We start from the raw sequence: 124,482 nt of genomic DNA on the forward strand, positions 1-124,482 counted from the left end.
TTTAAAGATATCAGATAAATTTTTACGAGATGTATAAAATATCACAAACAATTTCAAACTTATTTCAAAGATCAACGACTTCAAAGACTGTAAAGTGAATCGTAATAACTTGAATGAATTTAAAAGTAGATTATAATAAAACAACAAGAAATATCATAAATATTTATTTCTAACGGCGTGATTGCCAAAAGAAGACTTGAACTTGAATTAACTTGAGAATTCATTTGAAAGTCAAATAGCGAATTGAACAAACAAAGAACGTACAAATTTTATTAGAGTGATTACTTAAAATGTGATATTCTTTTGTACTCAAGATATTTTGTATTGCAACTTATGCACAAAGGGGGAAATAGTAGAAAACCTTCTGATTTTTTAAAATAATCTTACTTAGATCAAACACAGTAACAGTTTACTTAATTTTAACAGTGGCATACGCCAGCAACAACCATATCTGTTGCACGAATGTACCGGCTGGTCTGGTGTAATATGAAGATTATATGGAAGACGTCAAGTGGAAGGAATTACCGCGGTTCATAAGATGAGTGTGCGTTCCGGAGGCCTTATATTATATTAGTCGTCTTCACCTTCCCCTTCTCTTGGATTTGATGGAGGAACTTCATACCAGTACTCTATGTAGTATATATTGTCAGAGTGTAATAAAATAATCTTGTATAATAGCTCCTCATTATTTATTACTATTTTATATTTTAATATGTTTTTTAAAATAAGGCTAACGTAAAAATTGTTCCAATAAAACATTCAAGTCTCATAAACTTCACGCGCAGCCTTATTGCATATGCATTGGATTCGTTTGAGTTCCCATTGTGCTGAGAATAACATTTGTTTCGATGTATCAAATATAAATTTACGATACGATATTGTTTTTACTATTGAAATTGAGTACAGTTATAACAAACGGTTCTTTGGAAGATACCGTGTAGTAAAGTCGATAATAAATGGGAACTGGATGACTAAACATTCAAAGAATGGGACAAGAAGGAAAGTTCATATAGCTCCCTATAATTGTATGTGTTATTAAAGTTATAAGTATACCCGAATACCTATTGAACTTCAAAACACAGGTAGATAGATAGTATTGCTCAATTTTTTCACTAAATAAAATAACCATTTTATGTTATCTGCAAGTAGCTCGCAATGCACGGCACGTCCGTTCGCGATGATGGTAGATGACAGAATGACTTAGTTTTCCCTCACCTTATTAGAACAGTTAATTTCGCATCAAATACTTTTTATTTTCTACTAGCAAACATTTATATCAAATTCCCTCGATATCGTATTATATAAAGTTCAATAAAATTGAATAATGTTTTACTCGACAGGTACAGGTAGGACAATAACCGGAGTGGCAGATAACGTCTACATGAAATGTAGCGTGTTTTATGAATTATTATGTAATTCCACAGACGCGTGTAACGTGTAATAATTTGAAGGTGATGACGAGATATATTTAGTTAATAACGTATAAATCAATTTCATGTAAATGTTAAAAAAAAAACTAATTCTTGTCACTCTCAGAGTCATTAAAAGTCAGTCAGTTCTTGGTTGAACATTTCTAATACTAAATTTATACAAACCCTTAGATATCTTTACAGATTATTTAATTATTGTTAGTGTCAATTAAAATTGCAAATAATAATAAATTTATTTATCAATTGCATATTTAGATGAAAGTAAGTAAAGTAATGGATTTTAAATACATCTTCATCAATGTGAAAAAGCATTGTATGTACTACTTAGAAATTTTTCTAAAGATTCCTAAATAGTTATAAAGAACAAGATGAATATCTTATTGTCTTCTCTGTCGTTTGATAAATGATTTGTAAAGTTAGACAATGCGGAGAAAAGATCGAGCTGCAAAGTTTCTTTGAGTTGAGTAATTCGTTGGATTCAGAGAGCGAAAAGTTCTTTTACTGTCTTGAAAGGAATGTTGTCATGTAAATATTAATAAGTACCCATTGTTAAAGGTATAACTAAATTTTACTACAGTGAATAAAATAAAACTTTATCACAATCCCACCTAATGTGAAGTGGTGAGTGACCAAAAGATGGTACGCTTTAATTTATTGTCGACGTCACGTTTGAACAGCTGAAAGAACCACTGCAGTAAGCAAAATATGTTCCCCACACATGATACAATTTAAACAATAGTTATTTATTAATAATATAATGTTCGAAGTTTCGTAAATAATCGAAGGGAAGTTTAGTAAATGAATATACTGTTCGTAAGAAACGGGATTCTTACCACGATTAGGCTGTTTGAGCTCCCGATATTTCGGCACAGTTGCATGCGCCATGTTCACGGGTTGACTCAAACAGCCTAATCGTGGTAAGAATCTCGTTTCTTACAAACAGTATATTACTAAAAACCACGAAAGTCTGAAGTTATATATTAGTAAATTAAGTTCTGGAATGCATTTAATATTTTGATATACTTAAATAAAGTTTATGATGTGATGATATTAACAATATAATCTTATAAATCATAAGTGATTTTGAAATTTTAGAGAAATTAAATTAAGATTAAAAAGTAAAAGATAGCAAAGTTTAAAGCTTTTTTGAAACCTAAATTCCATAGAAAATTTAAACGATGTCATAAATTAAAATGTATTAAACTAACACCTAATTAGACAGCAAACAATTTGTACGGACAAAGTTTAGAAGTAAATTTTTCTTCTCTAGCTTCAGTACCTAATGTATAAAAGTAACAAAATTGTTTTTTTGCCAAAATTTTCCAAAGGAAATATTATTTCTTTGAAGATATCACATCTGAACTAAGCGTGCTTCGCTTCAACGGAATTGAAATTATGTTTTCGTTCTGTTTTGCGGGCGGCGCTGGGGTTCTTTTTAAAAAAGAAAACCCAAAACTTTTCCACACACTTTTTAATTGAAAACTTGGATGGTCTCCGAATCCGGGTTGTCACCTCGAGCTCTAGCAATCGACTGAATTATTTGAATAAATTACTTGTAAAGAAAGCTATATCTGCTGATGGCAGATATTGCGCAATAATTATAACAATGGAAAACTTCGTCTTCAATATAATGCTGATTAATCAATACTTCCATATTGTGAAGGGTTATAACAGCTCCCCCTTTTTGACGAAGCTTTATCCATTTAAGATGAAGCGAAGTAGAATTAGAATTGGAATTAGAATTAGAATCGCGAATTAGGAGACCATTGAAAATAGAAATAACATACAAAAATTGAACATCATTAAAAATAGAAAATTAGAAATTGGACAATATTAAACATAAGACATAGTAATAATAACTTAGAAATAACAATACAATGTTGTTATAATCAAAAATAGTAGAATTATAATTAGACACATGATATAGTAAATGTAGTAAAATTCTTAAAAATAGTAATTGAACAAAATGTCCATAATTCAAAAAATAGTAAAATTAGAAATTAAACACATTGAATTTAGTAAATATAGTAATAATTCTTGAAAATAGTAGTTGAATAAAATGTTTACAATTCAAAAATAGTAGAACTAGAAATTAAACATAATTGATATAGAAATTATTAATTAATCTTAGAAATAGTAAATAGACAAAATTAGTAACATTCAATTGCTTAAAAGTTTATATTTCTTTTTGACATTGTCAGATTTTTATCTAGATTAGGTTTACATGATTTGTAATTTATAACTGGCAGAGATCTAGTAGATTTCTCATCGTCGGATGTAGAAATATCTGTCATTTCTATGACATTTGACAACTTATTACTTTGTTTAGTTGATTTTTTATTATGGCATTGATTGAATATTTGTATGCAACAGCCAACACTGCTGTGACGACTTTGTTTGTAACATTTATACAATTTGAAACAAATATAGAAAATTAAACAAACAATAAAGATATAAGTAAATGTAGAATAATATGAGACATATTTAACAAAATGAGATTCGTTTTGTACATTATTTAACTCTTTCTCTAAATCATCCATTTGGTGATTTGCGTATTTTAATGAATCTAGATTAATTTTGCTTAAAGATATAGGAGTAAGATATGGTAATGATTTATTGAATATGTCTTTCTTACAACAGTCATCAATAGTTATATCAAAATTTATGTCTAAAGGAGACGATATTTTAACAGAAATTGAGCTATCTGGCATCAACTGAATAGTCTTAGAAAAACCAATACAGTTATCGGTGATTTTGACTATTCCCGTTCCGATTAACGAGTGATCACTAATTGCGTCATCGCATTTTATTGTAAGTTTATTTATATTTGACTGAACATAAATCCATTTATTATTATTCAACTTATGCCAAATATCAATTTCACCATATAATAATTTAGAATTACATTCGGGTGGTAGTGTAAGGACCACCTCTGTTAATAACTTTGATTCACAACTTGGATTTACTAATGTTGAAAGTATAGTAGTTAATTGACATATGGAATATTCGTCATTTAAAGATTTACAAGTTTCTAGACTATCCAACATTGCATAATGCATCCTATCGGTACTAATGGCAATATAGGAGTTAGAAGGTTGGATAAGTGCAAATGTTTTGTAATGTGAATCTTCATGAGCTGTAGGCAGAGGAATGTTTTTATAAACAGTGTATTTGTCTTGTGTAATTAGTGGAATTTGTAAGACAAAAATAACCTTATTATTATAATAATAAGACGTTAATTCAGAGACATCAATTATAGAATGAATGTTAGCTAAGTTTAATTGAACTGGAAAATCGAGTCTTTTATTTATTTGGTTACTATGCTTTGATAATTCGGTGTATAAACCTAAGGGACTAATTACGCTAGGATGTAGTACATTTACCTTAGAAAATAAAATAGCATTTAATGTAGTATCTAACAAATTAGAAATCGTTAATAAAGAGCCTTCAATAATATTTAAAAATGTATTTATCTTAGAAGTATAGAGTAACGAATTATCGATTTTAGTAATTTGAGATAGTATTTCATTCATGTTATTAATTTGCGTATTTAACTTTAATTCGTTTTGATTAAGTTTGGAAATAGTAGAGTTAAAATTATCTATAGTTGATTTAACAATATGTATGTTATCTTTCATAAGACGAAATAATTCTGTCTCACTCTTTTGACAGGCGTTAATTGCAGCGTCATATTTCCTTGCGTCATCGGCGTCTAAGGTACCGAAAATAAATTTTAAAATTTCTCCACCAAATTCTAGAGACCTTTTGGTCTTCGTGGAAGATTTATTAATAATGACATGAGACAAAGATTGCAATTTAATGTAATTTGATTGTATTAAAACTTCTATAGGACTACAGATATCCTTACATTGAATTTCGTCTTGCGACTGAATTTTAATACATAAATCTTGAGTTTTGTGTAATTGTTTTTCAACATTTTCAAGATAAGGTTCTAAAGATATTAGATCGATGTGCGTTATTACCTTCCAATAATCATTGTAAAAATTAATATTAGTAGTAGGTTCAAAATAAATTCCGGGACTATGCGATATAGGAGTAATCTTGAATTCAGCGCGAGATCCATAGCATATGGCTCTGGAAATAGAGATATAGTAATTATTAGAGATATAGTATTCATAAGATAAATTAAGATGTAGAAGGTTTAATCTCGTTAGTATGATACTTCACGTGTTTTCGACCTACTTGTAACGTAACATTATGTTTATTGTGAACCTTTATTATTTTAAATGGACCTTTCCATATGGGAGATAAAGCCTTCCGGAGCCTGTGGTGATGTTTCAAATACACCATGTCACCGGTTTTATAAGTAATTTCGCGAGAATTAGAATCATAATATTGTTTAGACTTTTCTTTGCTATTAATTATATTTTGTATTGCCTTTTCTCGGCTAAACCGCATACGATATTGTAAAGCACGAATGTATTCGTTATAAGTGTTGTTATTATTATTTTCATATAATGAATTAGGAATATGTGGTTTATAACCGTATAATAATTCGTATGGGGTAAAACCAGTGGTACAGTGAGGAGTAGTATTGTAGGTTAAAATAGCAGTGAATAGATAACAGTGCCAATCATTTTGATTTTCATTTGTAAACGACTTGAGATATTCTTTTAAGGTAGCATGAGACCTTTCTAATGCTCCATTCGTTTGAGGATGATAAGGAGACGTAAATAGAGCCTTAATTTTTAAGATTTCAGTTAATTGTTTAAATAAATCTGAGGTAAAACAAGTACCTAGATCGGTTAAAATCATTTTTGGAAAACCGAATAGAGACATAAAATGTACAATATTACGAGCTATCTCGTCACTTGTAGATGTGACCATGGGATAAGCGCTAGAAAATTTAGTAAGATCATCTTGAAGAGTTAGAATGAATTTGAATTGTTGGGGCCCTGATTCTGGTAAAGGACCTACAACGTCAAGAGCTAACCGCTCAAATGGTCGTGTGGAAGTAGAAGTTATCTCCATTGGAGCTTTGTTTGATCTACGTAAAGGTTTATTAATTTGGCACAATTTACATTTCTTTACATATTGTTCAATGTCAGAGCGCATGCCTTTCCAATAATAGGCTGCTTTAATTCGCTTATACATGCGATTTGATCCTGGGTGACCTGCGATAGGAGAGTCATGATTTTCTTTTAATATCTTTGGAACTTCGACTGGAGTAGGATAAATTAATTGATTTTTGTAAATATGAATTGTAATATTAGTATTATGAAAAATATAAGCAATCATATTATAAATTTTAACATATGATATTTTAGAAAAAGGATCTGAGAAATCTGATACAGCGAGATCAGTAATATCTGTATCTTCGCTTAATATTTGGTTTCTTAATTTTATTAGTAAATTATAAATATCTTTGAATTTGGTTTCTTCGTAATGATGGACTTTGGTAAATAAGAAATAGTACGTTTTGTCTTTGTCATTAACACGTTTTACTGTGAACGGCTCGCGTTCGGAATTTAGTAACTCAGCAGAATTATCGAGTTGCGATAATATTTCTTCACAATGTGGCAAAGAATAATCAAAGTCTAAAGAGACTGGACATGCAATTGTTTTAAACTTGGATAAGTGTAAACCTTGTGAACATTCTTCGATAACGGTGTTAAGACTTGAAATATTTTTTGTAAATTGATCTTTGAAGTATTTTTCATAACTGGAATTATTTAAATTATTAATATCAATTGTATTTATTGGATATCGAGATAATGCGTCAGCGTTAGAATTAAGACGACCCTGTTTATAAACGATTTCGTAATCGTATTCTTCGAGCTTTAGGCGCCAACGAATGAGTCTACTGCCTGGATCTTTGACATTAAATAGCCAAACTAAAGGGCGATGATCAGTTACTATTTTAAATTTTTGACCATATAAATAAGGACGGAAAGTTTTAACTGCAAAAATAATAGCTAAAAGTTCTTTTTCCGTAGTAGAATAATTACCTTCAGGCTTGTTAAGCGTTCTAGACGCATAGGCGATAGGTTTATCTTTACCTATGTCACCTTGTGAAAGAACTGCACCTACGGCGTAGTTAGAGGCATCCGTAGTTAATACAAACGGAGCAGAAAAATCTGGATATTGAAGCAGTGGTGCCGTGGTAAGCTTATCTTTGAGAATTTGAAATGAACTGTCCTGCTCAGAGGTCCAGTTAAAAGGAACATCCTTCTTTAATAAGGCCGTAAGAGGCTTGGTTAACTTAGAAAAATTTTCAATAAAACGTCGATAATATCCGACAAGACCTAGAAATGCTCGAATTTGTTTAACGTTTACTGGAGTTGGGAATTCAGAGACAGCTTTTACTTTATCAGGATTTGGAGAGACACCTTTGTCGGTGATGATATGACCTAAATATGCAACTTCGCGACGTAAAAATTCGCATTTATCTGGTTGAAGTTTTAAATTGAATTGTCTGAATCTATCAAACACTAATTTAAGCTTAGACATGTGAGATTCGAGATCATGTGAGTATATGATGCAATCATCTAAATAAACATATGCGTGAAGACCTTGAAGACCGGATAAAACCGTATTCATGAGACGCTGGAAAGTGGCTGGAGCATTTTTTAATCCGAAGGGCATCCTAGTAAATTCGTAGTGCCCAGACATGCTAGAATTAGTACTAACAGTGAATCCTGTCTTTGGCGCATCTTTGGCGCTCATCTTCAATTGATGAAAACCACTTGCTAAATCAAGTGTGCTGAAATATTTGGAATGACCTAATTGGTCTAGAATATCAGTGATAAGAGGCAGTGGATAACTTTCGGAAACAGTGGCATCATTAAGTTTACGATAATCAATAACAATTCTCCATTTCTTTTTGCCAGAGGCATCCATTTTTTTCGGGACAACCCATACTGGGGCGCTCCAGGGCGAATTAGAAGGGCGAATAATGTTTTGTTCTAACATTTTCTGAATTTGAGTGTCAACTTCGTTTTTGTGACATTCAGGAAATCGATAAGATTTTACGTGAATAGGAGGCGTATCCCCTGTATTAATATTATGCTCGATTGCGTTTGTGAAGGATAACGGTTCACCTTCAATATGGAAAATATCAGAGTACTGAGAGCAACATTCGAGAAGAGACTTTTTCTCTTCTTCATTTAAATGAGAACAGCGAATTAAATTTAGTACTTGATTGAGACGATTTGATTTAGTAGTAGATATAGTATTAATATCGCGACATTGATCTGAGTTAAAATTATTGCGATCTAGAAGAGTCAACTCTACATAATAATCTTTGACTTCAATATCAGAATCAGTTGTATTTAAAACTGATATATTTATTTTACCATTGGGTTTAATTTTAACAATGGAATTGGCAACGTAAACACCTTTACATATGACGTGATGCAATACCAGAGCTTCATTGTCGGGACAATGTTCATAAATGTAATTTGATATGCCGCATTCAATAACCGTTTCAGAGCGTGCGGGAATTATATAAGTTGGTTGTGTATAAATAATAGGTATAGAATATTTTTTTATTAATAAAGACTTTGAGGCGTAATTTATGTTTGCTTTAAAGTAACTACAAAAGTCGCTACCAATAATGCCGTCGTAGTGATCTAAGTTGACGTCATCGGTAGTAACGTGAAATTTGTAATGTAATATTTCATGACATAAAATAAATTTTAATTGGAATGTACCTAAGGTTTCGACCAACTGCTCTGAGTTATTAATGCCTTTTAATTTTACTTTTTCGGAAGAGAGATTTGGAAATTGTTGTAAACTAGATTTTTTTATTATACTGATACTAGCTCCTGTGTCAATTAGGAAGCATAGCTGCTCTGTGGCATGTTTAGTTTTAATAAAAACATGAGGTAACGATATCTTTTTGTTGTTAGAATTTATTTCGCAAATAATTTCAGAGTTAAGATTTGGTAAATTAGAAATAGTAGATATAGTAGAACTCAATTGCTTTGATTGAGATGTATTTGATTTAGTAGAACTCAACTGCTTTGGTTGAGATGAATTTGATTTGGTAGAACTCAACTGCTTTGGTTGAGATGTATTTGATTTAGTAGAACTCAACTGCTTTGGTTGAGATGTATTTGATTTAGTAGAACTCAACTGCTTTGGTTGAGATGTATTTGATTTGGTAGAACTCAACTGCTTTGGTTGAGATGTATTTGGTTTAGTAGAACTCAACTGCTTTGGTTGAGATGTATTTGATTTAGTAAAATTAGTAGATTTAGTAGAATGTGTCGTGTCTTTGCATATATACGATTTCTTAAGACACGCGTCGGAAATCGCGTTTAGTTTAAATTTTCATTAAAATCGCACAAGTGTACTTTTGCCTTAACGTTTGAGTCACGCGGTGTACATTGTTCCGGTTTTGTAAGCGATGCATCTTCGCGACGCTGTTCATTGAATTTGCGCTTGCGACATTCCGCGATCGTGTGACCCAAGTTTTTGCAATATTTGCATGACTTAATGTTAGAGTTTATATTGGAACATGAGTCACGCTTCTTATAATACTTGGCGTTATAATTTGAATTCACATGAAAGAAGCTTTGCGGTTGCTGTTTATTTATATTATTATTTTTTTTATTTTTGAAACATTCCGAAGAATTGTGACCTGTTTTGTTACATATGTGACAATGTTTTTGATGTTTAATTAAGTGTGTTTTTGATAGATTGTATAACTTTTCTTCCTCTATAGCATGTTGTATTGCCTCGTTGAGGTCAGTCGGATTCCTACATCTAACAATGGTTGATATTGATGAGTTTAATCCCAGAAGGAAGGTATTGAGTGCTAGGTCTTCCATGGCCGCTATTCGACCCGCAAGTTCGCCATCAACTTTGCAACTATAATGTATATCTGACTGTAGTCGGGTTAAGATTGATTCTAACCTCAGAGAAAATTTAGTAACGTCTTCTGTGCTAAGTTGTTTACAGTTTTGTAAGTCTAACAATAAATGCGTAGAATGTTTTTTTTCTCCAAATGTATTTCTAAGGAATAATTTTATTTCTGACCATGTATTAAACGATTTTAGACTACATGCTATTTTAGCTTTTCCGTCTAATTGTGAAATAATGAATTTACATAAAATACTTTGTTGTTCTGCTGTTGCTAAAGACATTGCGTTGTCACAGTCAGTTAAAAATGCGGGGAGCAGATCTCTGTCCCCATTATAAGGTTTAATGAATTTAGTAAGAACTGAGAGAGTAACTTTCTCCGTCATGATTGCTTTGGAACTTTCTGATCTAGTAGGTGCCATTAGCATTTATGCAATTTGCGGATAGAATAGAAAAATATATGTTTATACACACAAAATTCACAAGAAATGGTAAATCATAAAAATAAACACATCAAAAATGGTAAAATAGCAAACAATAAAAATAGTAAATAATTAAAATCAAAATTGGTAAAATATTGAAAATAGTAGAATGTAGAAATATTAAAACATTTGAAATAGTATAACATCAAAAATGGTAAAACATAGAATATAGTATAAAATTTTTAAAACTTGTAAAACTCTGGAACTTCTGGAAAACTTCACTGAACACAATAAATAATTTAGAATCACTCACTGTATGATGATTAGAAGGTGTGGCTTCATGAGTGATCAGTTGGTGAGTCGAGTTGCTAACTCGCCTGCAGCGGGCTCACGTTGTATAGTGGAGACTGACCGTCGTGCAGCGGATCGGAGTTGCGTGGAGCGGGCTCACGCTTTAAGCGGAGGCTGACCGTCGTCCTAGTAGTGTGTTGGTAGAGATCAAGACGCAGGCTTGAACTAGTCAAGGCTTACTGTCGATCTTGCAGTGCCGGAGCCGGGATTCAGATGTCAGAGCCTTAAATATTAAGACTTACCGACATCCCACACTTCTGACACCAATTGTTTTGCGGGCGGCGCTGGGGTTCTTTTTAAAAAAGAAAACCCAAAACTTTTCCACACACTTTTTAATTGAAAACTTGGATGGTCTCCGAATCCGGGTTGTCACCTCGAGCTCTAGCAATCGACTGAATTATTTGAATAAATTACTTGTAAAGAAAGCTATATCTGCTGATGGCAGATATTGCGCAATAATTATAACAATGGAAAACTTCGTCTTCAATATAATGCTGATTAATCAATACTTCCATATTGTGAAGGGTTATAACAGTTCGTTCGACCGAAAAGTGTTCAACAATGTCTGGGAATTCTTACTTAAACTTTGTTGGTTAAAATAATTTAATTAAAATTACATTTCTTTATAAATTCGACAGCATATTGGGAAGGCAAGTATTCATTATTACATTATTACTTTGGATTTCAATTGTTGAAATACTTGAACAAGAACATAATATAGCCATCCCTTTCTAAACCTTTGAAACAATACAGAAAAAAAAAATACTATTTTGTCCAGTTGTTCCGGTAGATGAATTTATCGGTAGAATGTTAATGTTCTTAAAAAGTACACAATGAATATATTAAAAGAAGGGAGTAATAAATTTAGAAAATAAATTTATATAATTTACTAGAACTTCACATTTAAGTCCATCACGACTTGAAGAGTTTTCATGACTTTAGAATTAAACGTAAAATGTACATAAGTGTAGCGAAATATTTCACTGACCTGTAATTAACGGATAATTAGTAGTTAGTCAGTAGAATTACCCTTTGCAATTGTCTCATAAATTTACAAGTAATTGACTACTGAAGTTAAAATTTTCCAGATCCAAACTCATGAAGATTAAGAAATTTTTATTAATATTCAATTGTATTCTTAATATTTTTATAGATGTAAACACTAACTTTATTACGTAATTAATGTATGTAATGTAAGTACTACGGTTATTATTTATTTAAAATTTAAATAGTAATTAAAACAATCATGTCAATTTTGGGTATAACGAAATTATTTGATCGGGTTGGTATAATTTTGGAATAAGGACAGGCACGTATTCTAAATTTGAATTTCAAAAATCGATTAGATTAGATACATTTTAAAGTTTGTTCGAATGGAGCTCGATCACTAGATTTTATAAGCTAAAACAATCGTAGAATTATTTAGCACCGCCAACTACTATTGTTATATATAATGTACAAACTACTACTATTATATGAATCGTTTAATTTTATTCAAGGATTAACGGTCGCCCGTGACTTCGTCAGCGCAGAATTTGAAAAAAGTAACCTAAAATAACGCAGTCCAAGTCCCGGCAAAATCGGTCCAGCTGTTCCGAAGATTACCCGGAACAGACGCGACCCTGCGGACAAACAGATAAACACACAGACAAAAAAAATGTATTATCGTAATCAGAAACGCAAATATCTTGTGTACTAAATATGATTTTTTCTCCATTTTACATACAATCACTTCAATTTTATTAATATGTATAGATAACGATTTTATTGCATACAATAATAATAATTATTCTTCTTTAAAACAAATTATTAGTTTGACATTTTCATTAAAAATAAATTTTATCAACCACAATACGGCACTGTAGAATAATCGAAGATGGCGTATAAATTACGATTCGAACAATTTTTGTCATTAAAATTACTTCAGTCTACAAAGACACTACTACTAACAATACGAAAGGAAACAGTTATTTTGTATCAAAGTTCAAAATGTCCGCTAAGAATTTAACTGCAAATTTCTTTAAAACTTTAAACGATTACCTATATTTTTTTGGTTTGTCCAATCTATGGATAGACAATACGGATCATTCAAAATTTAATTCATCGAATAATCGAAAGATTAGCAAAGTCATTACCATAGGTGGGCACAGTTAATCAAAAAGTTAACTTCGTTAATCGTTAATTCGTTAAATAAAAATTTAACTTCGTTAATCGTTAAAGCGTTTAATTTACGAAAATTTAACGCAAGTTAAAGTTAACAGTTAAAGTTAATTTTTGTTTATATTACGAGTATAAGGCGCAAGCGGGAAATGGCCATACGAATAATCTCCGAATGGTATGGACCGATTTTGTCGAGACTTTCAATAGAACTTAGGCTATTTTTTTACTGCCCTTACGAAATCTCGGGCGATCGCTAATCCTATCTATAGTTTTGTTATATAATATACTAAAATATAATTTAGACAAAAGGAGCGATGTACTAATGCCTGTACCATAATAATGACATAGCATGCACTAGTTACACACACTTATATACTACACTGACAATGATTGACTTTTTCAGTCAATTTTTTATCGACAATCTGACGTCACGGAATTAGATAGCTAACTAAATTTAGACAACATAAATTTTCTATTAAACAGTAAGACATGTGATAATATTCAAAAGAAAACAATCAAAACTTTTGTGCAGTATTTACATTTATCTGTTACTATTTGCACCCGGATATTCATTTGCTCATACTCCAACAACTGAACATTTAATTTTATGTATAATTTGGTAATATTTTTTTATTTTATTTTAGCTTAGGGCCCACGAACAGACATCATTTTTTACGTACTTTTTATTTATTAATATAGATTTATTAATAAAACTTCTAACATCAGAGGAAACTTATTATAACATTGATAAATAAACTATATAACCAATCCAGTGATACATCTCAACGCATCAAACTATACAACTGAGATGCCTTCGATAACTTCTATAATCTAATGATTTATCGTCCGATCTATTGTTATATGTTAAAACAAGTTAAATTACTCTCAGTGTATAGAGCATAAGTTACACGACATAACGAAAACAACCGATCGCGGGTGATGTCTTCTCTCTTTCTTATCACCTATAGAATCGTTATAGTTAATTAGTAAAAATATTTTTTGAATTATAATCAATGACATTCGATTAATTTTAAAATAAACTTTCGATATACGTAAAAAAATCGATGTCTTTTTGTAAAGGTCACTTGTGGCGACATTTCATATATTAAATTTAATATAACATAGTTTAACATTATTTCACTAACATAATTATTTTATCTTTTTCCTCATTCTTTCTCGTTTTGTCGTATACTTTTTTTTTGTAAACAAACAAATTATCTTCGCTATTGTCTTTGCGCAGCGCACGTGCATCCCCGACCATTAGAAGGGTTGGGGCCATAAATCCATCGAGTTCGTTATCGCATTCTCTGTGCGGCTGTCCATTTGATCCTTTGTTCATATTTTTGTTGTTGTTAAAATTATTTTTCGTAGAATATGAAGAAGCCCGAAAAAAACAAACGACGGTAATAAACACCTAAATCCCTTTTGTTTTTGAGGAACGTTTATTGCGTGCACATTTCGTCTTTCGAATTTTTAAATTTATTTTTCATTGTTTGTTTCTTATCTACGCAATGACAAAAAAATCCTATTTGTACGCTTTTTCAAATGAACCATAAACTATTTTTTTTTATATTTTTTGTTGTCTTTAAACTCCAACATTAAATAAACATTTTTGTCTGCAACAAAGTTTAGTTGTATTTTAGGTACGACGTTGAAGAGTAATGCACACTCGATTATGTTGATTGCTATTCAACGCAGAGTTTATCTTTTTTAATAGATTTTGCGTCTCGCGTATAACAATTATTGTATTAAGATATTAATTTTATAACAAAGTCTTGTTCTAAAAAAAGTGATGTTAAATAAATGAAAACCAGTTTTAATGTGAATAAAATGTAATAAAGACTTTTCGAGATATTTGTGTAAATGTGAAATAATTAATAAACATTGAAGGTGTCTAGCGCCTAAACTTCGCAATATTTGATAGAGGTAAGTGTGTTTAAATCGTCACTATTTTCTAAAAAGGATTCTGTGGTACTCTTTTGATCACGTCTATCCCGGCCGCTCGGTGTATTGTATAACATGCATCACACTCGCTCGTTCTCGTTCTCTCTCGTTCTCGTTCACCATTCGACTCGCCGACGGTCGCCGAACATAGCCGAACTTACGAATGTAGCCTGTTGCATAATTTAAATAATATGACAACACGTCAATAAGTGTCTATTGTAACAATTAACGGACTAAATTAACGGAAGTAGAATTTAACGGAAGTTAACAAGAGCGTTAACACTTTTTGAATTTAACTTAAAAGTTAATCCGTTAAGGAAAATATTAACTTCGTTAATTAACGATTAACGGATTAACGAGTTAATGCCCACCTTTGGTCATTACAATATGCTTGTATATATTTGTTACTTCAGAAATAATAGCGTTTTTCACTCAAAATAATTTAACAGAAAAACAATCTTCAGATAGGTTTTTATTCGGTATTTCTCATCCGATTTTAATCAATTATTACACAAGCATTGAATATCATAACGAAAAATTGCAAAAAATCATCCATGCGTTAACTGTTGCTTTAAAAAATGTTTATAATGATAAAAAAGTTGAACGTCATATGATTAAAAAGTCGAAGTTGTATTCAGCAGCGTATTTATTTAGTTTTAGTAGCGCTTTAATATCTTATGGGATTGATGGTCTGATACAAGTGCTAAGGAAAGGTAAAATAATCATTTAACTTACATAGTACTTAATATCTATCTATCTATCTATCTAAAATGAATTGCTGTTCGTTAGTCTCACTAAAACTCGAGAACGGCTGAACGGATTTATCTTATCTTAGTCTTGAAATGTTCGTGGAGGTCTAGGGAAGATTCAAAAGGCGACAAAAAATTCATACCGCTATTAAGTGAGTCGCGGGCGCTAGCTAGTCTTATATAAAAGTCCTTTTGATACTTTGTGCACTGTAGAGGTCCTAAAATTAATTCTATAAATCTTATTCTATTATTCAATAGAAATAGTGATCCAAAAAATTACTATGATCAAAAAGATTACGGGCGTGATACGGCCACGACACTGATTTATTTAATACTAGCTTTTACCCGCGACTCCGTCCGCGCGGAATAAAAAATAGAAAATGGGGTAAAAATTATCCTCTGTCCGTTTCCTGGTTCTAAACTACCTGCCCACCAATTTTCAGTCAGATCGATTCAGCCGTTCTTGAGTTATAAATAGTGTAACTAACACGACTTTCTTTTATATATATAAGATTTTCAAAAAAAAAAAAAGTTTGTTAGCTCAATGCTGTTTGTCGAATTTTTTTTTCTTTAGAATAATTGATAAAAAACGATGAGAATGCATATGTACTGACAGGATCGCTCTTAATGGAAGTCAGCAATCTGTCGGCACCTTTGGGTTACAGGATTGTGGTTGTAGAGTAGTAATATTTGTAGATGGAACCTTTACTACAGTTATCACCGCTTGGCCTGACGTGGAAGATAGAAGTTCATTCGCCAATATTGCAAGGGTAACCAATTACGTTCTCTGGTGGATATTCATGATGCGTTTGTCAGCGATATACGTCCTAGTTATCTGTCTAACAACTTGTCTAAGTCACCAGTACAAGAATCTGCAAAGCTACTTTTATCATCTAGTTGATATATTTGATGAACATGATTTAAGTCAACAGGAAAAGGAGAAAAAGTACGAAGATTCAGTAAAAATTGGAATAAAATTACATTCGGATACATTATGGTGAGTTTAATACAATTAGCAAAAATTTTGACATCCTAATGATTGTTTCCATGACATAAATTATTTTAGGTGTACCAGACAAATTGAGAATGCCTATGCAGTAGTTTTCAGTGGTCAAATATTGGTAAACATTTCTGTTCTTTGTCTGCTAATGTTGCAGATGGTGGTGAGTATGAAAATAATTTCTAACTTGACTTTTTGTGGAGAATAGTGTGTGATATTTTACATACTAAAATTATATAGACACAAAGCAATTGTCAATACTTTCTTTTCGGGAGGAATTTTTCGAAAGATATTTGAGATTACGTTTGTGGGAAGACAGGTTTTTATGCAGAATGCTACGAATGCGGTGGACAGGCGCACTGGCCTTTCTCTCATGTAAGTTAATGATAATTGTCAATGTTTTAATCTGATATCTGACATCATTATCAGAATTCAGAGCGCACGTTGAGCAATGCCCTGGCTACTATCACCACTGGAGTCGCCATGCTTATCAGCACTGGATTCTTTATGTGGAGTGCTGGAGATGTCACTGTTGAGGTATATCTTTGCATTACGTTTGAATTACTATGTTACTTATATCTAGATAGATACGTTCAGGCCTTAAAGGATATTCCGGGAAGACGGCAAAAAGCTGTGGTCCTGAGATGCCGTAGTTATGTGAGGATATGACAGGGGGCAGTCTCCCCCGGGTCGTGCATAAGCCCTGTGCAGAGTCCCGATGCGTTCTTTTGGAGATCCCGGGACTCTCACTAGTTGCACTTGTCAAATCTCACATAACCCTGTATTTTCCTAAGAAGTTATCTTTGAAGATTCCCCCCTCCAATGGCCTTAAAGGATAGTAAGAATCAAAGACAGCGAGTCAAAGTCTTGAGATATCGTCTGGAGTTTTAGCCTTGTTCGTGATAATTCGTGTTATTATGATTTAAATCATCAATTTTTTTTATAGGCGTCTCTACTCAGCACTGCTATGTATAGTTCTGGCTGGGAGAACTGTCAGAAAGATTGTTCAATTAGAATCAGGCGTTTGTTAGTAATTGCAATGGCGCAAAGTCAGGTAATATACGATTTTATACGACGTAAATGCACTGCTAAAATTTCCATCACTAGATCAACAAAAGTTATTAAATTTCACTTTCATTGCTATTGTTTAATTTTTTTTTTACAGCGACCAGTAACGCTGCGTAGTTTTGGTATAATAGAGCTGTCGTACCAGTCTTATGTTTCCGTAAGTTTTATTACTATTATCTTGTAACATCACCACAACTTTCCTTGTAATAACTTGTAATTTTACAATTTAAACATCAGTAGAATTATACGTTTCATAGAATAAATAAGTATTCTCTGTTTCACTACTTATTTTTTTTTTCAGATCGTGAAATCTTCATATTCCGTGTTTTCAATATTGTATTAGTCATCTTTATGTCTTACTTTTGATGTTCTAAATTCAATTAAAAATTTAAAAAAATAAAAAATAACTGGTTTATTGTAACTCCTCTTAGGATTTTCGAGTTAACGATTTCTCTTCCTAGATACAAGTAAGCGAAAAATTAAATACAATCTTAAGCCATATACTGTTCTACTTATAAGAAAATTCAATCAACTTTCCATAATAAGGGTCTTTTATGAAAGCTGTCACGCGCGGATACTTTCGTAAACGACGCCCTTCCCGTGGCAACGGGCAGGGATCATGCCCCAATCGAGACTTAGTCTCACATAATTGGCTCAGTCGACTGTGAAAATATTAAAGAAAATTAGATATTAGAGGCGCCATCTAGAGTAATTCATATGTAAACATAGCAGCATGACTTACTATTTGAACTGGTCATAATATATGGTAAAAGCTTGGTTTCTTTGATTCATTTTGTAGAAATTTTGCATATGATTAGTTTTAACTTGCAGTTTTACCTCCTGCATACTTTATTTATAGTCCCTTTTAATCATACTGTATTGTTAAAAAACTTTTACTAGAAATTTCCTAAACCAAAAATAAATAAATCACTAAAAGCTAAATAAATAGCTTTGTAAACCTTTCAAATAGTTTAACATTCTACCGAGGAAATTATCAAAGACGTTATATTTCAAGTAACAACACGGTATCACAGTTTTCGAGTACTTCACTCAAATTAAACATATTTTTGGGATTACACAAACATCGGATTTCATTTGGGTAATGAGTATATTCGGGTACTATAATAAATTTAATTACCCTATCTACTTGGCACGCTAACTGGCCATTACGAGAACTTTAATGAATAAAGTTGAGATAAAACAATCCTTTGTGTATTCAGTACAGACATTATTAGATCTAATGAACGCATTTTCAAATGTTAAGATAAATCTTTTATTATATCATTTGGATAATAAGAAACATTTTTATAAGAAGGAGGCAAAGGCACAATTAGCTTAGGGCAGTAAATCTAATGACTAACGAACAAGTAAATATTAGAGCGCAGTTTCACTAGTCGTTAAGGGCCACATGCGTTAGTGGATAGTCCTTACTTTTTCTTACTGCCTATATGACAAATTATTGGTTATCGACTAATGAAATAACGCTCTTAATTTTAAAAGCCCATAAATTCAACAGACTGTGCAACTCAACGTCTCTCATAGATGAACTCTGCAACAGTCCGGGGAAGAAAACTAATTGAGTGACACTCTCCAAAATGGGTCAATTCGCTTCAGTTATTACGGATCGGAATGGATATACATCCTTTTCTTGACACAACCTCCTCTAAATATTCCGAAAAATATTTGCGTTAAAAAAAATATTTTCTTATGAAGTTTCACAGCGAGTTCTATGAAATATACCACATAATATTATACTAGTTGTCGCTCGCAACTTCACCCGCGCGGAATTAAAAAAAACATAACATGTTTTTTTCCAGACTATGTTGTACAAAGTTTCATCAAGATCCGTTTATCCGTCCTGGAGATACTTTCAAACAAACATCTATCCATACATCCATCCATCCATATAAACATTCGTATTTATAATATTAGTATGAGTTTAAGTGCATGAAAACATGTCAAATTTAAGTTTTCATTACGAATTTAAACATAACTTTAAAATCAATTACTGAAATAGTAATATCGTATGTATTAAATTTGTTCTACAAACATCAGAGGAAAAACCTAGATTTCAAAGGAAACATTTCTAATATTCGCTTATGACGAGTGAAAACATTTTATTGTACACTTCAGATAAAGTACGTGTTTTATCACTCAATATATTTGTACCTAAAAATTATTTTGAGAAATTCCTTCACTTGTTTATTTTTCTTATGCTTCCATGCCATTTTTGGTCTAGATTGATTTATATGATGTGGTTATGAATCTAATATGTCATAATATGTGATCTGAAATCAGATTAAAGACGCTGACGTGTCTGAAACTAGACTAGACGGTGCATACATCTTATATATATAAAAGAAAGTTGTGTTAGTTACACCATTTATAACTCAAGAACGGCTGAATCGATTTGACTGAAAATTGGTGGGCAGGTAGCTTAGAACCAGGAATAGGACATACTCGTAGGATAATTTTTACCCCGTTTTCTTTTCTTTTTTTTATTCCGCGCGGACGGAGTCGCGGGAAAAAGCTTGTATATTAAAAACCAAGAGGAATACTAAATAAATTACTCTTTACAAAATGGAAAACATACACAGATATACATATACCAGCGAAAATCGTTGTACGAAATTTACACGTGAATAAATATTTCAAATTCCCATTGGGGGCGTTAGGACTCTCTCTAAAATGCAGCGTGCGTATTTGAAAGTTAATACAGTCATAGTCTGGCTTCAAACGAAACCGTTGAATATTCACACAAACGGAACTAACAGAATTGTTGCTTCGAAATACCAGGTACTGTTTTGTGTAGGTTTGTGAAACAGATGATTATTTTGAAATTGAAATTGGATGCTAAAAACTTTCTATATTGCTCTATGCCTTTACTAGAAATCTAAAGGTTGTTGAAGGTTATTCTCACGGATAAGGTTTTAAAACGTTTGTACGATAACTGGCCACAATATTGATCTCCATGTTGTGTCCATCAACGGCAAACCTTTCTACAACGTATATATATAGCGTATGAGGTAACTGAATCTGAACTTAGTTCTTAAGGTCTGGTCAACCGTTCTAAGTCCACACTAATTGTTACCCGTTGAAAAGCTCATTATGATACTATGATTTTAACATCTAGAAGAGTAATGAAATTTATCTACCTTTTATCTACGTTGAAACATCACATTAATGTTTAAAACAAGAAACTATAGTTGTGTTTAATAAATAAACGTTGGCGTTGATATGATTCATTTTTATGGTCTTACCATAAGAATTGTACGGTTTTAATTATTAGGTACCTATTATGCTTGAAGGTTTCACTTCAAAATAAATTAATTTTAAAATACTTCCAATATTGTTAAAACAGCAATTTTCTTTACTTTATCATACACAAAATGTAATTGAGAATTTAATTTAACGCCTGAATAGCTATAAAAATTTCATATTGTGGTCGAACAATGAAAACGCCCAAATAAAAATACTGTAAATTAAATGCGAAATGTTACCCTCTGGTAACCCAATAAAACCCCTAGTTCACGATTCAATGATTGTTTAAATTATAAAAGAATTGTTTCGAATTTCAAATGCATATCTCCGAAATAATAAAGACTGAAAGACGAAATTACAAACAGTAATACAGATAAACAAAGTTGTAACAAATATTTAAAGTAATTAAATATTTTCGCTGTTATTTTCTGTTTTCATGTTCCGAGAATTCAACGGTTGTAAAAATTGATAATAGAAAAGTACAGTTTGGGTCTTTGGAATTGCTTTGGAAATATCCTTGCAAGTGGTCTTAGAGTTGCCGCAGGCAACAGCCTTTTTATTTTTGTGATATAAAAGTGTACGACAATTCTTTAGGAGGCATTTCAACTTTAATTTCTCGTACAAAAGAAAATAAATAACCAGTCCGAGACATATTAATTTAAATATTGTACATTTATAATAAAAAACGGAACGGAAAATGTTTAAGTCGCGGACGACAGCTAGTTGCTCATATACGAGTATAGCAAGAAATTGCTAATATTGTGAAACATCAACTACAACACTATGCAAACAAAATGTCTGAAGTAAATTCTATATGTTGTAATTACTATATTAAATAGTATCGTGATGTATCTTTGTGTACCTTTTTCAAAGACATATTTGAGACGTCACCAAGTTTTTCTCAAGCTCGTCCATTATTTTTAAGGCCGCTCTCACATTTCTCGAGAAATGTTCTAATTCAAAGAATTATCTCTGGCGATTAAAAATGATACAATTTCTTTATTAAATTATATGATAGTTTGTATTATAAAATGGATAGAGTAGAGTCTGTTCGTAAAATACCATAGAAGTTGAACCGCAAGTTACAATAATGAGTAACTTTGAACATACTTTTTACCTACACTAATGTTTTTTATTAAAATGTTTGCTCCGAAGCTACTGAACAATTTCTCTGAAAAAATTTTTTCACTGGTTGGAAGCTACACTAGAATAAGCTTTATTTAATACTATTTTTTTTTAATTATTCACTGACAAAGTCGCAGGCAACTGCTAGTCATTCATACGAATCATATGCAAACAAGTTTAGGTTTAATAATGATCTTGTTGCAAGATTCTTGCAGTATTGGAGTTTGGAAGCGCTAGTTTATTCAGTTCTCTACTTTAGCTTTGAAACTCGTTTGAAGTTGGAAGTGTATTTATTGTTTGGCTGTTTATTGCGATATGTTACTTTCATTTCTATTTCAGTTTCAAATTAACTTTTATAATTATTTTGTTAATGTTATTTAAGATACTCGTAGAATTGTTGTTATAACTTTAATGCTAGAAAATATATATTTTTCATACATTCTACTACAAGTACCATGATAGTATTTAAGTAGGTAATAGCTTGTATTATTTAGAAATGCTAAGCTTCAAATAGTTAGAAACCCATTGATCTCGAAGTCTGCTTGCGTCAACAAGTTATTTATAGCCATCCCATTTGCCTGATAAACGATTAATGAACGTCTTGTACTGCTTCTTTCCTATTCAACTTAATGTCAGCATTTCAGTTGAGTTGTACACCGGAGTGAATGCGGCAAGTTATAGGCAGTTTACATAAGCAAACCTTGTCTAATGTATATGTATATATATACAACTTCGATTCAATTACAGTGTATCGTTTATAAATTATAAATATACATTTTTGTATATTAAATCTTTATAACTTATTAAATAATAGTTGTCGCCCGCAACTCGGTCCGCGCGGAATTAAAAAAAAAAAAGATTTTAACTAGTAGCCTTATGTGTTCTTCCAAACTGTGTCCTACATCTATACAAAATTCCATCAGAATCTATGCAGCCGTTCTGGAGATAACTTGCAACAAACATCCATCCATCTAAACATTCGCATTTATAATATTAGTACGATTAGTTTAGACAGCGATGACGCTCTTTTGTTTTGGAGCCCAAAGGAGTAACTAATTAAGGTAAGCATTTAAGGTTTTCAGCCCCAAAATTAAACATAGGTATGTTGGGTTATGCAACTTTTGAAACATGGAAATTATGTTTTTTTTTAACCATAAACCGTGATTGGGAAGTTGAAATGTTATTGTCAAAGAGAGGGCATGCCATGATTACTGTACACAAGTCTATTTTGATGTTTGTATTATAATTTTCTATTACGTTACTAAAGTTAAATTATTCTTCAGAAGGATGTCAAAATGCCGTCTTCTTAAGCGACTAAAGCGTTACGAAAATGATTGGATATTAAAAAAAAATCGAAAACTTAACGACTATTTCGTGTTTAATCTGTCATCTTTGGTTAAACCGCTTTAAATTAGTTCAACACAAAATTTAAGAAAGAATCATATTTCTAGAACACTAGCTGTCGCCCGCGACTCCGTCCGCGCGCAGTTAAAAAAACTTAATTGGGATATGAAAAATAGATAAAAATAAATGTAGCTTATATGACACGTTCGTAGATTTACCATAGCAGCGCCATCTATTGATTACTTACTCAACCCAGTCGAAAGGTATCGACATCTGTTAGGATCATTTGGAGTTAACAGATAATTGTGAGTGTCAAATAATAACAGACAAATAATTAGCAATAAATTAAAATTGCGACTATAATTTGAGATTTAAACTATCCTATCTCTCAAGTTGGATCGAACTGCACATGGTGTGCGAATTTTATTATAATCGGTTAAGTGGTTTAGGAGTCCATTGAGGACAAACATTGTGACACGAGATTTATATATATTAAGATTATGTTCGCGATGTTTATAAAGAATATATATTTTTGTCTATCTGCAAGATCGTGTGTTTTCCAGGTAATCTCTGAATCTTTGAATCGATTTTGAGAGGACTTTTAAGGATGATAGTTTATGTGAAGCTGGAGTAACTTTGCTTATTTCGCGCTGACGAAGTAGCGGGTAACTGGTAGTTTTAACAGTCATATATTAATATTAAATTAAGTTTTCATAATTATAAACTAACTAGATGTCGCCGGATAAAAAAAAAACCTAATTAGTAGCCTATGTGTTCTTCCAGACTTTGTTCTACATCTATGACAACTTTCATCGAGATCGGTTGAGCTGTTGTACCAAACATACATCCATACATCCAAACATTGGCATTTATAGTATTAGAAAGTCTTCTTTACTTCATTTTACTATCTTAAGGTTCCAAACATACTCGTATTTAAGTTAAATGTTACTACCTTCTGCAACTGTGATACTTATAGTTTATAATGTATTTTTTTTACATTAAAATGAAAAAGTTTCTTATGCACAAGAAACTTTTTTCACAAGCACTTTTTCTTCTGCACTTTAGAAAAATCTAAGACTTTCGTAGTTAGGGTGTAACGTAGACCAGGCATCGCTTACCCTTAGTGGCAAGTTTCAGTCGAGTTACGGCCTTTGTGGTTGCCGCATGTCGCCGGACGGATTTTCCTTATCGTGAATTTCAAAAGTTTCATTAACGGTACTCAGTATTTAAAGCGTATGTGACATTTATTGTTGTGGATACTATAGTTTTAACCGATATTATTTCAAAAATTGCGGTAAGTATTTTGAATGCGTATAACTTAAGTTTTTATAAAAAAAAATATTTGATTTATGTATATTTTGATTTTATTGACAATTTAAATACCTTAAAGTATGCATTATTATAAAACAAAAAAATGTTGAAACAATTATATACAACAACGTCGTTTTTAATTTTTTTTTCATCTTGTATTCTAAGTTTGAATTCTAAATTATTTTAATAATGAAATTCTGATTTAGTAACATGTAGATTTAAACATAAAGTTGAAAGAAAGATGGGAATAAATGAACCATATTTTAAAAATCACAAATAAACTTAAATTTGTTTCCGAAACATGGAAAAGTACGGATTCGAATCTTAGTCCAAATGAAACTTGCAACAAATGATATTATTATATTTATATTTCCGAGGAATACGAATCGAATGAAGTAAGGTCATATTAATAATCGTTCATGTCATTTAGGCCATTGTAAAACATAAAAAAACACACTTCCGAAAAAAAAAAATTATGTTTTGCTTATAAATAGAAATTTAAAATCAAAGTAGTCAGTATTGGTTATCACTGCCATCGCCGGTACTAATGAATATATGCCTTGCCTGTGTCTTTTGAATTGATTCCTCGAATGTCAACAAACCCCAGTACACAATTGTACCAACACTTCAGCAGCCGTACTATAATTGATTCTCCGGGGATGCAGTCCGAGGACTTTATTTGCTCCTATTGTTGTCAACTACACTACAGAATGAAGTGATTTTGTCATATTTCCAGAGAACGAAATTGAAATTGTCGAAGAAAATTCATTTATAAAATCATTGTATCAATTTTATTGTATGATTTAATACCTAGGACAGACATTAATGTCGATAAAAATTAGACCAATCTAGTTTATTAACATTTAAATTAAAGTCTAAAGACCATTTAAATATAACTCTATGTAGCGACTGTATCTGTATGTATAAATTATTAACAGGACATAGCCAAATGTCTATTTAATTATTGTTCTAAAGAAATGAAATTGATTTTTTTAATATCTTCAAAGAAATTCCATTTCGAGAATAGATCATTGTAAAACATAGGAAAAGTTTAGGGTCAAAATATTCAAGCTTCGTTTAATGTAGTCAATAGCCGTCCTTTCCGGAACGCTTTGGATTAATCTTCAGTAATATGAGAAAGTGTAACCATTTCTATATATTACCAGTTATGTAAGACTGTGTAATTCTTTGTCTGTGGCGCCCTTTTCCCTACAGCGGTCCTGGGCGGTCGCCCAACCGCGCCTTACCCTAACGCCGCGCCGGCTCTGTACTTGTGTACTGTGTATTTCCGTCTCAAAATCACAACAAACTTGGTACCGAATAAGTATAATGATTAATTATTATAATTTCGAAGAATAAAGGCGTTGTTAAATTTTCAACTCCGGCTTATTCGAATATGTAAAATTCAATTTTAATATGAATAACCCACAATCCTTAGGGATAAGTATGCTAAGCTTAATTATGTGGGTAGCCATATAATTTATATAATATAATGCATTCAGTTTTAACGAGAATCCATCCACCAAAAAGCATAAAATTATTCGCAATTACTTTGAATAGTATACGAAATTAATTAAATCAAATGTTATTTATACGAGTAAATGGAACAATAACACATGCAAAATGATGAAAGAGTTGAAAAGTTAATTAATTCCAAGACCATGAACAATGAAAACTCTGAAAATTATTGCTATTATAATTATTATGGAGGAACAAAACAAGCGGAAGCGTAATATGATATTATAACCTTACTTTTAAATTTACCACTAATTAAATACATTTGAAAAAACAATATAATTTCAGTTATTTTTTTTAAAAGAGAATGTATTAATGGTGAGAGAATACGTGTAAGTTCACAACCTGATTGCCACTATTAAAACTGAAATAAGCTCGGATAAGAAATAACTCGTCTTCAGAGAAATAAACACCTATAGGATTGCTTTGTAAGTTACAGTAGATTTTAATATTATGTTCTTTAGTAATTGTGCCTATTTCTATATACAGTTCTATGTCCCCACTGGGGGTCTCGGAGCCTACCCTAACTCAGGGGTGACTAGGCTGTAGTCAACCATGCTGGCCCAGTGTGGGTTAGTTGACTTCACACACTTATGCAGGTTGCATCACGATGTTGTCCTTCACAATAAATGTACATATGTAAATAAAAAATTGAAAAAAAAATGATACATGGCAGGAATCGAACACAGGACCTGCAGATTACTACTGACTATATATGCTAAAATATATAGCAGTATATTGAAGAGTTTATATATGAATATTTCGAATAGTTTCGAGATACGACCCATAACTGGAATAAAGTGCGAATCGTAAATATTTTATGAAGACGAATGAAAGCCGAAAATAATTGAAAGGGTCCAATCAAGACAAGTATCAAATCATAAGGGATATAAATAGGTTTTATTTTTAGATAATAAACGTTATTTATATCTGGAAATATGTTAGGCATATTACGAAACGCATTCCAGGTTTTACTCCAGTCTAGTGATTTTTTTTTTGTTAAAATCGCATTATTAATTAACTCTGGCAGCGTGGAGATAGCTGGTCGACACTGTAAAGGTATATCAAGACGAGCACGATCTTCAGTAATGAAGCATACAAAGAAGAAGAAAAGAATTAACTCTGAGAAAAATTTTACGTGTAATATTTTTCTATGTTGAAGTCCGGTTCTTAAGTCCATTGTTATTTTTATGTCGTCGTTTTTTGTTGAATTTAATATAAGCTGAAAACCTATAGTTGAATTCAATGGAGATGAGAAATTTCATTGACACATTTCTCTGACTGGATATAGATATAATTTATGATCTATGGATTTGTTTTGAATATTTTTAGTGTTTAAATTTATGATGCAAACATGTCTGTTTTTAATAAGTCTGTGATTACTGCCTTATAAAGATTAAATTGTTTAGATTGATTTGGTATAAGTTCTCACTTGTATTTAATTCGCCTATACAAATCAGAGGGCCCTCTTCTGAAGTAGAAGGTACAGGAATTAACCAAGTGCAGGTTGATTCAGTCTTATAATTAATCACTACTCGAGTGTCGACAGAACATAATAGCAAGACAGGTGCAAATATAGATTTTTTTATTATATTAATTAAATAGTTTTAGCTTTTTTTTAACGGATCCTATTGATTTATAAATGTAATTTTTCCTTTCATTAATTAAGCTGGGCTCTATTATTAGAGATGAAGAATTCAATTAAATCCTTTGTCTACGCTTCTTAAATACAATTTTGAAACTCGCCAAGGTACCCTTTTATTTCGTAATTAAATTTTGAAGAGGCAAATAAAATAGCGTTTAAATGCCAATTAACATCACCATTTGGTGAAACTTCAAGTATCATTTGAACGACGGCGTTAATTTTTACGATACATTTCTGAGATCAAAGACCTCAAATTGTGGTTGTAAAATTAAATAGGATCGTAATAGCAATAGCGTTGATATAAAAAGAATTTGTTGTTTTCTGTTTCTTTGACGTCTTTTAACGAACTTTAGTAATTTTCATCGTCTTTGAGAAGATTCGTATCTTTACTTTGTACAGTGATGTAATCACTCATGTTTAAAAGCCGGCCAATGTCCGTACTTATTTCAGTTTACGCTGTGTAAGCTAACCCATTATTCTAAAACTTACACTGTGTGACACTGTGTTGTACGAATGTTTAAGTGAGCGACGTATTTTTAGTTTTGAGTGCAAATTATATATTATTTTTTCTGCATATTTGCTGTATGAAATGTAAATAAAAGATCATTCATTAGTGAATGATAAAGGTTCCGATAACATAAATGTTCATTCCTTTTTGCAGCATATCAAATGAAATTAATAAAATGCCAGTGCCAGTTTTATTTAAATTTGATAGTACTCGAATGAATGAAATATGCTCTGGAAAATTCTTATTATGAAAGAAAGATAATTTTTTTCTACTGTTTTTAATGTTTTGGAACGAAGTTCCTTATCGCGCGTTGTGAAAGGGGGCTAGACGGAAAAAATTCTTACGAAAAGTTGTCACGACACTTTTTGCTATAGTAACCATATCAACGACGTGACAATATAACGAAAATTCATAGAAATAAAATGTGCTTCTTGTGAAGACTTAAGTTTTTTATTCATAGAATAAACATTGGTTCCTTCACTATTTAATCGAAAGGAACTTCGTTCCATCCGGGTGTCCCTTGACACCTCTCAAGTTTTTTTTTAAATTACGATTCTATTATTTATTTTTTTTTCTAACAATTTTTATCATATTTTATCAATAAATAATACGAGCACCTATGAGTTAATTAGTAATTTAGTTAACATAGAAATTACTTAATCATTCAATTTGGAAACTGGAAACCGACCTCATAATGATGTCAAGAGTTTTCCTGCTTTCACAAACAATAGTATTCACGTTGCTGCTCTGCGTCGCTGCACACGTTGGTGCTCTCTGACGTTGAATAAAATAATTTAAATAATTCAATATTAAAAAGTTCCTGAAGACTAACTACTGTTTTTTTTTGGTTTTTGATATACATTTAATCGTAACGTATACCATAGAGTTACCAACATTATCTATCTGCAGGGGTACTGTCTATCAGCTGTTACCTAGTTCTAATAAGTTATAGATTTCAGTTTGTTTCGTGTTTTATAATATTACAAGATTTTCAACTTTCCATTGTAAAGGCTAGATATTACCGAATACAAATAACGTATTGAGACCTTTATTTGACTTTCCAAAGTATTATTTGAAGACAAAATAAGCTTTTAGAAAAAAAAATTAGTAATTACGAGGAGCCGTTTCCCCTTAAATTATTTCCATTTATAAAAGTAATGAACCTTTAGTAAGCTCTGCCTTATAGCATTAATGAGCTATTGGGTTGTGATTTGCGCTTCAAAGTCGCAATTCGGGGGCAAAAGTTTCTCGATTAAAGCCGGTACAGACTTAATTGTGGTGATTTTGGTTCTATTGTTACAAAGCTGTGTATTCGAGTAATTGTAAAGCAACTTTCAAGTTTCAATAGTAGTAAACAAAAACGCCTATTTACTTATAAATAATATGAGTAAATAAATTTATTATTAGTATATCTTAGAAGAAAATAAAAAATGGTTATTTTTGTTTCCTTTGTAAAATATTGCTTCGTACCTTTACCTTTTATAACTGAAATTTTATTTATGTCTTCATTTTTCTTTATTATAACGAAAAGTCAATTCGGTAATAACAGCTGACAGTCAAGTTGAATAAGATTTATCGACAACGGTGGGTTTCCAGAACCGAAATATTTATCTAAAAACATATCGTCTTCTTTGTCACTATCATTGAGAAGAACTGGGATAGCAATATACTTTTTTTTGGTATTTAGATAGTGGAAACTCACGCTAACTGTAACAAAATGTTGCTGAATATATCGTTTGTTTAATGCTATTTAATTTATGATCTCGTGTTTTTAAATAATTAATATTATACTAAACAATTTATTCATACCTATCTTACGAACCTGACAGTTTAATTAACGCCAGTGACACTTGACTGCGCAGTAAATCCATTAGTAAATTGGCGATTTCAGTTTGCGGTTTGCGTTAATAAATATTTTATATGGTTCACGCCCTACCATTTAGGATATAGAAAATCTGATGACAAGCTGTTTACTGATAGTTTGTTTATAATTTTTCTTTTATAATTTACTTTCAAATTTCGTCTACACAAAACGTGTGATAGTATAACCGACTAGAAATTAAGTTAAAGTCCCTAGAAGTCTAGATTATAGACGGTTACAATCGGACAAAATTAGAGCCTGTTATATGTTTTTTTTACTAATATTATATCACAAATATATCAGTGCATATGCAGTTATTTAAACTTTGCGAATGTTGATTCTATGAATGGTGTTATAAACGTATTTGTCATTTGTTTCTGAACTCATCAATTTCTTAGATATATTAAAAAATCTAAAACATACTCTATATCAACATACAAGAAAATTAGACTTGTCATAGTTAAAGAAACACGTGTAACATGTTTCTTGAGTTCTTTACAAGGAAGAAACCTTCAATTTGTTGACCTACATCAAACAAAATATTTGTTCTGCAGATTGGTTTTCTTTCAGTTGTCAAGATACTATTGATCTGGGAGAGTTTGCTCGCAGACATTTGAAATTCAATACCTATGAAGCGTAAATTATGCGTGAGGCCGCCTTTCAACTGTGACGACATGGAGGAGCTGAACGTGGTAAGATAGACATAATCTAGTTTTATGAATGTATTGTAAAATATTTTATTTAAAGATACAGATAAAAGATAAAAGATAAGTTCATGAAAATTGAACTTGTAAGCATAATATTGTAATATAATACACAAGCTCAAGCATTTGTACACTGTAAGTGTATATTGTTGCTTTAAATTCGTATTAATTTAAGGTGATATTTTATGGAATTATTTGTGGCATATGAAGTAATCAAAGACGCTCATATTGTTATGACACTGTCATCCTTAGCCCATAAACAAAACTCAAATCTGAAATTCAATATCTTTTGTTTCACTTTTAACTGTGATGTCAATTAATAAATTATAAATTACGATTGTCAGATTTCTTCACTTGTAACACAATTATATGTTTTAATGCAAGTATTATGGGCAGTAGAATTTCACATTACCGCATTTTATATTCTCAGACAGCTCTATCTCAAAGAAAGGAGTCGGTCGCGCCGCTCACTGGAGAAAGGAATGGGAACATATTTCGTCGAGGATTTTCATATCCATTAGCCATCGTTCTAAGGCTTCGAGTATTACAGGTAACAAATATATATTGCAAATATTATAATACTATTGAATTGAGTTGATTTACTACTGTATTCAACGCAGGATAACGGTACAAAGATATTAATGTTGTATTTGTTTGCAGATAGTATGCGGTATATCTGCTATGGTGATGGGCAGCGTGGCCTTTATAGAAGAGCGGCAGAAGTTCAACATGGGTCTCGGCATACCGGCCGGCTGCGTCAGCGTTATCGCCGCGGGTGAGAAAAAAATATAATAACACTATATGGATTTATACAGATTTATACCTCTATGGTAGTCTGTGGTAGAATACTAAGCGAATGGGTACTTTACTTGTCGTATGATTTACACGGGAAACATTAATGAACTACTGTTTATATAAAACTATTTTTACTTCCAAATATCATGCATAGTAAATCGTGGTTAGTGTCACGATTGGAACTTTTTGAGCTACCGATATTTGTTTGTTAAAATGACAACGTATTTGAACTGTTTGTCAAACTGCAGCGGTATCAATCCATACGTCGCGTGGTTGGAGTGCGCTGTCGGGGAGTGCGGCGGGCGTGGCGCTAGGCGCGGGCGCGGCCGCAGTGCTGTGGGCGGCGGCGGGCTGTCTGCTGATCGCGCTCATCGTGCAGTGTTGCAGAACTATTATTGATCCCACCGGAACTGATTACAAGTTAGTAGATTTGAATATTATTCTTTAAAGGTAAGGAATTCGATAAAGGTTACCTTATTTTAAAATGCTACCGTCAGAAGTTCATTAGGAGTAGTCAGCCTTTCTAGAAAAAAAAACGATGCGATAGAAAATAGTGCAGTATCAAATGAACATTTACAGTTACTTACTTTAAACAACATAGTTAAACGTGAAATAATGTCGTAATCAGTTAAGGAACTTTAAGACTAGAAATCTGTGTTTCTGTAGTTTCTGACAACATAACGAATTTTTTCAGTAACGTATCTTCAGACGATGAAGCAAGACCTCCATCACGAGACCTGATCGTGATAGCGTCAGTGCAAATCGCTTTAGCGGTGGTAACCCTCGTCAGCGCCGCGGTGTGTGCGCGTATAGACTTAGACGCATGACGCGAGCCCCCGCTCACTCGACGTCGCGTGAGCGAAGCCCCAACCGCTACAGCGCCCGCTCCGATCGTCAGCGCGTCCCCGCCTAACGAGGAAAGGGAGAGAAGTGGTCGCGTAGCTTGGCTCATATAGACTGTACGTGTTGGGCTAATAATGCTATTGTAAGTCTTTCAGACTCACGTTCAGTCTCACAAGGGACTTGGTTTTTGAAACTAAGATATAAAATCATATCTTTAGCTCTTGAGCGGATAAATTATTATAGACAATCTTTGTACTTAAATTTTATTAACGTAGTATTTTTTTTAATGTCAAAGCTTTTTTATTTTTTAAAGGATAACCTTATTTATATAGTTGTTAGAGGATAAGTATGGCTTAAGATAAATACATATTTTTGAAATATTAAATTAGAGTACTAGTTATTTTAGAAGTCAAGTTTCTATAGTTTCTATATTTAATTATGTAATATTTAAGCAAGATTGTAAATACAACTTTGAGTAATTGAAAAAATGTACATTTTTTAAATATTAAATTCAATATTACTTTAATTGAAATTACATACTTAAGTAGAACTTTTGTATATAAACCAACATGTATTTTAGAGAATTTATATTTTGTCGCATTCTACTTACTAGTTGTAATACTGTAATTAAATTATATTTGTTAATAAATAATGTGAGTTTTTATTATTACTTATGAATCTGAACACAGTCTAAGAGCTTACAAAAAAATGTGGAAATATTTTGGACATCATGGTAAGAGGACGCTTGTTTATTGGAAGTGATTGTCTGTGAGATCGATGAGTCAGAGAAGTAATAAAATGACAAACACAATAAGACAAAAAGTAACTGGAAGAACAAATACATTTTACAAGTTTTACGAGAATTTTAAATATTATGCTGGACAGATTTATTTAAAACATAGTTCAGTATAAAATACATATACATGCGGTTAGATGTTATAAATTATATCTCAGAGTCTAATTAGCTAATGGATCCCTGGCGAATTAGTTGTAAATGCACACGCACTTGCCAGCGCTACGAGAAAACGTGTTTTAATTTTATTAAAAAATTAAAAGGTAACTATGGTTTGATGAAGACTAATTGGATACTGTGATAGAATATTTGTTTTAAATTTAAACACAAATACAGTATCGATGAGATTAAGCGACGAATGGCGATCACTAGGTCAGCAATGGACAAGTTACAAAGAATATGGAAGAACCGCGACATTACCAAAGCGACCAAAGCCCGGCTTGTACGATCGCTAGTGTTCTCCATATTCCTTTATGCATCCGAAACGTGGACCCTACGAGAGAGTGAGAAACAGAAGATAGACGCGCTCGAGATGTGGTGCTGGAGAAGAATGCTGAGGATACCTTGGACCGCATTCCGGACTAATAAGTCAATCCTCGAGGAACTTGGCATCAAGCAGCGTCTGTCATCCATTGTTCGGACTCGGATACTCACTTTTTTCGGTCACGTCTGCAGACGCAATGATGAGTCTATCGAGCGCTTGGTGGTGCAGGGGAAATTAGAGGGCACCAGACCACGGGGAAGGTCGCCCATGAGATGGACAGACCAGATTAGAGCGGCTGTAGCTGTCCCCCTGCACGAATGCACAAAAAAGGCAAAGAGTAGGGAGGAGTGGCGGCGCTTAGTACAGCGGGTCACCGATACATGATGATCACGACCAGTCTGAAAAGACTGCAGCGACGAAGAAGAAGAATGGTTTGATGAAGACTAATTGGATACTGTGATAGAATATTTGTTTTAAATTTAAACACAAATACAGTATGTTTCAAAACAACTGTTACAGCAGCGGAGTATTATGTTTTAAACAAATACAAAGAAGGCAATATTTTGTTGAAGTACTTTGATAATTCTGAAAATGTTCAATGATTACTTAAATGTTAGCTAAACTTGGCTTATATTATTTTACATAAGGTTAACGAGCGAACATTGAGTTAGCAAGCCTCAATGTTGTTTGTAAATTTACTCGGTATTTGCCAGCAAATTTAAAGTTTGACTTAGTACCGCTCGAAGTTAGAGCAATACTTAACCATTAACGCATTAAGTGAGTTACAAATTGTGCATCATAAATATAACTTGAATTCTAAGTCTAGAATTGTATGAATATGTATGTATACCACCTACATACAGGTTGATACAATATTTCAACACCTATATGATCTGTAATTCTGCTGAAATTACAACCTTTTATGTCTAATGAGCAAAAGTTTCTTAAGCGTACTATTACTAATATTATAAATGCGAATTTTTGTATGTATGTATAGGTGGATGCAAGGATGGATGGATGTATGAATGAATGGACAAATGTTTGTTAGAAGGTATCTCCGGAACGGCTGCATTAAATTTGGCAGAGATATAGTCATACTAATTAAGATTCTTTAATTCCGTGCGGACGGAGTCGCGGGCGACAGCTAATTACAAAATAAAATATTATTTTTGGAACGAAGTTCCTTATCGCGCGTTGTGAAAGGGGGCTAGACGGAAAAAATTCTTACGAAAAGTTGTCACGACACTTTTTGCTATAGACGAATGAGCGCTACTTCACCATGGCAACGACGTGACAATATATAACGAAAATTCATGGAAATAAAATTTATTTCTTGTGAAGATTTAAGTTTTTTATTCATAAAATAAACATTGGTTCCTTCACTAATTAATAGAAAGGAACTTCGTTCCATCCGGGTGTCCCTTGACAACTCTCAAGTTTTTTCTTTTGTTTCGATTTACATTTAAGTTAATCATCATAATTATAGGTATTTAAAACAATTATTACATTGTAAATTTCTTACGTGCTTAAAAACTTTAATGAGAATTGCATTTGTGTACCACAAATTAAACACAAGTGACTCGTTAACCGTACATTAGACTTAATAAAGTGGATCCGTAGAGTTACGTTGCAAACTGAAAGTTTTAAGAGCCCGTAACAACGTGATTAGTCCCAAACAGGTAAACTCTACCGACTTTATAGACTACCCTCATTAATATAAAATTACATTACAGTGTTCTGTACTTCGTTTTAAATTTAGTTTTATTGTAACCGTGATATTAGTTTGTCGACATACTTGAATTTATAATGAAGTTGTTTATATGAAAACAAGAAATCTGAAACTTGAAGAGTCGTGTTCTGCTGGCAACTTCTCGAATCCTATTTCATTTAAGATAGGAAAATGTAGATTGCAATTGAATATTTTAATAGGTATGTTTAAAAATAACGACATTGAAATCAATATTAATCATTATTAATACAGATAACTTAAATATTAAACACTAGCGGTTGCTCGCGACTTCGTCAGCACAAAATAAAAATAGGTACCTATGTTATTTCCGTACAAAATATCTAACATCCAGTCACATCAAAATTGGTTAGTCGTTTCGGTTAACCGGAAAAAACACGAAATTACGGACAGACAGAAAGACAGACAAATATTTTAAAAAGCAGTTTTTCGTAAGCAAGGCAAATACATCATGTTCGTGAAATGTGTGTGTGTTTTTTTTATATTACACGAAGGTACTTCAATTTTATTAATTGTATGGATAAGAAAGAAATAACAAATATAACAGGCTCATAGACGAACTTAACCGATATAGAAACTAGAAGACTTACGTTAACATAGAGACATAGAATAATACCTTCAACTCGTCTCTAGAGAATTAAACAACATAGTGTAAGGAACCGACAGAATGTTTTCTTTTAATATCAGCCTAATGTTTGCTTTGACACATCTACGCCTGTAATCCTGCCAGCTCTACATGAAACAAAAGGGACTAAACAAACAAACCTTGCCTACTTTGCCAAAATAAACTTGATTCTAGTCTGTTTTGTTGTAGCAACGCTCGCATGTCACGTACGAACACGTTACGGGAATTCAAAAATAACAAGTGACATGATATTCACATTGATATACTTACCAAAGCTTCTTTTCTTTTTATATGAAACTAGCTTTTTCCCGCGACTCCGTCCGCGCGGAATAAAAAAAAAAAGAAGAGAAAACGGGGTAAAAATTATCCTATGTCCTATTCCTGGTTCTAAGCTACCTGCCCACCAATTTTCAGTCAAATCGATTCAGCCGTTCTTGAGTTATAAATGGTGTAACTAACACGACTTTCTTTTATATATATAGATGTGTTGTTGCATGTGTTACACAAAAACATGAGATGTGAGTGCGATGACGTCAGAGCTGCGTTAGCTATACAGTGTGGCATTTTAAACAACGTGAAATAATCTTATAAACTAACAAACTTAATATTCAGCTTCCTTGTTCAGTGTTGCATACATAATACGATTACACCCAAAACTGAGATGATGACGGGTACACGAATAACATGTGATTTTTCGCACAAACCCAATTTTATTAACTTACTACTTACCACTGATGATAAGAGTTACTTTTCATTTCTCGAAACTGAAACAATTTTCCTAAAATTGTATCCGTTGGTTACGAATACTTCTTTAGAAAAATTGTTTTACAATTTGAAATGTTGTGAGTCAAGTTAATGTACTAATTTAGTTTTCATCAAAAACATTTCGATATCCCTCTCAGTCTTATTGAAAAACCAGAGAGAACAATACGTTTTTACAAGTGTTTCAGCAATGGAAAATGTCGGCGATGAACCACACGTGGGACGAACAAAATATCAGGCATCGCATCATATACCTTCTTTATTAATTCAATTTAGGCTACGTTTCATAACAAAGGAATTGTTAATATAAAGGAACGGGTTTTCGAGTAAATGGATATTCATTGAATTTTATTGTTTACGGGTAAAATGTGTTCTTTTTGAATTTATATATAAACTATACAATACTTTTTTTCATTTGTAAAGTTTAAAATTTAAGAGCGTCGGTGGCTCAAGGGTTATGCACTTGACTCCCAATCTGGAGGTCCTGGGTTCGAATCCTGCCATGTACCAATGTGTTTTTCAATTCTCGATTAACATATGTACATCTATCCGACGTTCTAACGGTGAAGGAAAACATCGTGATGCTGCCATAACTGAGAAGAAATTCAATGATATGTGTGAAGTCAACCCGCACTGGGCCAGCGTGGTTGACTATGACCTGTCACCCCTAACTTGGGGTAGGCTCCGAGTCCTTCAGTGGGGACGTATAGTGAGCTGATGATGAAAAGTTTAAAATGAACTACGCAAGTTTGAAAATTGAAAGAAAATGAATAAATTTAATCATTACAAACTGAATGGATCTCTCAGAAATTCTTAAACGAATTTTCCTTTTAGGAGTATTGTCATCTCGATTTGATCGGCTTGTTGACAAAGTTAATTCGTGTTGTTTCCACATTTGTCATTTGTATGATTACGTTGATGAGTTTTGTTCGATTACGGTAATTTGATAAAGTTTATTTTGTTGTTTTATTTTCATTCAAATCTACTATATTATTTACAAACAAAACAAAAATTCATTTACGTATATTATAATCGTAAAAAAATATTTTAGTTCAACTAAAATAAATTAGTTTTCTATTTTGATAAATTTTTATATATTTTTAGTAATCTAAAATTATAAATGTTATTTTTTAAACTTAGTTTCGCTTCTAGCAATTCACTGGGCTTGTTAACATTATCATGAGAGAAGCTGACAGAGACAAAAGGCAAAAGTTGTTTGAAAGTAGCTACTTGACTTACTTTGTGTTCTAGCTTTAGAAGAAATTATTAAGTCGTTTGTTTATTTGTTTCTTGTTAGTTATACCTCATTACTAAAATGTATCTTTTAAATTAAGATAAATAATTATTTAATTAAGTTACAAATAAAAAGACAAAAAAAGAATATGATAATGGTTAATCCTACAAAATAAAATATTTCCTTTTTATAATATTAGGATAGAGTAATTGTATTTTCAAGAGTAAAAGAAGTCCATTTTTATGAAAGTTCAACAATATTATGTCTATATTTAAGCCTTATCGTATGAGAATACCATAACTTATTTGTAACAAATAGAATTATACTTAGGTAAAATGATAACGACTTCTGTAATTTTATCGCGTGTCGCTAAGTGTGGGTTTCCACCTCCGAAATACACAAAAACGTATTGCTAATCTCTGTTTTTACACAAGGAATGAATGGGACGACAGTATCGTGTGTAATACGAGTTTTTCTACAGTGGAAATTCACGGCCAACAATCTCGCGACGATGACAGCTGACACTTGTCCTTGTGACTAGCGTAAACTTTGTGAAGTGGATACTTACAGCGTCTTGTATCTCTTTTGCCCTTCAAATCTCCTCGTCTGAATACTAATGCAAACAAGTTCAAGCGTCTTGATAAAGTGACAATTTTATTTTATAAGAAAACTGATTTTGTAAACATACATAACTTCTTACCATTATTATAAATGCGAATGTTTAGATGGATGGATGTTTGTTTGAAGTTATTTCCGGATCGGCTCAATGGATCTTGATGAAATTTGGCACAGATGTAGGCTTTTTTCGCCGTGCAGACAAGGTCGCGGGCGACAGTTAGTAAAACAATAATTGTAACACAAGAGAAAATATGTTTTTTTTTTACTTTTCTAACATTTTTTTTAAACTCCGATGAATCCAAACACAATGACCCCACTCTTACTACTATGTTGTTAGTTTGGTCATCTTATGAGAGAAGTAAGCCGATTAGAAAGTCATTTCACTCACATTTACTGTACGCTACAAATGTAGTTGGACTCGAAATTTCTATTTGTATTTTACTGTTATTTTTCTCAATCACGCTCAAAGAAGCACTTCAAAAATCAAAGCATGTTACAAATGAATTTGCGAGTAAGTGCTCTATTCTACTGACTAAATTACATCAAATCGTCCCTGAACGAAGCAATCCGCTAATGGATCTTGATATATGAGACTTTAATGGAAATATATTGCGTTTTGAGAGCCCATTTGTGCTTAGATACTAACTAGCGGCCCGCCCTCTACTGAATGATAGCAGAATTAATTAAAATATCTTTTTTTTTAATTATCTTTGTCAAAAGAAGGTAAGAAAATTAATCGATACGGGATCGCCGTCATGAAGTTAATGATTATATTAATTAATATGAAGTAGTTACCTATAAACAAATCAATTTAAAATAAATTACTGGGCCGGCGTGTTTAATTATGGCCTAGCCATCAACAACGTCAACTTTGGGTAAGGCTCGAGCTCCAAGGTGGGGATATATATGAGCTAACAACGACCACGTTTTCATTTAATATTTTAGTTGAGGAAGGAAAAGCACGAGCGATAATTTGAAAAAGAATAGTACACACAAAAAGGAATATATATATAGGTACAACTAACACATTTTAGAAAAATAAAAAAGAACAAAAACATGTAATGTTCTTAATTTAAAAATATAAATTTAAAAGTTAAAACACATGAACAAAGAGGTCCGTTGCATCGCAACAATTTTGTTTTATTTAAACCAAGAATTCATTATTGAAAAGTATACTAGTAGAATAGTAGAATAAATAATTTATAAAATATCACTTCATGTACTTTTGTTAACTTATAAAAAATACATAATATTGTACGATGATACAAAGGTTTTGTTAAAAATGTGAAAAGAATGAGAGCTTATTTTGGGTATCATGCAAGGGATTTACGGAAGAGCTTTTGTATTTGTGAGGTTGTCGGTAGACTGACATAAGCCTAAAATAATAATATCAGGTATTTTATGAAACATTTTTAGGAGATTTTTGTATAGAACCAATTTATTTTTAGAAAGTAATAGTGCATTTATTTTAATTCCTTTTGGATATTTCATTATTATTCCGATATGAAAATCACGACGTGCAAGTTATAAAGTAGATCAATTGAGGTAAAAAAAACAAACAATAAAGTACTGTTAAGAATTATTCGAGTCGAAAGTCGTTCGAAAAAACTAATCGTGCAATGCAGCATTTCGTAACACAGCTAAATAACTTCTTGAAATACATTCTCAAAGTTGCAAACTTTGAGTTCATTGAAAAACTTCAACCGTATAGAATTTATAAACTTGCTTTTCTCAAAATACATTTCTTTGAATAAAATATGTTATAATATTTAAAATGTTTAATATTTTTAGTTTAAAAATTATTGACAGCATAACTATGACATCCAGCAGAAGAAAACAATACGCTCACTGGCCAAAATAGATTCAGTTGTTATGTCTACAACACGTCGTAATAGAACACCAAGATTTATTATGAAACGTTTACGGTAAGGAGAAAAACACCGTAAACGATTTTTTCCAAATATTAATTTTGATAATATTGCTTTAGGTGAAGTCCAACACCGTTTATAATTAAAATAAACGTTCCTTTGTTTAGTCCTCTGTTTTTATTCATAGATGTAAATTACTTCTACTCCTCAATGGAGAAAAGAAATTATTTTTGCTTAAAAATATAACATATGACTTACAGTAGTGTGATGGATGGATGGATGGATGGATGTTGAAGGTATCTCCAGAACGGATACATGGACCTCGATAAAATTTAGCATAGAGGTAGAGCATAGTCTGGAAGAAGAACACATAAGCTACTAATTTGTTTCTATTTTCCTTTAATCACTCGCAGACGGAGTGACGGTCGACAACTAGTTAGTGATAATTTAAAAGCGAAATGATAGATGTTTGATACAAGGTATCTCCTGAACGTCTCAACGGATCTCAACGATATTTGACATGAGTCCACACCCATATATACATATTCTGAAAGAGCACGCGTACTACAAATCCGTCTATTTACTATGTACTCGTAGTTACACAATGCTTATACTTATTTGATTAACTCAATTCACATTAAAGCAAAATAATGTTTATTTTTCATTTGTAAAGTGTTTTTCTTAAATTGGTATAAACATGTCTATTGCCTAAATAAACTCCATTGTGTGAACGCGGTTTGTACAAAATCATGCGAATACATCAAATGTTTATTTGACAAACAAAATTACGGATAGAAATATGTTTAGAGGAGATACATTGATGTATATTTGAACAGTAAATTTAATTGAATGTTGGTTTTCACTGTCAAAATATTTGTATAAAAACATGTTGTCATCTCTGTCATTCTTTTTGAGAAATACCTAATTCGTCAGTAGAATTTTACAGTACCTTAAAAAATGTTCTGTAATCTACTCAATGACTGAGTGACTGAGTAATAAGTAGCAAAATGTATCTGTTTTATCAAAAAGTGCCTCAATTTTTTTTTTATAATAAAGGGCAAATGAAATGCGGGTCGCTAAAAATAATATACTTTTCTAATTTTAATGTAAATCCATTTTAATCTTACCTACAAATACAGTCACATTTTTATTAATTAAAGAAAAAGCCTCAATTTTTGAAATATAAAACTTACGTATATAGATAAATACTTAATCGATAAGAATCGAAAGCTTAACCATGAAATTGAACTCGATCTATGATTTCAACTTATATTATTCTTACTGCCGCACTTAAAATCGTGTCCCCTTAGTATTTAGTACAAGAACATTACACTAAAAGACTCACTTAGTTGTCAATTAACGACTCTCAGTGTAAAAGAAAAACCTTTTGTTGTGATAAATCTAGAAATAGCGCAATCTAAGCTCAGTTTAAATACCATTTGTGCCCATTAACAGCTCGAGTTTGTATCCATTAGCTAATTGCCTGTGACTGACCTAATAAGGTATCTTGTACTTTATTACTCTCACTATATCTTCATTTACTTAGTAATGTATTGTGTAATTTTCCTAAAAGTTGGATTTTATTTTGGATTTATTGAATCTTCTTTACTTGAAATAGAATCAGTTTGTTTAATTTGTAAAGGTGACTATCAGCTACATTCAGATTTAAGAACAACAAAATAACTCACGCTTGAAAGGTAGACAGAGAGTAAAGTATAAATTAAAGTTTATACACCTAATATTACAGTTAAAAAAATAATATAGCATTTTGTAAAAGTAAAAAGCAGGAGCTGTTGGTTATAAAACATCTCATAGCGAATTTAATCTGGGTAATTGTTAGGTTTTATATTCTCTTTATTTTATACTAGCTTTTACCCGCGACTCCGTCCGCGCGGAATAAAAAAAAATGCACACAAGATAAAAAAAAAGTTCCTATGTCCGTTTCCTGGTTCTAAGCTACCTGCCCACCAATTTTCAGTCAAATCGATTCAGCCGTTCTTGAGTTATAAATAGTGTAACTAACACGACTTTCTTTTATATATATAGAAGATTACGTAGTAATTTTATTTATTTAGGAAAAATTAACAAAAAAAAAAATCAGGAAGAAACTTTTTAAAAATGTAGTTCATATTCATTTCTCCGGTACCGCATTTTATTGACGTTCCAAGTTCATTCTGCGTGCTAGGGTTCGTTGGCCTTTAACATTTAACTTTACCTGCTTCATAGCTCTTCTCTATGATGTGGTTTGACTATTAAATAATTTTGTTTGCTCGAAGTCTTCGTAGCAACAGTTCTATTGGCTAAAGAAAGAAAACACGCGCATGCGGGTATCAAGTGCAACAATTAGAAAACGAAACATAGTTAAAACAGTATAACTTTCTTAGCTTAATTTTACTGCTATTGCTAAATGTATTACTAAATTTAGTCCTATATTTAGTACTAATAGTTATATAAAACTTTAATGTTTATAAAACCTTGTACGCCGACTTCTCGTGAGTGGGATAAGGCCTAGGAGATGATTTAGTACTTCACGTTATGTTTGGTTTTAAACTGTAATTGTACATTGGTCTTAAGAGATATCTAAAATTTAATAGGATGAGCATTTTTGGCAGTGATAATGAAAGTGAAAATATGGAAAAAGTTGAAAGGAAAGATGATTTTTCTTCTGAGTCCAGTACTGATGAAGAGGAAATGGCAGATGAGAAGACACTGGAATATGGTAAATTATAATGTTTATATCTATCTTATAACATAGTTCATTTATAATCAAGTTTTTATTATTCTTTATTATATAAAATACAAAGATATCAAATAAATATATTTTTTTGGTATAATTTTTTACCAAATTTTCCACAATAATATAAAACTTTTTCACGGTTATTGCATGTTTCATAAAAAATTATAACATAACGTCAAAACTGTTAAAATTGACAATTAAGTATTTTAATAAGTCTTTAGGTATTGTTATATTTTATTCTAGTTACATCAAACGAAATTAAAATGGCTCAACCACAACCATTGCCGAGAAGAAAACGCTTCATCCCTAAATACGATGTGGAAGGAGTGTTTCATGTAGTATTGGGAGAAGAGACACAATTTCAAATTGAAATGGTAGTCGGAACGCATATTAATGCCCAATATCCTTGGAAATTAGTTAGCAAAGATAAAATTATGGAATCCATTAATTTAGGCGGTGAACTTTCTGAATTTTACCCACTTAAGAAGGAATTAGAATCGTATAAAGATGATGAGGTATTAATGGGATACATGGCGGACGAATCTAAAGATGTCGATGAATTTTACGTTTGTTGTACACCAGAGGCGAGGGATCACTGTAAGCAACAGTCTGAAAAATTTATTAGACGACAAGAGAAAAAGTTAGAGAAAGCGATTCAGAAAAAACCGAAACCTTGGAAAGGATTTGGAAGTGAAGCGGAGATTATTGAACTAGTTCCTGTGAATACTAGGCCGCTTTTTGAAATAGAAGTAAAATCACAATATCTTATGAAATATCAACCAAGTCGATTTAAAGTGCGGGATACTAACTCTGTAAGAGATGGTTATACGGAACTAACACCATATAGACAGAAGTATAATAATGTTTTTTGTCGAAGAGTAGATTGTGGCAGCCAAGCAGCGTCACCAAAGGTAGATAGAGAGGCTCAAACTTACTTAAGATATCCTCAAAATGTTTGGACTCAAACGATGATCGATACCATTGGACGGGGAAACGATACCGACGGCGGTGGAGATACAATAAGGAAAGACGACACCGAAGAAAGTAGCGATGAAGAAGCGGATGCGGCAACTAAACCTACCGATGAGGCCGAGTTAGTGACATATAATGCTGCTATGAAAAGAATGAGGCGTGCCTCTTATATAAAATCTCTTGACAAATTTATGTCAGCAAGGGAACAAGAAATGGAATCTATACTTGAGTTAAATACAGTTATGGATATGTACTGTAATGATTATCCAGGTTTAGTCACTGAAAAAACAGTCGACGTTTATAATTCAATGTCGTTTGAAGAATACGTTTGTTTTACAGATGTGCGAGCTAAAGATAAATTTATTTCGTCGGCTGTCTTTCATCCAATGTGGACAGGTATTGTAGCCATTAGTTATTCTGATGGAAATCCGACTATTATGAAAACTCTAAGCTCAAGATCAGATCCCATTCAGAGAGCTATATATGGTTTGAATCCTGTAATGATATGGAGTCATATTGATAGTCTCCGGCCGAAATTATATTTACAGTCGCCACGCGAAGTTAAAGTGCTTTCATTTTGCCCATTTAATGAGAATATACTAGTTGGTGGCTGTATTAATGGACAAATTGTAGTATGGGATCTGACCAATAAATTGTTAAATGTTGAAACGATTCCTGTATTAAGCGAAACGAGAGAAAAGTATCGTATTGCTATGAATGCTCATATGGACTGGATGAAAAATGTTCAAGATAATGCAATCGTAGAGGCAACAGCTTTAAGTAATATACTAACAAGTCATTACGCTCCTATTACTGCGATTAATTGGTTGTCTCCTAACTTCGAAGTGACGCCAACTGGGAAAGTTGTAATGGCTCCTGAAGACAGAAAATCGTTAATGCTGTTTACTGGATCCGAAGACGGAAATATATTAATTTGGAATCTTTCCGTGGATAATGTTACTACATTAGAAACTAAAAAAATTAAAAAGTCCAAGAGAGTACCGAAGAGACCTTCAGGTTTATTAGTAGACATTTCGCCGTATAAAGTTTTAGATCGTAATTTACAACCATGTTTTAAAATCATATTAGGAAAAGTTGGGCAGCCTCAAGCTATGCCAATACAAAGATTTGGAATCAAACCACCATTGATAAAATACATTTATGTACCAAAGTATTTAGGTGATGGAAGAAAATATTTCGAGCCTGAAATTATACCACAAAACGAAACCGATATATCAAAAATAATCTACTGCGGCTCGCAACATGGAGAACTAGCGAGAGTTTTATGGGAAGGTCATGAATTCAATACGGGCGAGGTTGTTAATTCCGAATACTGTGAAATAACATACAGTTGTTTTATTCATGATGGTGTTATAACGAGTGTACAAATTAACCCAATGCTATCTAATCTGACACTAACTGTAGGTGGTAAGATTTTTGCTATATGGTCTAATGATTTAGTCGGGAGACCTTTATTTTGGAAAAAACGGCCTTCTCGTTTGACAGATGGTGTTTGGTCTTTATATAAACCCAGTGTAATATTTATTGGAACATCTGATGGCGATTTAGAAACATGGGACATTTTGTTAAGAAGTGATAAGCCCATTACAGTACAGACTCTATCCGGTACTATGCTGACTGGCGTAAGCTTACATTCTTTGCGTTTGACAAAAAATATAATCGGCGTCAGTGATTTAAATGGTTCGTTTAGAACATTTCTTGATCCTCCAATTTTTATGCTTGAGAGCCAATCATACAAGACTCGAATGGAAACTATGATTAAAAGAGAAGTTAAAGTCATGCAGTCTTTCGTTGCTTGGCAAAAGGAATTGATTAATAGCAATCCACAAATTTTATTAGAAATAAAGCGTAAAGAAGGTGCACTTTTAGCTGAAAAAGAAGAAGAAAAACGTAGACTAAAGGAAGAAGAAGAAAGAAGAATGGAAGAAGAAGCTGAAGCTCAACGTCGCCAAAAACAAAAAGTAATCGGTCCAGAAGAAAGATGGCAGATGATTATACAATCGTTAATAGAGAAGACTATCGCTATTAAAAAAAGAATCAATCGAGCAGAATTAATCGAACAAGAGAAACCATTAAGAGAACTAGAAGCACAGAGATTAGAAAAAGAAAGGAGAATGCTTGAAATTATGAAAAATCAGAAAAATATATTTAATGATACCGTCGCCATTCTTTTTCCTGAAGCTATTAAGAAAGAAGTTAAACAAAAGAGAACTTTACTCTCTCTTGATAAGACAAGTTTACAAAAAGACTATATCGAAGAATATCAATATTTAAAGACCGCTTCTTTAAAGTTAGTGCAAGAGAATCCTTATAAAGTACCATTTTCTTGGGAAGCCACGATATCTGAAGGCAAGGAAAGAAGACAAGCTTTGAATCCTTTTGACGATTATATTAAAATGCACAAAGCGAGAATAGATGAAGAAGATAATCGCACTTCAAGTCTTTCTAACAAGGAGATGGTTTATATGGAAGCGGAAAGAGAGTTAGCAGAAGTAAGTGAAGAGATTGAACCGTAAAAGTGTTAAACTGTTCTATACATTATTTTTATTGTTATTAGTTAGTTAATAATTGTTTAATTGAAAGAAGAAAGCTTAAGTTCCTTTAATGTTATTTATTTAGAAATAAAATATCTTTATACCAAATTTTATTTCATTTATTTGGGGGAACGCGCAAGCGGCCACACAAATTCGTCAAAATAGCGAAGCGACCGCTGCCATTACATAAGAGACACTGAAAACACTCGAACTTTATTAATTGTATAGATAGATGTAGATGTTCTTATAAAGCAATAAACGAACATTTTTGTTACTTCTCAAAAATGCTACGCTGTTTCTTAAAACAATCATTACGTAACTTGAAGCCCTAATTATTTACTAAGCAACTAATTAAAGTCTTATATAATTAATGAGCCTACGCAAAGAAAGTTTATTTATTACTAGCTATCGCCCGCGAATCCGTCCGCGCGCAGTTAAAAAAAAAATGAAAAATAGATGTTGGCCGATTCTCAGACCTACTGAATATGCTCACAAAATTTCATGAGAATCGGTCAAGCCGTTTCGGAGGAGTACGGTGACGAAAACTGTGACACGAGAATTTTATATATTAGATACCGTAATTACTTAGTAAAAGTACAGACTGTAAAAATGTATCGTAGTTAAATTTTAGCATTTTTTTTGTCAACGAAATGAGGGTATTACAAATTTACTGTTCAGAGTAGGCTGTTCATTAACCAGCTTATTCCATTGTATAAAATAAAAGGAAAAAGAAATAAAATAAAACTAGTGAAAGCTTAAAAGTCAATACGTCTGAGTGACTGTATTCTCGACAGCATTTTGGGGTAAAATACGAATCGAATGATACTTCACCTATTAAAATAGGATTTGATATTGAAGCTACTGAAGGTCACAATTCAAAAAAGATCAAAAAAAGCCGGCAACTCATTTGCGGTTCCTCTGGTGATGCGAATGTCTATGAGCGTCAGATAAATCAATGTTAGGTGATCTGCTGCTCGTTTGCTGCCTTATGCAAAATGATGTGTATAAATATTTTAAGGAATGTATATATAATATTCTCCAAATCTCTGATGAGATGTTTTGTAACTTACCCTTCTATCTGATGTTTCTATCAGTTGGATAAAAAGTTTTTGCCTATAGATTTACTGACAGAATATTTAACAATATTTTTATAGCTATTGCTTACATGTAGTACTATGTAAATATAGAATTCCATGTTAAAGACTAGACGACGAAAAGTCTAGGAAGCTGTCGCAAACATTTTACGTTTGCATTTTGGAGTCAATAAACTTCCGTAACATAATTGTGTTTACCTTACATGTACCCACGCCTTTTACAAAGGCTCTATTGATGTAGGCAGCTTGTACTCGTATATCTGAATATTACGTCATAACATCGTTTAACTTGAACTATACTTACAAGTAAGTTAAATTACTTACCTAATTGTAATAAAACTAGCTATTGTCCGTGACTTCGTTGGTGCATTATTAAAAACATATTAAATGTATAAGGGGGATATAAAGTGTCCCGTGTTATTCGAGACTTTTCTATATCTGTGCCAAATTTCTATAAGATGTGTTGAACCGTTGCAGAGTTATCAAGAAAAAGTGTAAAAACAAAATAAACGTATGCCACAGAAACTGTAACTATTTCTGCGATCAAAAGTTCAAAGTGTTTTCTTCTAGAGTATGGTCTACATCAGTATCACATTTCAACGAGATCCGTTAAATCGTTCTGGAGATAACTCGTATAATACATCCATTCTTCTAAACTTACGCATTAATATTAGTAAGAAGTAATATTTAAGATCTCGAAACATTAAAAGTTTAAGTAATAGGTAAAATATCTTGTTTAACTTATTAAACCTAAAGAAAATCTACTTCCAAGAGTAAAGTAATAAAATAAACAGCTACACTCCAGTTGTACAAAAGAATTCAATTCAAAGAAATTAAAAAAAAGAAACGTGACAAAGCTGAGTGGTAACCTGATATCAGTTTGAGATTGACCGTAAAACGAGATTTCTTTTTAAACTTACTACAAGCGGCTTAAAGCAAGAAAAGACCCTAGATAAAGTCGCTTTGGATTTTTTCGGAAAAAATTAAAATCTTTTGCTACGTTGCACTTTCAAATATTAATATTATTATTTGCCAGAATCAAATACTTCTATTTATCTCCAGTCATACCCCAAGTCTCTACCACCAAGCTTGAGTTTATTCTAAACTAGCTTTTACCCGCGACTCCGTCCGCGCGGAATAAAAAAATAGAAAACGGGGTAAAAATTATCCTATATCCGTTTCCTGGTTCTAAGCTACCTGCCCACCAATTTTCAGTCAAATCGATTCAGCCGTTCTTGAGTTATAAATAGTGTAACTAACACGACTTTCTTTTTTATATATATAGATAGCTTTTACCCGCGACTCCGTCCGCACGGAATAAAAAATAAAAAAACGGGGTTAAAATTATCCTATGTCCGTTTCCTGGTTCTAAGCTACCTGCCCACCGATTTTCAGTCAAATTGATTCAGCCGTTCTTGAGTTATAAATGGTGTAACTAACACGACTTTCTTTTATATATATAGATTACATTTTTTTGTCGGGAATTGAACTCAAAATCTCTTTATTATAAATTCAGTGCTTAATCACTGATCCTATATATATGCTCTATATTTGATCTATAATATTTATTGAAAGGGTCTTAAAATTAAGGTTTTCGATATCTTAGGTAATCAATGGGGTTGTGAAAGTTCTGGAATTAAAATGTCGTACGCAGGCCGTCAATTCTAAGACGCTGGCTCAGATAGGCCTGGTTAATTAGTTTTACTATGGCTTCAATACCATTATTTAGATAGCGGTATAACGGCTTTAATCAACTCGTATTCTTAAGAACTCGATGAGGAGCAATTTTCGCAATTACATAAATTGAAGCTTTTTTTTGGTTTCAGCGGAAATTTTTCGTAATTTCTTGGTAAGAGACAAGAAGTATTATTATCTCTTTTTACTTATGTTAAAAACATAAATATTATTATCTCAATCTATTACATCTATATCTCAAAGATGTAGTGCTAAAAGACATGAGTGAGTGCCAAGTCTCAAATGAAGATGTCGAGGACAGAGAGAAGTGGAAGAAACAAATTAGGAAAGCCGACCTTACCATGTGGAATACGAGCTAGGCAGAGAGAGAGAGAGATTATTATCTCAATCTATTATTATGTTGACACTATGTTGTACTGATCTGTGGACCTATAACGAAAGTTTGTGACAATCGCCTTTGTATGTTCATCGTTAATTATGTCAAAATTAGTATGAGATTTTTGGTGCCTTAATCAAGTCCGTAAAAAACGCACTTTTTAAAGCTTATTGTCAGTCCCATTAGACGTGCAGCCTATTATTATAATTAATGCCTGTTAGGGGGCTGCACAAATTTTGTTGATGACGATACGACGTCACTAATATTTGTGCTAGGCCCACTGAGCTTGAAAGAATAATTTCTTAGAGTTAAATTTAGAAATATTACTGGCTTATTTATATTGTTCCAAAAGAAAGATACATCCGCGCTTTAAAACATGAAAAGAAAGGAAACGACACAGTACCGTTTACTGAGAAACGGCTCTGTTTTCATTCATTATCTCGAGCTTTAATTAGAACAAACTTTTATCATTAGAGGCATTTCAGAAAATGTCTGACCTAAAAAATTTTAAATGCAGATAAATTAAAACAGTTTATAAATAACTAGCTGTCGCTCGCGACTCTCTTCGCATCGCATAAAAAACTTAATAAGTAGCCTATGTGTTCTTGCAGACTATGTTCTACATTTGTGTCAAGTTTCACCAAGATCCGTTAAGCCGTTCCGGAGATACCTTCAAACAAACATCCATCCATCCATCTAAACATTCGCATTTATATTATTAGATTACAGTGAGAGGCGAAATTATTTAGTAGAATCTGAACCATCAACAAAGTTCTCTTGTTTTATTTTGAAACGCTCATTTGTCAGTTATTGGCAAAAAGATCGGGTCTGGAATAAATTACGATCCTGCTGACATGAAGTTCTGGTATTACTGATGCGTAAGCTAGAAAATTCCCACAAGAAATATGAGCACGACGTAAAGAGAAAAATTACATCAATTTGTTACAGTATGGATATTTTGTTCGACAAGATTTTTGGAAAATTTATCTACATTTTCAAAGCGAACTTTTTAATTTATGTCAATTTTAAGAAGGGGCTTTGTTAAAGTTCTAACAACGAATTATATATCTATAGTTATTCGCTACTTGCTTTTTGCTTTGCCATTTAAAAAATATTACAAGAAATAAGCCACTGTTTTTAAAATACCTATGTGTTAAAATGGATAACGGTATGTATATAATTTTTAAGAAAAAACAATATTTCGATCTCGCTTCATTAATTTGACACGTGAAAATCGTGGCTGGTAGACGGTAGATGCCCATAATGACAAATAAATTTCTTAAGCTTTATTAAAAAGCTCGACCCATCCCTAAATACCTTTAATTTTGTCTTGATTCATGCCGGCAATATTTCACGCTACAGAATTTCAACGATGTCTTTAGATGGAATGCCAGTGTCATACCATTATAGCCCCGATGAAATATAGCAAACATTCGACGTATAGCCTGTAACACACAGCTGCAAAAGCGTATCGATACCTAAAATATAGTTATTATCTATGTGTTTTAAAAGAGAACGATATAAATTATAAAAGAACATTCTATAGCTTAATGCCATTTATTCCATTCGTTTCGATTGTGTTGTAAGTCTGTCTGCTTAAAGGTACCTCGGTACAAACTAAATCCAGTTTTATTTCCCTTTGCTTCTGGTCTGGTTCGCATTTGCGATCGTGTATGAGCGTAAATTTTCTCCGTGTAATTGTCGTTATATAAAAATTTCAGGCAATTATAATTTGAATTTAATAGGATAATTCTAAGTAAAGTTTATTGTTTTGTTTAATATAAATATAACGACCCTATTTCCTTGTATCTCTGTGAGATCCGAACAATACAGCCTTTGTGTACAAATACGATTTGGTCCTTTGATCTCCTTTACCTTTGATTCAAGCGGCTTTGATTACCGTATCTTGAGTAAATTAAATTTATTTTTGGGTGACATTAATCTCGTGGTTAAAAGGGATACGATAACGTTTGTGTGGTCATATACAATAATTCCTTCTTTTCATATTCTTTGATTTACCATTTATGTTATTACTAACTTTTGCCTGCGACTCCGTCTACACGTAATTTAAAAAAAAACTTAATAAACAGGCTTTGTGTTTTTCCAGACTATGCTCTATATATGTGCTAAATTTCATCAAGATCCGTTGAAACGTACCGGAGATACATTCAAACAAACATCCATCCATCCATCTCAAACATTCGCATTTATAATATTAGTATTTTCTGATTAAGGAAATATGTATGTAGATTTGTATGTATGTCCATCAATTATGTAGGTACTCCGAAACGGTTATACCGATTTTGAAAATAGAAATTTCATTTGATTTGCCTTCGAAATGTCTTGCGTTCAATTGTTTTTAAATTGACAACTGTAAATTAGGGTTTTCGAGTCCCTTGAGCTTTTCGAGTATTGTAACCATTTTATTTTATTTGTTTCAGAATAATCCTTCAGAATAATTTCAGAATAATTCCTTTGGTATCCCACTGAATTATTCAAACTATCCTAGACCTTTTAAAGCGCAATATCGTCTAACGTTAGACAAAGGCGGTTAATGAATAATTAACAAAATTTAGCCCGGGGTAGTTGCGGGGTAAAGGCAAAGGTGAATACTATTTTGTTCGTACTAACTGTATTATTATTTTACCAATTGAAATAAGTCATACACACGAGTTCTCTGCAAACAACGCAAAAGTAAAGTTCTCTCTAATAATGGTAGGTTTTGTATTTTCTGGTTCCATGTGACTTTGACACCGGTCACTTAAATAGAGGTTTGTTTGTTGATTTGTAACATTATGCCATAAAAATTTTGATATATCTAATAGCTAATATATAAAATTCTCGTGTCACAGTTTTCGTTCCCGTACTCCTCCGAAACGGCTTGACCGATTCTCATGAAATTTTGTGAGCATATTCAGTAGGTCTGAGAATCGGCCAACATCTATTTTTCATTTTTTTTAACTGCGCGCGGACGGAGTCGCGGGCGACAGCTAGTATACGAAATAAATTATCATGTTTCATTGATTATTCTATAGTATTAACGTATATTAAAATGTTATACATACTTTCATTTAGATTTAAATGTTTGTTAATGATTTCGCCAAGATCTACTTACTAACTAGCTAACTAGCATTCATCATCATCAGCTCACTATACGTCTCCACCGTGGGGCTCGGAGCCTACCCCAATTTTAGGGGTGACTAGGCCATAGTCAACCACGCTGGCCAAGTGTGGGTTGGTTGACTTCACACATATCATTGAATTTCTTCTCAGATATGTGCAGGTTGCATCACGATGTTTTCCTTCACCGTAAGAACGTCGGATAAATGTACATATGTAAATCGAAAATCGAAAAACACATTGGTACATGGCGGGATTCGAACCCAGGACCTGCAGATTGCAAGTCAAGTGCTTAACCCCTGAGCCGCCGACGCTCTAATAACTAGCATTAATGCTCTATATTTAGGAAAGATATTTGATATCATAGTATAGTTTGTGAGGTATTGAATTATGTTAGCAAGCACTATATGTTGTAGAAATTGAATTCATTATGGCAACATTCATGGCACATAAACTACTATTGGCCGGATATTGAATGGAAACTTGTTCTCAACTATTTCAATAGGATGTAACAAATTAATGCCATAGAAAAGTAAACTAAGGAACTACAGCTACGAATGTATATATTGGAAATCGCTATGTTATATCAGGTCGTAAGATTCATGTAAGAAGAGTAGCTGTCGGCGGTGACTACGTCCGCGCGGAACAAAAAAGTTCTTAATTAGTAGATGTGTTCCAGACTATGTTTTACATATGTGTTAGATTGACTTCCTGGAGATATCTACAAAGAAACGTCCATCCATATAAACATTCGCATTTATATTATTAGTAAGATGTAGTATGGATTTATGGATTCATGTTACTAACTAACTTAAGGATTGATTCGACTCAAAGTGAGCCTTTGCCTAAAACAATAAATCTGCACCTTTTGAGAATTTCGATTTGTTACGATAATAAGTGCTATTGTATTTTTAAAACGACATATAATTAAAATCGACACATTCGACGAAAAAAGTTATATCTCTTAAGATAACTCATAAGATATATAACTGTTTTCGTCAGACTTGAAATATGATTGACATAAAAAAAAATTATACAACTGAACTAAATACCAATAAAGTATATTCCTAAAAAAGAAAACTACAAGCTTAATAAATAGATCTTCGCTTGATATCTTTGTTTCAAAGATAATCTTACAAAAGACAGTTTTTGTCAATAAATAGCTTATTGTGGCTAGTATGTGGGTACTATAGCCATTTACGCCATAAAACCGTCCGATGCTTGTAACTAATGGACCGTATCAAAATAACAATGCTCTTAACGAGAACATTTTTCTTGGAGATGATTTATTACCTAATTGTTATTCTTTATATATGTTAGATATGTAATGTATATATTATAATTTGGGTGAAGAATAAGTCAGTATATAACGTGTTAGGTGTGTTTTGTTTAGTTCGGGAATCTTCGTGAGTTTTTTCAGTATATTAGTATTTGTCTAGTATATTGATACTTATTGAGTACTGTTGTTTTAGAAAGTTTTAATTATTTAAATGTTTTAAATGTTTATTCCTACATTTATGTAAAAGGTCAAAGGATTAGAGAGTTGTAATAAAATCCAAATGATTGAAATTCCATTTTGAAACTTCTTATGAAAATGAAAAGGGCAAAAATTCACAGTACCTAATTATTTAAGCAAAGAACAGCGAAAGGGTTAGAGACTTTTATAAATCCTCCATAAAATATATATAAATTGAGTAACAAAGTTCATAAAACTAAACAAGTGCTGATAACATTCGAAATTCCGAATTTAAGGAAATTCAATCTAGAATAATGTATTTAGTCCTTCACAAGAGTTATTTATGAATCGATCAACCCTAGTTATATAACTTTATATTACCTGAAGGAAAAAAATAGTTAAAATTTCTAATACAACTTGTTTAAATGTAAATATTTGTTATTTTATGGAATTGAAAGAGTAAAAATCCAATTTTCTTATATCGATAACTTTGAGGCAAAATATAAAATATTCTCGTAGAAATGTCTTGGGTACGATTTGATTTTATCAGAACAAATATAATTTTCCGATGTCCGCTCGTACAATTTTTCGATTTCCTGTTAAGTGTTTTTCCATAAATTGATAATGTTCGAAATTACTTACCAATTTGAGACATAATCTTGAGTATAATTCGATTTTACGTAATAACACTTTACCTTTTTCGCTTCTTATACTTTACAGTGTAAAAAATAATATGAGAAAGATTCGGTATTGTATTTAAAAATTTATTAAAATGTGGCAATTAATCAATCAATTTCATTGCTATAACAAAATTATCAGGCGCTTGCTACTTGTTTGTATAGGACCTTGTTTTCTTTTTAAATTCAGGGTTTTTTTCCAATAATATTTTCTATGAAAGCTAACTTTATTTATTTTTTTATATTTTGTTGTGTCTTTAAATTGTTTAAATTAAAACTTTGGTTAAAAGAGATGATGTATAAAAATCGACAAAATATACAAACACAAACTTTATTTATTTCTTTTTTAAAGAAAACAATACAAAATAAATTAAATTATACTTAAATTAGAATTCGTTGGCACAATTTAGCTATATATACTTATCTAATTAATATGATATCATTTTATATAACATTTTTTTAACAAAAAAACATTTAGATTACGTAAAAGGCACTCAATGCTTTACGCATTACAATTTTTATTTTTTACATTTTAAAATATCAACCATGTTTTTGTTCATGACCCTTTTAAATAATAAGTAGGTATGTAATGTTTTGCTTAACAATAAAACTGATGTAAGGCAACAAAACAACTGACTAACCGTTGGTTTCTGAGACCAAAATCTCTGTATAAAACATATTGTCATCTCTGTCATTATCTTTAACAAAACAGAGATAACAATAGGTTTTAAACTTGTATTTTGGTCTCAGAAACCCACAATAGATTACTACTCAAAGTTATTAAAGTAACTAATACAATAATATCAACACTGAACTATGACACCATTTACCGTGATTTCTGAGATCAAAATCGCCGTTTAAATCATATTGCTCTCTACGATTTTTCAAAGATGGGAATGACATCTTTAATGTACAGAATTTGAACTCAGAAACCCACATTTATTCTGCTACTTATATGCAAAAACTATCTAAGGAAAATTTTTTGGTAAGAGTTTATAGGACTAGATTTATTCCGCTTTAATCTTCTTTTTGATTTCTAGAAGTTTCAAAGTGTGTAAGCACCAGAACATGGCTGATATAACGTAGAAGAATTGAAGAGTTGTTCCTAAGCCAGGATTAGTGGTGCTCAGGCTTCTTGTGAAGAAAGCCAATGCTGAACATCTCAGTGCTTCCAGGATTGGTGCGTATTTGGAGTTATCGAAGACCATACCAATGATGGTTAATGAAGCAATAATATAGAAGACGAAGATAAGAACAGATATTGGTGTCATACCCTGAAACAAAATTAATGTATAAACACAAAGTTTATAAGAAAAGGTTATCATAACGTTATAAATTTAAATTAAAACAGAGCTCGATACAAGAAAAAAAAACTATCAGGAAGGTTACAGTTCAACATTTATCAAAGCTAATGTTTTTCATTAAATGAATGATTAAAAAATATGATTGTATAATGTAAATCTTATGAAACATTTATAAATATTTCTTGATATTGTTTTTGTTACTAACCATATATCTGTCGGTGAGATCAAAGAACCCGTAGAATACCACAGCATAGTGTGCGACAAGATAGAGGTTGCACCAAAACGGTAAATGCACGTCGTATTTATCTCTTGCCAAGATCTACAATAAAATAAAAATAAAAATTAAGCATAACGACGAGTTAATTTTAAACACGATAGTTAACTGAGATGACACATATATTAATACATGTTGTCTGTGTTTTGCCAAAGACAAGGAAAGAGATGATAATATGTCTCAATACAAGCAGTTTGGTAGAGTCCTGGGCTAAAATTAATTAGTCAATTAAATTAATTAATTAATTAACTTTAAATAATTTAAAATCGTAATCGTGGCGTGAATTGATTGAATACAAAAAATATGTAAACGAAGTATATTTTATCGTGACTGTTTTATAAGTCTTTTCATAATATGTAGAGCTAAAAATGTAGAGCAGTTGTCTGTAGTTTGATTAGTTTTTGTAATATGCGACTGAATGCATTGTCTACTTTCCAATGCAAACATTTCATTCGGTAGGCAAATTTTAATGACTTTTTGTGAGTTCTGAAATGTATTGTATGCGGCAAAGTTGTGACTTTTTAGAGACGATATTATTAAATCAGTAATAGAAAGAAAAGTGTAAATAATATAAAAAAAGAATAAAATACGAATCAAATAGAGTGTATATTGAAAGTACATAGTTACTGATTCCTAGAAAATGTTACTTTCTCGATGTCGTAAAATTAATATTAATAGAAAACATTTTAAGACCTTTAGTCTGTTTATCTTTTAGTATCGGCTATTTTTGTACAATTTTGTCCTCAAACGTTGATGTCACGGTCGACTACTCCTTGTGAAGTTATAATTAAACCAGGCGTCAGTTGTTTCATCGCCGCAACCTTTTAGATGACTACAGTCAAATAGAGTGTTAAAACAAAATCGTTCGTTTACTTGTCTAGCTTTTCATTTGATTTTAAAATAACTGCCTGATCTTTCCGGTTTTTATTTTATTTTAATAGTTTTTCTTACAATTTTGATTTTTATATTATTTTTGGATGTGGATGCATTTACAAAGTGTTATTTGTGTAAATAATAATATTGCTTGATAAATCTACCTAAATATAATAGAAATTAAATTAATGAAAAATATTCTACCTTTGTAATATGCCTAATATCATTATCTGCTTTAAATTAGTAATAACTGGACAAGGTGCCGCTTTAACTTATGTAATCGATTTAAAAAAAAGTACTTACTTCAATTTTGTCATCATCCGCACCAAGCCGTGGTGTACCAGGCTCCCAGCTCGGCCCCCAGAATATTGCTCTCAGTTTATCACCGACCGTATCAAAACGTTGGAATTTATCCACCACATAACCCGTGTAAAACGTCTGCAACAAACGTAAAGCAATGAATACTAAACTCTAGCAGACCGAACATCAAAGGCTAGACGAAACGTGGCTACCGCAGTCAAGCGTGATATTGCAGATTTAAATCTAGAACGAATTTCGAGAGATACACCAATTTATTTTTGTTTTCTGATTGTGTTCTAAACATTTCTATCGTTTTAACATTAAAAATCTATTTCCAATTTTCTATGGGTTTCGACTGTCGTGATACTTGTGGTATACATATGGTTGTCCCTGTTCTTTCCAAAGATAATGAGAGGAATAATAATATGTATCAATACTAGTCTCAGAAGCATTACTGTGAGATAGAATGCAGTGATGCTTCACTTAGGTTAGCTTTCGAGATAGTATGCTAGAGGCGTTAGCTTAATTACCTGTAAGTACAAGGGGTTGAATGAAGGCTGGTTATAGATGAGTCCGTATACGATCTCCATCTTTTCGATCTCAGGTTTGAAAGTCCCGAAGATTCTATCCCAGATAATAAGTACTCCGCCGTAATTCACGTCTAAACAGTATTTGTTACTACCTGTATAACAAAAATATGAAACAATTGTAAATTATTATTTCCTATAAACATTGTCAGAGACATAAACTAATAGGCATCTGCGTTGAAACCTTTACTTTCTATGAAAAAGAAGCAGCTTTGAAAGGGTTTTATTAATGTATAACAACGCCATCTAGTTATTAACAAAATGAACTTGAACTATTTATAAATACAATTATATTCTAGGGCAAGATTCGAGCTTTCTAATAATGGATACATTTAATATTAGTAAATTATTTATAATAATATCTCACCATGATGAACTCTATGATGACTAGGTGTGTTGAGTATGTACTCTAGCGGTCCGAGGCTCTTGATGGCCTCCGTGTGTATCCAGAACATGTACAAGTAGCTAAACTGGTGATGCATCACGAACTGCGCCGGCGGAATAGCCAGCGCCAAAGGCAGGTAGAATATCTAAAAATAGAATAGAAACTATACTTAGTATCGAAAGTAATTACACTGTTCGAATTCTCTAGACTCTAGCTCTAGACTTATGAAATAAAAACTTTTTCTAGCAAATTTTTTCAACATTCTAAAATTAATTTACAATAATATAGGTTTAAACTTTATGAATACATTCCTAAATTACTTACAAAACCACACCAGCCCTGCATGACGGACTGTCGGATGCCGACTCCCATATTAAAGTCTTCAGACGTGTGGTGCACTTGATGCTGCGCCCATAGGATGTGGACCTCTGCGAATATATCTCTATTTATAGATGTTGTATAAATGACACATATGTGTTAATATAATAATAGATTAATTTTCGTTAATGTTAGAATAATTGTTGTCATGTTATTAATTAATTAATATTAATTATGATATAAGTTATATAAAAACTTCTACTACTACTTTGTTAACTACGAGATTTAAATGCGATTACAAAAATTAAACAGATTTAATAATATTTATTCATATCCGATGTACAATTAGGCACGTATTTATATTTGTTAAAAAAAAACTATTGTAGTATTTACCGTGACAAGCTCTATGCATCCAGTAGTAACAGAAGTCGACACCAATAGCGGCCGCGTACCACGTAATTGTATGGTCCCATGGCAACTCCACTATCCTGAAGTTAGTATATATCCAGGTGTACAGGTATGATTCCGCACCACGCCATACTAGCCTGAAAATAAAATTTTATTTTATTAATTAATTAATGAATCAATTAATTAATCAATCAATCAAATTATTATTCATAATTATAACTAATAAAGAATTAAATAATTGATTAAATCTAACCGAACTCCGTCATCAGCTGTGTGGTCAATTTAAATTGTATTATTTTAATATATAAAATTGTAGGTTGTTTGACCCCATCTTTACATTGCAAACTTGTTTATGTCAGATTCACTACTCGTTTTTAATTATTTATTGAAATAAATGTCATCAATCCTATTATGTTTGTAAACATGTTCATGATTTAATAATTATTACAAACATATTATGCTTTGTAATAAATAATTTAAATACGTATCTGTATTATTACTCAGTAACAGTTTTAATTAATTAAGTTAAAAGACTATTTATGCGAAAATGAAAATAATAAAAAATGTTTTAAGCATTGATCTTTTTTGCCTTTTAAGTACGTTCGTTCGTTCGTATTTCTATTTAAAATTTCATTTACCTGAAGAAGTGTTAAGGCCAAGCCTACGTAATAATATTACATTAAAAAAACAAAATGGAAAAAAACCTAAAAGGTCGTACAAGGTCTAAAGAAAAAATCGTATCGTTTTAAAGATAAAAATGAATGAATTATTGACAATGTGATCTTTTCACATATTACATCTTAAAGTTACCTTACAACTTAATACTACTTAAGTAATGCTAATATGAATATAGTCAACAAGCGTGTGTGTATGTATGTATGAAGTTAATACACTGGTAGGAATGCACAGGTGACAAACATGGGCGTAGCTAAACGATGATCTAGGCTAGGTCTAGGGAAACAGCTATACCATTAATGTCGTCTCATTAGAAGTAGTCTCGAATCTGAGTTAGGTTAGGTTAATTCAGGCTTGAATTTTTTTAATTATTTACCTGCCACATTCTTGGAAAATGCCGTGAGAGATACTGGTGATGCCATCGTTAAGACGTATTCCTTTGTGACCCTTTAATCTTAACACTATGTGTTCCAGGACCATGAAGATTAAGAAATAAGGCCATGACTGTAACAAAAAAAAAAAAAACAATTTAAAACAAAAAAAAAATCAATTTAAAAATAACAAAATCTGGAACGATGTAAACAGAGAAATTTGCTTGCTTCCAACTTTCAATCAAGTCTACATTTTTTATTGTTTATCTATACTAATATAATAAATCATCAACACACGCTTCATTGTAACGAAGGTTCGTAACGAATCACGGAATATTTTTGATTATTTGCTTTTGAAATAAAAGCCCTACACTTACGACAGGCTTTAGGCTATATATTTTCACACCATTAAATTGAAAAGTCATGCGAAAGGGACAAAAATTTCAAGCCGATAGTAGCAAAGATGGATGGTTGCCATGGTAACGGTAATTCTCAGCCAATGGGGAAGACCTTCGTTGTCATTTGAGCATTTGAATTTTGACATTTTCAATGGAAAGTTTTACGCTATGTAAATAATAAAACTAAGTGTTTCTATGTAACAAAAATGAAAGGAATTTCATGCATGTGAACCCGCACGGGATCAGCTAGTCTCTTAAAAAGTCGAGCACTAGAATGCATTTTATTAATAAGTGACACAGTTATTTTTGTAGATAATGCACTGGTTAACATTTAATACAAACAAGGTCATACTTTATCGAATTATTGTACGTTCGTATGCACTTATCGTAACTAAGCAAAGGTAATTTGACGTCATAGTGATTACCGCTAAGTAGATATCAAAAGTAGTCCTCTAAGATATTGTGTCTTGCATCGAAAATAACCATATCTAGCTTGTAGTCTATCTACAGACCGAACTTCTAAGCCTAGAGACTTGAAATTGTGTACGGATATTTCTGTTTTAATTTAGCGAGGACCAGCCACACGCAGAGTTTTAAGCGAGTTAATCTAGTCACTAAGGGAGTCTCTTAATGTGGATTCAATTTCAGTGAAAGTTTTCATCGTGAAATATTTTTTCCACGAAATAGTAAAGGATGATAGTTTATTTCAGATTTTTGAACTCCACGCGGACAATCTCGCTATTGTTACAAATCTTTGTTTTGACTATTAGTAATACTGTTGTGACTTTGTTTATAGGTATCCTTTCTTAACTTTGAACTATGTGAGTAAACAGTGTACATTTTTCATTACGACTTTAAAACTAATTCATAAAAGTTATTCTTTTAAAACATTATATTGAATGGTAAAATTTTACATTTATTTTTATTGGAATAAGTATACTATTTGCAACTGAAATTACTTTATTATAGTACTGACGAGAACTCAATGATGATTTTTATGTATTAATATGTATTAGGTCCTTACATATGAAATTGGTGTTTTGTATGGGAGGAACAAAAAGTCGAATATTTTTTAATATAATATATTTAATTAATCAAAGTATGAACCATTATTTTCTATGCACTTTTGCCATCTCATAGGTAGTTCATTGATCCCTTTACTAAAAAAACCAGTCTGACGGGAATCAATAAAATCTTTGAAGGCGATTTGGACTGCCCCATCGGAGTTGAATTTTTTCCCTTGCAAGAAGTTATCCAAATTTCGAAAAAAATGGTAATCTGTTGGAGCAAGGTCCGGGGAGTACGGAGGATGTCTTAGACTTTCCAATTGAAGCTCTTCTAATTTAGTAGCCGTCTGTTGCGCAGTGTGTGGTCTAGCGTTGTCGTGAAGCAGCAGTGGCGTGAAGCGATTGACCAGCCTAGGTTGTTTAGCCGCTACCTTTTCCATCATGGTTTGCAATTGCTGACAATAGACATCAGCCGTAATAGTCTGGCCAGATTTGAGAAAACTGTAATGAATAATACCGGCACTAGTCCACCAAACGCTTACAAGTAACTTTTTGGGGTTAATTTTCGCTTGGGGCAGGATTTGGCTGGCTGGCCAGGATCCAACCATTGCGCTGAGCGCTTCCGATTATCGTAAAGAACCCATTTTTCATCACAGGTAATGATTCGGTTTGAAATACCTTCATTATTGTGCCGGTTTAGTAATGTAACGCAACAGTCGACGCGCGTTTGCCGGTTTGCTTCAGTCAATTCGTGAGGTACCCACGTTTCAAGCTTTTTAATCTTCCCAATTTGCTTCAAGTGAATTAAAACAGTTTTATCACTAACATCGCAGCCTGCAGCTAACTCGGACGTGGTTTGCGATGGATCCGCTTCCACAATAGCCTTCAACTCTTCATTATCAACTTGAGTCTCAGGCCGTCCACGGGGCTTGTTCTGCAGATCGAAATTTCCAGAACGAAAACGTTGGAACCAAAAACGAACTGTGTTTTCTTTTGCAACACGACCGCCATACACATCATTCACCCTTCGAGTCGTTTCCGCAGCACTAGTGCCACGGCGGAACTCGTACTCGTAAATAATGCGATATTTTAAGTTTTCCATTTTGTAAAATGAGTGACGAAAACAGAAAAAAACAGAAGAAAAAAAACAAATGAATGACGGTCATCGAACCACAAATACATGAGTCTATAGCTGTACAAATTTGAATTTGGAATTCCTTACCAAAGAGGAGAAATTCGTGATTAAAGTGGCCAGTACGAAAAACGCCAATTTCATATGTAAGGACCTAATATTATGTTAGGGGATTAGTATGTTTGTTATGTATTAATCGTGGGTTTCTGAGACGAAAATCTCCCTATAGAATCTCTGTTTTTTCAAATAAATGAGAGTTGACGTGTTAATACAGAGATTTTAGTCCAGAAACCAACGTTAATTGTGTGTTGATTTTCTTATGTTTTCTTTGGCTTAGATTTGAATCTTATCTCTATTCACAAACTAAACTTTTTTCTTCTAATATTCCGGAGCAAAAAAGGTAAAAAAAGTGGAGAAATTTTAACGTTGGCAATTATTTTTCTTTATCTGTGTCAAGCCTGGCGATTGCTACTTAAAAATATATATTATAAATGTAACAGCGATTGTTTTAAAATATTTACATTCGTTAAGATTCTAAGCAAAGTCAATAGGGAAAAGAAAGACTAAGTGGTTTCATTTGGTTTTTATATTTTTTGGATCTGCGCCAATTAACAAAAACTATGTCGAATTTAGACCACTTTCGTACATTGGCCTTCGATTGTAAACAATCGTCATTTCTAAATCTCCTTTTCTACTAGCACGACTATCCGCATAACAATCGCTGTTTGCTAGTTCTATGAGCAGTGCGTCTCCCATTTTTTAGCCGACTTCAAAAAGAAGGAGGTTATCAATTCGACTGTATTTTTTTTATGTGTAAAATTATTTTAATCGAAAGGAAGTGCTTGCAGATGGGTCCCATTTTTTTTTTTTAAATAACTAGAAGACTAGTAGATTTTGAATATAGCTTCAAAATTTGTTGCGAAAATTAGGGACATTTTTGCTTTCAGCGCTTACGTAGGCTAAACTATAGGACCTACATAAAAATGATGTATGGAAGAATTGTAGCCCTTTAAATGTGCTAAATAAAAGTCCACAATGGCATATATCTATCTTTTATAGTTTTCTCACAATAACCATTTTTTTATTTAAAAAAATCAATTATTACAAAAGAATTCACATTCATGCAGTAAGTAACTTAGTGAAAAATGGGTCTAGAAGTTCGAAGTTTTCAAAATAGAATTTATATAAACAGAATGTTAAGAGAAACAATTACATTCTTTGTGTTCAATTTTAAACACGAAGAAATAGAATTGTTTGCAGTAATTTAATATTTGAACAAGTAATATTTTCTTTGATGTTTTTATCAAACTAAAAGTTGTAGCATAAAATTTTAGATAACTTGTATTTAAATAAGGAATATGGTTACAAAATGCTAGTTATAATATTAGAGAAAGGTTAAGAGATTTTATTAGAGATGGATTAGTCATTGCGCCGGATAGGGTTCCTAAGTATAGATTTATTACGAGTAATCTAAAATAAGGACATGTAAAGTTAAGTAAGCAACTCAATAATTAATAACTTTAGTAAAATTTAACTTGAAAAACTAAGTAACACAGTCCATTTGTCTGTGTGAAAATACTATATTTAATTTAAAGTATATTTAATTTTAATGTAATATAACGTATTAATGTGTATTTTTTGCATGTACTATATGTATTATACAGTAATATAAAAATACTAGCTTTTGCACGCGACTCTGTCCGCGCGAATTAAAAAATAGTAATTAGTAGCCCTCGTATTCATTCAGATTAAATTCTATATCTATGCCAAATAATAGCAAGACGCGTTTAATAGTTCTGGAGAGACGTAATAACAAACATACATACATCTAAAGTTTTACATTTATAATATTAGTAAGATATTGTTATGTTAATAATTAATTTAAAGTTGAGGTCCGCTTGGCTTTTGCTTAACCACTGTTATTGTATACGTCCCATGTGTCGCAACCCCCGCACTATCCGGTGTACGAATGCGGTGCAATTTGATACCGCTGCCCGAGTATCAATTGCAACATTTCATTTACAAATCGCATCTATAATATAGTATTTACTACACTGTATAATAAAACTTTGAAATTTATGTCATTTCGAATATAATAAATTTCAAATGTTTTTATTTAATTACACTTTTAAAATATTCTTCACGAGCTTTTGCCCGCGACTCCGTTCGCGCGGAATTTAAAAAAAATATAATATGTGCCTATGCCTATGTGTTCTTTCAGAATATGTTCTACATCTGTGCCAAATTTCTTCAAGATACGTTGAGCCGTTCCGAAGATACCTTTAAACAAACATCGATCCATCCATCTAAACATTCGCATTTATAATATTAGTAAGATTTGAATGTGGAAAATCATTTCATTTGAATTTAAAAATGGAGTAAAATGCATAAAATGTAAAATGTGCGAAAATCGTCTTCGCCCATAAAAACATTGTTGTCTCAGTTTTTTTCAAGGAGAATGAAAGAGATGACTATATTTTTGTACGACTGTTTCGTCAGTGGAATCCCACGGTAAATTAATATGGAACGTCTGCGACTGTCTGACAGCGATAAACACAAAAAACCAAATAAAAATCTGTTTAGTAGGAAAGAATTTTATACGGTTTTTACAAGTTGACTACTTAAGATAAGATGTGCATAAGTAGTCTACAGTTTTTATAAATTAACTATCATTTTTTTTAAAGAAAAGTTATCAGTATTTTTAATTAACGACTAATTAAAACAAATGTCCTTTAAGAAATAAAAAGAAAAAAGTTTTAAAAATATTTTGTTGTTGCACTTTGAAATTATTTTACAAATGGCATGTTTTACTTTACACGGCATTGTAAGGCTTGAAGCCTAGCACGAATTTTGTCGGCGACGATACGTTGTCGCTTGTCACAGTTATTAGTGCTAGACCCTCAGTTGCCTAAAAAATCTGTACTCGTGTAAGGTTGTGGTGGTTTACTAATGTTTTATAATTTCTATGTTTTTATTATAACTTGCTTGCGCAGTGAACTATGGAGCGGTTATTGACACCAATTAAATTAAAACGATTAGCGACTTAGAATAACCTAAGGTCATACAATGTAACGGTTATTATAAGGTTTCCGTAACTGGAACATGGACAGAGATTTTATATACTTTTTTTTATTGGAGTTCACCGCACTGTTTGTAGGAAAAAGTGGAATGGTTTTTGTTGGAAAATAAAAATTCTGGAAGCAAAATTAAATTAAGCGAAAAACATGTCATTTAAATCAATAAAACTTAAACGACACATTCTCACATATTCACATACAATCTCAGTATTAAACATATCATTGTTATGTGATGAAGATATGTTTTATACACGTATTTTGGTCTCAGAAACCAATGATAAGATGAACCAAGTAAAAATATATATGCTTTATGGATATAAAAAGTTGCGCATGTTTGTTACGTTGTGCGACTTTGAAAATGTTATTTTAATCTTTATTACTAGAAATTTTTTACAATTCTCAGTAAAAAAATCTTATAAATGCAAAATTTTGGTTGGATGTATATCACTCCAGAATGCCTGAACGGATCTTGATGAAATTTGGAACAGAAATAGAATACAGACTGGAATGATACATTAGCTACTACTTACTAAGTTTTTAAAAAGTCCACGCGGATGAAGTAATAGGTAACAACTTGTTATACGTATCAAGTTTTCTTTTTAAGGGACAACGACCTTATTAGAATAATTAACTACAAATCATGTCAGTCATGTTTCTGTTGAGGTATATTTTAAAAGTAAATGTAAGCCTGTCGCGTGATTCAAAACCGTTGAAAACGTGACTTTCGGCAATGAACTTTAAAAAAAAAAACGACTACTGAGTTCTGCAACACGTTAACTGAATTTGACGAAACCAATTTGTATTTAATTTATGTATACGTATTATAAAAAGCAAGGACATATTTGCTAATCAAACCTTAACTATATTTTAATTGAATTTTGACATACTTTTTTATATTATTTAATTTATAATAATTATAAGACTTGCGTTATTGTTATAGCAAAAAAAACTTAGCGTTTTGTTTTTACAAACTTGTCTATGGCAAAAAAAATTTTGTCAGTCTATCGTTTTTTTGTCAATTGATGATTAAAAAAATTTAATAACAGGTGCAGCTGTTTTGCTTGTTTTTTACTTATATTTCTTTTACTGTTTTTCAAATGTTAAAGTATAATAAAAGATAATTCGAGATTTCGGTATTGTTCATTCGCGAATTACAAAAAAATAATTGAATAATGAGTAGTTTAAAATGAAATGAAATTACACAAAGCTCTCGTTGCTTTTTGTGATTACCATATTTGTAAAGCTGGCGTTGCCTTCAATTTTTTAACCTAATCGAAGTTAATGAAAACTGTTTCGTTTATTAAAACTATGCGAAGTAATCACTGGTGAGTATACAATTGAATCCAGTTGAATTTATAAAATCAAGTTAAAATCACCAATCCAGTTTAAAAAATGCAAAGTCCGTTACATTCATAACAGTCCAGTTAACGTAAGTATCTAAAAAGTTAAAGTTGTTATGTTCATTTAAACATAATTTACTAGATCAAAGGTTGAACATTTTGCTTAACCCAGGAAACATCAACATTTGATAAGGTAAACGTTTTTCTGTCAACACACTCGATCATAATTATCTTGAAACTAAGTAACTGTTACTATGTAATACATAACAAAACATATGAACGGAATTTTACAGAGCGACTTTTAAAAATTATTCTTATTGTTAACTAGCTTTTACCCGCGACTCCGTCCGCGCGGAATAAAAAATAGAAAACGGAGTAAAAATTATCCTATGTCCGTTTCCTGGTTCTAAGCTACCTGCCCGCCAATTTTCAGTCAAATCGATTCAGCCGTTCTTGAGTTATAAATAGTGTAACTAACACGACTTTCTTTTATTTATATAGAATTTCTGTATTTTAACTGTGTACCGAAATTGTTCGAAAATTTAAATTCATTTTACGAACGTCAATTGTTAACCGACGTTAAAAAGGAGGTTATCAATACGACTGTATTTTTTTGTGTGTTACGATATTAAACTTAACTGTTTGCCTCTCGGTTTTTATAGAATAGGCTCCGAAATTACTGAACCGAATGAAAATTTATTCACAGAAAATTCTTTCACAGTTGGGAAGCTACAATTTTGTCGAGTGACATAGGCTATATTTACTACGAGATTTTTTTTAATTCCTCGCAAACAACCTGCTATTTAGAAAAATCTCTATTCTCTTTTTGTAGTGATAGTTTCTTCAACGATATTCATTCCAAAGTGGGAAGAGAATTTTATTATTTGACTGTACATACCTGTCTAAAGAAGTTGGGTACATCTTCCTGTCTCTCAAACATTGTATCTTTGGGGGAATGGATGTAAAATAATCTGCCGACTCCTTTTAAATGGCTGTTCACCATTTGTGACAAGCCATTGTCCAAGGTGGCATTGGCATATGACATATCCGCAGCCATATTGAGACTTTATGATGATTTTCTGAAACAAGTAAATTATAAATTATACACCTAAAGTATTATTGTTAAGCTTGATATTATTGCAATTTTAGACACGCAATTAATTACAACCCGAGACATAAAACCATAGCTTACGCTAAATTTTATTGTCCTTCAACTATCATATAAATTATACTAGAATATATTGTATCGAAAGAAATTTAATACTATTTAATAACGCGTATAATCAATTTGTCTAAACGAAAAAAAAGCAAGCAAATAAACTTAGAAATTCAAATAGTACGGTCTATTTATACACAGTTCTAAACCTCTCCTTTTTGAATAGTAAATTTGATAAATCAAAAACGACTTAATAACATTTGCTCTATTCTGAATAAATTCATAAATTGGTCTTGAGTAAACTGATTCTCGACTTCAGAAACAAAACTTTTATTAACTTAAAGTTTTATTTCTTGAAATAACTACGTTGTTATATTAAGTCTGAAAACGAAATTTAAATAAAGTGAGTTTTTGGAATTCCAAAGATTTGTAGAAATCGAAATTTCAACGAATGTCGCATTTTTTTAATAAAAAAAAGAACTTAAAGTAATGGACATTCGGCAGACTTTAATCATGATGAATATCGCGGGACTTAATTTGTAATACGAATATTTATAAAATGAACAAAAATATAAATAAAATAACGAATAGAGACCTAAAAATTTTCATTAATCGGTTCAGTGGTTTAAGAAACATTTAGGGGACAAACACACAATTTTTTTAATGATTTAGAATGGTTTTTAGTACTTTTATCATTATATGTGGAACTAGCAGTCGCCAGTGACTTCGTCAGTGCAGAATTAAAAAAAAAGTCCGCGTGCATCCACTAACTTTCCGTCCCGTCAAAATCGGTCCAACCGTTCCAGAGATTACACGAAACAAACGAGGCCTGATGTACTGAGGGATAAATTTTAAAATTGTTTTTTTTTTTTTCAGCAACACAAATAAATTATGTGTGCAAAATATGATTTTTTTCTTGATGTCACAAACAGATACTTCATTTTTATTAATTACTAGCTTTTACCCGCGACTCCGTCCGCGCGGAATAAAAAAAAATAGAAAATGGGGTAAAGATTATCCTATGTCCTTTTCCTGGTCCTAAGCTACCTGCCCACCAATTTTCAGTCAAATCGATTCAGCCGTTCTTGAGTTATAAATGGCGTAACTAACACAACTTTCTTTTATATATATACATATATATAGATAGATATAGATGTGTAAATTAAAATATAATACTGCAAAAGAATTAACAATCTCCCACCTTATCTTTGCAACTGTCACACAATACTAAGCGGTGTTACTCAGTTGATAAAGTTAATTTAATAATGATAAAAACTTGTACAATAGTTACGGAGACAAGATAGCACTTCCCAAGCTATCATATTTGACCTATGTATGTTAAAAAATTATTATTTCATTGACATCCGCAAATTTTTTTCGTATGAAGATATTTAAAATTGTCAGATTACAATGCTCATTACAATTATTATTTTATGTTTGATAAATGTAAATTAAAACATACGAGATATGAAAGACATAAATTTTTGCGTAAAAAACAGAATAAAATGTTGCAATTTTGTCGAACAAATAGATTGGCTAAAATTTCCGAGTAAATTTTAAACAGAATAAAAGTTTCTAAATGAATGAAATTTTACTAATATCATGAATGCGAAAGTATGGATGGATGGATGTTTGTTAGAAGGCATCTTCGTAACGGCTTAACGGATCTTGATAAAATTTGGTCCAAATGTAGAACATTGTTTGGAAGAACACATAGGCTACTTATTAAGTTTTTTTTTTAAATTCCGCGCCGGCGGAGTCATAATTTTAAATGGCTTTATAATATGTTTCTTAATACTTACAACATCGTTTTATAATTTCTTGCCTGCATTAATTAAGTGCTCATATTGTTATTATTATTTTTATTTAAACAATTCAACTGTGTACGATCAAGGGCGTGGGATAGTCAAGTTTACACAACTATCCCATTTACATGTCTACAACAATCTAAAACATGAAATATGGAATATTCCATTGCATTCGCCTTGGGATATGGCCTTACATTGAAACATTTTCTTTATAATTTTTAATATATTCGAATGTGTGACATACTTTTTGTAAGATGAAAAAGTTCGAAATGTTTTTACATGATTAAAATGTTCGCTAAACGATACAAAACTTCGCTCATATTTTAAGTTGCTGTTATTTTTTATTATTTTTAAAATAAATCATATAATTCTTATCACTTGTGTGACTTCAGTCGTCACTCCCTTCGTAATCGTATTATCTTTCACGCAATCCATTAATCTCATTCTCTTCTTCTCTACCGGTGTATCCCTCCACACTCACAACTAAAGTTATCTATGTTACATGTAATTCCTTTCTTTTCATAAAATGCTATTCTAATATATAAAATTCTCGTGTCACAGTTTTCGTCACCGTACTCCTCCGAAACGGCTTGACCGATTCTCATGAAATTTTGTGAGCATATTCAGTAGGTCTGAGAATCGGCCAACATCTATTTTCCATTTTTTTTTTAACTGCGCGCGGACGGAGTCCCGGGCCACAACTAGTTATGTATAAGTCTTTTGCCTTGAATTTAATAAAACAATATGTTGGAAAGCATATTGCGTATAAACGTATACAAATAAGACTAACAATAGCCTTACCACAAACAGAATTTATTTACGTACTTAACATTGTTGACGCTATCTGTAAATATAGCATGTTTGATGTAACTATACTGGTTGTAAACTGATTGTAGTATTGTTTGGCTTTGATAATTATTTTATGCTTATTGACACATGACATGATAAAGAGCGTCGATGGCTCAGGGGTTAAGCACTTGACTTGCAGTATGCAGGTCCTGGGTTCGAATCTCGCCATGTACCAATATGTTTTTCGATTTTCGATTTACATATTATGTATCCGACGTTCTTACGGCGAAGGACAACATCGTGATGCACATATCTGTGAAGAAATTCAATGATACGTGTGAAGTCAACCCGCACTGGACCAGCGTGGATGACTGTGGGGACGTACAGTGAGCTGATGATGATATTGATACATGAGGTACAAATGTTATTTTAACGTTATATTTATAAACATAAATAGTTTTCTTAACACAAATTCATACCCCTGTCCTTATCCCACTTTATGTGAGGTCACTGCATCAAGATCTTGAAACCGCTTTAATAACCTTAGCTTTGATGGAAACGACAATTTTATGTAGGTGTACGTGAAGTACAATAAAATTAAATAAAAAGTAAAAATAAAGAATTTAAAGATGAACAAAAAATTGTTCCAGAATGATTAAGTACTTAACTACTTTCAGCCTGGTTGACTCCGACAACGATTACGTATTAAAGTGAGTGTAAGGAAGACGACAAACTACGTGAAAATTGCTTCAAGTCTGTGAATGGAGGTTTTATTGGAAAGAACAGTTTTTTCCCGACTAGCAAAAGGGTAGACTTATTTTTTATCAAAGATTCACAATCATTTGTACGTAAAAGTTACAAATGTTTGTGCAGCTCACGAGGTTTTAGTTAATTTGAGTAAAGTAAAAATACAACATGAGGAACGTCACCAAACACGATTATCATCATCATCATCATCATCAGCTCACTATACGTCCCCACCGAGGGGCTCGGAGCCTACCCTAACTTGGGGTGTTTAGGCCATAGTCAACCATGCTGGCCAAGTGCGGGTTGGTTGACTTCACACATATCATTGAATTTCTTCTCAGATATGTGCAGGTTTCATCACAATGTTTTCCTTCACCGTAAGAACGTCGGATAAACACGATTAGCGATGGCGACATTATAGTTCATTGCTATCAGAGCCGGTATTATTACTATTGGTAAATAACATTAGCAAGAATGTATTAATGGAAGACCAGTTCATTAACATAATAAGTATCTTATTATCACTACACGTTTTCACGCTAATCTCTTATATTGACATCTTTGAGGACATATTAGATAAATACTAATTTAATTTGTAGTTACATTTGTTTTGCGCACTTCGAAACGAGATTTGTGAATCAAACATTGAAATTGTTATTTCCATTTTTATTAATGACTTTTTGAAAAACTTAATAAGTAGCCTATGTGTTCATCCAGACTATGTTCTACATCTATGCCAAATTTCATCGAGATCCGTTGAGCCGTTTCCGATATACCTTAAAACAACCATTCATCTAAACATTCGCATTTATAATATTAGAAGTATGCACCATTTCCACTGGGGCAGCCATAACTGTTCAAATTAATAGAAAGCGCAATCTAGTCTATAGTCTATAGTCAGTGTAGTGCGCAACTCGTGATTTAGTGGAAATAGTTTTAAATTAAAATTACATTTATTAGAGAAATTCGAGTTTTTATTGTACTCGTATTTTACTATATTATCATTTCACAAATCAGCATTCTACATTTTTTTTTCAATAAGTTAGTTTAGAAATATATCAGTTATAAGTAAATATTAATTAAAATGTATGTTAAATTTCGATGTTTATATAACATATAAAATTATAATAAATAGAAATTACCAGGAAAAAAAGTAAATATCTAAAATAAATTAGATTAAATAACTGTGACCCGAGGTATAAAACTCTCGAAGAAAAAAAAACATATCCTCGAAATTAGCATATGGAAATTTTGTTTTGGTAAAACATCGATGGTTATTATTCTTACAGAAAAGATCTGGTTAACCTTGAATTTTAACATACCTGCATTAATAAACCAATTATTCTCTTTTTTTCTTTACGACACAGAACTTTCGAGAGCAACAGAAATATCGAATTTGAATCTATTTATTTGTTATTCCGTCGGACTTATTTTGTTTCTACAGAAATTTCCAGAAGTCCATAAATTTTATCAACTTTGTGGGGGTTTATCATTTTATTTACATAACAGAGCTAATTAAATCCCAGCATATTATATGTAATTGAAATGAATGTACGCAGCGTTAAACGCCGTACATATTTACTTTGTTGCCTTATCAGTGGAAGTCCTTAACCCAGGCTTCGTTTGCATTTCATATAATACAAAGCTAGAGGTAACCCGTGGCGTTGCTCGCTTTTGCTTCTATTTCCGTTGAAAATATAATTGTTCTTTACTGTTCTATAATTTATTTCAATGAATAATCAGGAATTCTTTTTTATCTTTTAAAAGTAAGGTCTAAAAGATCTCACTAACCTAATATAATATAAATTCGAATGTTTGTATGTATGGATGGATAGATGTTTGTTACAAGATATCTGCAGAATGGCTTCACGAATCACGATGAAATTTGGCATAGATGCAGAACATAAGTCTAGAAGAACATATAGGCTATTATAGTTTTTTTTAATTCCGCTCGGACAAAGTCGCGGGCAACAGCTAGTATGTTATAAAACGAAGCCGGGTCTCAGAGCTATAATACAATCATAATAAGGAGGAAAAGTATTATAATGAAATTAGCTTCGTATAGAAAATTAATGGTTATTGTGTATACTTGTATGGTCTTAAGGAAATAGGAAGTCACGGAAATTCACAACGGTCTCGTGATTAACTTTTATGTCCGTTTTATTAAATGTATATATATGTACATATTAGATGTCACCGTTTGTTTGTAAATTAAACGAAATAAGATATTTTAACAAACTCGACAAATTCATGTGCCTTTGATGAACATTTTTTATTTTTTTTTTGTATGCAACTGTCATGTCTGTCGTAATGGACCTTACCTACTTACATTTTACATTTCATACTAACTATTGCCCCTGACTTTGTCTGTGCGGATATAAAAACCTTAGTAAGTAGCCATTGCGATCTTCAAGACTATGTTCTACATCTCAAATTTTATCGAGATCCGTTAAGTCGTTGGTGATACGTAATGGGTGGATAACAAACATCCATCCATCCAAACTTTCGCGTTTATAATATTAGTAAGATATGTAATTGATAAATTTTGACCTAAGTACAAGTAAAATATTAATTTGTTAAAATTATCCTAGGAACAAGAAATTTGACATAAAACTATAACTATGGACAGAATATGTTATTCTGTTTTTTTTTTCGTCAATGAATTATTTATCAACAAGTTCGTTGACACTTAACCTAAAATTTAAGGATAAAAAATAGATAACACGTTAAGATAAATTTAAATATGATGAAGAACGGTTAAAAAGTTTTTAATGAAGATTGTTCAAAACTTGTGAATTAAACATGCTTTTCATTAGCGAATGAATACTCGTATATTACACAAATTATTTATAGATTCTGTTAAAACTTTGTAATTTTAAATTTTTAAGGAGTCAGTGACATTTTAACGGATATTTAAACAACACGTTTTAAGTGATATTCATTTGTTTTGAAATATAAAACGTAAAAATAACTTACGCAGTAATCGAAGTATTTTAAAAATAGAATTATCAAATTGTCTATTTTCACATGATAACAAGAAACGTTTACACAAAAATTGTTCCACTGTCACGTCACAATCGGTTAAATTAACTTTAGATAATAATCAATGTTTTATCGATACTTTTATATAGATTTATTTAATTTGATAACATGCGTGCGTCCACGTTCGGAAACTGAATGCAATAAGTGACTTCGACTGCGTGTCGTTTATAAATAGTCGACATTGTCAGGCAAGTTTGACACTTGCGACTTGTCTCTGTCCAATCGGCATGTAATATTATTTTTTTTATTATTAAAGCGCCACCGTATTAATTATACGATACGACGTTCAGATAAAATGCATATGTTTTAAATGTGTAATAGTGAATGTTGTATTCAATTGTTTTATACTAGCTGTCGACCGCAACTCCGTCCGCGCGGATTTAAAATAAAACTTAATTAGTAGCCTGTGTGTTATTTCAGACTTTGTTCTACAGCTATACGAATTTCATTGAGATCCATGCAGACACTCTGGAGATAAACAAACATCCATCTATCCATCTAAACATTCGCATATATAATATTGGTAAGATTTAATTTTTCCGCGATAGTATAAAAAATTAAGAACTGTGACGAAAATACTGCTCTGATTGCACACTCTTAAAATTATCTGCTTAGTAGGAATACATCTTCCTACTAAGCAGATACATATTACTACTCTGTCCGCGTGGAATTAAAAAAAAACTTAATAAGTAGTCTATGTGTTCTTTCATACTACGATTTACATGTAAGCCAAATTTCATCGAGATTTGTTGAACCGTTCTGGAGATACCGTGTAACAAACATCCATTCATTCTTCCATCCAAGAATTAAAAATTGCGAAATTTTAGTAGGAAATACCAAGAAATACAAACAATTAAGTAGTTATCCGTAGTTAAAAGATTAAAAAAATCGGTTAAACGAGTAAGGAAAAAGTAATCCTACTTCCAATCTACACATATTAATAAAATTGGAGTTTCTCTATGTAATAATATCGAAAAAAATAACATATTTCGTACATATGATGTATTAGCGTACATAATAACTTAAAACTAATTTAGAAATTTTTTGTCTGTCTGTCCACAAGGCCACGTTTGTTCCGGGTAATCTCTGGAATGGCTGGATCGTTTTTAACGGGACTTTGACGGGTAAGTAGCTGATGCACGCGGTCATGTTATAGGCAACTTTAATATTAATTTTGCGATGTTAAAGTCGCGGGCGACCGCTAGTGATAACACAAAAAAGTAAACAAGAAATTAAAACGGAATTTTTTAATGAACAGTAAACATTTATGAGATTTTTTGAATAATTATATTACTACCTGTTCGTGTAAGTAAGGCCTTGCTTATTGAGTAAGTATGATTTAAGTAAGCTATTAAGTTATTGTTTGTAGGCCAATTTTTTTTAAAGATGAAAACTTAACCATCATATATTTTGTAATATAATTTTTCATAGGAAATAACACAAGCATCAGGATTCATTTACTTAAGAATAACTTAAGAATTTCATTTTGTTATTTTTTTGGTTTATTATTGATTAATCCAGTAGTAAAAAAAAAACTAATTTATTATATTTGTTAAGAGCTTAACAACAGTGTTTTATAGGAAAGATTAAACTATATTATTTTAATAATTTCTGAATGCATTCCTAATTTTATGGGTATTCTTTCGTGTAAAATAATCAAAGATTTACATGAAATCTTAGAAAAACTTGTACCGAAGTACCAAGTGATTGACACAGAAAATAATGTTTTAAATTTTTCTGTCATTTCTTATTTAACAAATATAATAATAAAAAAAAACAAAGTGTAAAACGAAAATTACAAAAATAATTACCTCAACAAAACAGAACAAGATCGCATCGCTTTTAACACTAAGTAATAACTACTGTTGAGTAGATTGACACATTATTTATACAATAAAAATTCGGTAATAGATAAAACGACTAAGCGTAGTATCATACTAAATGTAAGGTTCTGTATATATTTAATAAATTTACTAACTAGCTGCCGACCGCGATTCTATTCGCGCAACATTAAAAAAAAACTTTGTAAATAGCCTATGTGTTCTTCCAGACTATGTTCTAAAACCGTGCCAATTTCATCAAGATCCGTTGAGCTGTTCAGAAGATATCTTCAAACAAACATACATCCATCCATATAAACATTCGCATTTATATTTTAGTAAGAAGTAAGATAGTAGTTAATGTTTTTAAAAATGGCGGTTCTCTCTAATTACAATTTTCCGGGGTAGAATACGAAACTTACATCTATTTTCCATGATATTTCTTATCACTAGTATTATAGCAAACAGTTTTCAACTTGTTAATTTACTGTTATATAAAACCATGTATAACATATATATCTTTATGTGTATGTGTTATATATATTTGTGAGTGTTGGACGTCGACATTTATTTGTGCATTCTGAGAGTCAAAACATTTTAAATTCTAGAACATCAGAGCGATTCGATTCCGCTGCTTGAGGTGTTAAAGTACCCTAGTCTTTATTTGAAATGGTTTAAACTAAATTGTTGTTCAAAATTAACGACTTCATTGTAGTTATTATAAGATAATATGATTAGTTTGATGTATTAATAAGTTATTTTTGTTGTGTAATATTGTGTAAACTTTGTCTTTTAAATACAAATATTTTTTTATCTACGTTTTATTATTTAAAAAAAAAAAAACTTCGGACACTCGCTAATCTACAATTGATATTCTGTGTGAGAAATATGTATGTTAAATTACTTTATATTTTTTGTATATTTTTTGCAACATACTATTACAAAAAAATAACGTTGCCGTGCAAAAATATAGTAAAGCTCTAGCTGAACGAAGTGACTGAAGCACGCACGATGACAGTTCTCAATGGCGGCTTCTGATTGGATCCTTTTCTCTCACGAAATATAATGAAAATCTTTCATTACTGATTCGTATTTTTAGAAATTAACTCTTTTATTTGGTAAGTTCAATTAGTACAGAAACCGAAATAGCAGAAGTCGGCTCACGGCGTTCAAAATAATATGAAAAATTTCCATTTATTACAAGAATTATTTACAACAGAAGATAACTTATTAGAAGTGTGAACTTATTCTTATCAATGCCGTTAGGGTTATTTAAAATAATCGACAGTTTCAAGCTTAGATTATGTTTGTAATAGAAAAAAACAAAATATATTGTCTATGGACATTTTATAAGACGAATATGTTGTTGCTATTTAATACTCAAAAAGGAGATTTTTTTATTTAACCCGTTTCTTTACATTTGGACAAGTAAGTAAAGTTGAAGAATTATTTTATATTTAATTTAAGAAAATAAATTATATCCAACAAAATAAATATTGGTCATTTTTTAAATATTAATGGCAACTCATAAAATAATTTGAAATTATTGTTTTTTTTTTTATAATGGAAAAACTGGTACTTTACCACGATGCCGTATAAAAGGATTTCTAGTTATCTAGATACAAATATTATATAATATAGACCGTGGTTACAAATGCAGTATACATTTTAGTAGGTCATTGAAGGCAGATTTCGACCGCTACTGCACCAGAATTAATAAATTTTGCCGCAGTTAAAGAGTTTAATTAAGTAGTAAGTTTAATTATAATAGAAGACATTCAAAATAAAAATGAGAGACAATGTCTTTATGAACGTGATAAGTATCTAATTAACACATTCACTGCTACCTACTCGACATTTAAGTTTACATTTATATTTGGGAATCGTGTCATTGAACGTGTTAAACCTCTTTGTTTCTCAGGACCTTCATTTACTGCATTCAGATAGTATAAAACTGAGTGCTTTTATATTATCAAAACAACAATTAAGTTAAATGAAAGTGTATCCTTGTGACCGTTTAATATATACTTGTTTAAAACATAAATTCTATTACGAAATAGTTCGTACCTACACTGACTCATGCCAGAGAAAGGATTTCTTGTACTATGTTAATGTAAAATATTATCCATATATGGATGGTCGTAGGAAAGCGCTGAAAGTAATCTCTTGGTCACTTTAGTGACAGCTTCCAAGGTTTAATTTAATTAATTTAGTATAAAATAAAGTTACTTAACAACTAGTCCAATAAATATGAAAAAATTAGACCGTTTAAAACAAGTGGTTAATTGAAATAAACACAAGAAGCTCGACTTACAACACGATGAAGGATAAAATTCGAATGTTGTTACACACTTTATAATCGACCAATTAAATTTCAGGCCGTCACAAGGCTTCAAACACTCATACGCATAAACATGCTTGCTTCCAAATACAGCTTTTTTTAATTCAATAAAACACGTTATTCAAATAAAAAACAAAAAATAAAAATAATAATTAAATGATGCAACTTAATTACTACATTACAATTTAAAAAAATTGACTAGTAATCTGAGACTAATTCCAAAGTATGGTTGGCAAGTCGTCAAAAATTAAGCCAAAACTTTAAGGTTCATAAAACCTTATGCGCCGAATCAACGTGATTGATTAAGCCCTAGTCACCCCTAACTTAGGGAAGCACGAGGTTTTTTTTTAGAGGGGACCAATATAAGCAGTTAAAATTATCATACTTCAAATTATTGCATGATCCAATTTTCATGAGTGGGATAAGGCCTACAAGATAATGATCAAACATGCTTACTTACTTTTGAAAATTGTCACTTTATTGTCCGTAGATCTACATAAACCATTCATGTACTAGTACATTTTTAATTAATATGAGCAATGGATATGATATAAAAATAATAAATTTCGTTTCAGCTTGACAATGCTGTGAAGTTCCAGAAAGATGTGGTATTTTAAATTATTAAAATTAATAAGTTAATAAGATAAAAATAAAATCATATGAATGTATAATATTTGCGTAAACATTAAAAGCAAGTTTAAATCAAATATCTTCAAAGAAACATCTGGAGTTTTCGCTGAGCGCGCTATGTGACCGAAGTTCAATGCTAAATGTTGAATATATCTCAAGCCTTAATTTGCAAACCGGCTCTAAAACTAGGACTAAAAGATTGACGTTATTATGTCAGTTATATTCCAAATTATTATTTAGATAAATAACTCATAAAGCAAATGCCAGAGACAAATAAAAAATGATCGATCAATCATAATCTATATATACTAATAAAATTGGAGTGCCTCTGTGAAATTAAAAGGAAAAAAAATCATATTTTGTACACGTGCTGATAACGAAAAACCATTTATTTATTTTGTCTGTCTGTATGTCCTTAAGGCCGTGTTTGATCTTCGTTAAGGGTGGATCGATTTTGACGGGACTTTGACGAGAAGTTAGCTGATGTACGCGGGCATGTTATAGGCCACTTTTTTACAGTAATATACATAATAATACACGTATATAGAGTATATGATTACTTTAAACTGAAATGCTTTGAACTGAGACTGTTTAAATTATAATTATTAATAATCAAAACGTCAATGGTTCAGTGGGTTCAGTAGTGGACTTGTAATCTACTACAAGTACAGTGGTCGGCCCCGCTATGTACTAGTGGTTTTAGATCTTCATATACATTTATGTGCTAGCGTGGGATAGCGTGGTTAATTAAGCCCTCGTCAGCCTTAACATAGGAAAGCATAAGTTTTTTTTTGGTGTGGATGAATGCGAGCAGTTAAAATTAATATTCATTAAATTATTGCATGATCCAATTTTTGTTTGTACTTAATTACCTATAGAGTTGAGAAGGTACCAAAAATTTTTTACTTAAAATTTGAAATTTTTGGTTTATCTATAATCTTAGTAATATTATAATGTTTACATGTATGGATGTATGGATGAATGTTTGTTAGAATGTATCACCAGAACGGCAGCATGGATCTCGATGAAATTTGCTATGGATATTTTTTTAATTCCGCGCGAACTGAACTGAAAAAATCATTATTAGTAGGCTATGTGTTCTTACAGACTATACCCTACATCTTTGCCAAATTTCATCAAGATCTGTTGAGCTGTTCCGGAGATACCTTCAAACAAACATCCATCTAAACATTCGCATTTATAATATTAGTTAGATGCCAAGCCAACAGGTCAACTTAGACAATATTTCACTCTTATAATTGAAACAAAAATGACAGTAGTACAACTTTGTATTACGAAGATATTTTTATCCACGTGTATGCTAATAAAATCAATATTGTTTAACAACAATACCTAAACTTAATTAATTATGAAAACATTTATGCGATGTTTTTTTTCTATTTAATGAGTTGGTTACTACTTATTTCATATGATGCAACAATTCAAACAAATTTCATTACAAGTAACATCTGAATACCGGTTTAGATAATTGATTCTCGTGTTGTTGTATCTATGGTAATACTTTGGCTTTGATTATAAAGAAACGGACTAGGCAAAGAGCTGTCGATGTACTAAATAACTTCTACCTCTTTTCATGTGGATAAGGTAAAAGATAAAAGGTGTATAGTTATATACAAAATTTAAACGTCTTTATGAATGCATACTTAATCAAAATTTTACAGACACAACACGAGAGCACAAGTAAGCCAGATTAGAACATTTTTTTTCTGTTTCACACTGGGGCATATGCACGCTTGACAGGTCCTGTCTCTTAAAAGTCAAAGGACAATTATTTTAATTTTAAATTCAAAACACTTGTGATTTTTATAAAGCATGTTATTTTTTTAACGATTTTTAATAACTTATCTATTTTTAAAATGAATTAAAGTCGTGTTCATTTGACATACTGTGCGTTTTTATGTTGAATCTAATGTGGAATATTTTTGTATGCTACTAGAATATTAATTACACTAGATTCAATACAACATTAGAGAGGAAAATAAAATACATAATTACAATTATCTGGTCTGGTGATGAATTTGATAATTAATTTGTAACGTATTTTCAGTTATATTTATAACAGTGTAGAAATTGTTATTATGTTAAATATATTAGTAAAGATATATTTGATGTAGGGTGTACTAATATTAAGCATGTATATTAATAAAAGTTACAACAATTTAAAAAATATGTATGTACGTTCAGCATATCTTTCACCTCGTCTTAATACGAAAGGTAAAAGATATGGCATTATTGTGTGACACTGCCGGAACTTTTATATCTGTATCGGTTCAAAAGATACGATATCTTTTGAAAGAAATTTCACCAGCATCGTATGCCTGCTCTTTTCATTACAATGGTTTGACGTAGTGAGTACATACTACATTCCAATATATTAGTATCCCCATCAGAGGTCATATCTTAATTCATTTGTTCGCTTATCGATTCTACGTTACGGCTTTAGTTACACGAAGTGTTAGGTTCTTCGCTACTTTACTAAAAAAAAACTCCAATCGAATAATATAAGCCGTAAGTATCCACTATCAAGTTAATTCGTTGCTGTAAACGAAATTAGTAACTTAGTTAGAAGTCCGACCTTAATTAACTTTATTTTTCCTTATTTTCACCCTCATTATTTAGATTTAGATGCTTATTTTTAATTTGGCTAATTAAAACAATTCTTAGCATTCATCCCATTCATTACACATATAAATTTATCAATTATGTTTTAATTTATTGATTAAATCTTGATCTTGAAATTAAAGGTTTAAACATTTTTAAAATTTTTAGTTTTATTTTTTCGTATCCTCAAGGGGCTAAATATCAGTTACACTGATCTCATTTCACCCTACACATATACGTTTTAACTGTTTATTAGTCATGGGTAACTCAACTAAAATTTATTATTTGCAGATCAGCTCACGGTTCATATAAAGCAGATCAGTGAACCGGTTCGCAACTCAGCTCAATTTGTATCTACATAGAGCTGTGATTTTCGTTACAAACTGCGATGTTCGAGTCACCAAGTAGCTGACAGTTCGTCGGTTCACATAAAGTACATCGCCATGAGCTGTTAGCTATCAATTTAGTTATTACGTCGCAGCTCAACAGTTCAAGTTTAGGTGAGCCGAACTTTTGAATCGGTTCAGAGCTGATTTACACATGTCTAATGATTAGTCCGACTGTTCTATTAAAGGTGTGTAAGCAGCTTTAGTTATAGACAGTGTATTGTACTCGTAATTTTCTACTGAAATTGTTATTACTTCTAATGCTCTATTGATTATTATTTTTTATGCCTAATAAACTTTTTGATAACTGACGAAAAATTTACCCAATTCAAACTAAAATATTTTATGTTAATGTTCATAAAATGAAACAAATAAAACCATAAAGTTTTTTTTATTTCTACTAATTTGTTATTGATTCAAAGTATAAGGAAATAAGTTAGCAGGTAAATCAAATTTAAAATAGGCAAACCTCAGACGCAATTAACTTAACTAAGATATTATTGTAATAAATATGATGCAACAGTAATTTTCGTTACATTATACAATTTTATACAAACAAATGTAAATTAGGACAGCCTTGTTAATTTATTAATAGTCCTATTTTTAAACCATCAACGTAATAAAACTATTGCGTCTTTATAGTTGAATTTTGTTAAAGAAACTGCACTTTACTTATGCTTTGGTTTTTGTGTCTTTTGCGTTACGCTTAGCTTTGCTTCGCTTTGCTCCGCTTTTCTCCGCTTTGCTCCGCTTTGTTCCGCTTTGCTCCGCTTTTCTCCGCTTTGCTCCGCTTTGCTCCGCTTTTCTCCGCTTTGCTCCGCTTTTCTCCGCTTTGCTACGCTTTGCTCCGCTTTGCTCCGCTTTTCTCCGCTTTGCTCCGCTTTGCTCCGCTTTGCTCCGCTTTGCTCCGCTTTGCTCCGCTTTGCTCCGCTTTGCTCCGCTTTGCTCCGCTTTGCTCCGCTTTGCTCCGCTTTGCTCCGCTTTGCTCCGCTTTGCTCCGCTTTGCTCCGCTTTGCTCCGCTTTGCTCCGCTTTGCTCCGCTTTGCTCCGCTTTGCTCCGCTTTGCTCCGCTTTGCTCCGCTTTTCTCCGCTTTGCTCCGCTTTGCTTCGCTTCGCTTTAGACTGTGTGCTCGTGGCCTTAGAGTAACTGCTAGTACTTAATTAAGGTAAGAAAATTTAAATAAATCCCTAATTATACAAAACAAAATAATTCTAATGTTTTTGAATAATTTTTATGATAAAATTTCACGACAATTATAAGATTTCAGTTTTAAAGGTCGAGAAGCTATCATAATTTGCTCTGTTTAACAATGTTGTTTAGAATGTACAAAGAGATAAACTAAAAAAAAACAGACATTTATCTTATACCTATAATATTGTATTTGGTATTTACTAGCTGTCGCCCGCGAATTTGTCCGCGTGGAATCTATACTAATATTGTAATAAGGAAATATTTATTTATTTGCATTGAGGTTTCACAACTACTGAACTGATTTGAAAAATTCTTACACTGTTGGGAAGCTATATTATCCTAGGGTGACAAGGTAATGTAAATCAGACTACAGTCTTTGTAGTACAATAAAGGAAGTAGGCAGTTTTTAAATTGTTTGATATTCGTAAGCGAAACACGTGAAGAACATAAAGTAGGAAGTGAAGATGAGTGTGTTTGTTGCCAGCACAATTCGTGTGGAGAATTCTAGTTACTTCCATGAATACTGAGTACTTGTTGATCCACACTATTACTAAAAATAAAACTGTCACAACGAAGAGTTTATAATAAAACTGGCTACTACGATTTTAAATTTAGCTTGCATGCAAGTACTACTATAGGGTGTCTCAGTAAGAGTGCACTTTTTAAAATTGGAATAAATTTTTTTTCGTGCAAGTGGCGAGTCTGAAACTTTACAGTTGTCACCTCTGTTTATTCCGATTATTAAAAAAGGTGCGCTTTTCGAAAGAACAACGCGTTATAATTGTGAAAACTTATTACAAAAATGGGAAAAATTACAGCCGAGAAAGTGCACCTAATGCGTCAACCATTCGAAGAGTGATCAAAAAATTGATATGATAATAAGAATCCTTTGCGCAACGTACCGGTCGGTCTCTGAAAACATTGCTGCTGTAAACGAGAGTGTCGCCGAAAATCCGAAAACATCAATACAACATCGTTCTCAACAACTTAAAATTTCACAATTTTTCGAAAAAAGTCATTTTCTCCGATGATCCATATGGATCCATGAATGGCTTAGTGAATACACAAAATTGTCGAATTTGGGACTCATAAAATTCTCATGCAATCCATGAGAAACAAATGCACCCCACAAGTAGTAACTGTCTGGTGCAGATTTTGGTCAGGCGGCGTGATTGGACCTTACTTTTTTGAAAATGAGGCCAAAATTGCAGTGACTGTGAACGGCATTCGTTACAGGAATATGATTACGGACTCCTTGTGGCCTCAACTGAACGGTATGAATCTGGACAACATGTGGTTTCAGCAGGACGGCGCAACCAAACCCAACGCGTCATCGGTGAGATACAGCCACATATCTGTGCAAAAGTCATGGAAAAATTCATGAAAAGAGTAATGGCCTGTCATCGGAGCCGTGGGGGTCATTTGCCAGATTTTTAATTCCATACTTAATCGGAACATGTCTTCTTTACAATACAATAAAAATATCACAACTCTGTCATAAAATACTTGTTTTTATTTTAAAATGAAAAAGTGCACTCTTACTGAGACACCCTTTATTTATACTTATAGAGTTTTTTTTTAAATCGTAAGATCGAACAAGCGGCCACCTGAATTAACAAACATAGCGAAGCAAACACTGCCCATCGATATCCGAAACTTTAGATGCGTTGATTACCTCGTATCGACGGAGGAAGAGACTCACAAAAAATAGAATATTTACCCTTCCTATGCTTTCGCTCCTCCGATAAATCCATTTCCCCTTCCCTTCTTTATAAGAAAAGGGAAGGGAAAGAGCACTAAAATTTGGCCTCCGGCACCACACTCATCAGATGGAACGCGGAATTGCTTCCTTTTCTGCAACAGATGTTGTTGTTGGCGTCTAACACTTTTAAATCAGAATATAAAAAAATCCAATAATAAAAAAAAGATGTTACGTTCCTAGTATCATTGTCCACTGACACGTGAAACAAACTAAAAGAATTCATGATGAGTTGCCAATTTGAGGGAATAAAACATGTGTAGCCATCAAAGAAAGAAGCAGACATTAAAAGGTCCTAAAGCTATTTTTAAAATAAAAATTGATGTTTTAATACACGTAAAAATCAGGTAAAAAACAATTGAATTATTGAGTTGAGTTGATTTTTTCTAAAGTGCCAATTGATAACTTTATTCTGATATCACTTGATCCAAAGCGTTATCAATTCATTTTTTTTTTCGGACAGTTTTTTGTCGAAATTTGCATGAAATATTTATCATAATAATTGTACAAGTAATGGTTAATTATAAAATAATAAATTACTAATTATTTACAACAGTTATTTTATTTAATTTTGATACGGCTGTAGGTAAGTTTTAATATGGTTTTGTTAAAAATTCTTCTCATAAGTTTACGATTTTATAAACTGCACGCATAAGAGCTTTGATTCACATAAAATTATGATCATAATAGAAGTTACAGTTTTTCACACTTTACACAACAAAGGATACCAATGCTTGACCGTCAAGTAGGTACCTGCTTGACGCTACACAAAGATTCGAGTTCTATGTTGGTACCAACAGGGTGCCTACAAATTCAGCCCTGAGATGACTAAAAGTACATTTTTTCATATATATTAGAAGGAATTATGTACCGAATGCTAGACAATAATTTTTGGCTAAATGTTTGTTAGAATTGGTAATTAAAAAAAAATATTATTCTTTTATTCCCGTAAAACAAAAGTTTTGATATACTAGTTCCATCTAGAGACAAAACCTATAAACGTTTTATGAAAACGAAACGCCCTCACGAGCAACTTTTGTTCCAAATCATTAGCATTTTCACCATTTGCCGTAAGATGGCGTTGAAATAAAATATCAAGGGAAATTAAAGCAGAATTTTTAATTTCTCAAATTGAATATAAAAAAAAATGATCGCATGAAACTTATATTTTAATCACAATTAATACAAATAATATAATTATCCTTCTCCCTTTTTCCCTAAAAAATCTGAGATCGTACGAAATTATTGTAAAATGTTAAAAAAAAAATTATCATTAATGATATTGCTAATTTTTACTTTTTATAAAGATGAAAGGGTAGAATAAAAGGGTAACTTATAAATAGTTATGTTCATTGCACTATTAATAATGTGATCACACACTTGGACGAAGTAACTTGCTCAAGTGGCAATATTATAAATAACATATACCTATATATACATGTTAAACATTGTACATATTAAAATTTAATATTTTACAACATAGAAACTCACACACACTATACATAAAAATATAAAATACACATAAGGCACAAAATTAATATGGCAAAGTATGATGATGGCGCAAAATGTTGTCATATTATTACATGGACATATGTTAACATCGAGTAATCAAAGTAGTTATGTATCAAGTAATCAAAGATTTTTTTTTAAATAACTGCCGTCATATAAATCTACTTCTTACTAATATTATAAATGCAAAAATTTATATGTATGTTTAAACGGATTACAATTTGGCTTAGATGTAGAATAGTCTGGAAGAATACATAGGCTATTTAAATGTCTTCCTTAATTTCGCTAGGACGAATTCACGGGCAAAAGCAAGTTATAAAATAAATTAACATATTATAAAGAACAAACAAGAAAAAGTTATGAGTCAACTTCTTTGCATGCTTTACATTGACTCATTCAGTTTTCTGTACAAAATTATTTTTTTTAAATATTTAATCACAGTGTAATGGTTAAGTTACGTGCTTACAATTTTTTTCAAAGGTCACGTATAAGTAAGTAAATGCTCATTTGTAAAAAAACAACATTTTGGACGATAAATTTTTATAAACAATATGAAATCGTTTATTGTCAGTCAAAAACTTGACTTGAAATAATAGTTTTTGAGTTATTGATTTTCTATTTTTAGTATAACCTCTTTCTCTGTTTTCAGATTTTGTGATAGTGATCAACACAGTTAAATGATAAATACTAACCTGCAATAATCTCTAAATTATTCGTAGAAATCATGTAAATTAATATACGATATCAAACAGATAAAGAGCATAAGATTTTCATTACAAAGTTGAAGTTGTAATTCAATTAATAAAGAGTCTTAAAAAATTTCACTATTACTTTTTTACTTGAAAATAAACGTTATAAGGAATCCATTATTTCGCAGCCGTTCCTGTTCTCAGAAATCAAGAAGCAATCCATTCCTTCGTTCCTTTGATAAATTATTTAGCTTCAAGTCTTATCTTTGACTATAAAGTATAGGACTAGGCAAAGATCCGCATCCGATCATCCGATTTTCGCTGGAAGTGACCATATCATGCTGACACTTACGTAAAATTGAAACGTCATTATTAGTGATGCAACGGAAGTGTCTTACCGGAACCAGAAACGGAAACAGATGTCAAAAATAAATTTTAGCAGAAACGGAAACGGAAACGGATGCGGAAACAGAAGTGTAAATAATAATAAAAAAACATATTTACAAAAATATTTTTTTCGGTAAAAACTGTTTGTATTCGTTTTTAATTTATTAAGGCATTGGATATCGGTGTTCTTTAGCCTTCAATGTATGTATTTTTACTGCGCTGCAATAAGTTAAAATACGCGTTTTTTTTTTAATTTATTTTCAGGAAACAAAATTACACTATTTACAAATTAAAGTTCGCCAAACCACTCGTGTTGACAAACGACAAATATATTTCTAACTATATAATGATGATGATGGTTATCACTTATTCAAAAGTACATTTAATAACTCTTAAGTATGAAATAGTCACATTTTGCCAGTTGTCAAATTTTATATGGACAACAACTAGACAGTTTACTCCAGCAAGAGAAACTGATTGTTTCAAACAGCAGCAGAAAATATTACGCGCTTAAATTCACAAAATAGGACGTAAACAAACAAATGCGACAAGTGCAGAAAGGCCGCGCACGGACTGCGCGTCTCGCGCCGCGCATTTGGATCTCTCAGCCGTCGTAAAGTTCCGTTTTATCTCCGTTATAAAAGTTGCGGAAACAGAAGCAGAAACGGATGTTGAAAAGCACGCGGAACTTCCGCACTTGCGGAAACGGAAACAGACATCCGTTGCATCACTAGTCATTATGAACGGATACTAAATAAAAAAATTACACACAAGTATACTAGTTAAGAGCTTATCGTTCGTTTTTACTTTAGAGAGAAGAATCCTCGTATTTGACAAGTCCTGTCTTCTAAAAGTCACAGTCTTAAAGTAATGTTACATTATTACAGTAAGCATTGAGTCTAGTAATAGTAAATGTATTGCTAATTGCGTAATAACAACTTAATAATGTAGTAGTTACCGTTTGTGTTGTGTGAAGGTAATGTAGGAATCGATAAAGACAAAATAGTGCGCAAAAAGACTAGAAAAGTAGAACGATAGTGACCAAAGACGAATGTCTTAACATCTCACATTTGACATTGGCCACAAGTTATGTAAGAGAATTCTTAAAAAAAAAAACTGTATTTTCAAAAAATTTAAGTTATTTTTATTGTACTTATAACTTGTTTTAATATACAGTAAAAGTAATAAAAAACATTTTTTTTAATTTCAACTCGCTTATGCTCTTTGTTTCAATATAACAATAGTTCTGAATAGTAGTTGTATAGATATAAAACGTGGATAATAGGCGAAAGTATTGTTAGAGGAAATGAAGGCTTTGTTTAGTTGCTACGTTTGCGGATTTTTAATACTTTTACAAAGCCTTAAATAAAAAATGTAAATTAAAATTTGACAAAAGTTTTACAGTAGCTAACCTCTCGAACAATACACGTAGAAATCCGGTAATTCTGTACTTACTATAGTTGTTTTTATAAAGTACGAAATGTCGCCCTCGACCGTACGTGCGGTAAAAAAAATTTAGTAGCCTATGTCTTATTCCAGACTATTTTCTATATCTATGGTTCTGGAGATATCATCTATCCATCCATCTAAGTATTGGCTATCTATCTAAATATTACTAAGACTTAGACTAGTAGTAAGTACTACTATTAACTCAACGAATTTTTATTTTACTTAATTTTCCCTTGACGAACTTGGAATAGACACAGCAACTTTTTTAACGCCTGTATTCTTTAGCTTATTTTTAATACGTATTTAATAAGTACTATTTTGTGATATAACGTGTAAATTTCATACATCCATAAATCAACCCAAAAAAGCACAAAGAATTTGTTACTCATAATCAAAAAACTTTGTACGTGAACAAAAATGTATTACCATCATTTACCATCACCGAAATTATTCAAATATTACCTTTATAGCACATACTGTAATATAAAAAATCTTAGAACCCAAGGAATAAAGTTATATAAGAAATTTCCGTTCATTTTCCGATCAGAAATTTACTAAGGCCTTGTGAAGGATTCTATCTGAATACAAATGGGGCAATATTAAGAGGATAGATAGAAAGGCATGTTAACTACGTCATTATACTGCAGTAAAAGTTTTAACTTAAATAAAAGAATTTTAAGAAATTAGATTACAATAATCAATGAAAATAGAATAATTATATATCTTACTAATGATAAATGGGAATGTTTAGATGAATGGATGGATGTTTGTTTGAAGGTATTTCCAAAACTGTTTAACGGATCTTGCTGTTTAGCATATATATGTTGAACATGGTCTGGAAGATCACATAGAACACTAATTAATTGTACGCGGACGAAGCCGCGGGTAACTGCTAGTTGTTAATAAAATAATCTGCAGTGATGGTAGCATTAAATTAATCAATTTTTAATTAGTCATGCTCCATAACTCGTTTCCCAATTATTTCATTTGCAATCGTTGCAAATATTAATTATCAATTAAATTTTCTGCTGTTAAGTTTCTTTTATAAATGAAAAAAAGCTTCACTTTAGTTTTGTTACAAATCACTTTTAGCTATGATTATACTTTGCCAATTTAATTAACTATTTAAATTGAATGCCTCTTCTTTCACCCATATCTTACGAAATAATAGAACTTGTGTACTTCAGCTAAACCATAAAAGTAAAAATTATCAAATTTACAGAAGAAATAAACCATAATTATACGGGTCAGAATCATTCAAGGAATTTAAAATTTCGTCGGGCAATTTTCTAAATTAAATTCAACATACAACAGTCCCAACGCGGTAATTCCACACTTGTGTCACCTCACTGGATAACGTGTCCTAAATATAGTATATACAAATAATTTCTAACAAGTCCAGATCAAATTATTTTTAATCTATTTTATGAGATATATTTCTTTAAACAAAAATAAAATATAAAGATTGAAAAAGAACCATTTTTTAAAATGAGAATTTACTCAAAATGTTGCCTACGGTAACGTAAGCAATACTTCTTCTGGAAGTTTCCTTTAAAAATTCATTAGAACGAGCCGTCTGGGATAACGTTTTTGTTTGAAAGTGAACTTTGAATTCAGTATATACGTTTCCTGTTATTACATATTTAAATCTAAGAAAACACAGACTATTTCTTAAGAAAATATAATGTATGCGTGTTTTCAAACATAAAGCAACTGCATATTCTCTTTTACAAGTTGCAGTTTCTTAAGAAAATATAATAAAAACAAATTTTAAACACATGAGAGAATTGAACAATGATATACATCTTTATCAAAGATAGAAAATTGATTTTAAATTAAACTCGTCAAATCTTTTTAATTTAAACTAGCTTTTTCTCACGACTCCGTCCGCGCGAAATAAAAAATAGAAAACGGGGTAAAAATTATCCTATGTCCGTTTCCTGGTTCTAAGCTACCTGCCCACCAATTTTCAGTCAAATCGATTCACCGTTCTTGAGTTATAAATAGTGTAACTAACACGACTTTCTTTTATATATATAGATAGATATGGAAGGCATAATCATATTACTAATTAATTTTTTTTTATAAAATGCAGTATATATTTTCTCAGAGACTTCTATAATCCGTATGAGTTAATTAGTCAGGCATGTTTAAGTAGCGCACGGAAAATCAGGTAGCTTTGGTTTTAATAGGTCAGGATGATAGATATAATGAAATATCAACTTTAAATTAAGTACTGTACGGATCAAAGTTGCTTAAAAAAATCAAGACGAATTGTGATCGTGAAAAAAGAGGCTGAAAAGATAATTTTGATTAGGAAAATGAAGATACTTTTTGATCAAACTGAACAGCTTTATTGTAGACAGAACCCTAATGAATGGTACTAGAAAAATAACAAAGTGTTTATTTTTATAAAAATAACGAGATTGATTCGATTGAAAACGATTCGATTTTACACACAGACACTCATATTTTCTTACGTATACATATCTATTTTATGGGAGAGCAATTAACTCCTATATATTAATAAACTCCTATAGTGGATGGATTCATAAAAAACTTATAGTTTGATTTCAAGATTTACTGAAATTCGTGCAGTTTATAAAATGCGCGTCCTTGATTGACCTAATTTTAACGCTAATTATACGAATTGCAATTTCATACAATTTTCTTTGAAATATATATAAATTTTATGATTTGAAAGCTTTTAAATTAAATAACTGATACATTTTTAATATTAAAAATTATTTTATCTAAATAAAATGTTAAAGATTGTCGTCATGTGAAATATTTATTTTAACCAAAATGCGAGGAGGCTGTTTTTGACGTCTTCATGTCTGCTTACCACAACGCATGCGCGGAACATCTGTAGTGATGCGACGCAACAAAATATACTTTTATCGATTCTATGGTTAATTAAATATGTTGAATTATTATTACTTTTTTAATTTGTCAAGTACTTCACTGATAATAATTGCATTTTGTGACAACGCTATGTATTATAGTTATAAATCTATTAACGTTATAATGAAAATAACGAAAATGAAAGTATTGATGTAACAAACATTTTCGTCAAATATCATTTTCAAAACTATAATAGTTTTCGTTTTGTACTAACCACAGATTTAATATAACCTTAAAAGTTATTTGTATTAATTAGTGATGTAACCACACTCATCATATTTTACAAATTCAGGCGACGCAGTAACTTTATATCCTGCCTTTCAGCACATCACTAGTATGCCCGGGCCCGTAGTCAGCGGCTAGGTTGTCACGGCCGCGCCCGTGCTATCGCGTCAAAGCTTTCCGCATTAAAGCTGCAGCAATTGTAGTCAACATTTATTATTATACCCTTAATGGGTTAAAATGCTCTTTAATTAAATATAGTTTAGGGTCCTAAGTGTAAACAGGGTCACAGGTTTTGACACATGTGGCAGAACGGTATAAAGTTCGATTCCGCTTGGCACAAGCCAGGGTAATTCGGTGTTTCGGAGTTCTTTGTGCGTCGAAATGATACGGTAAGTTTTTTTTTGTCATGTATTCGTTTATTTGCATTGCTTGAATTCTCTACTACTAGAAACGTATACTGCTACAATATGTAATTTTATGGGGGTTAATAAAGACAAAAACCATGATATTTTGTTGCTTAAGAAATAGCTAAGATATAAAACAGTGCTTTTTAGATGGATATGTATAATCTAATAATAACATTGTCCCTGGTAAAAAAAAAGTTGTAAATTGAGTATCGTACAGTAAATCCGTACGAACTTCTTCCTATGAACTAAATGTTTTATGAAAGCTAGATAAATACTAAATAAATAAAAACGATGCAAGCTGGACATGGTTACAAAATAAAAAATCACTATAATATAATTACATAAATACAAATGATATTTTCACATGAGATTATCAACCGGAAAAGCTTTAGAACACGCAAGTCTTTACATATTTGTATATAATGCGCTTTTTAATTGTACATAACAAAGTCCTTTGTGAACAATCGCGTGACAAAGTATGTAATTAAATTCTACCATCTGAGCCTACAACCTTACTTTATTCGATTAATTGTTTATGAAAAAGTTTAAATTCTTTGTTCGTTGTACATTTTTGTTGGATTTAAATGCGATTTGCGCTATTGTGCAAGTCTAAAATAGATTTTATTGAGTTGACTAAAAACTAAAAAAAAGTTTTCTGCTATTTAAGAGATTTTGTAAAAGTCTATAAAGTTTTCAGGTTTTCGAAGTATTACGATTAATATGCCGATATCTTTATGAACTATATTTGATGATTCAAGGTTCGATTTCAGCCAAAAGTCGTATAAATGAAATATAGAAAAATAACATTTTTCTTTTATGAAATAAGGTTATCGCGCATTGGTCCACTCCTCGTCTATCCGGCACCGCCTTGCCTCGGGATCGCCGTGGCGGTTACTTGCCGCTGCCTCGCCACTGCCTCGATGCCGTCGATTGAGCAGCATAAAGATTGCGATACGTATTTCTCGCTTCCACGAGTGGACGGCGCGTGGCCAGGTTGATAGCGAGCGGACGCCTCGCGGATCGTGTGCCGTTCCCCTAAAATACTTGAATGATGTATAACTCAAAACTCTTAAATGACATATAACGTTTTGCTAATCTTTATTCCGTTCCAACGACGACGTCGAGGCTGCAACGAGTGGATGTGGCTACGATCGCAACACGGTGCGTTGCTGACTGTGCGAGGAGTTGACGAGTTGGCGTTAACCCTTAGTATGAATATTTAAGTACATACAATTTCATGTCACTTATTGAAGCAAACATTCGTCTTTACGGATTCAATTTGGAACGTTGTTATGTTTTAATAATACAATAAAATAGGCCGACAGTTTCGTAGTGAACGAATGAATGAAACGAAAAAATAAAAGAGCAAAAAAGATATGACATATATATACAAAAAAAGATCTAACCTAGATTCGTATTCCAGACGATATAGATAGTCTATTGCGTAACTAGAGTAAGATCAATGATTATGTCTAGATCACTGTGTAGAATATATAGAGTATATATTTTTCAATTGCTTTCATATAGAATAAAGCTGGCTGTTTTTACTGATAACAATATTCTAGGTAATGCAATGATGTCTTATGTACATTTAATTTAATGTAATACTACTGTCGAAATTAGAGTACCACGGACATATAAAAGATGGCGTGAAGTTGAAGTCTTCTGCATATTGTCTAATGTTCTTGTCATTAGGAAAAGGAAGTGGATTTCTTACACTTTCTAAAGGAAGTGACATAAATCCGATGACATGCTTGTTTGTTTCCACATATATTCAATAAAAAAAATCATCATCATTAGCTCACCGTACGTCCCCCGAGGGTCTCGGAGCCTTACTAGTTAAAATACCATTAATAAATGATAAATATGAAGATGTCATCAAACCCTATCATTTTGTTTGTAACCATTCTGGAAGGCAGCCAAAAGCGTTGTCAAAGTTGACGCAATCAACTCAAGTATTGTTAAGATTGATGTTGAAGTTTCTTCTCGACTAATCCTCTTGTTCATTTTTGATTAGAGTGATAAGGATCTATTGTCTCGACGTTATCTTTCATGAGACCACCGTCATACTTGTATAAACTATTACTTTGATGTTTGCAGTTAATTTTAATCTTATTTATATTATAAACTAGCTTTTACTCGCGACTCCATCCGCGCGGAATAAATAAAAATGCACACGAGATAAAAAAGGTCCTATGTCCGTCTCCTGGTTCTAAGCTATCTCCCCATCAATTTTCAGCTAAATCAGTTCAACCGTTCTTGAGTTATAAATAGTGTAACTAACACGACTTTCTTTTTTACTCGTATATATAGATAAGATGCGAATGTTTAGATGGAAGAATGGATGTTTGTTTGAAGGTGTCTCCGGATCGGCTCAACGGATTTTGACGAAATTTGACGCAGATGTAGATCATAGTCTGAAAGAATACATAGACTATTTATCAAGTTTGTTTTTAATTCCGCACGGACGGAGTCTCGTGCTACAGCTAGTATAGGCATATACAAAAAAAGAGCTGTGCTAAATATAAGTTTAGTATGGGTTTCCACTATCGTAAAATCGGCATAAAAACGTTGTATTTAGTATTCTTAGAAATGAACTTAGACAAATACAATATTTTTCACCACTTTCACCATACGATTTCAACTGGTAGTGTTTTAATTTAAATAGTGGGAACATAAGGTTATACTTTAAATTCTGCAACAAATCTTATTTAAATAAAACTGTTAGAATTCTCATGTAAACTTGATTATAAAATTACTGAACCTTGTGTAGTGGTAGAACGCTTCGAGTGTTTCCTTTAGCAAGTTCACGCGCGATCGTTGACGTAAAATTACCCCTTTCAGATGTCTGGCGACTGTTGAAATTGCATGCGCCCTGCTTTTTATTTTTGTAATTGTTTTTCCATGAATCGAAATAATTTTTCTTGGTAATTTTAACATTTAAACAATGTAAATGAAAGAGTAAATTTAATATACTTTATGACTTGTTTTCCATAATGGATTTTTTTATATAATATAATAACGTAGTTAAAAATATACTAAAGCTCTATGTATCTCTCTCTGCCTAGCTCGTATCCCACATGGTGGTGGGGTTGGTTTTTCTAATCAGATAGGTACTTTCACTTCACTCTGTCCTCGATACCTCCGTCTAAGATTTAGCACTGACTCATGTCTTTTAGCATTATATCTTTCCATCAGTTTTGGATCTGTCTCTGGATCTGTGACCTGGAAAGGAAAGATATAGTTCTAAATTACTGACGTAGTAAAAGTATGCTAAAGCTAATATAAAAAAATGTATTGATAAAGTATTACATTATGATGCGCTTAGAATAATGTATGGCTTATCGATAATCAAAGAGCTATATAAAGTAGCCATAACTGTAATGAGGGATAGAAAGCAGTTCTGTTAATAACTTCATATCGCTTTTATACATCCGCGCGGACATATAAATGGATTGCCAATTAATATTCCTGATTGTGATTGTAGAAACCGTATTTCAAACCAGATATGTGACAGAAATATTATTTTAATTATTTAAATTTAACTACGCTTGTTTGAGTCGAATAAAAAGAACAAAATGTTCGACTAATATTTTAAAAAGAAGTGGGTTTTCACTGTGAATACATCTACAAAAAACATATTTTTATCTATCTAAAAAATAATAACAAGATTTATACGCATTTTGGAACATTTCTTATATTTTATTTTCTTTAATAGTAATGGATAGGGTACGTTCAGCGAACAAGTGTAATTCAGTATGTACGCTTAACTGGCGCTAAGCCAACTCCGAACAAATGTATGGGGCACCGTGAAATGAGGGCACAATGCGCTTAACGACTGGGTTAAACACGGACTTGATTTAACAAAGGGAGTCAGAAAGGTTTCAACTTGACACCGCGTGCGCTTGTTTTCAGGAGACTTTACGAGTACTGAGTTAATGAATACAGTTCTTACGAAATAGAAATAGAACAGTGCAATTGAAACTTGCATTGTTTCAAGATTTTTACTTGAAATTGTACATTCATTGCTTTAATTTTAAATGTTTAATTTTTAAATTAAAATACGTCGCAATATTGTCTTTGTGTCGTATTTCTGGTTGTTATATTATATGTTCATAAGATATTTGTGTGGAATTCTTGACAAAAGAATATAATAAATTAAGACTGCATTTTACAATATTTAGGAGTAACACTGCAATTCAAAGGGTATTGACCTGTAAAATGTTTATTTAATAGATTATTGGTGTATTAATAAAATGTACGGTAAATAGTTCGAGGTTCGATTCGTTTCAATTCACAAACAACGGAAAAATTAATTGAATATTTCATATCATTATAAAGGAATATAATAGGCCGATAGACGTCTAAATTAACTAAATTGCGTTATTACTTCAATGGATGTGTGTCATATTATATTTTCTTTGTACATAAAACGTTCTCTTTAAGATATTCATGCGTTTGGCAAAGTCCGACTATTTTAATGCCAAAGTGCCACTTTTATAGCTACGATCAATAGTAGGAGGCCTTAATTTGTTTCAAGCCAGATTTTACGAGACGACAGGACAATTCACTACAGTGAAGAAGAATTTATAATTAGTATTAGGTTATTTATAATTAGTAAAGTCAATCTTAATTCCAATTTTAAATACTGTCCTCATATTTGAAAAGTATTGCCTGAATGAATGGATCTCAATGAAATTTGGATATAGTGTAATCTGGAAGGCTACTAATTAGGTTTTTTTTAATCCTGCGGACGGAGTCGCGGGCTACATCTAGTTTTTCATAAAGCTGTCAAATGACAAAGGCCAATGTAAAATGGGTGTGTATGACAACAAAATACATACACCGTGAATGACAGGCAATGAAAATAAATTTACAGTGATATCGAATATCGGCAAGCCTTTTATAGTTGACGTCATATTTATAAAACCGTGTCGTAGAAAATTCCTAAAATTGTATTTAGTACTAAATAGACGGAAAATGTGTATTTTAAAGTTACATACATAACATACTAATCAACTTCTTTCGTATGTTTGTCTGTTTTCTTTCATAGTAAAGAGGTTAGTAAATATTAAGTGATGTTTGAGTGTATTCAAGGATCTATTTTTTAAATACGACAGGATCTATTTTTAAAATACAAGGAAACAAAGAGTAAATTGGGGTTCTCGTATCCTTATTTTTTTTATTGCCAATCCAGTCACGTGCTAAGTTTACCTGCTTTGCAATTCAAAGAGCAGCAAAGTATTAACTTTCTTGAAAGTATAAGCTTAGCTACATCAAACACTGAAACGGTATTAATAAGTTTTCGTAGCGAATCTTCAAAAAATCTTAATAAACGATAAGTTTATCAAAGTCAGAAACAACTTGTTTATATTATGTTTATTTAACATATTTATTAAAGTGTTAAAAACTCCAGTGGCTAATAGCCTAATGATTAAAAATACGGATCACTGATCTAGCGGTAGTACAAGGAGGTTAGTATCCCTTCATTGGATTACTGTCGTGAACCATATATCACAAGCTTCAACCTTGCCTTAAACTACACAACTCACGCGTGTAACCCAGAGATCACGGACCTCCATTTGGTGTGGCCAAATGAACCTCTGCAATCCACTTTTCGCCATTTCGGAAGACGGAATGTGACGGGTGGCGAGCCGCGTCGCCGTCTTTTTCTGCCGAGAATTTACAAATATATGGGTTGCATCACCATGTTTTCCTTCACCGTACGAACGTCAGATAAATGTACATAGATAAATCGAAAAACACATTGTCACATGGCTCCCGCCATTCGAACCCAGGACCTGCAGATTACAAGTAAACTGACCCCTGAGACACCGACGCTCTCTTAAACTCTATACCTAGTCTTACCTAAAACTAAATAATTGTAAATTAACAAAAATCTACTAATATGTTTTATTATATATTATAAAGTAATGTAGGTGAGCCATTCAATCAATCAAACTAAATTTAAAAAAACCGTGGTAAGTAGCCCATGTGTTCTTCTAGACTAAGTTCTACATCTATGCCAAATTTCATCAAGATCCGTTGTGCATTCTGGAGATACCTTCAAACAAACATCCAGCCATCCATCTAACCATTCGCATTTATAATATTAGTAAGATTGTTAGAAGTTTAACTCGTATTTTCCCCAACCGCTCAGAACGCTAAGTACAACAAATGTACGTGTCTCTATTACGGTTAAATGTTTCTCGTTTAGGGAAAATTATAGAGGGTTTAGATTATAAAATTTCCCTAAGGACACGAATACAGCTGTTCTAAAAAAAAACGTAGCCATTTATTTTCCATTAACGGTAAAGGTTTCCTATTACTTTTATTATCTAATTTACTTACTACTTAAATCAATGCTTACGACTTTTTTTTTAATAATGGTACATATTTCTAAATATTATAAAGTCTTTCAAGAAATTAAATAACGCATTTTTTCCCTTAAATGTATTATCTCTTAATCCTATTTATTTTTGAATTACAATCTTTTATTATTATTTACATAAGTGAAATAATGATCCTGCGATTTTCTAAAGTAGGGTCAGCACAATGTGTCCGATATCTGAATTTACGTCCTTCTCATTTTTACGCTTATTCACTGTCAGATAATCAATCCATTCTTTAATATTTATGTAAAAGCTTTTGAATAACATAAGTATGAATATAATTTTACTTATATTATAAACTAGCTTTTACCCGCGACTCTGTCCGCGCGGAATAAAAAATAGGAAACGGGGTAAAAATTATCCTATGTCCGTTTCCTGGTTCTAAGCTACCTGCCCACCGATTTTCAGTCAAATCGATTCAGCCGTTCTTGAGTTATAGATAGTGTAACTAACACGACTTTCTTTTATATATATAGACTAGCTTTTACCCGCGACTCCGTCCGCGCGGAATAAAAGATAGGAAACGGGGTAAAAATTATCCTATGTCCGTTTCCTGGTTCTAAGCTACCTGCCCACCAATTTTCAGTCAAATCGATTCAGCCGTTCTTGAGTTATAAATAGTGTAACTAACACGACTTTCTTTTATATATATAGATACGAAAGTTCACATAAATTGTTGTTTGAAGATATCTCCGGAACGGTTTAACGTATCTTGATGAAATTTGGCATAGATGTAGAACATAGAAAGAACACATAGGCTACTTATTAAGTTGTTTTTAATAACACTCGGACAGAATCGCGGGCGTCAACTAGTTTTTAAATAATGCTTTTTGTTTTATCATGCACACGTTATAACTGCATGTCCACGCGAGTTCAATGACCTTATGACACAAATTATATTTGTATTCGACATGCAATAGTTTATTTGCATTTTTAATTCGCTACTGAATTTCCCGTAACTCACACAATTAATTTATAAATACTGCCGCACTCAGAGCCGTTAATTAGTGACTACAGCAGTCTTTTAGTGTAGATTACTCGTACTAAATAAACACTAAGGGTCTGCCTTATTGTTCTCTTGGAGAGTATGAATGCGGTAGTGTAACAATTTATTGATACAGATATGGTAAATGTGCCTAGAATATTAACGTAATTTCTAAAATTCTATTGTTTTATACAAGTTTTAATATTAAATATTTAGTTTTCACGTATTAATGTAACTGAATGAAACTGAATAACTATCTTACTGTGGGTTTCCAATACCCAAATCTCCGTTTAAAAATATTATTACCTCTGATTTGTCAAACATGATGACATGGGTTACGATAAGTTTTATACAGAGATTTTGGTGTCAGAAATTACGGATAAAGACGTATAACATTGTGTTAATTTGTAAAAACAAAATTAACATCAAAATTATTCCGTTCTCACAACGTTTGTTAGGAAGTTAGCAAATCATTGCGTCAGATGCGAAGCACGTCTAAACAAAAGCTGAGACTTACTGAATCATTAGTAAAGACTTTCTTGTTACGTGGCTCGTTATTACTTAATGAAAGTCCAAGGAAAACGCCTTTTAAATACTAAGAGAATATAAGCATTCGTTATTTTTTACTGTTTCATTTTTATTCTGTGTTTTCAATTTGTATAGAACAGTAAACATGTATATATGCAATTGTTAATCCTTACTAATATTATAAATGCGAAAGTAACTCTGTCTGTCTGTCTGTCTGTCTGTCTGTCTCGCTTTCACGCAAAAACTACTGAACCGATTTAAATGAAATTTTGTACACAGATAGTCTAGAACCTGAGGATGGACATAGGCTACATTTTAACGCGAAAAAGGGGTTGTAAGGGGTTGAAAGTGGGGGTGAAAATTTGTATGGAATTATCGTCATTTTTACAGGTAGAAGGTTGAAACTTATTTTCAAGGCTAATTTGATAAAGATAAATATGAAATTAAATTTTTGGAAAAATTTTACCCCCAAGGGTGCAAAATAACAATAGGGGATGAAATTTTGTTTTGCAATATATTCGGTTTTGGTGAATGTTTTGTTTAATATGCTTTGCTGTAACCCTTACCAATATTTAGTCTAGAGCCTGAGGAAAGACGTAGGCTACATTTTAACGCGAAAAAGGGATATGAAGGGGTTGAAAGTGGGGGTGAAAGTTTGTATGGAATTATCGTCATTTTTACAGGTAGAAGGTTGAAACTTATTTTCAAGGCTGCTAATTTGATAAAGATAAATATGAAATTAAATTTTTGTAAAATTTTACCCCCAAGGGTGCTAAATAACAATAGGGGATGAAATTTTGTTTGGCAATATGTGAGGTTTTGTTGAATGTTTTCTTTAATATGTTTTGCTATTACCCTTACCAATATTTAGTCTAGAGCCTGAGGAAGGACATAGGGCACATTTTAACGCGAAAAAGGGTTTACAAGGGGTTGAACGTGGGGGTGTAAGTTTGTAGGGAATTATCGTCATTTTTCCAGTTGGAAGCTTGAAACTTATTTTTGAGGTTACTAATTCTATATAAATAAATAGGAAATTAAATTTTTGTAAAAATTTTGCCCCCAATAGTGCTAAATAACAATAGGGGATGAAATTTTGTTAGGCAATATGTAAGGTTTTGGTGAATGTTTTGTTTAATATGTTTTGATGTTACCCTTACCAATATTTAGTCTAGAGCCTGAGGAAGGACAAAGCCTACTTTTTAACGCGAAAAAAGGGTTATAAGAGGCTGAAAGTGAGGGTGGAAATTTGTATGGAAGTATCGTCATTTTTACAGTTAGAAGCTTTAAACTTATTTTTTAGGCTGCTGATTTGATATAAATAAATATGACATTTTAAATTTGTAAAACTTTTACCCTCAAGGTTGCAATGTAATAAAACGGAATAGGGGATGAATGTTTGTATGGGAAGATGTTTATGTGAATATTTTGTAAGTTTTATATTTTTTGGCATTTTTTATAATATAAGTTTAAGTAAAAACCACAACAACAACATAATTCACGACCCGTAACCCAGAGGGGTAGGCAGAGACCCAGGACCTACATTTGGCGCGGTCCGGGCACACCTCTTTCTATGTTCTTCTACATACATCAAAGCATAGCACGTTGGTTAAATAAAATAATTAGCCCAAAAAAAATGCTACCCAAAATAGTATTTCACGCGGACGAAGTCGCGGGCACAGCTAGTATAAAATATGTTTACATTACTAATAATCATTAATAAATATCTTATCAAAGATTAGACGATAAACAGATATAGGGCCTTAAATATTTGTTTGGCGAAAGCATTTTTGAGGCAATTTTATGTTGGATACATTTTTATGAGCATACTTTATAAGTTTATATTACCTATCATAATACAAGCAGAGAGTAGTTTTTTTTAAACTTTACAAATAGAAAGATTTTAGACAAGATTAGCTTTAGACCACCAGGGGCGGAGTTTCGCGCTAACTAACACACATAAAAAATAGTCGAATTGATAACCTCCTTCTTTTTGAAGTCGGCTAAAAAGATAGAAAAATATCGCAGTTTAAATGATTGAACTTATTATTACTAGCTGTCGATCCTGTTAATTAGTAGCCAATGTGTTCCAGACTATGTTCTACATATATGCCAAATTTCATCGGGATCCGTTGAACCGTTCCGGGGAATAACTTTTAACAAACATCCATCTATAGATTCAAACTTTAGTATAATAGTAAGAAGTAAGTTGTTAACCTCTGTAGTACATAATTTCAGACATTATCGATTTAGTAATAAAGTTATGGTGTCTTTAACTTCTACAACTATGTTTATAGTTTATTATCACTTCGTACCATTGAGTGCTTGGCACTAAATAAACTTATTAGAATTTAAAAACGATTTAATTAATGTCCACCAGACTTCTATCTACGAAACATTACGGTTGCTTTTTACGAGGAGATAAACGGCTACGGTTGTTTCATGACCTATAAAGTTTGTGGTTTCAAACGACAATTGCCCGTTGAATTGCAGCTATTACGTCAGGACTGACTTCTAAAGTACATGTAAAATTTGCTTCCTTATTGTATTAAGTATCTTATTTAAAAAGGTTGAATCACTACCCCACTAATCGTTGGTTTATGATACCAAAATTTTATATATAAAATTTTCGTGTCACGGGGTTCGAACTTGAACTCCTGCGAAACGGCTTTACCGATTCTCATGAAATTTTATGAGCATATTCAGTAGGTCTGAGAATCGGCCAACATCTATTTTTCATACCCCCCCCATTTAGTTTTTTTTTTTAACTACGCGCGGACGAAGTCGCGTGCGACAGCTAGTCCTTGTATAAAACATATCGTCATACCTTTTTTTATCTTTGACAAAACAGAGACAACGATATGTTTTATACAGGGATTTTAGTCTCAGAAACCAACGATTACTGCCACACATAAAGTTTTTTTTAAATCAAAGTCACTGTGAGATCGTAGTGTTAGTTCGGTATAAGAAATGTTTTAACGATTCTGAGTATTTAGTACTAGAACATTTCAGTTCACTTTTGTAAGTAGTTTACGAAGTTTCCTCATTAACTAACAACTAAGTAGCCTTTGTGATTGAATCGCATTAGAACTTCCTCGTAATATCTTTGGCACAAAGTTTTGGTAATTTACATATAATTTTTTACGAAAAATGAAATAAGGAATGGTTATTTGAGTCACGTAGTCAAAGTCAACGATGTCAAAGTTTTGCCACCAATATTCGTATATAATTTAATTTACATTATATAATTTAACTAGCTATTGCCTGCGACTCCGTCTGCTCGAAATTAAAAAAATATTTAGTAAGTAGCTTATGTGTTCATCCACGATGTTCTACATCTGTGCCAAACTTCATCAAGATCGGTTGAACCGTTCCTAAGATACCTTGAAACAAACATCCATCCATCCATCTAAACATTCGCATTTATAATATTAGTAATATTTATAATGTTATCCGTATGACATACATAAAAATATTTTGTTATGTTATGCAGAATTAATTTTTAGGAAAACCAATAGCCTTTTTCGCAATGTCTCAAAAATATATTTATGGCGTAAAAGCAACTTAAGATAATATAAAACTTTATTCATAAGATTAATTGTTCATTAACATATCTGCAATTTCATGTTACTTTCGTGTGTCTACGAAGACGTCTACGGCGTAGACATGAATTCTTGTTAATAATTTATAATTCAATAGAAATAAACCTTTATTTACATGCTTCTATTGATTTTTATAACAATTATCAATATTATATATATTATATACAATAGTAATTATGTACAATGTGAAAATTACTTTATCAAGAGAAGTAGTACTCAACGTCTTTCGCTGGTATTGTCAAAGAAACAATTAAAATATAACATTTCATGTTATCATGAACGCGTCATAGGCAAATGTTGGATCAAATATTAACAAGCATTGTGTACAATATATAAATACAGTTGAAAAGTTGGCTGAAACATTTGCAGATGCGTCACGAATGGCAACATTTTGTTTAATGGGAAAACCTCACGCTTCCAGTCGTCTTGTAGGCGCCGCGCACTGCGGTAACACGACTACGCATGCGTTGAAATTTTAAAATAAAAACAACCTTACTTAGAATAAAATAGAGTATAAACTTCAACTAACAATATTGGAATGAGTTGTCACAGAAAACTAAGAAAAGATTTCCCACACGTCAATGCTGTCCGGTTTTAAGATCTTTATCATATATAAATAACATTCTAACTTCGGTACTCAGAGACGTTTCATGTTCACTAAGGCATACCCTGAGTGAACATCAAAAGATAATGTAACAATCATTTAAGTTTTTATTTTAAGTTGTTCGAAACTAACAAACAGAATAATACTGAAAATAAGAGACTTATGCCCGAATACTGAAACGTCACTTAAATATGTAAGAGCGTCTTAAATTATAAGACCACGCTTAAACTCCAATATGGAATTTTCGTAAGTCAGTTAAAGACGCATCTCAACTTTGATGCCACTCAAGTCGTACCATGCTTAAAGGCCACTCAATATCACATTTCTTATACTGGATCGTCACTCAACGACATTTTGCTGTCAAAAGAACTGTCATGTCGACTTAAGTACGCCAACAATTTAAGAGTGGTCGCGGGCTATCTTAAAAGTTAAAATCTAAGGTGTTAACATGTCTGCTTCATCATAATCATCGCATTCGGACAAATAAAATTCTCATGTCACAATGTTCGTTCCCGTACTCCTCCGAAATGGCTTGACCGATTCTCATGAAATTTTGTGAGCATATTCAGTAGGTCTGAGAATCGGCCAAAATCTATTATTCATACCCCTATAAAGTTTTTTTTAACTGCGCACGAACGGAGTCGCGGGCGACAGCTAGTATTTATATAAAAATGCCGACTGAACGAGAATATATCGAAATCGCAAATAGGTTTGTAGCGACATCTGTCTGCGCCCGCTTAAACTGCTTAAAAAGTGTCTTGATGATATTATGATTTATTAAAATTTTATTAATTTAAACTTGTCAAAACATAACGCCAGATGCTTTCCATTCTACAAAAGTATGGTCAAATTTTTTAATTTTTTTTATTTAAAAATACTTTAAACAGAAAGGATATTTTTTAACAACCTTCTTTGATTTTTGATTATTTAGTATTTTTATTTTAAATTTCTTTACTATTTGGGAATGAACACGTCTTACAACTATAGGTTGTCCAAGCCATGCTGCGTGAAACGGATACGTAAAGTGAATTTTAAGAAAACGTAATCGAGAACAAGTATTTTTTATACACTCTTTGACCGAAAACAAAGGATGTTGCCATGACGTAAAAATAATACGTCTACTTACGGAATCACGCGCTTACATGTCTTGATTTGCGTTTGTGTATACCACTTAAATTTTGACGTCTGTTAAATTGTAAGCAATGCTTACGAAAGGAGATATTTAAGTAACGTTTCAGTATTCGGGCATTAATCAATGTGTAGCCATTACAAACTTTGAGTCCGGGATTTCTCGTTCGTATGGTTCGATTAGATTAGTTTCTAAAATTATAGCTAGATTACAAACTAAGTTAGACACTTAAAGCCGCAAAGGTCGATTAAGTTGCAAGACGAAAATGTTTTTCCTGATATAAACATTTACTTGAATTTCTTTGGAGTCTTTCAACTTATACTTGCTTAGTTTGATTTCTTGTAAAAATCTTCTTATCATTATATTACTTTGTAAACAGATGTATGAAATTATTACCTAGGGACGATATGAGATTCGTAATCTCGTATGACATAATCGTAGATGAGATAATATTAGCGATTACTTGCGAGAAACTCTTTCCGTTTAAACAGACCTCTAGTCTGTTAATAATTCGTTAGAAATGCGTGAAGGAGAATGGTTTCGCGGTCTTCTTACATTTTCATTTGTCTCGTATTTGTCCTTTATTTGTCTAAATTTCACTTTCCTACGTAACATTGTTATTGTTACAATTTTGCGTAGATTTGAAATGGAGTAAATCAATAAAACGCGTATTAAAGTAAGCTTACTTTAATACGCGTTTACGTAAATTGTAGGGAAGCCGTGTTTAGTAGAAAAGCTAATGGAAATTCCATGTCAATTACTAATGGAATGTTAGTATAATACTGCGACTGCTACTGGCCAATAATCTTGATTTCTTACTGATTATATGGCGGGGAAAAAGAAATGGCATAAGTTAGAATGTTCCAAAATAACGATATTGTACAGAAGTTTAATCGATTGGGCTTTTCCCACGTTTAAGGACTAATTAAGTCGACAATTTTCTCATATTATGCTTTATTCAGATTTCTTTCCACTTTTCAATTTAATAAAAAAATTGTAGCAGTTAATTTAAAGTTTCTTTTTAATATTCAATTTAATTTAACAAAAGAAATGTTAATTTTAACAGTTTAAATTATTTAATTAATTAAATTTAATAGGTCGTCATTTTCGTTACACGCTTTTTGAATAATGATGTACCGCATGTTACAAGCTGCTGCAATTTGTCGTTACAATTTGTAATGAAGCAGAAAATGATTGGTCAACCAAAGCCATGAACGTTTAAATTTAGCCTTAATTTTTATTTAATTTTAATAACCTCTTCATTTGATAAATGGAAATTACGTTATTTTGTATTTATTTTTTAATTGGTCTAAACTCTATACTATTTTCTTTTAGTGGTAGTTTTGGTATTTAGTCAAATAAAATATTACAGATACAATTTTAAGGCTTTCTGCTACACACACCTCCTAAGTGGTCTTCCTTAGTGCAATTATATGAAATCTACACTAAAGGTCGCCCATAATAACAAATTTTCTGTGTGAGGTTAATGTTATTTTTATTGTTTAACATACGCTTATTTATATTGAAGACTTTAAGCAAATATTTAGTACGAACATTAGTCGAGCTAAATTACAAAGTGACCCGAATAAGCCGATTACAAGGGTACAATCTTGTACTAAATTGAAAAGGCTTTGACGCGAAAATGTTTCAAAGTTTTCTATTAATTCTTACATTTGATGGAAATGCCTAAGCCTCTTAAAGCAATTAAATACATTCATACCTTGAGTAAGGCTAAAACGTTAAAAGAATGTCTGAACCAAATTTTATGAATAATTTAGCCATAAAAATATAAAACTTACTTAAGTACTTTTGAATTAATACGTGATTTTTGAAAATAAAGTTTACCAATATCTTTAGATACATCAATAGCCTCAATTAACGTGCCCTTATTTCCCTAATAAGCATAAGGTTATTAGCTAGTTATGAAGAAAGTAGACATCATATCGTATCACAAAGAATAAGAAATAACTTAAGGAGAGATGAATACTATATCATGAAGGATGGAGAAGTTCCTACATAATGAAAAATAACAACGAAAGGACAAAGTACAGATATGGTATATTTTGAAGAGAAAGAAATAATCTGGATATTTCTAATGATGATGATTACTGATGTTTTGAACTGAAGAACTAACTTAATACAATGGTTTGCAACTTAAATTTGTAATTGCAGAGGTTGTGTTGTGATGTGACGCGGGTACAGCGGGCGACATGCGGCGCGCACATCGCGGGGCGGCCGCGGCCGGCCTGGCCGCGCTAACTGCGCTCGCGACCTTACTGCTCTCTTGTCCATCGACCTCCGCTGACCCGGACGTCTCTACTACTACGGAATTCGGTACTTAAAATCATTATTCAACTTATCAGTTATTGTCAACAGTCTCACACTACATATTATGTTCTTGAAAACTTCAAAGCTTCAGTTTCCAGTTTAATTGTCATGACTTAGTACAGTCCAGTTACGTCTCAATTGTTCTTAGATTGAATATTAAACATAAAAGATACTTTTAAAAGGTCTTTCCTAATTACCTAATATATTAGAATTCTGAACAATAAAGATATGATTACTAAGGAACAGAGGGAGTATTATATTAAATGATCACTGCATAATTTATTTGCATAATTTAAGTGTAATAATCTTTTATATTTTTAGATTCTTCTAAACGCGGCACGAAGATGTACGGGGACTCGTGCACGTCAATAGACGAGTGCGGTTTCCAGCATTCCATCTGCGACGGAGAGAACTGCCGCTGCGACCCCACCATGCCCATCTCAAACGACTTTGATAAATGTGCAAAAGGTAAACTTGAAATTTTGCTAGTACAAACACTACAGTTATCGATGGTGTGGTGACAAGGATAGGGTAGATTATCAGTGACACAAACAGTTCATCTATTTGTATATCGAATAAATGTGTTACGACGATAATAAGTATGTGCATTGTCATGAGTTAGCATTGTCGAAAGTCGCAAACAAAAACATATCGTCACGTTTCTTATACCTTTTGAAATTAAAAGAGAAAAAACTACATCTTTCCTACAAGCTTTTATGTTACAGAAACCCACGTGTCAATGACTTAACGAGTTTGTATTCGCAAAAAAATAATTAAAAAAATAACGTTAGGTGTGTAAAATACATAACCTTAGATATAAAATTTTCGTGCCACAACGTTACGTTAGTTACAATACTCTTCCGAGACGGCTTGACTCATGTATATTAAATTTTATATGTTTATCCAGTAGGTTTTGAGAATCGGCTACTATCTATTTTTCATACCCCTAATTTTTTTAAATGCGCGCAAGCGGAGTACCGGGCGACAGTTAGTTTATTCTATAGGTTTCAGCGAATATAACATTATATACAGCTAAGCTAAATAAATAAAGGAATTACAAAGAAATGTATCCATATTATTGTTAAAAGCTTGCTTTAGGTAAAACCCGAGTAGGATCGATGCAGTTTGCACCTCGCGTGACGTAATGGAGGTTTTGTTTTGTAATATAATTATTACGCGCATGTAATTATCCAAAGCCCGCTTTTGTATTTTTTTCAACTTATTAAAATAATGACCGACTTTAAAATTTATAAACAATACGAACTAATTAAAAGTGAAGTGCACATTACCTCGACTTAACAACCTACGACAACAAAAATTGTTTGAAGCTATATGGTAAGTTACGTCGCTTAAATTTATTTTTATAATTATTTGATAACTAGCTATCGCCCACGATTTTGTCCGCGCGGCATTAAAAAAATAGTAGCCTATGTGTTCTTAAAGACTATGTTCTACATCTATGTCAAATTTTAGTTAGATTCATGCAGTCATTTTGGAGATACCTTCTAATAAACATCCATCCATCCTTCAATAAATCCAAAGACTTGCATTTATAATATTAGTAAGATTTTAATGTAGAAAAATGTAGCCAAACTATGTCTGAATCATATTTCGCACCGTTGTGTAAATTTCTCGGACATGTAGTTTTGATATCATTGTATATTCTTGTGTGCTATTGGTTTCGGATACTAAAGTACGTCTAAGGAGCTTTTTACAAGGACAAACCGGGGTCGAGAGCTGAGCAGATTTTTTGTCGCAGTAAAAATTGAGCTTTATACCATTATGATAAGGTTTAATTTTACTTATCACATGTTATTTATCAAGAGCAAGCGTAAGAAAGAAGTGAAGACGTGAAAGACGTAAAATTAAACCTTGTTTCAATCGTATAAAGCTTAATTTTATTAGCGATAAAAAGCTATTCTGTTCTACGCTTCGGTGTGTGTAAACAGACCTTTATTTTTAACATCCATGTGTTTTTACTATTAACAAACATAATGAATTCAAAGTGCGAACATCCTCATTGACATCAATGTTTCACTTAACCTAACCAAACTATTTCCTTGCAACGCTTTACGACAATGATTACATGATTAAGGTAAGTAGATAACGTGTCCCCTAGAACGAAAATTAAAATTATAATATGTTCTAAGTAATATGCTTACGACATACCTTTCTAGTTACACGATAATAAAAAAATATAGGTTATTACTTCTTCTAGGTTATGTTCTTCTAGGGTATGTTAAATGAAAATATCGCTCAAAATGAATTTCTAATTTCGCATAATATCTATATATTTGTAATAATATTTTTTTTTGTTTTTTCATTTTACAATATTGTAATTGTGAAACACTACTCAATGAATGACCATCACTATTTTCTTTGAATTTTAATGAGGCTGTATTAATTAACTATTCCAAAATTAAACAAGTTTTGTATATGTGTTATTGCACTTTCGTGTTATAAAATCTCTCCTAGAAACTAGTGTTGTACTCGTAGTTAACCGTTTTTTATTTGCAGCTGTCGATATTTACCTCAAATTCACTGGTACTTATTGGTATAAATATGTCAGAAAATATACATCAAACCAAGTCTCGTATTACATATCTTTTGTTTGTAAGAATAATACAAATTGAAGTACCTCATGTTATATTTACGAAAGGGTCGTCGCCCGCAAAACGTTACTTGGAATGTTGCAAAACTTCATTAGATATGAATGGGTGGAATTTTATTACTTCGTATTTCTGTAAGAAACTTCTAATACAAATGCTTTGAAAGTAAAGACTCATGTTGTTTTAACGAAATAGGAATCTGTTCTTATTGTTTCTACTTTATTCTGTTGAATTTTAGTGCGAGTAAAGAATTATGACACATTATGGGGATCTATGAATACGCATAATGAGCTAAAATTCTGGAAAAACAGTAAACCTATTTGTGCAAGCAAGCACAAGCCAAAGAACACAACAGTGGTAGATGCCAGCACCATCTGTTACATGAATGGGTCGCCTCGCCCAGTGCAATACCACGACCACACAGAAGACAAAAAAAAAAAAAAAAACAAATTAAAAAGTGTTTACAACTTATAAATATTTTACCCTTCAACTGTTTCGAGTTCAGTTCTCATGGGACCATGTCCTTCCGTGTGTGCGACGTAGAGAAAAGTAAACTTCTTGTACAAATATTTCAGCTGCTGGCATCAACGAATCGTGTACATTCAACCAGCAATGCGAGGCGGCGGTGATCAAGACGACCTGCCGCAACGAGCGCTGCGTCTGCATGTACGAAATGGTACCAGAGGTTACCGTCGGTGGCGCTATCATATGTAAATGTAAGTAAATTTAAAGACAAAAATATGAAAATAACTCGTCGGACAATCAGCGCCATCTAGTTTTTAATAGTCATAAGTTTAATACATTATTTGATACTAGATGGCGCTGTCTTCATTTTTTAAAATTAAATTCTTAAAAAAATTAAGTGTTAGGAAAGAAAGAAATAATGCGAAATCATTCCTTACTATTGAATAAATTGATATGCAAGCCATGCATTAACGCTTAGAGTCCGAAATAATCATTAAAAGTACATTCCAAAACCTATGATAGTTTTTAAAAGAAATGTTTTTAAATACAGGAAGAACTTATTTATATGTAAAAGAATTTAGCGTTGAAATTTCCTTTCATAAATATTTATTTCTCTACAGCCCAAAAGCAAGTAGAGGAATCCACGCAGACTCTCGACCCGGCAATGATTGGTGTTCTCGTTGGCATGGCTCTCATGTTTGTGATCATCTGCGTTGTTCTTCGTCTGTTCAGCAGGTAGGCTCCATTTTAAGTTGTCTTACTATTGAAAATTACAATCAATTTTTACTCTACCTAGGATTTGTTCTACCTAGGATAAATTCTAAATCAGTAACAATGCTTGAAAGTCAGAGTGACGTATGAATTCGAATACCGCTTAAGACAGTTAGAACGAAATTAATATCAGAAATTAGACAAGTGAAAGTAAATTTAACCTTTGAAATTTTATTGTAGTGGTATATCTATATAAGGTTTAAACGGATGAGAATTTTTCTTTCAGGGCCAGATGGAGGGAGAACCGAACCATCTTCAACACGCCCAACCCTCGGCTGATGAATGTATCTTTGCTACGCGACTCCAAACTTCTTCATGCTCAGGTAATATACTATTTGCAGGCAACATACAACATACTTATACTTGCAAACATAGCAAAGTCGATCACATGTATACCACTCTGTACCCATCGACTAGATTAAAGCCCGTAGGGCACATTTCTGGTACTGCGATTATTTTTAATAACATTGGGTTTATTAGAATTTAGAATTATGTACAATGTTTCCGGTTAAAAGGATCGTCGTGGTTCCCGCGTCAGCATGCGGCCCCCGTCACGCCAGGCAAGCCAACAGGAGCTAAGACCGCATTCGCCAAGTCCTGGTATGTTAGCGATGACATTAAGATGTATTGGAATTATTTCATTCGCCTCATCCCTTTTTATTTGTTCTAATTTATTAACTTTTTAAAGATGTCCTTTTGTTTTGTAAACTAAACTTAAAACATTACTATTATCTTTACTATTACTATATATTTATCAGTGTTGTTGCTTCTTTTTTTTCAAGAAATGGTCGGCAGCGAGGTAAATGATAATTCAGATACAATTGCTATTTATTTTATCGCAATGTTCCTCTACTAATTATACATATCCGAATAAAATGTATCTATTTTCAAAAAATAAAAAAAAGTTGAAAATTATAAGTTTTTGCAACACGTTCACATCTCAATTTATTTCTCACGTATTTATTATGAACAATTATTGTAATTCATGCATTATTTCATCTACCTGCAGCACGCCATCACCAAAGCCATCAGCTACACCGAAAACCCTCAGGTTATTGAAATAATTCATATTGCCTCATTCGTATCACTAACAATCAAAAATTAATATCACTATAAAAAAAAACATAAATCTGCATTGACAACTGAAACTATAGCACTGATAGTACATTATAAAAACCCATTAATAATTGAAACCATAGCTTAGTTATTTATAATTGCTTTTAATTTGTGTATCAATATAAAATAACTTAGAATAGAGAATTTAAAATTAGTTAAAAGCTTTTCGATACAGTTCAAAATGGGATATTTTCTGAACTCTAAATTAAATTTGGTAGTTTTTTTGGAGTGATTTAGTGAAAATTCATTTAACTATTAATATTCATAATGAAAACTGTGAATCATTTACAAATTTAGTTTTCAAAGGGACTAAAATTTGCACGGTTGAGATATTATTTGATCACAAGGTTAACATTTCATTTGATTTGTTCATAAATTTCACAACATTTTTGGTTGAAGCTTGCTTTGCGACTGCTATAAACTTTAAATAATAGAATAATAGATAATAAATTAAAATTGCTTTTAGATTATTAGATAATGAAATATTAACATTAAGTTACAATTAAGCATGGTGACTTCCGAAGTCTAACTTAAGCATGGCTCGATGAAATTAGCTGAGAATTTGTCTAGCTTTGTTTTCATTGCTTGTTCTGTTCTAGGATCTCGGCGTGGGTCCAGGGCGAGTAGTGGACATTCAGCATCATCGTTGAGGTCGGCAACACTTCGATCGCCAACTGCTACCGGCCCAACATCTGTTACAGTGGAAATCCGAGTACCAGATGCATAAATAACCTACATTCTGCAATTCAAACATGCAGTAATTATATAATAATTTTATCTTGGTAATCTACAAAAGATAATAAGCACGCTGACGTTAAGAAATGTTTCGGGTAATTATAATAAGAAGAAATGAGACAGAACAACTAAATATGATATAGTTAATTTCAAATACGATTTTTAAGTAACACAAAATACCCAGTCCATGTGTGAACATTCATTTAGAAGATTAAATAAATATTAAAATAAGCTTTCTTATTAAAAATAAGGATTTCGCTATTTAATAAGCAATAATCTTGTGCACTATTAAGATAAAATGCCACAATTACAGCCACTATTGGAAGTGCCTCTACATTATAATGCGTGAAAATTTACCCGCCATGAATTATATATTTAATATTAAGTATATAGTTAATAAATAAACAAGATTATTATAATATAGTAACATCACGATCAAATATATTAAATCACATTAATCTTAAGTTTAGTACACAATTTTAATCACTGATGTTAGTTGTAATAGCTAGGATAGAATTAAATAATATTAAGCTTATTTAGCAATAGGAAATTCGCTTTTTGGCAAAGTAGTTATAATAATTCATTATTACTTTATAAGATGTTTGTATAACTTCAACAGTAAATTTTAATTAAAAAAAAAAAACTTTTATTAAAATACGAGAAGCTAGATTTTGTGATTTCCAGCTTTATAAGTCATATTAAATTGTAATAGGAGTGTCTAAGAAAAAAAAATTTCTTTCAACAAATTAAAGGGACCATCTCCTAACCAGGAGTGATCTGTTTTTTTTTTCAAAGCGGATATGATATTGGAATGAGAAAGCTTTTTGCAGCTTTCTATGATATAAGCTACTCAAATAAAAAAGCTTTAAAATTATTAAAAAAAGACTTAGACACACTTAGAGCATTTCTATGATCTATGGAGGAGTTGTGAATTTAGATTAAGTATTAACTCATGTTTTCAGTTTTTAATATAATATTACCTTTAAATATTGTGTAAATCGGGGAAATTTACACATTTTAGACAAGGCTTCTGTGCACTTTCGAAGCTTAGATTAGAGAATATCGCAATGCGCACAAGCGTTTGTCTTTCTTTGTCAAATTAGATTTTCGAATAAACAATTTTATGATCACTGACTTTTGTATGAATGTGAGGGTTGCATTTACATTTTCATTAATATAATGGGTTGTACTTCAATTTAGGGGAAGAATTGAGGTACAAATCCATCATAGATAATAGATAAATCACAAACTTTTTAAATAATGCAAATTAACGCGTGTAATCTAATGTCTCTAACGAAATAATGCTCACAGCAAAAAAGTATATATTTCGAACACTGTGCTAGTTTTATTAAATTATGCTATGATTTACTTTTATTGACTTTTATTATAACTTATACTACTAAAATTTGAGTTTTATTTTCCTGTCCCTGATATTTTTTTTTTATTAGATTTTGTGAGCACTACATACCAGTCAAAGCAAAATATAACACAAAGAAAGTCCATGTCTCGTGATTGCAACATTGAAACGTAACAACAACATCTATATTAAAAATATCTCAAATCAATTTCAATTTCTAATGTTCTTTTGTTTTTTGTGTTCACAAATAATAGTAAAATTTATTATTATCATGTTGTTGGGGATAAGAGCGTCAGTGGCTCATGGGTTAAGCACTTGACTTGCAATCTACAGGTTCTGGGTTAGGATCCCGCCATGTACCAATGTGTTTTTAGATTTTCGATTTACTTATGTACATTTATGATGCAAACTGCACATATCTGAGAAGAAATTCAATGATATGTGTGAAGTCAACCCGCACTTGGCCAGTGAGGTTGACTACGGCCTATTCACCCCTAACTTGGGTTAGGCTCCGAGCCCATCAGTGGGAACATATAGTGAGTTGATGATGATAATGGGGATATCTATGTTTAACGATAGCTCCTCTCAGTCATACTTTGATCGAAGATCCAATATTTTAATTAACTCCTTGTGGATCTTATGAAATATTCTCGTTGGTTAATTTGTGCACACCGTGCATTTTTGAAATAATATGATCAAGGTATGACTGAAAGTAGCTGTTGTTACACATGGATATCCACAACAACCGGATAATAATAAATTTTGCTACTGAGAACAAAAAAAAAGATTTGTAATAAGTACACTAGAAATTGAAAGAGATTCGACATATTTTTTACTAGATATTATGTGATGTAGCAATCGCGAGACAAAATCCTCTGCTTCCTCTTTTGTTTGTTTAGTTAAGTAATTTTTGGAAAAATATGGTTTACTCGCAATAGCAGTACAGATGTAACTGCTAACAGTGGCTATAATAGACTTGATATTATTGAAATCTGCATCAGAATTATTATGGTTCTTCGTGAATATAAATATACTGATCGGATTTGATTGTGTATATTACCAGGGCGTGGGAAGAGAACCAAATTGATGTTATAAAGTTTATAATAATAATAATATAGTTGTAACTGTTTTATTAACTAGTTGTTATAGCTAGTTATTAGTTATAATAAATACAACCGCAGTCACATAAAATTTTAACTCTACCTCGTTAAAACTTTTCCATTTCAATTATAAACGTGTGGAAGTTTTCTTTTGCGTATTAATTTGCTTCTGGATAACGTATTCATGTTTATATTGATTTTAGTCGGTTATGGTTATACAAATAAATAAATAAATTATTCAAAGTATTTAATGTACAAATTATCCGTATATTGTTTTTTTTTAAGTAGGGTCAGCAGAATAAGTCTTCTGCAATCAACGTTAGTTATATTTTTTGTAAATTTTTTCCGCTATACGTATAAATCAAAATAGTTAATTCGTTAAGAAACGGCTTAACTCACGTGTGATCATCCGGCGACGGCACCGACTAGTTTCGGACCCGTCGGGGGTCCGTCTTCAGGGCGAGCGTTTATTCTGAGGACTTCGCGGTCGCGTCGCATCTCGAACTGCTGTCTGGACTCTGAAGATGAGTGACACACGTGAGTAAAGCCGTTTCTTAATTTTATTGTCTCACGAAAGTTTAAACAATCTAAATAGTTTTATTTGTTTACTTTATGTGATTTTTTTGAATTCCTTTCTTGAAATCTATCTCTTAACATGTTTATTCCATAAGCGCTGAAAGCAACGCGACAACTGATTGCGCTGTAGCGTGCTGATAATAACAGTGTAACTCTTTAATAACATTTTAAGAAATATCAATAAGAAAGTTAGTTGACCAAAATCTATATTACCTCTATTATTTATTTTCATAGAACGTTCAGTTGTTAGAATGTTTATTGCAGCAGCTATCGAATCGGAGCGTAGCGTGGGTACGGATCCATAAATTCACAGAAACCATCTATAGATAAACCCTTTGCCAACATAAATTGCGGATAAATAATATTTGTTATTAGCGTAGTCCTGAAAGAAGGTTTTAGTTATTTGTTGGTATCGATTTTTATTACTGTTAAGTGCAAAATTAAAAAGTTAAAAAAGTAAATTTTTATTTTGTATATACAAGAAGGAATAACATCTAAAGTATTAAAATGTTCACCTAAGCAGGACTTTGGTTTTTTTATCTTTCTAATATTATAAACTAGCTTTTACCCGCGACTCCGTCCGCGCGGAAAAAAAAATAGAAAACGGGGTAAGAATTATCCTATGTCCTTTTCCTGATTCTAAGCTACCTGCCCACCAATTTTCAGCTAAATCAGTTCAACCGATCTTGAGTTATAAATGGTGTAACTAACACGACTTTCTTTTATATATATAGATGTAAATGTTTAAATGGAAGGATGTTTGTTAGAAGGTATCTCCCGAACGGCTTAACGTATCTTGATGAAATTTGGCACAGATGAACATAGTATGGAAGAACACATCGGCTACTTACTAAGTTTTTAATACCGCGCGGACAGAATCGCAGGTAACAGCTAGAATAAAAAACACACCGTTAAATATTTAACAAAAGTAAACTACAATTTTTTTTTTTTATACAAAAGAATCTTATCATCAAATCCAAAACTTTAATATAGTACCGACAATTTATTATCTTTTAATTAATTCGTCACTAAAATGATGAAATTTTTTTGTGATTCTTTTTTAAATTGATCACAAAATAAAATAAATATACTGAACTCCACTTCAGTTTGACGGAGAGATTTTTTTATCAAACTAGTTAAAAAGAGTAGCAGTTTGCTTGAAAAGAGTTCATACAAAATTTTAAATGATTTTATATAAATGTAGGAAGTTAAAATCGGATGCATTTGTTTAATTAACATGCTTTTGTACTTTGTACAAATGAATCAGTGCATTATATCAATCTTTTCAATATGCTTTGCCGTAAATTTTTCAAGTGTGAATAATTTATACTGAAATGGAAGACAGAATGATTCACTAAACACATGAAGGACCCTGATGAAAGGTCCTAAAGGGGTTAGAACTAAAGTTACTACAAGGTTAGCTGTGAGTCGTGAGTTTTACTATTAATAGCTTCTATAAGTTAATAAATTGATTTGTTATATAATCAAATATTGATCCTAATCTGTAAAATATTATTTTAAAGTACTTCATTAATTCAAGAGGCGAAATATATTATTATCAATAGTTATTTGGCCATTAGAAAGGTACTAATCGGGCAACCGTTATTTAATAACACCTAAAAGCTTTGTACCTCAGACTCCGAATGATAATGTAATCTGCTCACTCGAATGTGGCTGTAACGTTGATTAATAACAATGCATTAATCATCCACAAATCTCGTTGTCTCGTTGGAGGATTGGTGTTGCGGTGTGGCGGCCATTCGAGATTGTCTGTATTGTTGGCAAAATTAAAATCCTTATATGCTTCAATTAAAGAACAGAAATGATGAATAAAATCATCTGTACCTTGTCACTTGAAAGAGTATTTTGTTGCAAAATTAGTTTACATATTTTTCACAGCCTTATTTAAATTAAAAGAATTTAAAGATATTAAACCTAGCTATAGAATTTGAGTGTAAATGAATGTATATTTGCAGATGTAAATTAAATAATTTAAATCAAAAGCGTTTTAGGCGCACCTTTATCGTGCGGTATTGTATAGTGAGAGAGATGCGTAATTGAGTTATTAACGTACCAATTTTACTTATTTATTCTGACAGATTTAAGTATACAATCGCGGTTAAGCTACAGCAATAGCTACTAAAATACAATAAGATACGATATTAAATAAAATAACAAAACAATAATTCATTGAAATTTCACGTAGCAATCTGCGGTAAAAGATATTTACAATACACATGTGTGGACGTGAAGATAACATGCCGGTATATTCACTACATATATTAATTATTCCAGACTGACGTACATTGATTAATTAATAGCTAGCTTATCTTGACGTTCGATAATACTACGGATTATTCTGTGTTTCGTATGTTGAAATGTCACTCTAAATTATATATAGAAATAGAAAGAATATCAACATTTTATAAATATCTAAACACAATATAACAGTCGCCGTTAGCTTAGTCCCTACCTACTGAGAATCTCGGAGCCTACCATAAGTTAGGTAGTGACTAGGCTTTAATCAGTGCGGGTTTAGTTGACTTTACGATGTTTTACTTCACCGTAAAAACATTGGATATATGTACATATGAAATTCGAAAAAAGAACACAACGGTACGTGACGGGTATTGAACCAGAACCTGCAGATCAATGAAGCGCTTACCCACTCAGTTATGATGTTGAAATGAAAGATTGCTATATTATATTGAAGAGTGATTTAATCTTTTTTAACGTTATTTAAATAAGCGAGCACGGGAAACAAAGCAATAGGTTAAAATAAACGTTTTATTAAAATGATTAGATTTTATATGAAAAAGTGGAAAACATTTTCTTTTAAATATTAATTTCACACACTTTTACATTTATACCATCGTAAAGACTATTAAAAAGAATTAATCGAATTTACTAATATTAGTAAGATTATAATCGAATTAATCGAATCTTACTAATATTAGTAAGATCCGATTAATTAGTTTAATAAATGCAGATGTTTGTTTAAAGGTATCTCCAGAACGGCTCAACGGATCTCGATGATTTTTGGCGTAAATGTAGATCATAGTCTGGAAGAACACATAGGCTACTAATTAGGTTTTTTTTTTAAATCCCGCGCGGACGGATTCGCAGTCGACAGCTAGTTTATAAATAAATATTTTGCTATACATAATTTTACTGCCAGTATTTAAATATAGTATTATTTTAAGTGGTTATTACACTATTTATAGAATAAACTAAAGCATTTAAATTGCAATACCTAAACCTGATAATCACCGTTTAATCGGGCAGCAAAACGTTGAGGGCAATTCAACAACCCCACAGAGACAGAGCAAAACGAATGAATCATAACTAATTACCTATTTATCGAGTATTATTCCGCTCAGCAACCGTATTACATTTGGGACTAAAAGCTAACATAAATGAAACTAAGCGGACGTTTAATTCGAACTCTGTTTACTGATATCGACCTCGTCGCCGCGTATTCAAAATCAATACGGGAATATACAGTACAATAATACTTAAATAGGATTAACATTGTAGGATTTATTAGAATAGTATTCTTTTCTAAAGGTGGGCAACGAATCTGCAATTCAGGATGTCTATGGTCACTTCGCTATTTTGGCGAATTAACGAATTCGATACTTTAAATTATAAAAAGTTGGATTTTTATGTATTTGACATTGCTTATTATGAAATAGACTTCGTCTACATCTTGTTGAGTGTCTTAGATCTTTTTTTTTAGTTCAATATCTAAATGTAAACTAAGATACTTCTTTAGTGACAAATTAACGTCTCTGAGTATGACAGTAAGACAACAGTATTTCTTACGTGGAAAATGATATTTGGTGTTATAATTTCTTTGTTTCTAAGAAATCAAACTTATACACATCAACATCTCATTACATCTCGTAAAACAATGAATATTTATAACGAAATTACACTGCTCCTAATGTGCAAATACCATTCGGTGCTATATTGTGGGTTTCATTCACGTAAGCATGTCTTTGTACGATTTTATCGTTCTATTCGCATCCCTTATGGCTTTGTCGACGGGAGGCCAAATGAAAATGTACTCTTAACGACCACGACGACTCACGCCACGACCTGAGCTTTATGATAATTTAACATCTTTATTATACTACTCTTTTAGTACTTTTGCATCGTTTATTAGACAGTATTGTAAAAAAGATACGAACAGTTAGAACTCTTCGATTGGAATAGGATTTCAAGAGTTTTTTTTTAATGATTCAAAGAAAAACAAATTGAAGATTAGGAAAAAAGCACTAGGTGCGAGACGCGATGAGGCCGCGAAGATCTCAGAACAAACACTCGCCCTGAAGATGGACCCTAAACGAGTCCGAAACTAGTCGGTGCCGTCACCGGACAATCATACGTGAGTTAAGCCGTACTTAATTTATAATAATGTCTCACGAAAGATTTAAGCAATTTAAAAAAGCAGTTGCAAATTTCGTGGAAGATTTTTTTAAAGTTCGTTATAAAGCTGGATTCTCAAATATTATAGATGTATGAAAACTTAATGATGTAGAATTAATTCTATTCATGTAACGTAATTGTATAACTAGAAGCATTGTTATACAAATCAGTCAATCATTGATGGCTAATTAAATATGTTCAGTCAGATGTAACTGCGATTATTACTGAAGCATTAATCATTTGTGAAGCTATAAATTATTACAGTAGTCATTGTAGCAAAAGGTAATTTGTAGGATGTTTAAGATGGTTATAATAATTGCGGTTTTGAAAAAAATTTATGTATTCTTTTAATCTAAAATCAATCTCATGTGTTTGTGTATGTAAAGTTTGTGTTTTGGACTTATATTTGAGATTATAGATTAATAATTTTAATTAACAAGTTCTTTCTTATTAGCCTACTTCAAAAAGAAGGAGGTTATCAATTCGACTGTATTTTTTTAAATAACTAGAAGACTAGTAGATTTTGAATTTAGCTTCAAAATGTGTTTTTTTATAAGAGAAGGGGGCAAACGAGCGGCGAGAACATCGAAGTGATCATCGACGCCCATGGACATCAAAATTAGGGACATTTTTGCTTTATTCACTTACGTAGGCTAATTTTATTTCAAGAATAAAAATTGATTCGTAATATCGTAAAATTAATGACGTTATAAAGAGACAGACAAAACGCATAATAAAAGGGATCTCCTTCAAATAATTGTTCTAATTTAATCTAATCAGTGTAGTCCACAAACTCTACATAGATATAGTCTAAGCGACATGTTCCAAGATAACGCAGTTTAAATTTCAAGAGTTTGTTCCTTGAGGCGATTCTCATGTTACGTAGCACACAACCGCCAAAGCGAACCGGAAGCGAAATTTCTTGTAAAATGGCCATTTTTATTTTTGTCCTAGCGGACACTGTGATTACGTGGAATCTAATCTAACATTGAATTTCAATTGCCAAAAAAACAAACTTAATAATATGTTTTTGTGCAGGCATTTCAGCAGCGGAAACACGTGGTAATATAAAAAATTTTACGTTTCCTGTTTGCATGTCTCGCTGTGCGAGGGCGTTAAACTTTCCTTCGCTTTGGTTAGCTTTCTCACCGTGTGCTATAAGCGTTAAAGCTTATTACATAACTACGTGTGAATATAAGCATATGTTTAGTATAATGTTACTAATCTGTCAGTCACATGAAATAAGATGAATTGAGATAAAGGACGCCGTTTATGTTCAAGAATATTTAAGTAAAATCACTTTTATTTCGGAAAATAAATTCGCATCGACTTTTCAAGTCAATAAACAGGGTGTTCGTTTCATCAATATCAAATCTTTGTTTTGTTTTTATTGGGCAACTCTGTAATAATTAAAAACATCCTATATAACTAAAAGCGTGATATTTTTTGTTTAGTAATAGCAACTTATTACTGTCAATAAGAATAATTTGCACAGTAAAATGTTTGCTATCCATTTAATATCAAATATCGTACAGCAAACTATAACAATGTCATTTAACACGTATGTATGTTGCTGGCACAAAATTTTCATCGTATTGTTTTAATAGCGAAATGGTTAGTAAATATTGATCGTTTTGTTTATACTTAATGATGTTACCAGTAATTAGTCCTAAAGGTATTCCACAGTGTAATGGAATTAAAAATACTTGTGGCCATAATTCCATCTTGTCAATTACTGTCGCCTTGTTATTGCGTTCAGAGTATTTGCATT

At 31.8% G+C, this 124,482-nt stretch overlaps 6 protein-coding genes across 9 annotated transcripts; 4 read left to right on the forward strand and 2 right to left on the reverse strand.

Annotated features, from left to right (window-relative positions):
- Positions 1-15,743: 15,743 nt before the first annotated feature.
- LOC106716196 lies at positions 15,744-18,293 on the forward strand. The gene is made up of 6 exons (XM_045678845.1): positions 15,744-15,846; positions 16,579-16,879; positions 16,949-17,045; positions 17,829-17,936; positions 18,048-18,107; positions 18,252-18,293. The coding sequence occupies exons 1-6, from the start codon at positions 15,744-15,746 to the stop codon at positions 18,291-18,293; spliced, it is 711 nt and encodes a 236-aa protein (XP_045534801.1).
- A 6,554-nt stretch (positions 18,294-24,847) lies between these two features.
- LOC123721187 lies at positions 24,848-33,078 on the forward strand. The gene is made up of 6 exons (XM_045679028.1): positions 24,848-24,974; positions 31,091-31,212; positions 31,655-31,774; positions 31,885-31,999; positions 32,268-32,439; positions 32,714-33,078. The coding sequence occupies exons 2-6, from the start codon at positions 31,150-31,152 to the stop codon at positions 32,844-32,846; spliced, it is 603 nt and encodes a 200-aa protein (XP_045534984.1). The 5' UTR covers positions 24,848-24,974; positions 31,091-31,149; the 3' UTR covers positions 32,847-33,078.
- A 10,915-nt stretch (positions 33,079-43,993) lies between these two features.
- LOC106716197 (dynein axonemal intermediate chain 3) lies at positions 43,994-47,239 on the forward strand. The gene has a single exon (XM_014509664.2). The coding sequence runs from the start codon at positions 43,994-43,996 to the stop codon at positions 47,237-47,239; it is 3,246 nt and encodes a 1,081-aa protein (XP_014365150.2).
- Positions 47,240-56,439: 9,200 nt separating this feature from the next.
- LOC106716198 (alkylglycerol monooxygenase) lies at positions 56,440-77,552 on the reverse strand. Of its 2 annotated transcripts, none has more exons than XM_014509666.2 (10): positions 77,478-77,552; positions 69,023-69,203; positions 61,176-61,303; positions 60,110-60,261; positions 59,723-59,826; positions 59,381-59,543; positions 58,957-59,108; positions 58,430-58,564; positions 57,185-57,298; positions 56,440-56,949 (listed from the first exon to the last, which is right to left on the reverse strand). In XM_014509666.2, the coding sequence occupies exons 2-10, from the start codon at positions 69,179-69,181 to the stop codon at positions 56,683-56,685; spliced, it is 1,374 nt and encodes a 457-aa protein (XP_014365152.2). In that variant the 5' UTR covers positions 69,182-69,203; positions 77,478-77,552; the 3' UTR covers positions 56,440-56,682. The 2 variants fall into 2 exon arrangements, with proteins under 2 accessions (XP_014365152.2, XP_014365151.2); XM_014509665.2 differs by lacking the exon at positions 77,478-77,552 and adding an exon at positions 75,601-75,794.
- Positions 77,553-84,137: 6,585 nt separating this feature from the next.
- LOC123721189 (caldesmon-like) lies at positions 84,138-85,579 on the reverse strand. The gene is made up of 2 exons (XM_045679040.1): positions 85,560-85,579; positions 84,138-84,621 (listed from the first exon to the last, which is right to left on the reverse strand). The coding sequence occupies exons 1-2, from the start codon at positions 85,577-85,579 to the stop codon at positions 84,138-84,140; spliced, it is 504 nt and encodes a 167-aa protein (XP_045534996.1).
- An 8,121-nt stretch (positions 85,580-93,700) lies between these two features.
- Positions 93,701-115,276, forward strand: LOC106719847. Of its 3 annotated transcripts, none has more exons than XM_045678960.1 (9): positions 93,701-93,968; positions 109,396-109,557; positions 109,873-110,019; positions 112,736-112,876; positions 113,246-113,360; positions 113,623-113,719; positions 113,912-113,996; positions 114,179-114,195; positions 115,112-115,276. In XM_045678960.1, the coding sequence occupies exons 2-9, from the start codon at positions 109,434-109,436 to the stop codon at positions 115,160-115,162; spliced, it is 777 nt and encodes a 258-aa protein (XP_045534916.1). In that variant the 5' UTR covers positions 93,701-93,968; positions 109,396-109,433; the 3' UTR covers positions 115,163-115,276. The 3 variants fall into 3 exon arrangements, with proteins under 3 accessions (XP_045534916.1, XP_045534915.1, XP_014369795.2); XM_045678959.1 differs by lacking the exon at positions 114,179-114,195 and adding an exon at positions 114,406-114,447; XM_014514309.2 differs by lacking the exon at positions 114,179-114,195.
- Positions 115,277-124,482: the final 9,206 nt, after the last annotated feature.

The sequence above is a fragment of the Papilio machaon genome, chromosome 8, assembly GCF_912999745.1.
Source record: "Papilio machaon chromosome 8, ilPapMach1.1, whole genome shotgun sequence".
NCBI lineage: Eukaryota > Metazoa > Arthropoda > Insecta > Lepidoptera > Papilionidae > Papilio > Papilio machaon.

Bases quoted from the DNA above. Each gene is read 5' to 3' on its own strand.
- LOC106716196 (XM_045678845.1), top strand. From the start codon at position 15,744: ATGATTAAAAAGTCGAAGTTGTATTCAGCAGCGTATTTATTTAGTTTT. The intron at 17,046-17,828 runs GTGAGTATGAAA...TTTTTTTTATAG, and splicing joins TGCTAATGTTGCAGATGGTG to GCGTCTCTACTCAGCACTGC. The intron at 18,108-18,251 runs GTAAGTTTTATT...TTTTTTTTTCAG, and splicing joins CGTACCAGTCTTATGTTTCC to ATCGTGAAATCTTCATATTC.
- LOC123721187 (XM_045679028.1), top strand. From the start codon at position 31,150: ATGAAGCGTAAATTATGCGTGAGGCCGCCTTTCAACTGTGACGACATG. The intron at 31,213-31,654 runs GTAAGATAGACA...TTATATTCTCAG, and splicing joins ACATGGAGGAGCTGAACGTG to ACAGCTCTATCTCAAAGAAA. The intron at 32,440-32,713 runs GTTAGTAGATTT...GAATTTTTTCAG, and splicing joins CCCACCGGAACTGATTACAA to TAACGTATCTTCAGACGATG.
- LOC106716197 (XM_014509664.2), top strand. From the start codon at position 43,994: ATGGCTCAACCACAACCATTGCCGAGAAGAAAACGCTTCATCCCTAAA.
- LOC106716198 (XM_014509666.2), bottom strand. From the start codon at position 69,181: ATGGCTGCGGATATGTCATATGCCAATGCCACCTTGGACAATGGCTTG. The intron at 61,304-69,022 runs GTATGTACAGTC...TTTTTGTTACAG, and splicing joins TACCCAACTTCTTTAGACAG to TCATGGCCTTATTTCTTAAT. The intron at 59,544-59,722 runs GTAAGTAATTTA...TTCTATTTTTAG, and splicing joins TGCAGGGCTGGTGTGGTTTT to ATATTCTACCTGCCTTTGGC.
- LOC123721189 (XM_045679040.1), bottom strand. From the start codon at position 85,579: ATGTTTTCAGAGACCGACCG. The intron at 84,622-85,559 runs GTACGTTGCGCA...ACCTTAATTAAG, and splicing joins ATGTTTTCAGAGACCGACCG to TACTAGCAGTTACTCTAAGG.
- LOC106719847 (XM_045678959.1), top strand. From the start codon at position 109,434: ATGCGGCGCGCACATCGCGGGGCGGCCGCGGCCGGCCTGGCCGCGCTA. The intron at 110,020-112,735 runs GTAAACTTGAAA...CAAATATTTCAG, and splicing joins CTTTGATAAATGTGCAAAAG to CTGCTGGCATCAACGAATCG. The intron at 114,448-115,111 runs GTTATTGAAATA...GTTCTGTTCTAG, and splicing joins GCTACACCGAAAACCCTCAG to GATCTCGGCGTGGGTCCAGG.